Below are 144179 nucleotides of genomic sequence, written 5' to 3' on the forward strand. Positions count from 1 at the left end.
AAATTCTAAGACCTTTTTAGCTATATGTTCTTGTAATTGTATTGTACCCGACTTAATGTACATTCCTAAAAATTCTATATCTTGCTTTTCTAATGCTATTCTATTTTTATTATGCACTAAAATATCATCTACATAAACACTACAAAAATTATCATATTTCTAGAAAATTTGATCTATCTTTCTTTGAAAGATTGACGGAGCATTTTTAAGTCCAAATGGCATAGCAAGCCACTCAAAATGTCATTCTGGACAAGTAAAAGTTGTCCACTCAATTGATTCTTCTGCTAATCGTATTTGCCAAAATCTTGATTTATAATCAAATTTACTAAAATATTTACTCTCTTAATTTTATTTATAAGCTCATCTTTATTTGGTAACTTATAACTATCTTCATATATGTTATCATTTAATCTCTTGTAATTATAAACTATTCTACTCTTACCTCTCTTTAGTTATGAATGTTTTCTTACTATAAATGATGTTGATCTATGTCTAGACTTAGAGGGTCTAATTACTTTTAAATTTAATAACTCTTTTATTTGTTGCTCAAACTCTTGTTTATCTATTAAACTACAAAGCATATCAGCTATCTTAATGGTTAAATTTGGGTTAATTATATCTAATTTTGCTAATATTTTATTTTTATTCTAATCTAATTGTGGGTCTTCTCCTATAATTCTAGTTTGTTCTGCTAATTGTAACAATTCTTCTAAACTCTTTGGTTTGTTTAACTGTAATATTTCTATACGATTTCCTTCTTCTATAATTGGATATTCATGCTCAAATATTTCTTCATCAAACTCTTTTATGTTATTATGCTTATCATTTTCTTTTGAGTTTTCTAAATAATAATTATCTTGGTCACTAAACTCTTATATACTTATACTTTTGTATGCTTCTACAGCATTATTTTGGTTAATTATTGTAATACCTCTTTTGAAAAATGTTATCTAGGATTCATAAATAAAAAACCTTGTAAACTTTTCAAAAAATTTAAACCTAAAATGAATGGGTATGATCCTACTAGTGAAAAAAATGTTAACGGTAAATTAAATTATTGTTTTTCTACTTTAATAGACTCATTACTAATGCAATGTGTTAAGTAAACTGGTCTCTCATCAAATTGTGTTATTCTCACAGGTTTTGCTAATTTTTGTCTATATTTTTCTGGTACTAACTCTTCTCTTATGGCACTCTTTGTACTCCCTGTATCTATCATAGTTGTTGTTTGTATCTTCCGTTCTTTTGCTAATTCTATTTTACAATTTATGGTAATTAAAGAACTATTTTTTGGCTTTTCTATACTATAAACAATATTACCTAATATTTTAGTATTTTCTTGTGATTTTGTTGAATTAATTTCTAATAACTTATTATTATAACACTTTTCTTGAATATGTATTATAGTACTTATTTGCAACTAACTTACTACACTTATGACATTTTTGTGGCCAACCTAAATTAATGTATTTATATTCTTCTTCATGTTGTTTTTCTATGAATGCACACATAGACTCTTCTAAATCACTATTTGTGCTACTTGAATCTTCCAAGTCTGAATCTATCATATTTATACTTTCTATACTATAAATACTTTCATTATCACTTAAATCATCTAGCTATATATTGACCGTATATCTTCATCTTCTTCTAACTTAAACAACTCCATTAAATGTATATTTTCTCTTGGCTGTTTACCTAATTTTGGACATTTAGGTCTAATATGTCCAACTTCTCCACATGAATAACATTTACAACTACTCTTATCTTTTGGTGCCTTATATTTTCTAATCTAATGTCTGCTACTTCTTTTCCTAAATTGTTTTGGAATATATTTTCTCTTCCTATATGTTCTTGAAGGTTTTATGCTGAAATTTTTATTCTGTTTGTATGGTTTGTATGACATATATTTCTTTTTGTATATTTTCTTATGCTTATTCTTCTTATGACAACCATACTGTTGTGATAAGTCTATATTTTTATAACTCATGTAAAATTATTTTCTAATTTGTCTCTTAGCTTTCATTTGGCTACATTCTTGTCTAAGTATATCATATACATGTTGAATTCTAGGTCCTATTGCATTATCATTTTTCTTTGGATGTTTTTGCCATTCATTCCAAATCGTTTCTCCTATTGGTCATTTTATTTTTGTCATATAAGTATCTAATAAATTAATATTACTAATTCTACATGTTTTTCCTAAATATTTAAAGAAATCTGTTGTATACGCAGCTATATATACTGTAAATCACAAATTTGTAATTGTTCTAAATTTCTAATTGCTCTTATTTGTTCTTGTTCACTTCTGCCATCTAACCTATTATGATCTAAAAATTCTTGTTTAATCAAAGTAACAAAACCATCTATATTAAAATGTGTTTTAGCTGCCTGATGCTGTTCTGGATTTTGGACTTTCCATGACTGAAAATAATCAAAAACTAAACCATCCAAAGTATGCTCAAAGTAATCTAACATATTTTGTGAATTACTAAAATCTAACATTAATGTTGCATGTACACAACCCTTTTCCCATCTCTCAATCGTTCTTTTCCAATCTTGTGGATCTACATTATCTAAATTTAATATATTACCTACTATATTAATTTGTTCTAACCCTCTTAAATATGGAATCCTATTTTTTCTAGGTGGTTTTATCATACTTTCTTCTATGTAATCTGCTTTTGCTTTTTCATTATATTGTTCATTTGTTGGTCTCAAAATTGTTAGTCAGTTCAATTTGTGTGTCTTGGATTTTCTACTCATGATGTATTACTTTCTTCTGCTGGGTTACATTCTTCTTTCAATTCTAATAAATTATTATATTCTTTTGATCCTAAAATATGTCCTACTCCTATTTCTAAAATTAAATTTTTCATCTCTTCATCTAAAATTCTGTGTAGTCCTAAATCATATGTCTTATATTTTTCTAAATATTGTTCTTCATTTAAATGATCAATATCTTCTATAAGCTTATCTACAATATGATCAAAAAAATTCTCAACTAAATTAATATCTAAATTATCGAAAGTCATATGTAGACTCTCATTTTCGATTTCACTTTCATCCTCTTTTATTTTTTCTAGTTGCTTGTAATTACTAAACGTAATTGTTGCTTGACCTGTACTAGTTTCATATATTTGTACTTTATCTGGTTGTCTATTTCTTGCTACTTGTAAATTAGGTAATGTCCACCAAGTTCCTTCTAAAAAGCTATTATCTACGGGTTTTTCTTCTATCATATTTACATATTTACTACTAAATGTTTGAACTAAATTTTGAAATTCTAAATTAAACTTATGATTATATTTATCAGACACTTTATCAATTTATATATTAAGCTAATACATAAATTTTTATATTCTCCTTTCATATTATAATTTTTTGTTCTTATGCTTACTTTAATATATTTACTAAATTCATTAACTATCATAGCATAATTTGGAATACAACCTATGACTGCTAAGTTTGAACTTAAATCTACTTCAGCTGTTGTTATTGCTGCTTGTTGGTAATTATCTCATCTATCATCATATATGTATACTAATGCTTTTGTGCCTACTTGTGCTCTGGTTAATCCTGCTATTTCAATTAATATTGTTCCTTTATGAATTTGACTAAAATATGATTTTCTCAAATGAGTAACTGCTTCTTTACTAATTAAATTAAGTGTAACTTCTTTATCAATACAGCTAACTTCATGTTAAATGATGCTACTTACAATTCTGCTTCTATTTTCAAATAAACCTAATTGATACAAATTATATTTATTTTTCTATGTTCTCTCAAAACCTCTTCGAATAAATTCTTGTGCTTTTTCTTCATTTGGATAAATATCTTCAACTCTAACTACTTCTTTTCTTTTTCCTTTTTTCCTAAAGAGTTCCATTTTCTATTATCAAAAGGATTTAGCTTAGGTCTTCTAATATTATTAGTTGCACTTAAAGTTAAATTTTCTAATTTATCTAGCAAAGATGGTGGAAGTGATGAATATGCGTTATATAAAACTTGGTTTATTTTTGCTATTTGTTCTTCAACTTGATCTAATTTTTTAGCCAAACTTAAAACTAATTGAATAATTAAATTATTTTTCCTAATGGGAATATTACCACTGGCTACTTGTGTTGAAAAATCTATTAAATCAACTGGTTTTTTTATCTAACTTACTAATTTCTTTCAAAGCTTGGATATATTTTTTGCTAGTTCTAGAATCGGTCATCAAACTAATAGTTTATTTACTTTATTATGCAACTTATGTACTTATTCACTCAACTCTTTTTGCACTAATTGAATTTTTTCAACTTCGAATTTTAATTGCTCAACTATTTCTAGTGATCTAAATTCTACTTGCTTAGGCTTACTATTTATGAGGTCAACAAGCTCTTTTATCTCTCTTTTGCTAGGAAACCTTTGAATATTTTTATTATTGTCTTCTAACTGAGATGTAATATAATCTAAATTTTGTCTAATTGTTTTTATAGAACTTTTGTGAAAATGCTCTAACAATTGGTTTAACAAATGATTATGCTTATTATTTTCTAATTTTATATTTTCTGCTTGACTAATAATAAGATCTACAATACTACTGGCATATGGATTTTCTTCACTATGCAAAATATGATTATGCTTTCTCAATGGAAAATAGCAAACTAAACTATTTAGGTCTAAGGTTATTTTTCTTTTTTGAGGTTCCCTAATTTCAAAATTAAAATAATCTATCATGAACTACAGTCTACATTTTTCTAAAGTTATGGCTAACTGATCTCTTAGAAACTCTCTAAAACTTTGTGATGCACTTCTGTATTATTATATTTATGAATAAATGAAGGATATTCAAGATAACCAAGATAAAACTTCTGCTTCTTCAAAGTCCTACTAATTCTTTTGGATATATATGCTAATCTTCTCTTTATACTATTTATAGTTGGGTGTCTAGGACAATAATATATGTTGTTTATACAAAATAAACAAGTGTGATATCAGTTGTATCAATGACTTCCGCCCTTAAGGTACTTTATTATCATAATTATAGTATTCAAATGCTAAACTTGGCTCTGATACCAGATTCGCGAAGCAGGCTTAAATAGTCAGATGGCCATTATAACAACTAGACATAAAACCTTGCACATGAAACTCGGACGGCCACTCACAGTACAAGTATAAGGCCTTAACGGCTGAACTCAGAGGTACGAAGAACTCAGATGTACCTTGGTTAATGTCCAGTTATTTGTATGGCAAACATTCAACTATAATAGAGTGCTCAAAAAAAGTATGATCGCCAGTTTAGCAAGTTAATAATATAACTACAATAGTGTTTCCTTGTTTTGGACTAGAAGTCTAATTAAACAAACACACTAAAGAAAGAAAAGAAAGCTTACTTAAGACTTGGAGATTGCTTGAATATGTACACTTGAACTTTTATTGATAAATAGAATGTTTACAAAGATAGTTGTTTACAAGAAAGTGTTTACAAGGATGCTATGAAGACTACGGATGCTTGAGAGTATGAAGATGGTGTGAGTATGTGGTGAGAGTAGGGTGTTCAGGTGTTGGGATGCTGAGGTATCTTTTCAATGAATGGAACTCCACTTATATATATTGAATGAGGATATAACGGTATAAAAATTTACAAATGAATGGTGTGGACATCTCTTTGGTACTTGTCACTTTGCTTCTACTGCTGCTGAAAATATCAACACTATTTCTGAAATGTGTCTGACTCTTACTTTGTTTGATAAATGCAAGTGAATTTGCTTGTCTCCTTTTGCTTTGCATGTGAACTTGCTTGTCTTTTGCTTTGCATGTGAACCTACTGTATAGTTTTTTCTCCTGGAGTTTTTATATTTGCTTTGATGAAGAGCATGTGACTTCTGATGAATGTTGGAATTGTGATACCTTTGGTTTTTTCTGTCATAAGGTTTTCAAGGGCAACATTGCCATTTTTGAAATTATTTGTCTTTAAGGTTAAATGAAAGTTTTCTAGGGTGTTTCCATTAGTTTTCCCAAAACTAATTTAGCACAAATTATATTTCAATAGAAATAAATAGCACACAGGTATAACAAATAATGAAATTGTTATCTTAGAAAGGGGGAATAGGGTAAGGCTTTATTTGAAATGAGAATAGCACAAAGGTAGATAATGAATCAGCTCTGTGAAAATGCTTAAAGTTGATGATAAACAATGAAATGTTCACAATAATGAAAAGAGGCTTAACCAATTTACAATCCGTATAAATTTCTATACTAAGATTGGAAAAAAAAAACGATAGAAAGCTGGAATATCCATATTTCTGGTTTTTTATTTTTTAAACCATTGAGCTATAGCTGATGCATGTGTAACCAAGCGGAAGGATCTGCCATGTTCGTCTGGAAAACACATAACAAAGTATGAGTAATTTATAGAAAATCGACAAACACGAAGCTACTACAAATACACATGACAAACTGATTCCATTGCAAGTCAGCCTCGCCAAAAGCTAAACATAAATCTTGAATCAATAAAGTTGGCCTTGCCTAAAAGCCTTAAAAAGCCTGAATTCAAACCGAGGACTGATCTCCTTCAGCTCAATGATTTAGGAACTCCAGGCTTCTCATGAGTAGGGTGCCTGTAGGTTCTCAAATTGTTAATGGAAATGGAAACACAAAGGAAAACAGTTATTCGTATCTAATGACCAAATAAAACAGTTGCATAATATATGTTCTAACCAAATAAAAGTAGGTCGACTAGGTACCATTCAAGAAAGCCCTATCCACATTCACCACATCTGCATATAGTAGTACTTATGGGAAGCGTGAAAATCGTTGTTCATATATCATATATCAACAACCATCCTTATAGAGATGTGACAACAAACCAACCTGAACGAAATGTAGTCAGATCGATTGGCGAAAGTGATTATCCATTTCGTATCCGCCTTTAGCACTGGAAAGAGATGCTTGAAAATATTTGCTGCCCTCTCACCCAACTACGAACAATCAAGAAAAGAAAATCATATTCAATAGAACAGTAACTACGCACGCCAACCCAAAAAGATGTACCGATGCAGTGATATGAGTGTACATAAGATTAAGACGTAGCAAGAGTGGATAGATCAGAATTAGTAAGAATAGTAATCAGGGAGGGAGAGAGAGAGAGAGAGAGAGAGAGAGAGAGAGAGAGAGAATTATATCACCATCAAGGTCGGTTATCTATACCTCAATATATATTCATAGATAGAACAGTTATATTGAAATTCCTAGCATGGTTTTCATAGTCAGTGGGTATGTCATATACTGGAGAAAAATCTTTGGAGAATAACTATAATCAATCATCCTCATCCCTGAACCGTTATAAACTATCTCTAATTGGATCAATGGGGTCTGATCAATCTTGGCATAATGTACGGGGTAAAGTAAGCAATCAAGATGCTGGAATATTTAATTGAGATATAATACCTTGGTTGTGAAACTGTCAAGTACATTCACGTGGTTTCCCTTTCTCCAGCCCAAACCACACAGCATCGTGCCAAAACCTGCATTCGAATCGACACCAAATTCACTATTTTCCAGTCATAGGGCCATCTGATTTATAGTCTTCGAGAGAAAGATCTGAACAAATTTTACAGGGTTGGTCGTTTTCAGCAAGAAAGAGAGACAAGTCGAGATCGGAGAGCGAGGAAAGGCCAGGTTTGAGAGCAACAGAAAGGTTTGTGAGATCGATATGGAAAAAAGAGTCCAGAATTCTAGAACTACATCAACGCCTGTAGAAGCACACAGACAGTGATTCCCCAAATCAAGGGTTAATCGTGTACCCTCGAATCACTCCCAAATCCCTCCCTCGAATCACTCTCTCTACACCCAAACCCCTCTCTGGAAGACCCACTCTCTATCACCCCTCTGCAAACCCACCCACCCTGCCAACCAAACTGTTTGAGATGGACGAAACCCCCACCCCCAACTCTCACCTTTTTTGTCTTTTTGATACCAAGCAAGCTTTAGATAATGTCCATAAGAACTTCTACAGGGGCTTATTTGATCAGGTTTTTTGCTGTAATCCCTCCTGGAGAGCTGGAGGTGTGTGCTTCTTTTGGAATTCTAATACTACTGCAGTTACTAATTTAAGTTATTCTCATCGCTTTATCCATTCTCTTGTCAGCGAGTTATTTAATAACAAACATCAGTTTATACTTTCGTGTATCAAAAACAGCTCCCAGCTAGTCTGCGGGCTGAATTACTCACTCATAATCCTGGGGCAAAGCCTTGGTGCCTAATTGGAGGCTTTAATAGCATTATTGATACTTCTGAGAAGCTTGGGGCCAATTTAAGCACGACTTCTCATATGAATGCTTTCATTGATTTTCTCAATAACGGTAATCTAATCTCCTTATCTGCTTCCGGGGTTCCCTTTACTTGGACTAATGGGCATGGTGACAACACTAGGATTTATGAAAGACTTGATCGTTGTGTTGCAAACTCTCAATGGTTATGTGACTTCCATGATTATTCCCTTCATAACTATCTGATCTTTGGCTCGGATCATAGCCCCATATTGCTATCTAATAATATTATCTTGAATAAAAGAACCGTTTCAGCTTTTAAGTTTGAAGTAATGTGGATTCGTCACGCGGAGTTTAAATCTTTTGTTAAGAAATCTTGGACTTGTGATAGTGGACATAGACCTCAAGATAGATTTGTTGCTTGTGCTGGTACCTTTAAATTTTTGGTCTGTAATTGGAACAAAGAGACTTTTGGAAATTTAAGGAGAGAAAGGATAAACTTTTATCTGCCCTTAATGACATTCAAACTAGAATTATGTCTAGTGATGCTACTATTGATTCTAATGAGCACTTGCAGGAGGAAAACAACATTAAATCAAATCTCCCTTCTCTTCTGCTGGACGAAGAAGTCATGTAGGCCCAAAAAGCTAAAGTTCGATGGCTTAATTTGGGAGACAAAAATACAAAGTTCTTCCAAACTGTGGCATCTATTCGAAAGAAAAGAAATGAGATTAAAACTATTAAAGACCATAATGGGTTCTGGTGGAATGTGGGGGAGGGTTTAGAACAAGTTTTTGTGCAGGAATTCAAACTACGATTCGCTTGTGCTATTCATCCTTCCCAGGACACTCTTGCTAGTCTGGTTGATATCATTAGTCCTTCTATTACTGAATTACACAATAGGCAATTATTATTACCTATTTTGGATGAGGAAATTTGGGATGCTGTGAATAGCATTGGAGCCTTAAAAGCTCCAAGTCCAGATGGACTATGTGCGGCTTTTTTCCAAAATTACTGGAATGAGCTTAAGGACACTGTCTCTCCTAGCTACGATTAAGGACTTCTTTCTTAATTGTTCAAGTCTTCGCCACCTAAATCATACAAACATTGCTTTGATCCCTAAAGTCAATAACCCATCAACTGTTTCTAATTATAGACCTATTTTGCATTTCACCGAATCATGGAGCTTTTGCTCCGGATCGTTCAATTCATGATAATATTTTAATTGCCCATGAGCTTTTTTCATCTTTCAAATCTAAGAAAGGGATTTTGGGTACGATGGGTGTTAAGCTTGACCTTGAGAAAGCTTATGATTTGTTAAATTGGGGTCTATATTCGGTATGTTTTAAGTCGTTTTGGATTCAATAGCCAGTAGATTAATTTAATTATGGAATTTGTCACTTCCACCTCTTTTTCGATTCTAATTAATGGATCTGCTTATGGTTATTTTTTCCCTAAGCGTGGTATTTGACAGGGAGATCCTCTTTCTCCTTATGTCTTCATTTTGTGTATGGAGACTCTAAGTAGACATTTCAATATGCTGGCTACTAACCCTAAATCTCATGTGGGAATTTTGTCATCTCTAAGGGGTTACAGAATCTCTAATTTGGTTTTTGTTGATGACTGTCTTCTATTTGCCAAAGCCACATCCAAGGGAGCTAAACACATTCTTCATCTTTTGAACCCTTTCTCCTCGACGGTTGGCTAGCAGGTAAATTTCCATAAATCCTCCATTTATTTCTCAAATAATATCAATAATCAGGTAAGATGCTCTATAGTTAACATCCTTACCATACAACACAAAACCACTATTTGTTAAGCTTGACCTTGGTGTACATAATATTGTTTTCTAGAAAGATCCAGTTAATGAAACTGAACTTTTGAAGCGTGTGAAACAAAAGCTAGCCAGTTGGAAAGAGCATACCTTTTCTAAGGCTGGTCGTTTGACACTTATTAATTCTAATCTTACTGGTATGCCAAACCACATAATGTCCTGTTTCAAATGCCCAGATAGAGTAACATCCAAAATTAATAAGGAATGTAGGGATTTTTTCTAGGGAAGACAAACCAAACTTAAACCTATAGCCTGGGAAAAAGTGTGTACCCCGAAAAATCAGGGTGGTTTGGGGATTAAACGTATTAACGACTTTAACAACACTTGCGTAGCGAAATTAGGTTGGGAAAATTATCACTAATGAAAACAATTGGTGGGCGAATATAGCTAAAAGCAAATACCTGCGGAATGATGAGTTTTTAACTGCTAAAATGAGGCAACATCACTCTATGACTTGGAAAAGTATTCTGGCCAATAGGCATATCCTAATGTGGAAAACGGGGAAGATATCTTCTTCTGGACCCACAATTGGGTTTTTCCTTTCCCGCTTTTCCAGCTCATTGAGGAGAACAACCGTGTTAATATTGACTGGAACCTAAAGGTGTGTGGTGTTATTGATAATTTGCACTGGGATCGCACTAAATTAAATTCTTTAGTAAATATTGATATGTGCAAGAAAATTTGCTTAGTCTCGCTTCCTGTGAACCCAATCAAGAATAAATTAATCTGGGGGCACTCCAAGAATGGTAAGTTTGCAGTGAAATCAGCCACTTGGCTTCAAAATAAGAATAATCAATCTGATGCTCGTTTTAGTCTATTAAGGAAAATGTGGAAACTCTCAATTCCTACGAAAGTTAAAATTTTTGCCTGGCTTTTTATTCAAGGTCGTTTACCTACCAGGAGCACACTAGGTAAGTTTGTTAAAAATATTGATAAAATATGGCTTTTTATTCAAGGTCGTTTACATACCAGGATCAATTACATCTTTTCATAATTGCACCTTTGCAAAGAAAGTTTGGAATCAATTGCTTTCTTTTGATCACTTCCTTGACTGGATGGATTCTCTTAATTACAAAGATTCAGATACACTATCGGAGTTAAGTAAACTGCTTCTTACTTGCTGGCAAATTTGGACATAAAGAAATAATTTAATCTTCAGGAGTGTGAGTCCGAACCCATGGAGATGTCTCTCGGCTGCCGGCACCGTGGGTCTGGATTTTCTGAATGCCAATGGTAGAAAGAACTGCAATGGTCTTCCCCAAACTAGCTTTAGCATAAAATGGTGGCCTCCGGATCAAGAAGATGTATTTAAGCTTAATTTTGATGGTTCGGTGGCTGGTTCCCGGGCGGCTGCGGCTTTTGTAATCTGAAATCATGACTCTTATGTTCTTGGAGATGGTGCCTTCAAGTTGGATGGCACTACTATCACGGTGGCGGAGGAGGTTGGTCTACGTGAAGGCCTCAAGTTTGCTAGGCGCAAGGGAATCCAAAAGCTTCTTGTTGAGGGAGACTCTAATATTGTCATCAATGCGGCTTTTGGGCAATGGGAGGTTCCTTGGCATATTCATTCCATTGTGCAAGACATTCGGATGCTTGCTAAAGAGTTCCTTTTTGTGGAAGGGAAGCATATTTTCAGGGAAGTTAACGGCAGATGCTTTAGCTCACTTTGGCCTTTCCATCTCGAATCCCCATTTCTAGGACCATTGTATCCCTAGCTAGTTCTGCTCTTCATGCTTTTTACTTTGACTGTGCTGGAACTAGTTGTACTAGAAGCTTTATTATTTAATGCTTTTTTCTATCCAAAAATAAATAATAAATAAATAAATCCCTTAAATAGACGTAAATACCTTTAAGCTTTAAATCTAGTATATGCTGGATTTTTTTTTCTTTCATTTTTCCACATCTACATTGTCTCTTTGCTTTTGTAGATTCTTCCTTCGATTGAATATTTAAGGAAGAATGAATTGTCAATTTTTATAACGTTATTTATCTCAATTTTCCTTTGAATTATATGTGTTTCGTATTTAATTTTCCACACCTTTGCATTATTAAGGGTGTTGTCCTTGTCTAGATTATATTTTGAAGATTATCATTCACGGTAGTGAATCGAGAGAATATATTAAGGGTATTTGTGTCTATTTAAGTGAGAATTTGAATATATCTAAAGATGTTATTGAAATTATGAGCTAATATTTTGTTATATTTGATAAATACTCAAATTCATAGTTAGTCATTGATTTAGTTAGTAAAATGGGAGTTAGGAAAGTTTGTTAAATTCTGCTAACTGGCAGTAGGGTTGTGAGTATTATAAATGGTCCACTGTGTAATGGCTTTGTCCAGTGGTTAATTTGATAAAAAAAGATACTAATACAAAAACATTTCAGGAGCTCTGCTTCTACTTCATCTTCTTCCATAGCCATTTTTATTGCTGCTTGCAGGTTGAAATAGGGTGTTGTTGATAATTGCAAGTGTACAATATCGTCCAAGTAATATAGTGATAAGTAAAGTGTCGTTCTAACAAGGATCAGATTAACCTAAATTTACTATTGCGATTGACTTCAAACTAAAATTAAATAAAAGAAGGATTATGATCACAAATTCAAGTATGCAAAGAAACGAAACTAAAGTAAAAATAACAATTGATCGAACATGAAGTAAACGTGAATGAATTATAAAAGATTTATGTATAGAAGCACTAGGACATCAGGTTGCTCATTCTCAATCCCATCTAATCTCGTTATTCATATTAACATCAAATTATTCCCATGTTGCTAGCAATTATCCCTTGATTCGTCAATATTTCCTGTCAGAATATACTAACCATGTTTCTAACTATTGACTCATGCTATGTCTAGCCACAAATATAGATAACCGAAACCTTTTACGCTTAATGAGTAATTATACGATAGTACACAAATTATAACTAGTATTCTACTTGATTATGTAATTCATGGTAATTGTTATGAGAAGCAATCTACTGAACTCAATCTATCAGTCACAATTTAGTTATTCACACAAAAATGGCCAGTTATTTGATAACACCAAAGCACAATAACAATTACTCAACATGAAAATAACTAAGATTAATATAAAATAACGATACTTATATGTTCATGATAAGAATACACCCTAATCCTAGCAAAAGGACTCAGTTCTTGAATGGGGGCTTTACTCATCGCTCTCTTAAGTAGACGTCAATTTCTTTATTAGATTTGTTTAAATTGAAGGGCACACGTTTATGTTTTTATCATGATGTCATCTATGAGCGCTAAATCTCAAAAGAATACTTTCTAGCGAAGCGAATTTAAAGTTTTATTTGACTAAAACCGATTTGATTGCAAATTCAAAGTTCCATAGATTATGTATTAGTGAAAATTCGAACATCTTGTTCAATATATTTAGAAACACCCTTAAACTGAAGCGAATTTAAAGTTTTATTGGACTAAAACCGATTTGATTGCAAAGTCAAAGCTCCATAGATTATGTATAAGTGAAAATGCGAACATCCTGTTCAAAATATTTAGAAACACCTTTAAACCGAACCGAAATTATTATTTGTTCGGTCCAATTTGATTTTTTTTTTTATTTTAAGTTCGAATCAATTTAATTTTGCTTTAATTTTTTCGATTCAGCTTGATTCGGTTTGGTTTTTCATTTTACTTGAATATTGTTTTTCAATAAATCAAGAATTAAACCCAAAACCACAGTGAATCGTATCGAACACGAAGGCCCAGTTCATTCCGAAAACCAAGAACTAAACCTTTACATTCATCATTGCAACTAAACAGAATGTCATCTGAATTCATACAAAATGCCATCAAATAGCTCATTGAAAGTGAAATGTACACATACAAAATGGCATCTAAATTCATAATTTCAATAACAATCATAAAATTCAACTCAAAACCAAAAATTCAAGCTGAGATTAAAAAAAAAAAAAAAAAAAAAAAAAAAAAAGGTATCAATCTTTGCAGCTAGAAAAAGGTCGCATGCGGGAGTGACTAGGTGAGGCGTGAGTGTGAGTGAGTTAAATTCTTCCCCAAATCAATCTTCTACCTCAGATTTTTGCCAAATTAATGAGGAACTTGCAGAATTAAACAAAACTCACTTGGCCAAATCCAATGAACTTGCAAAGTAGAACAAATCTTAAAGTTGAACGGTTAAGGATAACGAGAGCACTTACCTTGGTGAATGGAACCGCTCTAGAGGCAAAGTCTCCACCATGGTCAATGCAACAGTGAAGCACCGTAAAGATGTGATTTTTCCAAGAAATTGGCAAGTGAGTTCCCCAGACAAAGAGAGAGGAGAGAGATGGGAACGAAAATGAGGATAAAGACCTTTCTCTCTCTCTCTCTCTCTCTCTCTCTCTCTCTCTCTCTCTCTTCAAAAGCTCTCCCCTTTAACAAAACCTTAGTTGGCTACCAGCATCGCCGCCGGCTTTTGGCTATGGATGGGGGCCAGTGGCAGCTTCCCTCCTAGCCTTTTCTCTCTTCCTCTTTCCCTCACTTCCTCATCTCAGCCTTTTCCCCCTAGCCATACACGACCATATTTCCCCCTAAAATCACTTCAACTTCTCTTTTCCGGCCTTCACCTACCTCATCTCCCCTCCTGTGCTTCTCTCCCACCATTTTGTGTGCAACATTCCTCAGATTATGCATTATACCATGATCCGGGCCATGCCCTTTCAAGATTTTTTTCATTCGACGCTGGCTTTTCTTTATGTGGGGTGGATTAGGCTGCATGTAAGTTGGATCCACCTTTGTCAACTCTTTTACAGGTTAGTGTCACCTTCCTCGCCTGGTTTTTGTGGCTGCACTGACGTGTGCACTCAGATATGGCGTCTCGGCTTGATCTGGTGACTAGACTTGTGCAGCTCAAACCTGGTCGCTCCACTGCCTGTTGTAGCTAGCCCTTGTGGTGCTCAATGTGTGGATGCCTGTACCTCACTCTATCGAATTTGTAGGTGGTCTTGGCCTGAGTGCCTTGTCCCCTCTCTGTGATGAGCGGACCAACGAATCCCTTCTCAAAGTGGTGTATTTTTTTTCACTCACCTTATGTGTACCGTGATGGCACTGTTGTTTTGGCTAGATTGGTCTTCGCCTTTTTGCGATGCATTTTGCAATCTCGTCTATCAACAATAACTTGATGTGGCCCCGCTCTACCCCAATGATTTTATGTGGCCTCGTTATTTAGCGATGACCATTGTGGCTGCCTGTATTGCTCTGTTACGGCTATCGTTTATTGTGACAGTTCTGTACTAGTGGCACTTGTGTGCTTGGTGATTGTGTGTTCGTGCTTGCGATAGTCTACTAAAGGCTTACTCTTATTTGTTTGTTTGCGCAAATTCACTCCAGATCAATTTATTGGTCATTGGAGCTATGTACCCAATGACACCCTTGTATTTGTTTGTGTTGATTAACAAAATACTACACTGTCGTTTGTTGTAAAATAAAAATAAAGGAGGATGAAGGTGTGGCTAGAGCTTTGTTAAATATTTGAATACGTTATTCACAACATTACCAAGTGGCATGACAAAACTTTAACTTGCTATCAAGGTGGTTATATTCTCAATCTTTTTGGTTTTTAAAATTAAATATTATATTAAATGTTGTGGTCTATTTTATCTGACAAGGAGAGAGAGGGTCGGCGGCAAGGAGAAGAGAGAGAGATGTGTTTGTAAAATTGTAGGGGAATGTGTGTGTTGTTATCCTTCCTACATTGTGCCTTTATTTATAGTAGTAAAGGAGAGAAGATATTCCTTCTTCCCCAAGGAATACAAGATATAATAGGAAAGGATAACTAGAATCAAATCTAATCTAGGATTTACACAATCATACTTAAACTGGGAATGTTTACAACACTCCCCCTTGAGTGTGTAAATACTCAAGGTAGATTTAGCGTCATGCAGAAGTTGAAGAAATCGACTCATCGACACTGATTCTAAGGAACAACGCTTATTCTCAATAAAGTAGGAACTTGCATAAGTAGTAAGTCTCACTAAAAAAACCCTAAGGCTATGGCAAAAACCCGAGTAGGGACAAAATCCATAGTCTAAGGAAAAATGTGTGAGAAATGCAAAGTCAAAAGAAACATCTACAAGATGTCATCAGGGATATGACCAGCCCAAGGTGGATGCCTCGTTAAAACCTAGTTAGGTAGCAAAAACCCAGTGGGAAGAATGCTCCTAATCGTAGGGAAAAAGAGTACATTAAGATCAAGCAAGTATCTACAGGATACTCCCCTTGAGTTTGACATAATTCCAAAGAGAAATAGAAAAGTTACAACTCAGAAAGTTTACGCATACCAATTCCATGAAGAGATCGGCCAAATTGTCTTGTGAACGAATTTGTGTGACTTTAATCTTCTGATGCTCTTGTTGTTGATGTGAAAAGAAAAACTTCGGTGCAATGTGCTTGGTGTTGTCTCCTTTGATGTAACCTTTCTTGAGCTGTTTGATGCAAGCTGCGTTGTCTTCAAAGATCATCGTCAGGACATCAACGGCGGGATAAAGATTGCAAGAGCTTCGAATATGGCCCACTATTGCTCTCAACTAAAAACATTCTCGAGTTGCTTCATGTAAGGCGAGAATTTCAACATGGTTAGACGAAATGGCAACTAAGGTCTGTTTAGTTGACCTCCAAGAGATTGCGATGCCTCCAACGGTAAAGACATAACCCGTTTGAGAGCACGCCTTGTGCGGATCAGATAAGTATCCTGCGTCGGCATAACCAACAAGGCGAGAATCGACTCGAGATCATAGGGTGCGGCATCATTTGAGGATTCGTAAGGATAGAACAAGCCAAAATTCGTAGTACCCTTAAGTTACTAAAAGATGTCTTTCACGCCAATCCAGTGTCTGCGTGTTGGTGCATTACTGTATCTTGCCAAAAGATTAACAGCGAATGAGATGTCGGGTTTAGTGCATTGAGCTAAGTACAATAAAGCGCATATCGCACTTAGATAAGGAACTTCAGGCTCCAAAATCCCTTCATCATCCTTATTTGAACGAAAAGGATCTCGTTTTGCATCCAGCTAACGAATGACCATAGGAGTACTCGAAGGCTTCACTTTATCCTCATTAAAGCGGCACAACATCTTTTGGGTGTAGTTCGATTGATGTACTAAGATTCCATCCGAGCAATGCTTTATCTCGAGACCGAGACAGTATCGAGTCTTACATAGATCTTTCATCTCAAATTCCGACTTCAGGTGCACGGCAATTCTCGCGAGCTCTTCAGGAGTTCCGATAAGATTCATGTCATCGACATATACTGCAACAATCACAAATCCAAAATGTGACTTCTTAATGAACACGCAAGGGCATAGTTCGTTGTTCACATATCCCTAACTAGTCAAATACTCACTTAGACGGTTATACCGTATTCTTCCAGATTGTTTCAAACTATAAAGTGAACGCCTCAGCTTAATTAAGAGCGTGTTTCGAGGTTTGGAAATATTTGAACCAGTCAATGTAAGTCATTCAGGAACTTTCATGTAAATTTCCGTATCAAGATCCCCATAGAGATACGCGGTTACTACATCCATCAACAGCATAGCCAGTTTTTCAGAAACTACCAAACTGATAAGGTAGCGAAAAGTAATCACATCCATAACAAGAATGATATTCATCTACAACCTTCTTGAGAGCTCGGAAAACACGGCACCAATGGTCCTTTGAACCACAGCGATAGCACATGTCTGCATCCATGGTTTCAGGTACTTTGCCCTTATTCTTGAAGTTCGGGACCTTGGGGGCAAGGTTTGGATGCTTCTGGGCTTTGTTTCCTCCCTTAGATGGGCCTTGACTCTATTGACCTTGGTAGGATGGCTTCTGGCCGCCCCTACCACGCCTCTTTTGGCGTTTTGGGCGTTGGTTGGTGCTATAATATGCTTCAAGCACAATAGTTGCCCTAGTAGGTTGAGCTTGATGCTTCTTCATCAACAGCTGGTTCTGTTTTTCAGCCATAAGTAAAACAGAGATCAAATCCAAGAACTTAATGAACTTCTAAACTTTATATTATATATGTAGGACAATATTAGAAGCAGAGAAAGTCGAATAGGTCTTCTTTAAGAGATCATCTTCAGTCAAAGTTTCATTGCAAAACTTGAGAAGTGATTGGATTCGACAAACTTCAGAATTATATTCATTCACAAACTTAAAGTCTTGGAAGCGCAAGTGCTGCCAGTCGTGTCTTGCTTCAGGCAAGAATATGTCATTTTGGTGATCATAACGATCATCCAAAGTGACCCATAATGCATGTGGATCCTCCTCAGTAAGATATTCAGTTTGCAGAGCATCATGAATATGTCTTCGGATGAAGATCATAGCAATGGCTTTTTCAGCTTCACCAATAGGCTCGTCCGTTGCTTCTTCAATGGCAAGACGCAAGTTCTTTCCAGTGAGGTAGAGCTTCACATCTTGGACCCACTTGAGGTAGTTCCTTCCAAAGACCTCTAAAGCGATGAAGTCAAGTTTGTTCAAATTCGACATGTTCCGATCACAAAATAGATGGACAGGATGTGGTTAGTGTAATGGAGAAAAAATCAATCCATTCACATAGGAGTAGAACATACAGGTTCTAATAGACATGATTTGGTTAAATCTTGCATGAAAAACTTCGGGTTTTTTAAATGAAAAACTTTAGGTTTTGAAACAAGGCATGTATGTAAGAAACTTTAAGTTTCAAAATAATTATGAACTTCAAGTTCATATATTCCTACAAGCAAACACAAATATATATGCAAACAAATATGCAACAAGAATATGCAAAAATATAAAATTTACGTTTACAATTAAAATTGAATTTTAATTATTTGGACTTCAGGCCAAATTAAAGTATGGGTGAAAAAAAACAAAACCCATTGGGCCTAAAATAATTAGGCGAATAAAACTCGGGGCCCAAAAGAAAAAAAAATAAGCTCACGGGTGGCTTAAAAAAAAAAAATTGGTCCGTGCTACCTAGGCCCAAAAATTGGGCTAGTGGTCTCGGGTACTGCATGCCTATAGGGAGAGGTGCAAACGGTATAGGCCGCTGCAGGCGAGCCCAAAAGCCAAAAACAAAATCTTTATGCGGCCCGAGAGATGGAGCCCAATAGGGCTCGGGTCATACATCATAGCCATGTTGGGTGTGCGCTATTAGGGAAGAACGCCGGGTTTGGTCGATGGCGCCACGTTAGGCGGTCGGCGTTAGGATAATGATGCTTGGGATGAGTCCGTGAGTCGTCAAAGACCTCAAATATGAACGGAGATTTGAAAAAAAAAATCTCAACATTTGTTGTACAACCCTAGAATTTCGAATTAGGTTTTTCAACAAAAAACCGAGGAGATTCAATTGATGTCGAGGACGAGCTTCAGGCCATCAAACATGGTGACTCAAGGTGTGAGGATGGGCTGCAGGCCATCCTGTGATGGTGGAGACGCCGTGGTGGGCATCGGGGTGTGTTTGATTTCAACCTAGAGCCTATGGCTCCGGCTTTGGGGACTTGATGCAAGCTACAGGCCTAGCGAGGGAATGGGATGGGCCATCGCAAGCTGCTGGCCTGGTGGCTTGCAGCCTTGCATGGTGTAAGTGCATAGGTTCGAAGAACCCTAGGTTTCCCGATTCCAGTTTTATTTTCTTTTTTTTTATCAATCCAATCATATGCATATAAATAATTTAATGTAATTCATGTATAATTTAATTGATGCATATATATATATATATTTGATGCAATTCATAACCAATATCAAATTCACATAATTCAATAATTATGATTATGAGGCATACACAATTCATGTAGAATCTAAAATTCGTAAAACATAAAGTTGGGTCATGCATTATGGTAAATGTTCATGCTTAGGGCTGCAAAAATATCAAGATAAAAACCGTTGTTTTGAAAGAACCTGATTGTGTGATGATATGAATGAATTGGTTTGATGCAGAAAAATTCTTCAACGTTAGATTCCTAAGCGCAGCAGTAGAAGCGTACTGATAACTTGTGTGGTCTATTTTGTTTGACAAGGAGAGAAGGGGCCGGCGGCAAGGAGAAGAGAAAGAGATGTGTTTGTAGAATTGTAGGGAATGTGTGTGTTGTTATCCCTCCTACCTTGTGCCTTTATTTATAGTAGTAAAAGAGAGAAGATATTCCTTCTTCCCCAAGGAATACAAGATACAATAGGAAATGATAACTAGAATCAAATCTAATCTAAGATTTACACAATCATACTTAAACTAGGAATGTTTACAACATTAAATAATTTAAATATATATTTCGGTTTGTGACCGATCCCTTTGTGTTCGGGTCGGTTTTTGTATTTCGATTTGGTTTTTTATTTGGTTCAATTTTTTTCGAGTTAAGTTTGATCTCCCATTCGAATTTTTTTTATTTTTGGATAATGCTAAGGAGACCAAATTTTTTAAACAAAATGATGTGGTTGTTAATGATTATATTCTTACTTAAACGTTGATTAACGTGTTGATTTTTCAATTTTGGTGTCTGTAATATTATCCTTGTTTTATATGAAGAGCAGGACGGTTGAATGACGTGGAATAAGTTGGTGTGTATAAGGGTAATTTCATTGTTTTGTCAAAAGCGTAACCCTATAAGGTAAATCTCCACACTCGTGCAATCTCTCTGAGTCTCTCTCGCACAGACGAAGCCATGATCCGGGTACCCAGAGACGATGCCAAGCGCGGAGGTGGAGGCAGAGGCAGAGGAAGGGCCAATTGGCTCGCGCGATTAGATTCCGGGCGGGGGAAGAATCCAGCCCAACCGGCGGAGCTCCGAGGTGAGATCCGGATTTGTCTTGGTGTATATATATATGCGTTTGGTTTCTGTTTTAGGGTTTGTAAATTCTGCATATTAACCAAAAACGTTGCAGCTTAATTGCTGTTAAACCCAAAATACAAGGGTGCCCTGCTCCCTTAATTTGACCTGTTAATTAGCTGAGTAAATATATCTAGTATTAATTAATTTATGTGCAACAAACAGATGAGAAGAAAGAAACAAAAGCTGTCGAAAGCTCTATGAGCAAACTCCAACTTGGTGATGATACTCCTACTTCAAAGAAGAAACGTTACCGTGAGTCAAAGAAGAAACGTTACCGTGAGTCTAAGAAATGCCATTCTCAGAATCAGCATTGTGCAGTTTGCCTTAAGGACGGCCACCTCCAACATCTGTGTCCCTACCGGAAACGTGTCCCGTTGGGCGTAACTGAAGTTGGAAAGGGCTATATACTAATTTGTAGGACTTGTGGTTTAGTGGGTAACGTCTGCGGTCATGGCCGCTCTTATGCTCGTTTCTATAGGCGTGCTGCGGCTCTGCCACATGAGTACCCAACCGACGAGGAAGTGGAGCAATTCATGGCAAGACAGAGAGAAATGGCTGAAATGTCCAGGGCACGAGTGGAGAGAGGTGAACCATCCTTATGGGATGATACCGATTCCAATTCCCCTTCTGTTATCTCTTCCGATTCCTCTTCTGATTCCTCTTCCGAGATATAATCGTAATGAAGCTTAGGATTGGAACATGCGGTGGCTGCAGCTGTTGGATTGCCTTTTCTGTTCATTCATGGCGGATAGATACTACTTTGTTGATTGTTTTCTCGTGTTTAATTACGTTCTTGGAATAGCTAGTTGCTCATGTTGGTCGGATTTCCTTTGCTTGTAGGCTTGTACTGCTTGTCTTGGAATAACTATGAAACGAATCAACCGCTATCAAATACTAATCTCATCAGAATTGTTCAGTTAGATTTTCGTACGTACTATTATTATAGCTAGATTAGCAGTCATGTTCTCGTAGACCTCGGGTTTACAGAAATCATGGCCACCCACCATTTGATCTTAATCCAACGGCAGTAAGGCCAAGTACTGATGGCACAGTACATTCTTTCTTCCAAAATTTTGAGCCTGCTAGGGTGACTCGAATAGGAGAAACCCTCCAAGTCTGAGAGTACCACAAAATTAGCATCAGGTTTTTCCAGCTTCCGTTTTAACGTCACTCTGCCACAGAAAGTAGCTAGTGAATGGAGCTGAAGCGCACAAGGAACGTGTCCTAGCAGCAAAACAGAAGGCCAACCCTATATCCTAGAAGAGGCGGGACTTGCATTGGAAGCAACTGTGGCAGCTATGGAGAAGGAAACAGAAAATTTTAAGCCTCAAGAGGCAACAATTTTGGCAGCTGACGAAGCAGTTGAGATGTTTTCTTAGATTAAGCTGCAACCATCCGTAAATGCAGATTTCGCATACAACAATGCTCAGTTCATATCTTAGCTGCTGTTATATTTATGATTTCTCTTGCTTTTCTCTAATTTTTAGTTAACCTAGCTTGTTTCAACAAGATTTAGAACGGCCTTCTATTTTTTTTTAATTTGTTTAAATTTTCGTGAAAGCTAGTTTCTAGCTGGCCACCTCTTTAGCATATATATATAGTCATTTGTATATGTATATATATGTACATCTATATATATGTGTGTGTGTGTTGTTACGATTCGCTAACTTTTCTTCTGGAGACAAACGACTGAGACTCGTCTAGATTTTTTGGGGGCATGTAAATTTTGCTAATTTAGGAATAACAAGTAGGTGGAAGTTACAACTGAATGCTCCAATGCAACAAAGGAGTATTTGGAGAGGCACAAAGACAAGATGGTTAGGGAATTTGGTTATACTATCGTTCCCTCCCACACATTCTTATCTCCCTAGCTCTAGAATATTTAAGAGAGAGAGAGAGAGAGAGAGAGAGAGAGAGTTGATGAGAATATAGCACAGCTTCAGTGCCAAGGCGTTGCCAAGGAGAGCGTAGGACGGTGGTTCTCCGTCTGGGATTTGTTTCTTTCAGAGTCGGAGACATTTCTACGTACGCATGCAGGTTAGAGTTTGATGGAGAGTTGAATTAATTCACGGAAGGTGAGAAATGGGAAGAGGTCAAACACAAAAGAAGGCGGGGGAGGTGGTGGCTGTGGCAATAGACAATGACAAGGGCAGCCAACATGCTCTCAAATGGACTATTGATAGTCTTGTCACCAGAGGTCAAGCTCTCACGCTGCTCCATGTTAGACAAAGAACCGCAATTCCCACGCAAAGTACATTCTCTCTCTCTCTCTCTCTCTCTCTCTCTCTCACTCTCTGTGTATATGTGTGTGTGTGTGTGTAAATGCATGAATGCATAAGATGATGATTTTTTTTTTGAGAAGAAACTATAACAGTTTATTAAAAAAGAAAAGTGAAATACACAGAAGTGGATAAGAAATCCACCAAGAACAAAACAAGAAAATCTCTCAAGAGGATCTGATTACAAGTAGGAAAACCTCAACCAAAATCACTTTACAACTGCTAACGTATCCCACAGTATGTGAGAAAGAGAGTAATTCTTAAAATCATTCGAAACTGAAGCCCAGAGGGCTGCCCAATATCTTACTCTTCCCCATAGATCTGCTACCCCCACACCAATATAATCCTCAAAAATTCTTTTGTTACGCTCCAACCAAATGTTCCAAAAAACTGCCGACACCAGACAACCCCACAAAGCTTTAGCTTTCCTCCCAATTCCTAGAGCCTCAAAATTGGTGCTTAGAAGCTCGAAACAACCCTTTGGAATGACCCAACTAACTCTAACCTCCTGAAACAATTTCCACCACAGTTGAATCGTGTATGAACAATGAAGAAAAATGTGGTTAACACTCTCCTCCTTAGCTTTTCACAAACTGCACCAATGGGGAGAGAAGCAAATAAAAGGACTTCTCCTTTGAATTTGATCACAAGTGTTGAGCTTCCCAATAGCCACTAGCCACACAAGAACCTTGACCTTCGGAGGAACTTTTGATTTCCAAATCTGAGAAGAGGGTGGAAAATGTTGCACAATCCCATTGTTGCTCAAGAAAGAGCGATAGGATTTGCAAGTGAACAATCCTGATAATTCCAGTTTCCACCTTCTGTCATCCGCTCTTGATTGAGACAAGCGAACATTTTCCACTTTCTGTAATAATCTAGCCGCCTCTTCTATCTCCACCTCGTTCAAATTTCTCCTGAAATCAAAATTCCAGCTCAAAGAATTGATAGAAAGATCCACAAAACTTGCGATATTCTGGTTGTGCATTCTCGATAGCAAGAATAATCTAGGATATTGTTCTTTCAATGGTCCCCTTCCAACCAACCATCCTCCCAACACCTCACCCTCTCCCCGTTGCGCACCTCAAACTTGCAACATTGTGCATAAGATGATGATGATGATCGTAATTTACTAATGTATGTCACCAGCCACAGAGGAGGTTGAAAAGGCTCAAGCCAAAGAGTTGTTTCTACCATTCCGCTGCTTTTGCACGAAAAAACTTGTGAGTAACGCTTCTTCCCTTCATAAAAGTGATCCTGTATTGCCTATCCCGCTCCATGAACAGTTGAGTGGAATCCCTCGTTTCACAACGTGATTTGTGGTTGTACTGCTGATCTGATTTTTGCAACAGCTAAAATGCAATGAAGTCATAATCGAGGATAAAAACATAGCAAAAGCACTGGTAAACTATGTTGTCAATAATTCAATTGACATTTTGGTACTTGGTGCGCCGTCAAGAAGCGGCCTTCTCAGGTACTGATTTCTTCTCCAAGTTATATCATCAGAAAAATAGTATCAAAGAGAACAAGCATCAATCGTAAAATGTATAATTCATTCATTTATTTGAATGGAACTATAATTGTAGGTAGTTAAGTATTACATCTTTAAAATCCAATGAACTGAGAAAACTTTCATAGATCTGACTCAACTAATACCAGCTCACATATGCCGAAAATTTGATGGTCTGAGAAATCATTTATTCAAGATCTGGTTCCGCACATTGTAGTCTTAACTCAGTTTTTGCTTGTCGGAAGCCATCAATTACGCATGCATCATAATTATATCAATCTCGTCACAGATTCAAAACAACAGACGTTCCAAACACTGTCTCAAAAGAGGCACCGAGTTTCTGCACTGTGTATGTCATTGGCAAGGGAAAGATATCATATATGCGAGCTGCTACCACTTCACTGTCCCAGAAAGCTTACTTGCCTAATCAAAAACAGCACCAAACAAACAAAGCTTCTGACACAAATGATACGCAATTCAGCCACAACCAGCAACCCAGAGGTCGGCCAGATTCGGTTTTTTCATTTTTTTAGGTCGCAAGTTCAGATTATGTTCTAGCATCTGTTATTTCCCACCTCACGTCTGGTTTTTTGTCATTACTCAATCAAGTTTCTTTTACCAATACAGCATGGGAGAGGGCGCAGTATCCACCACAAAGCCAGCAAGATGAAATTCAAATCAAGTAAGCTCTGGTACATTTATCGTCTGGGGAACAAAAGGCATAGACAATGATGCTTAAAACAATTAACTATGGAAGAGGTGTAGATACCGATTAGTTAATTCAGCTCCTTATTTTGGTTGTACCTAGTAAGTATCTACGTACCTCCATTTAAGCAGTATTAAAATGATTAGCTTATAGGTAAGTGGCCTTTCACTAAGAAATTTTTGCCGATGCTTTCATTCAACCACTATCTGCATTTCCAGGCAAAGCACACCTGAGCATTCCCTAGATGAAGTTTCAGTTAACATGTTAGAAGGCTTCCAAATGAATAGCCTGGATATTTATGTAGAACAACTTTATTACTGAAATAGAGCATGTGAATACTCAACTGAGGAGAGGACTAACCTAATAAATATGATGCAGGTCACCATTCACAAGAGGAGGAGCTTCAGCTAACAAGTCATATGAGCTCTCGTCGGATACTGACATATCATTTGTGAGTAGTGGAAGGCCGAGTGTGGATCACATGTTTCCTTCTTTCTACGATGATCTGGACTCAGGACCTCGGCTTTCAATCAGCCCAGAGATTGATAGCAGAAGCTCTACATCATCTTACTCGTCCGGGATAAACAACAGGAGCTCCACCTCATCTTACTCTGGACATAAGTTCATTGACATGAGCTCTTCACCATACGACTTCTCATCATCCTCAATTGAAAGTGGAAACTCATGTTCACAACTGAATTTTGTAAGACAATTTTTCTGCATAGTAAACTTGAAGCACAACCAAGCTACAAGCTTTGAAGCATGCCTCCAACTACAAACTTGACTGCAGAAACTAATATACCACAAATGATTATCCAAGCCAGTTCTGGTGTCCCAATATCATTCCTTCAATAATTGATACCTAAATTTACCAAAAAAATGCTGTTAGTTTTGAGTGGTTTTAGTTCCACAATCCAAAAGAAGCTTTATTTTTATAAAGCATACGTGCAGGTATAGTTCAGAGTATTAACACGTAATTTTCTTGAAAATAATAGGATGCAATGGAAGCTGAGATGAGGAGGCTCAGGCTAGAGCTCAAGCAAACAATGGACATGTACAGTACAGCCTGCAAGGAGGCACTCACAGCAAAACAGAAGGTATTGATGCAAAACCTTTTCTTTGATGAAATATAAATCTTGGGTTTAGAACAACTATTTAAGCATAAATTCTAATGATACATCATCGCAGGCAACCGAACTACACCGGTGGAAATTGGAAGAGGAACAGAGATTAGAACAGGTACGACTAGCTCAGGAAGCTGCATTGGCACTTGCAGAGAATGAGAAATTGAAATGTATGGCAGCCATGGAGGCTGCAGAAGCAGCTCAAAGGATCGCAGTAATGGAAGCACAGAAAAGGAGGAATGCAGAAATGAAAGCCTTCAAAGAAGCTGAGGAGAAGAAGAAGGCAATAGAAGCAAAAACATATGATTTCATGTTCAGGAAATACACAATTGAGGAGATTGAAGCAGCAACAAATAATTTTTCAAGCGTTCACAAGATTGGGGAAGGAGGCTATGGGCCGGTATACAGAGGTGAACTAGACCACACACCAGTGGCAATAAAAGTTCTACGTCCGGATGCAGCTCAAGGACAATCACAGTTCCAGCAAGAGGTTAGCGACACTGCCAATAGGAAACTTTATCTATCTTATAAATTACATACTTTCGTCAGATATTTAGCACATAAATGAAATAACCAAGGAAAAGGACTATTATTAGGCACTTCACATCTTGAATTTGATCATGAAGGAATTGAAGATTGAACTTTCACTTTGTTTCCAAAACTGGTAACACATTGTTCGAAAACAGCAGCAGCCACATCAATACTAAAGAGGAACACGAGTATAAGAAATTGCTCGTGCATCAAACAAAGATTTTAATCAATATATTCATCAAGTGATATTCATGCATCCAAAAAAAGTTTATACTTTACACCAATCTGCCAATCCTCTCAAGTCCGGATAGTTCAAATAGAAATGCTAGGATTATTGATTTTTCTTACTCTTAGAGCTACTGTGCTTCTATATTTATAAGCCATTTTATTGGTTGTGTATTATATATCGGGAAACTCTTAATTATCCAGGTTCAAGTATTGTGTTGTATCCGCCATCCAAACATGGTTCTCCTTCTGGGAGCATGTGCCGAGTATGGTTGCCTAGTCTATGAATACATGGCTAATGGAAGCTTAGAAGACCGTCTCCTACAGCGAGGTAACACCCCAGTTATTCCTTGGCAGCTAAGGTTCCAAATAGCTGCAGAAATTGGCACTGGACTTTTGTTCCTTCATCAGACCAAGCCAGAACCCATTGTACACCGTGACCTGAAACCGGCAAACATTTTGCTAGACCATAACTACGTGAGCAAGATTAGTGATGTAGGTTTGGCCAGGCTTGTCCCTCCATCGGTAGCAGATTCTGTCACTCAATATCATATGACATCAACAGCTGGGACACTTTGTTACATAGACCCAGAGTACCAACAAACTGGGATGCTTGGAGTAAAATCTGATATCTACTCGCTTGGCGTCATGTTTCTACAACTAGTAACGGCCAAGCCACCAATGGGTTTGACTCATCACGTTCAGAGGGCTATTGAGAAAGGGACTTTTGCTGAGATGCTTGACCCTGCTGTTCCTGACTGGCCAGTTGAGGAAGCTCTAAAGTTTGCCAAGCTAGCTTTACAATGTGCTGAACTGCGACGAAAAGATAGACCAGATCTTGGTAAAGTTGTGCTACCTGAGCTTAACAGATTAAGAGCACTAGCCAACGATAGGACAAACAGTGTCTTCCTTGGTGGTGGTGGAGAATGTTCACCAAGACAAAGCTCGACTCCCACAATACAAGTGAGTTGCATAACATGGTCCTGCCATTGCTCTTGCCTCTTATATAGCATGCTAAAATATTCATGCTAGAATTCTGTTTAATCATATATTTCATACAATGTACAGCTAATATAACCTGTGAATGCTTCACAATTGTTGGTTCTCTTTTACTTTTGCATATATAATCAACACTAACTTATTTGTTAATTTTTTGGTCTTTTCTTTTTTCAGGATGTAATCAGTGACGGCAATCCATCACAGCCTGGTTATGAAAGTTCAAGGAGTCGCTCAAGCACATCATCTTATCCTGAAAGAAAAATCTTTTTGGACTAGACATGTTTAAAAAGTGTAGCAAAATTGAATTCTTCTCGTAATATTGCTCAGCCCGCCTCCCTGTAACCTTTGCAAGTCCATCTCTGTTTTCTCTAATAATTTCAGGTAGGGACTGCAAAAGAGTTGCTTAAGTCTGCGTAGTTGTGTAAACTGGGAAATCCCGAATGTATGTTTAGAAAACCCATATGATACTGTGTGATGCGCTTGTGGGGCTTGTTTTCACTTGTCTTTGCGGTTTTCTTTCTGTCTACATATGTTGTACTGTTTTGCTGTCTATTGAAGATTTATCATTAAACTCCCTTTTTCTTAAAAACATAAAATCTCCTCTGGCAAAGGCATTCCGCACCCGAGAGTCGAGACATAAATGCTGATAGCACTTTTCTAAATACATAAGTGGCTTTCTTTGGAAGGACATGCGGTTAAATTTTTTGCAAGGTTCATACTTACAATATCATGCTCTGAGACCACGTTGGATTTGCGGGGCTACCACTATTCTCAAAAGCTTAAACTATTACGGTATGAAGATTAATTACTGCATTTTGTACCACATATATTTATAACAACTAGGAGCTTTCTCTTTCATTACGAAGGGACAAAGTACAGATGTATTCATAGTTCATACCCTTAGCTGTTCTATACCTTGCAGGACAAGAATTCAAGTAGTTGGTCGGGATAGCAGCATTGCCAACTAATTAGTACAAGACTCCCCAGCATGATATTATGCTCACATATATTAATGTAGAGTTGATGTTTAAATAGTCTTAAGGCTCCACAACAAAAGGATGTTTTTGCCAGAAGTTATACTGAGGAAATTATTTATATGTACGTATCATCAACTTCCCAACAATTAGGCTTCTTGTGAAAGTAGAAAAGCAAACAGTTTCATCTGTTAATTTAAGAAGGTACTTTTCAAGCCAATGAAACTATAAAGAAAAAATGAACTTGTGATATGAAGGTTTCATAGCAGGTTTATGAAGCATAGAAGGGAAACTGCAGTAAACAGAAAACGATACAGACTTGAGAGGAATTAGTTTTGACTGCAGATCAGTTTCAGCATGTGGGATTCAGAAGGAACAGTAGTTGGACTGCTCTTACCTTTATTTCACACTCCTCGGAGTTTTCTTTGAATCTGAATGAATGTAGCATTTTCATTTTAGCTTTTGATAAGTTCATAACATTGGTAAGTCATCCATCAGCAATATCCAACTTCATCTCGGCCTGAACACGGAGATCCTACACGAGATCCATGAGACTAGGAATGCATTTTGCTTACCTAAAATGAACATAATAAGAAAGTTCAGATACGTACCCATTCCACAATGCAGGATGATGCACATCTGAGCTGCATTTTCACTTTGTTACATACATGCACTAATTGAACCAATAGAATGCAAACTGGAACTGATAGACATAGTATTATCAGCGACAATAATCCTTTCCTAACAATCAGTCAAACATGCACAATATGCAGGTCGCTAGTCAGTAATTCCAAAAGATCTGATTCCTCCGGTATGTTTTTTTCAAATATACTGAAATTAACTTCCTATAAGTCCATTCCCTTTGCCTCTGGAACTCCAAAAATGCCTCTGAGCTTGCATGAAAGTCTCCTTTTCCCAAAACTTCAAACACAAATGGATCCGTTAATACCAATGGGGAATCATCCAAATTCATTTTATTGAGGGCAAAATACAAATTCCGTCCTAGTCTTCTATCCAAGTATGCATCAACAACACAGCCGCAAGTCACAAGATCGGGAACAACTTTCTCATGTTTCATGTGTTCAAGGCTAAGATGGAGATCCCACAGTAGAGACATCTTTGAAAAGGCCAGAGCACGAATATTAAATGTAGTAAGATCAGGGTGGAAACCAGCTTCCACCATTCTCAAAAATTCTCTTTGTAAGCTTTTCATCTTAAAATTCGCAGCATAGGATAACAACAAAAGGTTCCACAGAAGATTTCCCAAGTTTCTTCTACCTAGACCTACATCCTTCAGGAACTCAGCTAATTCATAAAACTTGCTGCGCTTCAAATACGCAAGTGACATTGCCCGGATTCCCTCTTCCTCTATCAGAAACCTAGACCTTTTAAGGCGGCCATAAGCGGTCTCCATCTCAGTCAGGGAACCAAAAATGCTATAGTATCTGATAAAGGCATTTCCAGTGGCAGAGTCCACCGGGAAACCCATTGAAATCATTTCTTTCAATGCACCTTCCATCAATTCAAGCTGGCCTCCCTTCCCAAAACAAGAGATAGCTAGCAAGTAAACCTCCGGAAACAAACTCAAATACCTAGCCCTTATCTGGCCCAAAATTTCATTCACTTTTTCAAAACATCCCGCATGTCCATAAACATCAAATAACTGCGAAACAACCTGAATACTAGGCACAAAAGAAGAATATAACATTTCGTTCCACACTGCTTCCGCTTGAGGAAAAAGGCCATTGTTGGCATGGCATAGCATCAAAGCAGATAGAGTGGAGTTGCTGGGCAAAAGACCATCCGATTTCATTTCGAGTAAAAGCTCCTGAGCTACATGAGGCAACCTTTGTTCACTTAAACTCCGAATTATCCGCACGCAATCTACGTAAGTAGCTTGGCCATTAAAACACTCATCCCGCTTCCATTTCCGGATTATCTGTTGTAAGCACAGCCCAAATAAAAGGATATCCTTGAAGAAATCTAAAGCAATATCGTAATCTTCAACTCATTTTACACAAAGCATGGGTAATTAAAGAGTTCAAGACACTAATCAAACTCTAGATCAAGAAATTCATAAACCTGCTAAAACAAATTACGGGCATTTGTTGAATCGAAATTTGATTAAAAAATACAAGTCCCAATTCTACAAATACAGTAAAATGTTCATGAGAGAGAGAGAGAGAGAGAGAGAGAGAGAGGGAGGGAGGGAGACCGACCTTGCGTGCGAAGGCTCGATTTTGTGAATGGGATTGATGGCAGAAAATAGAAAGGCGTTTTGGGTTGAGAGAAGCTGAAACACGTACTGGGCTCAGAAGAACCGTCACCTCCATTTCCTGACACACCTGAGTGTTGGAATGATAACACAAATTTGAACCCTCCGTTTAATGCATTTGGATATTAATACTACATTTGGAAATGTTCCATTGAAATGTTTTTTTCCCCATAATTTTTAAATAAAGATTTAAACCTTAAATAGTTTCATGTATAACATTTGCACGCTGAAAATACTTTATTCAATATTAATTGACGCATAAACTTATATATTTATTATTCGTTAACTGTTTAGATATAAAATGAATGGGAGTTCGCAAAAACACGAACAAGATCTTATCCGGATCCGTTCGTCACTCATCTTATCAGGATTTTCCGGTCAGAAATTTTTTTTATTTTTTTCTTTAGAATTTAATACAAACAGTACCTAACAAAAACTGATCGCACGATGCATGATAATCGGCTAAGTGAATTGATCCCCAAGATCCTCACAAAGTGGATCTGGAGAGGATCCTCATCCCATAAACACCAACTAAACTATTAGGAGTAAGAATGCAACTTAGGTTGTGTCAACCCGAATATACCCATGTCCAACCTGATTTCAAACCTAATTGAGCCAATTAGAATGAAGTAAAAACCCACCCAAAATCGACCCAACCTCAACCCGATTATTTATTGGGTTGGGTTGGGTTAATACTTTGCTTGTCCGTGTCAACCCAAACGCAACTCAATTTCTAGCCCAAATTGTTCATGCACATATTACATGTCCCACTTCATATTATATGAGCTAGACACAAGTTTGGGGGAGCTATATTTGAAGTTTCTTGTTTGCTTTTCATTTGAAAATGAAGGATAATGTTGCTTTTACGTTTCTTTCGGTTACAACGTTGATATTGTTTTGTCATTTAATTTCAACTTTGCATGGTTGAAACTTGAAAAGTGCATCTCACACTTTATGTTTTTTTTTTTTTTTTTTTTTTTTTTTTTTTTTATGAATCTGAAACCAACCCAAACTCGAATTAGGAATGTTGGATTAGGATTCGATTGACTATCTAACTGGCCCAACCCGTCCGAGTTGCACCCTAATTAAAAGTGTGTGCATTTTCTAGGTTTTGTTTTCCAATTACCGCTTAGACTTCAATTTTGGTGCCAATGTGAAACCTTTGATGATTTCAGTTAAAATTTCTGTTAAAGCACCTTCTTCATGAATGTGGGGTCTAGTTTTAATTTTTTTAATCTATTAAAACTCAAACTAAATGAAAATTTCAAAAATAATGAAATAAAACATTAAAAAGGAAGAAGAAAGACATGGGTTTACCATCTTTGACTTAGAGACGTTCCTCTACCCGACACGCCTCCACCTGTCTCATCTCAGATTCCAACTCGATCTCACAACTCAGAGCCTTCAGACCCCAACCCAATCTCGAATCTCTCGACTCATAATCCCATTTCTACGACCCCATACCACGCAACATAAATCAATCCATCCTCCTCTCGCTCCCACCCCCACCCCTGGCTCTGTTTCCGATATCTACCTCCCCAACTCCATTCATCCATCCCTCCCCTATTACATTTTTCTCTCTTTTCTTTACCCAACCTCTCTTAGGGCTGGGCACGGGCCGGGCCAAGCCTAATTTTGAAGGGACCAGACCAGATCTGGATTTAAAAGAGACAGGTCGGCAGGGGACAACATATTCTAATATCGAAACCGGGTCGGGTCCACGGGTCCTCCGGTTTTTTTTTTCTTTTTTTTTTTTTTTGTGAAAAAAACAAAACCTAAAATTTGCACAGATTCACTACTAGTGCAGTGTGCAGATTTTATAGTTTGCACAAATTCACTCCCTGCAACATTACAAAGTCGAACATCCAAGTCCATAGATTTGCACAGATTCACTACTAGTGCAGTGTGCAGATTTTACAGTTTGCACAGATTCACTCCCTGCAACATTACAAAGTCCAACATCCAAGTCCATAGATTAACAATAAATCCAAAATAACAACATTACATCATCCAACATCGTTCGATACATTAAATCCGAGACATTCAAAATAACATCCGAGAGACATCTAAAGATCAATGAATCCCTAAATTACAAGGACACGACAAACAAAATATCATCAGAAAGCTCAAACTCTCGCACAGTAACAATAATAATCAATGGTGAGTTGTTCAACTTTTACCAAATGTCAGTGAATTCTGTAATGCAAACTACATAGAGAAATCCATAAAGATGAACAAATATCAAGTGAAACAGATAACCCAAATTCTGAAAACATCATCGAATTGCTAATACGAAAAGATGCTTTTCCATTTCAACTCTCAAACAAACGATAAATTTTACACAAGGGGAAGGTGTTGAAATATGAAGAAAGTTTGACTATATTTAGATACAATAGAAATCATACATAATTATGGGTAGGCAACTAAGGGTGAACATGTATTCAGCAGATGGCACTGGAAAACATGTATTCAACAATATGGAAGCATCAGGACTACAAGAAATGAAGGTCTCCAAACAAAAAACATAGATAACTCTCAAACAAACGATAAATTTCAACACAAAGGGATGGTGCTTAAATCATTGCTCCCGATCGGGTAAAATATAACTAAGTTTCCATAAAGTTTTTATACGAAACTGAAACCAAGCTAATTCTAAAGAATGGACAATCTGAAACTAACAGGAAACTTACATGAGAAAATATAATTCCAAAGCAAAATACTTGATCAATTACGTTTTTTGGGAATCAAACAGAGAGAAAAACAGAGCCAAAAAGAAAAATCACGCTTTCTTGGTCAATTAAGTATATCATGCACAAGAACAAGATTTCAATCTAAGCAAGCACAAAACGAACAATTCTAAACACGGAATCGGATAGGAAGTAGTAAACAAAATTCAAACCCAACAAATTCAACTATGAGATAAACAAGACAGACATATGAAGTCCCTGTGATAGAGGAATTCATGAAATTCACCATATACAAATATAAATGGTATAATTTAACCGTATAAAAAAGTTTGTTTCTTCCTATCAAAAAAGATCCAAATAATCGAAAGACGGAAAACCAAAAAGAAAATGAATACCCAATACCCAATTAGAGGGCAAATTAACCCAATAAAATCAACACCCACGAAAATTCTCGATATTCATCGATCTACAAATTCTAATTTAAAAACCCTAAAATCCCTAACCCAGAAAATTCACATTAATAACAAAACCCTAATTGAAAATTACCTAAATTTTAGAGGGATGATGGCTGGTAGCAGTGTCCTCAATGGCAGTGATGGGGTGATGATGGTCGCGACAGCAGTGGTGTTGTCGAAGAGGAGAGAATCGAGCCGTCGTGGTTCTAGGACCTGGGTTCCCTGGGATGTCGTCGAGGATGATGGCTGAATGGGTGGTGCCGTTGTGTTGGTCTCGACAGCAGTGATGGGCTGCGTGATTTCTGTGATGTGAGGCTGGAGAAAACGATTGAGAATTTGAGATTTAAGATATGGAGTCGAGCTCGAGGGAGTCGTCGAGGACTTGAGGGAGAGACTGAAACCTGGACTCGGGGACTAGGGTAGAAACTCACGGTTGAGATTGGATGATAGGTTATCATTTAGTCTCGGCCGTTCATTATAATTAGAAATCGGTTGATCCGGGTACCCATTGTTTTTAATTATTTGGACCCGCTCCACCCCGTAATTGACAGCGGCCTGGCCCATTTTCTCTCTACAAATTTTGGAACCAGCCCATACCCGCCTCGAACTTATAATACCCACCCTGACCCGCGGTTCCTTTACCCGTTTGCCCAGCCTTAATCTCTCTATCTTAACTAGGGGTGGTTCGGTATAGGATCCCAAATCAAAAATGGGATTTCGAATTCCAAACCGAAAATTTTTGAGACTGGAATTTGAAGACCAATCCCGAGCCAAAATTTCGGTATTTCTAATTTTTCGAGATTCCCAAAATATTTTTGGTATTTCAGGATGGATCAAGATTGAATTTTCGGTTTTGAGCTTTTGGGTTTTTGGGTTGAAATTTGAAATTTTTGGGCTATGGACTTATATTTGGACTTTTCGCCTAAAATTTTGTTCCCCAATTTCATATCAATTGAAATTTAGGCTTTTTACCTCATACCAATTTGAAATTCCATACCAATTGAAATACCAAGTCAAATGGATATTCCAAAGTTCCAAACTACTTAATTTTATACTTGTATTTCTAATATAGTAAAACTACTTGAATTCAACATTCAACATGCATGCAACCAAAATAAATATATTTTTTTTGGTTCGGTTCGGGATTCCTAAATCATTGAATATAATAATCCCAAAAATTTCAGTATTATTGGTTTGGGAATTTGTCCATATGGAATCGGTATTTTATTGGTTTGGTTTGAGATTTTCAAGAAAAATTTCCAACCCTAATCTCAACCTTCTGCATTATATTTCCTTCCCTTCCCTTTTTTAATTGTTTAGGTAAATTTAAAGATTTTGATTAAGGGTTTTTTCAGATAGAAATAGTGACAGCCTGTCCCGAATTATTTGTACCGTAGGTGTGAAATGATGATTTTGCCCTTGGTGGTTATTTGTCATTTTAAGGGTGATTGTTTTGTGGTTTTGTTGGTTGCATTTGGACCACACACGCACTCACACACCCATACCATACACTCTTGTGCCTTCTCTCTCTTTCCTCCCTCTTTCGATTTTCTACAACGTCCGTACAAGTCGTACAAACAACACCAAACCAACCCATTTCTGTGTAGATCGAGCTCGTGTTTAGTACCATCACCTTCATTTCGTCATCACGAACTCATCTATACTAGTTTTTAGACGTGAAGACTTGGAAAACTTGGGAACCAGGGAACCCCAATTTTGTGCACTCTTCTTGCACATGTGATCGTGGGGGTTTTAGAAGTTTCTAAGATCATAGGAAGCTTTAGAATACTCTCACGAAGCTCGGAGAAGCATTTTGGAAGAAATTGGACGTCGGGAAGGGCATGAGTGGCGAGTTGCAGGTTTGGCCAGAATTTCGTGGTTTCTCCGACAAGATTCAGTGAATTTCACGGCTTGAAAGTGGTAAGGTTTTGTTCTACTTGTTGTAAGCTTCATTTTGATACCAATTTCATGGAATTTGATTGGGAAATGAAGGAGATATGAAGTTTTGAAAATTTTCTAGTTTCCGGTGAGAATTCGAGTTGCAGACGGCAGGGCTGACGGCGGTGGACGGTGGCGGTCGGCAAGACTCACCGGAGAAGACAAGGAATATTCCGTCAATTTTGACGGAATATACTAACAGTGTTACTAATGGTGTCAGGTATATATAACGGTATATTCTATTTTTGGAAGCAATATTCCCTAATGCCGTTAGGGTTACCACACGTGTGCCAGGCACATGCCCGCTCGTGGCTAGCTCGTCTGGCCGTGCCTTGGTCGGCGCGTGGCTACGCATAGGAGGTCATAAAATTATTTTAAAAATATAGGGATGTTCGTGAGGTTGAGTAGATCACGTTGGTGTATTCACACACCCCATTTGAGCATTGTATGAGAAGTTATTACCTAGTTTTGGTTATGTGCTTTAAATTGACGTTTTTATAGTTGTTTCGCATGTAGGTGAGACCTATCCTGAGGACGAGCGCAGTTACTCGAGGCAAGAGGTTACGACCCTTCCACATATCAGTGAGTGGGTTTTTGGTTTTCCGTATATACCTATATACTTGTGGCTTTTCCCAAAGAATGAAATGGAATGTTTATATGTTTTAAATGTCATGCATTGCGTTTGCCTATTTATTTATGCATTAGTAGTTGCATATATTTATGATTGGTGCTGCGGACGCACAAGTAAGTGCCAGGTAAGTTTATGGTTTATGATTGTGAATTAGTGGTTATGTGAGATGCATAGAGAGCTCATATCCTGCACCCTCAGTGTTAGTGCTCCCGCCCACAGTAGGGCACAGTCTTTCACGTGATGTTCACCTCCCGCACCACACGCTCATCTTGGATCTAAGTTAGGTGCACAGTCCTGTCGTACAGACCACTTTAGGTGGTTCCGACTCGTAGGCGACCCGCGATTATTCGCCCAGTCTTCACGTGATCGTAGCACTTGAGCGTATTTATTTACACCCAGTCCTGTCGTACATACCACTTTAGGTGATTCATACTCGTGTGCATGTATAGTTAATGAGTTGGGGATTTAAGCTCTAGATTCAGTCGTACAGGTCACATTAGGTGACTCTTGCTGACATGTTACTTGCATTGATTGACATTACCTAGGTTACTTACATTTCATGTGGAGGCATTCGACATGGTATATTTCTGAACATGTTTTCAATATATATGTATATTCTATTTTCTGGGAAACTATACAGGTTTTACGGTGAGGGGTTAGAACTTTTGATAATGAAATGATTTTGAAAAGCTTTGTTTTTGCCCACTCACACTTTCTGTTTTGCGCCCCTTTAGGTTCTAGTTAGAAGCAGCTTTGGTGGTTCACGAGGACTTAACGGTGGTTCTGACAGAACATCACAAATGTAGGATCACCTTTGGGTGTTGTGTAATTAGTATTTGTTCTTCTGGACTGCACTTAGGCTTTCTGTGCTCTGATTATGTTTATCACGCTTAGTCTCGCACTAGTGTGTTACCTTAACTAGTTTATTTAGTAGTTTGGTTTTTATTTATTCGTACTTTTATTATTATCTTTTGCTTTTCCACTATGCACATGGCTACATCACCCTCACGTGATGGCCAGCACACCCTGATTTCGGTAGGGGTGTGTCAGAAATAGGCAAACCACCTTTAAACTTAACTGCATAGTTGGTAGAACATAACACAAGTATAAATTTAGCTTAAATAAGGGCTGATTGTATTTAAAAAGGTTAAAGCTTAAATAAGGGCTGATTGGTTGGCAAAGTTACTTTAACGCATTGTTTACTAAGTGATGGTCTTATGGTTTTATGGTTTTATGGCTTTTTAGTCAAAATAGTTTATGAGATTGGCATAACTCCTTATTTTGGTTCCTAAGATTTAAAATCAATGTATGTGGTCCTAAATTTGTCTACCGTTAATCATTTTCGTCATTCGATAAAAAATCTCCGTTAAATTAGAACAAAAATAACAAAAATACCCTCACTTTTAGTCAAAAATTTTTACCCATTATTTATTAAATTAAGTATATTTTCGTCATCTAGATCCTTATTAAACATGGACTTTTCATGCATGTATCCAACACACAATAGCCACTTAATACTATAGTCTAATTGTATTCCTATTAACTTGTAAGTGAGAGGTCTTAGGTTCAATTATAGACAAAGGTGAATTTGAACAATATTGTTGCTAGCTCATTGTGAGGCTAAGCTCACAATTCTCCCTCTTAGTATAGATAATATCGTTTGTTAAAAAAAATGCACAATTCTATTAGTTTCTTCTGCAATTGTGATTGGTTGAAACAGAACGGATAGAGAGGGAGGGAGGAAATCAGGAGTAATGGCCACATAATATTTTGGGTACATGAGAGAATATCTCGGCATTAAAATCTTTAATTTGATTTGATACGTTTTCTTCTAAACATAGAAGGCCATCCAAACTAAAAGTTTTCTTAGAACAAAATATAATGCTTATTAAGTCAAGTTATCAAACTTATCATTCATAAAAGTCATGAGTGGTATTAACTTTAGAATTACCGGTAGGGAAATTTAAAATTTAGAAGTCATTAATTGTTACAAAGATAAGAAGAGTCAAGAAAAAAAAAAGCAACATTTGTTTTTCTCTCTTTTTAGAGTATCTGTTCTCGAATGATACGTGAACTTAGATTTGGTCAATTAACTAAAAATTTATCAAATTTGGAATTTAAATTCGACAAAATGTGAAGCATTAGTCAATCTATTTGTTTGGACCTAAAATTATTAGGTTGGGCCGAGTATGGAGTTGTTCTCGGCCCAGAAGCTCTGTTCGAAGATTTCTACAAACCAGCCGGTTCATAGGCCGCCTAACTAAAAGTCGGCCAAGCCTTATTTGGAAAAGAATATTTCAGATGAATAGGAAGTAGGTGGGCCCTATTGCGAAGCAGATGAATGAAGTGGTTAAGTCCTGATGCAGTAAGGATTCTTGGCCAGATAAGGATACCGGAAAGTGGAAGTGAATGCGGCCTACTAAGAGGTTGAATTCAAAATCCTAATAAAAGTGGGATTGGCTGAGATAAGATGGATTGGGGTAAGGAGTCCTAGTTCGAGCATGGTTAGGATTGGGTTTTTGCTATAAATAGAGAAAGGAGGGTGCAATTCAGGGACCTCCAATTCAGCACACAATTGCCTTGCGCAAACCTCTCAAACAACTTGAGATTTTTTTTTATTTCCTTTTTTCGTCGACACACCTTCAGTTTGGATAAACAGCACTGTGAAGGCAATCGGCAAATATCTTCAGTTTGGATAAACAGCACTGTTGCCGTAGAATCAGCCGACCGAGGAGCATCTTCAGTTTGGATAAACAGCACTGCGTTGGGGCCGACTGGTTATCTATCCAAGTCTCGGTCGAGAAGGATTTTCGAATCCTTATTGGCAGAGGTCATCTGATTAGCCTTCTCTGCAAAGTGAGGTGTTACGAGTTACGACATTCGACGCATTAAACGCTAAGCAGTTTTATGATTGGATACTCCCAAGTGAGTTTCAGAGTTCGGCATTATGAGGGCCGAACCACATTTACCATTAAGACACACATTGCTTTTGAATACTTGTGTCCATATAGTCTGGTGTCGATTCGACATGCTTATACTCTCACGAATATAATCACCGTAACCGAATTCGACGCCGACGATTCGTGAACTTCGCAGAACTAGCAGCCTTGTCTTCAGGCTTGAGAATCCAAAGGCCGAGATTTGTTCCTTCATTGGCCGCAGTCGCAAGATAAAGAAGTCAACAACGCGCTCAACGCAACATTAACAAATTTTACTCCTCGGTCGAGCTCAGCCGACGAGTTAGCACGTCTCGCATTCAACCGAATAACGTAGTTAGCTTATTAGTTACTCGGCCTGCGCGTCACGTAGACTTTGTAATTTTTAGGGTCAGCACTATCATAATGTTGTGAGATATTTAAGAGAACAAGAGTCGTACTCTTAATAGTTAAATATTCTTTTGAAGGAAAGATCATTGCTTTGAATATAAACAAAACTTTTTTTTATTTTTATTTTTTATCAAATCTTAACTTAGTGAGACAATTTTTTTGTGAACAGGTTACGAAACAAAACAAAACTCATTTTTGAAGCAACTCACTCGCAAATATTATGGTCTTTTTGCTAGATATCAAAATATACAAGGAGTTTTTTTAATTTTTTTTTATGGACACAAATATGAAAGATGTAAAAGAATCTAACAACTCAACGGCCATGATTTATTAACCAAAACATGGAAGGGCCAATATACGAAAAAGAAAGAATAAGGAAAGTGACAACCACCAATTATTACAAAATAAAATGAAAAACTATTGTTTGTGTATTTTTATTGCAAGAATAATAATTTAATAAAAATTTTAATTGAAAAAAACAGTGCATTTATATGGATTAGGATTCTCTACACTTCTCTTGTAATCTCTTTCTATCTTTTTCTTTCACATTCTCTATTTTGTTTTTGTCTTATTATAAAAAATTAATATAAAATATTGACATGGTTTAACTGTAACCGTTTAAATAGAAAGAGAATGACAGAGAGGGAAAAAAAGGGGGAGAATACTACTCCTATTTATATTGCCCTTTCCTCTGATTGTTCAGAGACGTTAGAGAAGACCGGAGAGAAGAGACCTGAAAGGTGTTCTTCCTCTGCATCTCTCTCTAGCAGGTTTCTCTCTCTAGAAATACTCAAGCTTTATAGATTTTAGAGAGAGAAAGACGGGGTACTTCTCTCAGAAGCTGCACTGAATTTAGCAAAAAATAATATCTCCAATATTTCATGGTTTCCTAAAAAGAGTCAAGAAAACCCTTTTCTCTATTACCTCGGTCTTCCTCTGCTTTGGCAATCCTCCTTTAAATCAGCTAAAACAAAATCACCAACCATTCAATTTAGCAAAAGTAAGAGAATCTAAACAAATCCCAGTTGCAGACTTTCCCGGAAGATGGAGAATTTTTCCGGGAAAAAGCGAGCCACAATCAGTATCTCACTTTCCACTACTTTTTCCGAGTCAATTTCCTCTGACAAGTTCCCCAAGTCAATCAAATCCCCAAGAAATTTCCAAGATGGGGTTGTTGGGCTTGCAATAGTGGCTGCCATGACTGATTTGGGCAGCCCCAATGAAGTGGCTTTGTCTGAAAAGTCACCAAGGTCGAGCCCAATCCCCATAGTCTCTGCAGCTAAGCCTGCAGCTAATTTCAGAGGTGGGTTTTGCGTGGAGAGGGCTGGGGCTGTGGTGGATGAATTGTCTGAGAGCTATACGTGTGTGATTTCGCATTTCGGAAACAATTTGACATCGAAGCGGGTTTATTTCGATGATAAGCTGAGTTGGGTTGTGGATGATCCTAATGCTGGTATGGTGGTGGCCCCTGGGGTGTTCTCTACTTCTCCATTGAGTGTTGGTGAAGTGGGAAGAGAGTTTTGGGCATCCGATTTTCTCAGTTGTTGTTATCTTTGCAAGAAGCTGCTTCATGGACTGGACATTTTCATGTACAGGTAAAAACAAAAGTTGTATATACATACATTATATATACACACACACAGAGACATATGTATATATGTTCTCTTGATGTATAGTTGCGAGTTAATCACTTTTGACGATTGATTTTGGTGAAGCATGATTTAGGAAATCGTGGATTTTGAACCACGTTGTTGATTTTGAATATGGGATTAGTTTTTGCTTATTGATTATGTTGTGCAAACTGGTCAATCTGTAACATAATTTTTGGTCTCTGGTAAGTTGTCGGTCTAGGCAGGAGGATGTGACTCATGGATCTGCATCAGCAGCTATAGTGTTTCTCCTCGTATTTGTAATTTTTTGTTTCAAGTAGAGGGTTACCTTTCGTGGCATGATTTTCTCGTAGAGGTTCAACTGTTTAGGTTATTGTTCGTGATTGAATGGTACTCGAATGACTTCATTCCCGTATTAGGTCATCTCCTTTGGTCCTCTTTGTTGTGCGCTTGAATTCATGCAGAACATATCCGAATATTGTTTCCTTTTGAGAACAACGGTTTTAAGTACAGTTTCAGAAAGTTACTGGAGATTCTTAGGTGATTGTTGTGGTCTCTCTATTGTCCTCGACGACCATGTACATCTTGATTAAGCTAACATTCCACTTCTGGCCTTGTGCCAACTTGCTAATAGTCATCTCAGTGAGCTTTTGAGGAGTAAGATACAAGCTTGACAGACAAAGTAAAACTTGAGTACTCTAGCATCAATAAGTAGCTTGTCGATTGGTTTTCACACTTAAAATCCTTAACTTAGGTTCTCATTTGATTGTATCGAAGCCGGTTGTTTCAAAGAAATTCAAGCAAAATCCATTAGTGACATTTTGTGTTGATTTATGTATATATCACTATAAAATTATATGCCAGGCTGTACACCAATCATTAGTTTGACAATAGTGTCATTAGACTGTTGCATGCTTAAGAAGTAATGTCAGTTTTGTTTTGTCTTCGGACTCAATGGAACATGCATCTTGAGAAACTTAGGATATTTGCCAGCTCCCAGCTGTTTACTTATTATTACTTTCTTACCAAGTTACTAGTACTCCTTTGAGAAAGTGTTCATTTCTTTGGGATAAAAAATTGCTCACTTTTTTACCATGGTGTAGCATCGCCACTCTACTCAATGCATCCACCTGTTATACAAGTCCCGTTCTCTTAGACCCCATGGTCCAAGAAAATTGCGGTCACCAATAGTTCGATCTTGTTCCAATGGTGGAGGAGAAAATACAACAACAAAAGTTAAAAGGACCACAACTGTTGGATTAAGATCAAATAGTGGGTGACCACTATTTCCTTGGACATGGGGTCTTGGAGAACAAGTCTACCCGGTATACATCGTATATGGGTTTATTTTTTGTACCTTAATCGAAGGTACTGAGCAAAGTTGTTCTCTCTTGTTTATCTTCTTAGCAAAAGTTGAGCTTTCCGAATGGTTGTAAACTCCATGGTGGTGAGATGTTTTGATACAATTATTAATGGAGAAAATTCCAGCTGGTTTTGTTTTGTTCCAATATCTCTTGTTGACTGTTTTTTCGAATGGTAGGGCTACGAAGTAGCCAATTTGGAAATGGGGAATGGGTCTTTGCATATATACTTGGCATCTTTCATATCCTCTCATCTAACTTTAGATGCTTCACTAACAAAGCATTCAATTCCCCCTTGTTTGCAGAGGTGAGAAAGCATTTTGCAGCGCTGAGTGCCGTGACAAGCACATGCGCAGCGACGATCACAAGGACAAGTGCAGATCCAAGGCATTAAAATCACTTGATTACTCAGCGTCGCCATGCTCCGGTCCGCTCGTCTTCTTGGCCGGGGTTGAGGTGGTATGAAAGTTTTCGTATACCTATATAGTAAATAATAGAAAAAGGGAATTTTTTTTTATTAGATTGGAGAAGTTGTACTGACAAATTGGGAAATTATATAATCCGCGGTAGAGACATATATACAATAATGTTACTGCTTTCCATAAGTTTCAGTTATACAATGGTAACTTGGATTGGAGCAAGTCAGTTATAATATTTTGGTAGCGAACTCGCCATCCAATGGTGTCCCTGACAAATGAAATATCTTGATTTTTATGTATGAATCAAGTTCAACTTGGCATCAGAAGCCAACGAAATTCAATATCAAGTTCAACTTAGCATCAGAAAACAAGGAAATTCAATAATTTCGTCCAAGTAAAAATGTAGTGACCCTCAACCCGCCAAATACAAGTCAAATGCAATCACTGAATCAGTTGTTCAAAAACTAACAATAATGGACTAGAAGATGGATGTGAATAACCATCTTGGTTAAGACGCTGTCAAGTGCCAATTGGTAACCATGTTGCAAGTGTTGGCAGCAGCAATCAAACTTATGCTTGCTTCCCCTTTGACTAAATTATCGGCCTTTCCAACCCCACAAGGCTGTCAGCAGGACACGGCTCATATACTAGGGCTGGTTTGGTATTGCCGTGCTTTTAAAAAAAAATTGTTTCTACTGTGCTGTGAGGATAAGCAGCTGTGAAATAAAGCAGCAGAGTGTTTGGTAAACTTTTTTGTTAAAAGTGCTTTTGAAAAAAAAAAAAAAAGCAGTATTATAGTGTTTGATAAACTTTTATGTAAAACATATGTGAAAAAAAACTGGTTTTTCAAAGCTGGGTTTTGCAGCTTTGTGTTTTTGGCTTTTTTTCATCCAAAACTGTAAAAAAAAAAGCTAAAGCTGAATGTTTACCAAACATAAAAAAGCTCCCAGCTTTTCTTGATAGCCACTTTTTTCAAAATCAACTCAGTACCAAACTAAGGCTAACTCTGATAGAGGTCTAACATGACATAACCTCATTTCTTTGACACGAAATAAATTCATCCAATATCATGGAAGCTAAACCGGACGTGACTGAGTTTTTATCCTGATATTAGTTTTTCCCTGCTTCTAGTGTCGATTATTTCTTCAAACTTGAGACATCTACTGAGCACATGAACGGAATTATCCTTGTAACGTTTTTATTTCTTTTCTTTGATTTGACTATGTAACTACACTCTGAATTCAGATGGCATCTAATGTATTCCATCTATTAACTTTCCCGCAAAAGCTCCTCTTAGAAAATCTACTTTATGGCTCCATTAGGTTCCAATCGACTTACTCATTGACACACATAAACACACACACACACACACACACCATTATAAACAATTATATCTACGAACCAAGGAAAACATCCTTTCTATGCCTGGAAAAGGCTTGAAAAGGGTTGAGGTTCGACCCTAAAATCAATTGGCAATAGGCGGAGTAGCCCCACTCCTTATAAGACCATGCAAAGGTCCCTTAACATTTCGTTCTAGGACAACACTCCACATCCTTGCCAAGATCATAACAATGAACAATCTACATTAGTTTTTCAATTATTCCCATTTAGTAACAGACCCAAGTAACGTGACGTTGTGCAGCAATTGACTGCTGAATTTCATGTCAGAAAAATGTGCAATTATAACCAAAACCCAAATAGAATATCATTGGCATTGTTAAAACTCACATATAATAACCATCAAATGCTAATCATTTGTCCTAATTTTGAGATTATTAAGATGGGTAATGGTTAGTTCTGAAAAAAAAATGATGAATTGGTCGGGGGCTACTGCATAAAACTATCAGAAATTCAACCAAATCACAAATCCAATCATAAGAATAAAAAAAACAAAAACAAAAATAATAATACCTGAGCGGGATGGTGATTCGGGTCTGGTGATAAAGAAGTTCACAAGTCTACCTTCAAGAGCATCAAACTTTTGCTTCACCTACAAAATCCCCCACAACAAAGAAAATGAAAACTTGAAATCATATGTACGACTGTATGTGTGTGTGTTCATAAAGAGAGAGAGAGAGAGAGAGAGAGAGAGAGAGAGAGAGAGAGAGAGAGTTAATGGGTTACATACATCGGAGGAAAAAGCGAAGCGGGGGGCGAGAAGATCTTTCCAGACGAGGTGAGAGATTGCAGCTCCAGTCAGCGAAAACCCAACACCGAACCAAACCAAACGAGTTCTTATAATCTTTCTTTTTGGTTTTCCTGTTTGGGGTTTTGAGAATCACAGAAATCTTAGAAGCACAATGTGCTGCTGCTGCTGCTGCCGCCGCCGCCGATGGAAGGAAACACAGCAACGACAATCACAGTTCTCTTTTCCTATACAATTTATTCTTTTTAATTAATAACTAGCATTTCCCCATTTATTTTGTATGTATGAACACTTTTTTTTTTTTTTTTTTAACAAAAATGAGAAGGAGAGAGGGCTAGGGCCTAGAGGCTAGGCAGGCACCTATATGGACTAGGTGGATTTGAGTAAATCTATTATATTTTGTGTAAATAAGTGTCTGCTTCTACTTAAAAATATATAATTTCATCATAAACTATAAAATAGAATGACATATACATTAAGAAATATTGAAACATAAAATAAGGATATAATGTGTGTTCATTTAAGTATGCAACAAGTCTTTTACAATTTATTGAAAAAAAAATATGCAAAATGAAAATTATCTATTTTCTGTCTAAGTGAGTCGTTATCTAGGAGGGTGCCTAGGCAAGCTAGGCGGTTTAGGTAGACATCTCAGCAGATCTAGACACTCTTTCTTAATTTTCAAATGCCTAGACATTAATCGAAGTAATGGTCAACCTCCTAATGCCTACATGAGGCCTAGGTGGAAATTTTTAGAATAATGGATAGGATGGGAAGGGCAGGATACGAATGATATTCTAATTCCAAACCCAAACACGCGCTGCCTACTAGAATAAGATTTTTCTCCAAGACACAACAAAACTAGACAATAATTTGCACGAACTGTAGAAATAATGATGTACCAAGTAGGGTTAAAAACTAAAAGCAATGTTAAATAGTTTTCTAAATTTGTTTAGATTTAGTTTTGTGATTACATATTTACCAATTTCCCACCATCATTTGCTAGGATGCCACTCCACCCGACAAGTTTCTAAGGTTGTTTTCAGCCAACCTCCAAGGGAGAGATATTTCCATGTAACCAAAATATAAGGCTGATACACTATATGTTATAATATAAGTAGAGATGATATATTTTTCAATGTCCCTTCACTTGTATTACCGGCTCGTGTTTTGGGTACGTTGAAAAAAAATCTCCAACCTAAGAACGAAATTCAGCAGAAAGTCAAACCCCGAAATGATAATAGGATTAAACCTAAATTATGAAACAAGGATCTTGCTAAATATAAATAGTTTGCAAACACACATAGGGTGAGCAATACAAGTTTGTACACCCAACTGAAACACATGAACATGTCAAAATTTCAATGAAATACTCAAATGCAAGGCATGTGAATAATATTATTAGTTCTAATGAGTATAAAAAGGACACGAATTATATAACTCGTACAGAAAAGCGAAAGATTTGCCGGTTAAATGTGGTCGACTAGACCAGATACATAGTGGCAATTAGAGAGCCATCCATGAAAGCAGACGCACCAGCTAGTTCTTGGCAGCGGCCGCGGGCACCAAATGTTGGGGCTGTAGGCACATGAAAGAGAAATTAGTAAATATGAGAACCCAGAATGGAAAATCGAAGGCTCGCCGGTAAATTTATGTTCAGGGTTAGACTAGTTTCTTACCGCTTGTAGCTCCTCTTCATGCTTTGGAATAAAAGCAGTATCAACCTTGCCATTTTTGAAATCCTCTATGTCAAGGATAAGTTTATGGTATTCAATGGTTGTGGGAACCCCTGTGGAACAAAGGCAATAACTACATCAACCACCATTAACAACGAAAAAGGAGTGTTCCAGATTTACATCATGAATTAAAGCAACCTGAAACTCTCAATAAAACTTTGACCAACAAAGAAAAAAAAAAAAAAAAAAAAAAAAACACTTGCCCCTTCGGTTCTATTCACAGCACTGCTTAAATTCAAATGGCTCACACGAAGTTTCTTCTACATAAAGTCCAATTATGCTAACATAAAAATTAAATAAAACTGAGTGATTTCACCAATGAACTATATTATTATTTACCTGTTATAACAGTGTCGTCAAGAGCCCTCTTCATTCGCTCAATCGCCTTTTCTCTTGTTGGTGCCCAAACAATAAGCTACATCAAGAGAGCAATATTGCCAAAGTGATTAAAATTTAGAACAATAAACCTGAAAGCTATAATATTATATTGGTGATGTATATGGGTCACAAACCTTTCCAAGAAGGGAATCATAGTTTGGAGGAACCACATAATCAGGATAAACATGGCTATCCATTCGAACAAAGGGACCTCCAGATGGTAAGTAGGCTGTTATTCTTCCTGTTAAGAAACGCAGAAGATTATGTATTAAAAACAGAGTGAATACATAATGTCATTGTTAAACCAGTACATGCGCAACCCTAGTAAAATAAATGGAATTCTTGGAGTGCTGAACTAACTTAGAACCCTATATCATCAGGGTTTGGCTGCATCACATAGTACAATACAGAATAACAGAATAACAGAAAAAGACCAAATGTTGCGTAAGTGTCATGCTGTACTAAGCAATTAACCTAGGGAACCAGAATATAAATATGTATACATACCTGGCCCAGGTCGGAATCCTTTAAAAGCATCTTCTGCATTGATACGGCATTCAATTGAATGTCCTCTGAGCACTATATCTTCCTGTAGATGGAGCCACCTCCGTCAGACATTGAACAGAAAGCGTCAAATATATCTCGAAAACTACACTACTCTAATTACCTGCGTGTATCGGAGTTTTTCACCCATAGCCACACGAATTTGTTCTTCAATCAAGTCAACAGAGGAAATCATTTCTGTCACAGGATGCTCAACCTGTCGTTCCATTGGCAAAAAGATTATAGTTTAGCATAATTAAGCAAATTTTTAATACCAGTCAAAGCCATCCTCAAAAGATTAGTTTAACCTGAATCCGAGTGTTCATTTCCATGAAGTAAAAGGAACCTCTTTCGTCCAAAAGGAATTCAATGGTTCCAACACCAATGTAGCCAATAGATGCTGCTGCTGCAACTGCTGCATCACCCATAGCTTTCCGCAGTTCTGGGGTCAATGCAGGGGAAGGTGCTTCTTCCAGAAGCTTTTGGTTCCTTCTCTGTGAACGTTACATTCAACAAATGAAAACAATTTGGCAGGGGTCATTGGGTTTTGCATTTCTTAGAAATGACTAGAGAATAAATGAATAAACACTTGAAGACAGCTGTATTCTAATAACTAGAAATAAACTTTCACAGTGATTCGTGCAACTAATAAGGCCGGTTAAAGTACCTGGATGCTGCAATCCCGCTCTCCAAAGTGAATAACATTACCAAATTTATCTGCAAGAACCTGTTTTTACAAGGGATAAATCAAGAGATTGCAGGTTTGCGTCAAATGTCAAAATGAATACTACTAATAATTCAAAACATACAATATACACCATAAAAATCATCAGGAACTTTTACAAGCACATTACCTGAAACTCAATGTGTCTAGGATTTTGGATGTACTTTTCCAAATAAACTCCATCATTTCCAAAAGCAGCTGCGGCCTCACTCTTTGCTTGCTGCAAACAATCAAATTGAGGCAAAAAAATAAACCGATGGAAACAGCAATGTAATACAAAAATATAATGCTCATTTAAGGATAACAAGACCAACTAAACTAAGAGCCCAACCATACAAATTTATAGTGAAATTTATCTGACACAAAACTTAAACAATATCTCCAAAAATGATCAACGAAACACTTTCGGAGAAGACAAACAATAAAAGAAGGCATCAGCAAAGCAACAAAATAAGAATACAATGCATTGGGTACAGTACCTGCAACAACTTCACAAACTCCTCAGGTTCTTTAGCAAGACGCATGCCACGTCCTCCACCTCCTGCTGTGGCCTTCAATAGCAAAACATGCTTATCATTTAACAGAAACAATAACAGACAAAAATCTATATTGGCTTTCCTTAACTCAGTGTTTGAAAAAAAATATTCGAGTTTATATGTAACACACTTATAATTGAAATCGTTTTGAATTGTTTCTGCCAAATGACGAAACGGACTCATCCAAAGATCAGAGATAACAGTTAGAACTCATTATAGTTAGTAGTTACTAGGAACTAAGCTGCAAACTTAAATTTCTGTAAGGAACTGCATGCTTGACTGAAACTCAAAATTAAAACCTACAAAACTTTTATTATAGCTTCATTGAGTTGGTACATCTTCATAGTTTAACATTATAGCATGGAAATTGGGTAGCGTACTAGCGTCAAACAGATACAATTCATGAGCAGCTATTCTATGCAATAGGCATGTGTTCCTCTAAATTAATCAGTTAACAATTAAAAAGAAGTTAATAAATAATTCTATTATATTAAATCATTAATTTCCTTTTTTTTTTTATAAAAAGGGAAAAGAAATTTGGTACATTAGGAATACGTTTAACTTTTTAATTTTCTATGTTAACACTAAAAGGTCTGCAACGTAAATTCTAGGACATAGCGGGGTATAATGAGTTTTAATTATCATGAGACATAATAAGACAAGATACTTTACCTTGATCATTACAGGAAAACCAATCTCATCTGCAAGCCTGATTCCTTCCTCTGTGCTCTGTAAAGGATAAAAAGAGAGTACAATCAAGGAAATATTAATTTTTATGACCATCTAGTTCAGGAGGCTTGAAACTTATAATACCTAAGGTTAAAGTACATACCTGTAGTAATCCATCACTTCCAGGTACAGTTGGGACACCTGCTTTCTTCATTGTGTCTCTGGCAGTTGATTTATCACCCATAACACGGATGCTCTCGGGCTGCAAATTGTAATCAGAATTTCAAACATTTGTCCCACATGAGAACATGAATTAACTAATAAGTAACTAAATATAGAACCAAGTGCTTCATTACCATTCACTCTAAGATGTATGGAACAAGTGCAATATAATGCATAAAACCAAATAAAATACAACTAAAGAAAAAAAAAATATGTGTATATATATTTATATATCATTTCTTTCTAAGGGACAAAATAATTTTTTCCAAGTTGAAAATTATATTCATTAATCACCAAAAAGCTAGCTAATAAATCAATCTAATGTATCGCATGAACTTATCACAGAAATGTTCTCTTGGTCACTAACCCTTGGAATTGATATCAAGGGTTGAGATTAAAACATTAAAAGCACATCCAATTTATTATCCACCCTTGATATATAGTCCATTGGTAGGTGACCTTAAATTCTTCGTCACCAGGTTAGCAAGAGAATTGGACTCTAGCTTACCATGTTCACATGGCACAAACCCAGGACTTCACAATGCAGTGAGCAGAGCCTTGGAACTAAATAAGAGAATGGAAGAGAGAGGGCTGAAATGAGAGGCAAAACGAAAAAGAAATTTCCTTGAAATGGGATGGGACTATCACACACCCAAGCCACCACCTTTGACCGTGCCTCATTTACATCTAAAAATTAGAACTAAGAGAATAGCAAAAAACTTCCTAGCTTGAAGTTTTTAAAATGTTATTTTTATTTTAATTGAAGTACTTACCTTAGGCCCAATAAAATTGATTCCATGTTCTTTGCACATTTCAACAAATGATGCATTCTCAGAAAGGAAACCATATCCTGGATGCAACATTGTACATTTCCGACTGATGGCAGCAGATAAAACATTTGGAACAACTAAATACCTGCAGAAAGACATATCAAAATGGCCAAGCTTAATCATTATCATCTGTAACAGAAGCTGGGACAAAAATTTATTATCATATTAACATAAAGAATGTAGTTCACAGGTAGAGTAGAAAAACAAGGCAGGCCAGCTTGAGCATGGCACAATTCAAATGGGCATGGAAGGGCTAGGTCACATCCTATGTTGTGCCATGCCAAGTAAAAGGCATGAGGCATTTAAAACCATTAGTCCATTACCGCTACAATCTTTGTTTTCAGTTTCTTTATTTCACATCTTTACAAACAATGATTATCTATCCGTGATGTTATTATGTGTTTTACTTTCAGATCTTTATAAACAATGATTATCTATCCGTGATGTTATTATGTGTTTTACTTTCATCCACGACTTCTTTCCAACAGAAAAATAATAATAATCACATATTTGTAATCTTGCCAGCCACATCTTAGTAATTAAGATAACTTTATAATTGTTACTAAGTGAGATACAAAAACAATTGTAATGAATGATCAGATCATTCTTCCGTAATTACTGTACGTTGAATAATTAAAAAAAGATATCATGGTTCCTTTCGGATTCCTAACTCATAAACTTAAATGGTTTTCAGAAAGGATTCATTTGTGATAGTTACAATGTTGGGTTTTTTTTTTTTTTTTTTGGGGTGGGGTGGGGGCAGTGGGACAAAGAACAACGTAAGTGATCAAGCACTTACGATTGACTGCTTGCTGCTTCACCAATACAAACTGATTCGTCAGCCAATTTCACATGAAGTGCATCCTTGTCTATTGTTGAGTAAACAGCCACACAAGGTATTCCCATCTCATGGGCTGTTCGAATAACGCGAACAGCAATTTCCCCTCTATTTGCCACCAGAATTTTTTCAGCACGACATGTAGCATGAAGAGCTCCCCCATGCTTTCTGGATTTAACACTAACTTGAGCACCCTGAACTCTCTGCCGTAAAAAGTTGACTTTATTTCCCACCATAAAGCTACATTGAGAACTACGGATCTCCCTAGTTCTCCCAAAAAATAAGCCCTTTCGTTGACAGAAGAAAACACAAACCAAATGTAAGGGAAAATGTGAATAAACAACAAATTAAGTATGGAGATTATAACAGAAGCATTAAGATACAGGATTCTGAAGACATAAAGCAAGCAGACCTTTGTTTTGTAATGCTATTTATCTAGGAATTCCAATACGTTACCCTAATTAGTCTTAATATTTTACTGCATCGAATAAACATAGGTAAAGTTTTGAGCTTTTCTACAAAACTGAAGATATAAAAGGTAACCAAGACATGTTCTTCAGTCCATATAAGAACCTAGACCAAACCTCAAGCTGAGTAAAACACATTTGAAAAGTCGATCCGTTTCAACATAGGGAATTGTTATTGGCACTCCAAAAATCTCATTCTACACTCCAAACTTTCTATATTAGGAAAGAAAAATACACTTGTGAGGAGTGTAGAATGAGATTTTTGGAGTGCCAGTAACACTTCCCTCAACATATAGAAAGCTTGCATCAACCTTGAATAATTCACTATCACACCGATCATATAGGGATTAAGATCAATTGATTAGCCAATCTAATTCCAACAAATTAGAACACCACATGGCATATGAAACCCAGACCCAATTCAAAAAATGAAATAAGCAAAGGGTAACAGCGGTACTCACCGGAGTTGGCGTGACAGTCTTGCAGATGGGCATTGTGGCGTCCATTTTCGAAACAAAGCGACCTGAGTTACACCAAATAAACAAAACCAAATATCTCAGTCACCGCCATTGCAGAACAACAACAAAAAACAGTATAATTTGTTAGAAATTGTAAAACTCTTTCGACAAAATCAAGCAGAAGCTAAGGAGGAATCAACGCATGATTGTAATTCTATCACAGAAAGAGACCACAACCCAAAGAATGGGAAGTTGCTGCCATTTCGAAACGATTCAAATGCTAAAAATTTGAAACTGGTACAGGGAAATACCTTTCTGAATTGGCCCAGATCAAGATCAGACTGAATGAAGATGAAGAAGAGGAAGCCTCTTTGGTACCCCAAGAGGTCGAGAGAGAGAGAGAGAGAGAGAGATATGAGAACGTGGGAAGGTCCGAGGGTAGATATAAAGAGAGTAGAGTTGTCGATAAAAACGAGGGGAGCGAGTGATTGAAATCTCCGCCCACAAGGAAATGGGAAAAGTACCGCCAGCCCTGACAGCCGCCGCCCTCCCCCTTCCCCGGCGGCCACTCCACTCCCTATCCATAATCCTCAAAACGAGATATAAAACGAAAAGCAAAACATTAAATGGAATTCACAGACTAACCTTACAATGAGTTTAGGTTACTGATGTTGCTGTTGACAATGCCAAATTGCCAATGAAGAAGAAGGAGGAGTGTGGGCCGAGCTGGGCGGTGAAGGGAGGAAGAGGAGTGGAGGACGGCTGACGGAGGAGAGCTAGTTAGATTGCACGGCTACTACACAGCCACTGCGGCGGCGGTGTTCCGATGTGGTGAAAGAGCGCTTAAAACACTCTCTAGTAAGTCCTCACAACAATCACTAACACGTGGATTAGCAAGTCGTGTGTAATGTGTTACGATATAAGTAAATATAAATGAACGACATGTGTCGCAATGTAGAATGGGCATGTAGAGTATATTATATTGACAAAACAAAATTATTATATACAAATCTCACACTAGATTATTATATTCACAATAGAACGTAAGACATTTTTAGTTGAAGAATAATTTAATTAAAACCAAAACAAAATCGAGAGTAGTTTAACCATATGGTTGATACCGTATACACCTAGAATAACACGATACATTTTATCTTAATCATTTTGTTTTCATCTGACAAGACATTATTCTAAATGAGTCTAATTTAGATGGACAAAGAATTTTAATTTTGATGCAAGAGGGCAGACTTACATGAAGGAGACAAAGAAAGTAAGTATGAAAGAAATAAAAGTGCTTTTGTCACAAGCATTTTAGATTTTACCTGGATACACTATATTCTGAAGATAACCAACAATCTGGGAGGAAATAGGGTAGGCTTAAGAATTTTCAACACCCAAGTTCAACACATGATTCCGATCACCCTCTTGTTCCAAGTATTAATCTTCCGGTTCATGAGGTGAGAAAAAAGTTACCGAAATTACAAATAATCAAATGATAGTATTCCATCATTCAAATAATTATGTTTTCATTGTCCAATTTTTTAGCTTGAAACTGTACCAAATGCATCACAATTCTTTTACAATTCAGTTCATGCTAAGTCAATCGAACAAAGATAGTTTGTGGTAACAAATGAGCCATAAGGCCATCTCCAATGAAGTGAGTTAAATGTCCAAAAGTCAAAAAGTAGTCTGATTTGTTCAAAATCTTATCTCCAACCAATGGTTGGACTATAATTTTATAGAGTCCACAAGGCCATTATTTGGCCAAAGGGGAATTAGGGTGGCCAAATGTAGTCCCCCTTGTAGCCAATTTTTTTGGGGTCCAACTTTTACTTTGCAATAATTTATTCATATTCAACAGTTAAATTTTAAAACATCCGACGGTAGTTTAATTAAATTAACAAATAAATTTAAGGGTGCTTTAATGAAAAGGGTTTGAACTAAGTTTAATTTAATTAAAAAACACCTTATTGTTGTAGGCATAATTTACTGAACAATTATGAAGGCCATAGAAATAGAGAAAGGTGCGGCAATAGTAGAGAGAATAGAGATGTGTAATTGTGGGTGTGTGTTATTCCACCCCATTGTGCCTTTATTTATAGTAGTAGGGAAGGTTAATTCCTTACCCTTTAGGATTACAACATTTAATAGGTAATCTACTCTTAATAGGAATATGAGAGATATTCCAAGATATACTAGGATTTGCACAATCACATTCCTAATCTAATAGGATTGCAACACTCTCCCTTGAGTGTGTAAATACTCAAGTATATGACACATCAAGTCTTCAGTGATGAAGTAAGTACACTTGATGAAGTCGTTGGCACAATGAGCGAATGCAAGTCTCAGATCAACGGAAGAATGCATAAAAAGTAAAACTCACAAAACCTCGCTATGGTAAAACTCAAGGTGGGAGAAAAACCCATAGGCTAAGGAGAAAAATGAGAAGTTGCATTAAGTCAAAACTATACGTCTTTTGGACGCAAGTAGAAGAGCTCACAAAGGGTTTGATCAGCCCATGATGGGTGCCTCATTAAAACCTAGTTAGGCAGCAAAAACCCAGTGGGAAAAATGCTCCTAATCGTAGGGAAAAATAGTACATTAAGATCAAGTGAGTATACTTCTGGATACTGCCCCTGAATTTGACATAACTTCCAAATGAGAATTACAAGCATTGCATATGAATAGCTAGGCATACCAATTCCTCGAACAAGCTTCTAGAAGGTTGACTTCGGTAGTGACGTCATGTAGAGGTTGGCAAGGTTGTTTGGGATCGGCTTACATGACTTCAAACTCCTGACGCTTTGTTGATGTAGATATAGATGTAATCTGTCTTGGCGTTGACTTTGTTGATGTATCATGGCTTGGTCGGGTTGATACATGCGGCATAATCTTCATGAATTGTCGTTGGGACTCAACGATGGATGAAAGCAGCAAGTACTTCGAATATGCTCAACAAGAACTCCTAACCATGTCTCACTTGTGGCGTAGTGAAGTAAGGTGAATCTTAGAATGATTCGAAGATTTCGCAACTAAGGTCATATCGTGGACTTCCAAGATATTGCGATATCCCTAACGGTAAAGACATAATCATTCAGGGATTTTGCCTTGTGCGGGTTTGATAAGTAACCAACGTCAGCATAATAAACAAGATAACCATCATTTCAAGAATCAAGGGAGTTGGATTTGCTCGAGATCCGTTGGGATTTGCCCTCGTAGTACCTTCAAGGTACGTCTTTAATACCAATTGAGTGGATGCGTATAGGCCTGGTGCTACATCTGTACCAAGATCAACAACGAAGGAGATGTCCTATCTAAATACAATGAGCTAAGTACAACGAAGCACAAAGTTGAACTTAGATATGGAATTTTGGATTCCATAACCTCTTCAAGGGTCTCAATTACATATAATGTATGGACAATCAAAGGTATACTCAAAAGTGACACATTTGAGGTGTAGTTTGATTGGTAGACCAAGGTACTGTCAGAACAACGCTTGAACTTCAGGTCAAGGCATAAACGAGTTTTCCTAAGATCCTTCATCTCAAATTCCATCTTCAGGTGCGAGACAGTTTTCTCAAGCTCTTCTGGAGTCTTAGCGAGATTCGTGTCAACGATATAAACTGTAACTCTAGCAATTCGGAATAAGACTTCATAGTTTTAACACGCAAGGGCATAATTCATCCCTGATTGATCAAATAATCACTTAGACGGGTATACCACATCCGTCAGATTGTAAGTGAACACCTCAAACAAGTTAAGAGGGTGTTCCATGGTTTGGCACTATTTGAACCAGTCCATGTAATTCTTTGGGAACTTACATGTAAATCTCCGTATCTATATCCCTATGAAGAAAACACTAACCATATTTCATAATGCTGATATCAATCATAAGACGTTTGAGAGAAACCTTGCGTCGTAAGGCGTACATCATATCGCACTATTTCATTCATTTTATAACACTTCTTTTCCCACTTGTAACATAACAGGGTTACCTTGGGTAGTGTAGGAACGATAAGTCTAAAACACACTTTGGTAAGGAATTTGACCTGGATTGTAACTTTGGTTGTCCAATCAGTTCTACGTTGTCACTTAATCAACGGAACACGGTTCGATATCATCGCTTTTTATTTATATCGGTAGCTACCATATAAGTGAAAACATCATTGATAGTAATCTCATTTCAATTCCATGTAGCTCATCAAAACTAGTATACTGGACCAAGAACTTCAAGTCTCCAGAGTAATTCGGATTAATCTCATGAGATGGAAATGATTTGAGATAGCGATCGAATTTAGATTCATTGTTGTGTCATGTCTTTCTCTTCTAGGAAAATGAATCCTACGAACCGAATGATCTGTCGTACTCCAGGCCAAGATAGATTGATTGGTTATCCGCCGGTATATCGGATTGTCCAACAGAGACGGCACACCCTCCAGGGATATTGACTTGACATCCATTAAGTACGTTTATCCTTGTAGGCATGTTTGCAGCTGGTATATGATCTTGTCACTTTAGCTAGATTAGAGGAATGCGTCTGGAGCAACATTATGAAATCTAGAATTCATCGCACTTGCTTATCATACTTGTGCGGTACGGGGATCGAAGAGAGCTAGTGTGAAGGGGAATCATAATCAACAAAGATTCACAATCTTCTTAGAGGATCCATATTGGTACATTGCGGCGACGCAACTTGGCATATGGAATGCACACCCAAATGCGTAAATATGAAAGTCGTTAGGTTCGTACCCAGTAACCAACTGTAACGTCATATAGGTTGGGTGGCAATGGGCCTTAAGGCGGACCAACATAACTGCGTACAAGATTGCATAGCCCTAGGTAGAAACCGAAAACTTGGTATGTTTACCAAAATTTGGGCGATCATTTAAATTGTGCTTTATGATCGCTAGGCGAGGCTACTTGGGATGAACATGAGAATTCGATGTTCAATTATAAATCCAAAATACATGCAATACTTTATCGAAAACCGTCGATATAAACTCTCCAGCATTATCCAGTCTCCAGACTTTAAGGGATAAGTAGGGTGGTGAACCTTTAATCTGCCATGAGGTTTAGCAGTAATGTGTATGGACAAACATGTGACCAGTTTGTCGATTCATCAACCAAAACCATAAGTATTTATATGGTCTGCATTTTGGTTGGATTAGTCCACATATATTCCCTTGAATCCACTGTGAAAAGAAAGGTGATTTCGTATCTTTGCGAGGGATGATATAGAAATCAATTTCCCTAATGAGCAGGCTTGGCAAAGTGTGCTTGTAGGCACAATATCCTTACTTCGAGTAAGGAGATACGTCATAGCATCATTGTTTAACCTAAGTGTCCCAAAAGGTTATGCCAAAACAAGTAAATTGCTCAATCACCAAGCTCCAGGCCGACCGCATGTGGTGTATTTCCAGTTGGGGGACAACCCATTGGCCCTTAATCAAAGCTTCAAGCTCATTTTTGGAGGTGGTGCGAAGATATTTCACTCTATTTTCTTCAGTGGTTCCATTGATGATCATTGTTCTCTCGAATATCCTTAAGAACTCAATGACAAAGAGAATTTAAGGTCCTTTAAATGGTAATTTAGTACCATTCATACAACGAGGAGTGTGCCAAATGCTCTTAATTAAGTTGGATAGACCTGAAGTCGTTGTTAGAGATGTGATTTAAGTGTAAAGTTAGTGTGCGTATTATCGCATTCATCTAGACAACTAACTTTCCCACATTCCTAACTAATCACGTGTTTAGTTGAATCGGTCATATGTATTAAGGAACATGATTCAATTAACTCATATTTGAGGACAATATCAATAAGATTATCTATAAGTAAAACATACACTAAACATGAATCCAAGAACATGGAAAAATGTACACAAAGTAAATGATTTACTAAAAGGATTCAAGCAACAAGGCCATCCATGTCAAAATTCTGCTCTTCCAACGATGTTTGGTGGAGCAAGATTAGTCTCACATATTGACCACTAGATTTTGCAAGGTTAAGGTTTGGGAATACTATCCCTTATTCTTGAAGTTTTAGGTCTTAGGTGCCAAGGATCATGCTTTGGGCATGATGCCACACCTTGGCAGGCCTTGATTCTACCATATGTTGTGGTAGTAATTAGATCCAAGAATTTGGTAAACTTCCGTTTTCTACACTATTGCTTCAGGAGCAAGTTAGAAACATGGAAGGACGAGAAAAGTATTCTCCACTCAAAATTCGATCGGATTTATAAACTTTAGAATTGTACTCATTCATAGACATAATCATGGTGTGCTTCAGGCAATGTCTTTCATGATTAAACGGTCCATAGGAGCAAGCCAAAGAGCCATGAAATCCTTGTTTGGGAGGTACTTCCGTTTGTAATGCTTCAGGCATAAGTCTTCGAATGAAGATCATGGCGGAGGCTTCTTCAGCTCTTCTATGCCATTGTTAGCTTCAATGGTTTCTCAGCTTCTTAATAGTCAAGTGGAGATTCACGTCTTGTACCCCACATAAAGTGGTTTCTCTTAAAAATGTCCAAATAAGGGAAATCGAACTTGTGACAGTTCGACAATCCATTGAATTGGAAGGAACAATATTGTGTTTGGTGCTATGGGAATGAATCATCCATAAACATCAAAGTTAGAACATTCGAGTTCTAAGACATGGTTTTCATGAAAAACGTTGGGTTTTCATGGGTGTATTGGTTTATGAAAACTTCGGGTTTCAAAGGCACTAAATTTGAAACTACATGTTCAATTTAGTTTATGAATGTTTAGTTCATAAAGGAGAGGTTCCTACAAAAACACAGAATGCAATATGCTGATTTAAGTGTAATGGATTTGAGGTTCATCGGGAACTCAAGTGTGAGAGCTTCATTACTACGAAAGTATGTCAACGGTTTAAAGTATAAAAATAAATTATTCCAAATGTTATTATTATTTTGCTTCTACAATCGACCCCGTATGGCCCGATTTATTAAATTAATTAAAAGTGACCTATAATCCCTTAATCTGATAATGAATTCAAAATTATTAACCTGAAGATCACTTTTGAACATTAACGATTAAATGATTTAAAATGCTAAATAATAGCGTTGGGTCGAAAATACCATAGCCCAAAAGATAGGGCTGGGTGTCGTGAGCAAAAGAATGGGCTCAGGTTGGGTATGGCTGCAAAAGCAGCCACTGGCCAATTTTTGAAGCCCAACAACAAGTGATGGTGTAATTGGGGCCAGGGCGGCACGAGTTAGGCCCCAACGAAAGCTGGACTTAGGTTCGCGTGGGAAGGCAAGTCCAGCAAAGGCTGGCTTGCGGGTTTGGGTCACACGGGGCCCAGCCGAGGCTAGAGCTGAGTCCGATGGGCTGTGGCGTAGGTCCTGCAACCAAGAAGGCTGCGATATATGGACCGGGACGAAAAAGAAGACCCAACGGCCTATTGCTGCTGGCCATGCAGGCCGGGTTCACAGGGATAAACCAGGGAAGCTGCGGGCTTCCTTGAGAATTATTTAACCAAAAAGACTTCATATTTAATCATAATAACAAAACTAATTTATATCAACTCATAAACATTAAACACACATAAGATGAACTAGAAGCCCAAAACAAAATAAATTTTTTTCCAGCCTTTACCCCTAACGGAAACCCATTCCGTCAAGCATCAATGACGTTAAAGAATAAATACCCATGAGCAAAAGTTGACTTTCATTATTTTTTGGACTGCTGGGTTTTGGCTCCCAGTACAAAGTAAAATCAAACCTTACCAAATACCAATACAAAGAAAAATCAAAGCAACTTTACATAGCGAATGATTTATATACAAACAACTGCAAACAGCAATTTCTTTTTGCTTTCGTGTAAACAACGAAAGACTCATGGAAAACAAAGACATACTTATACACGAAAGGCATAAAGATTAATTAAAAACATTTCTTTATTTTATAGAAAAACATATATATATATATATATATATATATTTACCAAAGGCAAAAACATGCAATCACACATATTGCCGCTGCAAGTTAATTGCTACTGATAATTTTGTTTCCCCTGATTTAAGGACTTTGAAACATGCCATTTGCCTTCCAAATTTCCAATATATATAGGCCATAATATATAAATGTAATTAATTGTGTAACCAGCCGCCTCTCAATCTTTTAAAGCAATTAATTAATTGACGATGTTAAAGCATGATATTGTCCGCTTTGGGTTTACCATTCCCTCACAGTTTTGTTTTTGGGAACTCACGAGCAACTTCCCAGTGGGTCACCCATCATGGGATTGCTCTAGCCCCCTTCTCGCTTAACTTTGGAGTTCCAATGGAACCCGAAGCCAGTGAGCTCCCAAAAGGCCTCGTGCTAGGTAGGGATGGGAATATATTTAAGGATCACTCCCCTGGGCGATGTGGGATGTTACATTGGTCGGGTTGGGAGGTGGTGGTGAGGGAAGGACGAGTGCGAGTGGGGATAAGGACGGAGGATGGAGATCGAGTTGGTAAGGAGGAGAAGGAAGAAGTGGTCCGGGTGATGGGGAAGGGTTCAGATTTATGTTTAGTTTTTTACTTTATTTTTATTTTTATTTTTAATTTTTTTGAGTTTTTAATTTTTTTTAATTTTTTTAATATCTACGTGGGCCTATATTGACACGTGGCCCCCAATTATTGTCCACATGTGCACCACATCATCAATTAATGGCTGACTTAACATCCAACTTAACGGAGGTACGAAACTATCCCAAACTTAAGGCTGGAGGTATGATTTTGGGATGAAAAAAAACTTCATGTACCAAATGTTGAAAATCATGAAACATCAGAGTAGTAAACTGAGATTAACCCTTAATATTAATTGGTATTAGTTGTGTTACTTACATGCATTGAATTTCCCCGTTATTTTTGAAACTGAAACAAAATAATTCACACTACTTATGGAAGTATAGCAAAATAACCCACAATATTTCTAAAACTGAAACAAAATAATCCACACTATTTCTGAAACTACAGCAAAAGTACACTATTTATGAAACTAAACCAAAATAACCCACAATATTTCTGAAACAGAAACAAAATAATTCACACTATTTTTTAAACTATAGCAAAATTACACTATTTATGAAGCTAAACCAAAATAACCTATAATATTTCTAAAACTGAAACAAAATAATCCACACTATTTCTGAAACTATAGCAAAATTACACTATTTATAAAATTAAACTAAAATAACCCACACTATTTCTGAAGCTAAACCAAAATAACCTACACTATTTCTGGAAAGGAACAAAATAAACACTATTTTGAAACTACAGCAAAATAACCAATACTATTTCTGAAATTGAATGAAATAACCTACACTATTTTTCAAACTATAGCAAATTACAGACTATCTTTGAAAACTGAACCAAAATAACCCACATTATTTATGGAAGATAACAAAATAAACATTATTTCTGGAACTACAACAAAATAACGTACACTATTTCTAAAACTAAACTAAAATAACCAACTATTTATAGAACTATAGTAAAATTACACTCTCTAAAAATTGAACCAAAATAACACACATTATTTCTGAAATTATAACAAAATAACACACTATTTCTGAAACAACTGCAAAATATACGTTTATGTGACAACCTATTCCAAATTTTACGTTTTTATTTTATTTTAAAAGCGTGAATTTACGAAATTGCCCTAGAGGCAAGGACTTTGACTTCCGTCGACCATCGACTTGAGAGATGTGGGACTTATTCTTTTAGCATATCCTCGTAGTACTCGTTGGTACGAACGTATAGGCGAAAGCCGTTTGCGAGTCCGGATTATAACGATATAGTTACGGACGTTCGAAATTGGTTATTCAAGGTTTAGCGTTAATTAAATTAAATCCCCAATCAGAAATTGGTTATTCAAGGTGAAGCCCAATCAGAAATGGAGGAAAGAAAGAAAAGATAAAAAAAAAAAAAAAAAAAAAAGATTGGGCGAGTTGCCCAATCGGGAAAGATGAGAGAAGAGAGATGAGGACACTAACCAACCAGAGGAGAGAACAGGAGGGAAAGGAGGGAGAAAGAGAAGGAGGGGAAGTCGGGTTCCTTGACCCGCAACCCGTTTTCAACCCGGTCGGCAATACCTCCATTTTCGACGATTTTCACCCATTTTTCCGATGAATTGCTTTCATAAACCTCTTGAGAACTCTTCCATAACCTTCCCTCTATCCATTCCATCTCAAATTTGGAGAGATTTGGCCTTGAAAATAGAGATTTCGTAAGAAGGGGAGCGGCGGCTTTGGCTTCAAATCACCCAATCCCGAAGCAATTTCTTTCAATTTCCACCACCCATAGCATCCTCTTGAGGCCTAGAACAAAGCCCAAGCAATGGTTGGGACGACGGAGTTGTTTTGGAGTCGGATTGAACACACCCACAACCTAGGGTTCCGCACGGTTTTGGTGAAATTGAGGTACTTCCAAGCCAATTTGGCCTTGGCCACAGGTATAAAGTTTACTCTACTCACTGAGATCTTTATTTCTGTAAATTTTGGTAATTTTTGGAAATAGTTGGATTTTCCAGCGAGTCGGGGCTGCCGACCGCCACCCGCGGCGGCACGTGGCCAGTGAGCCGCCAAAGCTATTTTTAGGCTACGTTGAATGTTTTGAATTCAGTTTTGTCATTTGAATAACGTAGGTTGATCGTTGGAACCTAAATTCGTTACGATACGTTACTTGATAAAAATGTGAATTGATGATCCGACCGTTGGATCGTCACCAAAATTGGATACATTATAATACGTAATATTTAAAGATCATAGGAATTTATGGATCGGGAATCCGACTTATGGATCTTCCTGAATTGGATTTCTAAGTTAGTAAAATAAATGTTCACGGCCACTTGTTTTAGGCAATTGGCGGAGATCTGACCGTTGGATCGTAATGAAATTTTAATATGTTATTCTAGAAACATATTGTGGATCGTTGGGAGTTGCGGATTGGAAATCTGATATGCGGATCTTCAGGGTCAAGTTATACAGGGTTGTAAACCCTACCGTCGATCTTTGATCGACGGTTGACTTGTGGTCAATGGGTATCAAACTATTTTAGAATGTCGTTGAGGTTGTGTTTTATGTGAATTACGTATTCTACGGATAATAGTTCTGAGATGTGATTTGATAATTGGCCATAGGGACCGATCATTCAGGACGCCTCGATGCGTGCTCTAGAGAAGCATAGCGTGGACTTCAGATGAGTGCATCTTTTCCTTTTTATCGTACATATTATTGAGAGTTCTATCAACACTTTTAAATTGATTAGGTATATTACTTTCATATGTAATTATTGTGAATGCTTGAAGTACTATATGAACTACGAATGGCTTGATCCCTGTTTAGGGTACGTAGGCAGTCTAACGAGACGTTAGATGCAGCCATAAAATATTTGAGACAAAAGCCTTGCTTGGGAAATTGAGTAATGCAAAGGAAATTGGTAAAGGCAAGTTTTAGTTTTGTGAATTAGTTAGTTAAATTAGTGTTAATTGGGTTGTCATAGATAATTATCCCTGAAAATAAGTAGTCGGGAGTAGGGCGTTATTGATTGTACACTTCACACCGTAGTGTTTATAATTGATAATGCTACGACATGGTTGAGTATTAGATTGCATCATGGTATATCCATATGTATATTACTTGCATATAAATATTGGGAATGCTTTCAAGTGCAAAGGTGAACGCAAGACACCCAGGTAAGTTCAGGTGAGTTTATGGTATTAGTTGAATCGATTGCGTTATAGCATGACTGCAGTTATGAGTTAGGCAACTTCGATATTGTCGTACTGGTTGCCATGAGTTGCACATGTTATATTGAGATGCATTGAGATGCATTGAGAGCTTATAAACCTGCACCCCGGTGTTAGTGCTCCCGCCCGTGGCCAGGGCACAGTCCTTCACGTGATGTTCACCTCCCACACCTTACTCTCACCTTGGATCCAAGGTAGGTGCACAGTCCTGTCTTACAGACCACTTTAGGTGGTTCCGACTCGTAGGTGACCCGTGATTATTCGCACAGTCTTTACGTGATCGTAGCACTTGAGCGTATTTATTTACGCCCAGTCCTGTCGTACAGACCACCTTAGGTGGTTTCGACTCGTGTGCATGTATACTTATTGAGCTATTGGTTAGCCATGATTAATGAGATATGGATAAGTCGTACAGGTCACTATAGGTGACTCCGACATATATGCTAGCCATGATTGATGAGATATGGATAAGACTTTTATGCTAGCCATGATTGATGAGATATGGATAAGTCGTACAGGTCATTATAGGTGACTCCTACTTATATGCTAGCCATGATTGATGAGATATGGATAAGTTGTACATGTCATTTTAGATGAATCTGACTGATATATCACTTTGTATTGATTTAGTTCATTTGGCCTACTTATTAATGTATGGTGGAGTTGATGGCAAACCGTGGTTTTGGTCATTTCTGAGTATGGTTTGGATATATGTATATATGTTGTACTGTCTTATGGAAAACGATACGGGTTTTACATTTAGGGGCATTACTTTTAGAGAGGTAATAACTTTGGGAAGCTTGGTTTTATTGCTTACTCACACCTTCTGTTTGGTGCCCTCCAGGTTTTAGCTGCTGAGTTTGTATCGACAAGAATCTGTGGCGAATCTTAGTATTGATGGATATTTTTGAGGGTATGATTCTTACCCACACTACTGTACCTTACTTATGCTCTGACATCGCGTGTGAAATGGGTTCGCTCCCACTCGTAGCGCACTCTGGTATTAATAATTTTTAGGTTCAAATTTATTCACTTTTTATACACCATCACATTTTATGGCTTCGTCACCTTCCAGGTGTCGGCCAGCACAGCTCAATTCAGGGTCCAAGTGGACTTTCTGGGTCGGGGTGTGTCAACCAATCCCTCCCCTAGTCCCTCTATACCCAACTCGACCCATCCCTCCCCTAATCCTTCCATACCCAACCCAACCCGACTTGGTCTCCCTGCAACGTGTTCGAAATCGAGAAGGCCCTAACCTCGCTGAGGAAGATCACGCAGACTAGAGATGATGCACGAGCCAGACTCTACACCTCGCAGTGCGTGGTTCTTGGATTTGGTCTACTATTCTAGTGGTAGAGAGCTTTATTGGTGATGTGTTGTTGTGATGTACTGGGCTAAAGGTGATGCTCAGCAGAGAACACGAGAGAGGATTTTGGGATCGCTTTTTGTAGTTGCAAATCTCCAGAGACCCATGGGTTATGGCTTTCTACTTTGGTTTGAAATCTCCGCGATGAATGCCTTGTTGTTGTTGTCGATGGAGAAGAAAGAAAGAAAACCCAGGTCGTGGTGGTGCTTATTTTCAGATGAGCTTTGGTGGCTGTCGAAGAGAAGAAGAAAAAGGGTTGGTGCAGGTGGAGGAAAGGGAAGGCCTACATTCCTAGGCCATTTTTTATTTGTTTAGTTTTTAAAATTTTTATTTTCTTTTATTTTTTAATATCTATGTGGGCCCATATTGACACATAGTGCCCAATCATTGTCCACATGGGCGCCACATCATCAATTAATGGCTGACTAAATAGCCAACTTAACGGCGGTACGAAATTATCCCAAAATTAAGACTTGAGGTATGACTCTGGATGAAAAAAACTTCATGTACCAAATGTTGAAAATCATGAAACTTCAGGGTAATAAACTAAGATTAACCTAATTAAATAAAAATTCAAAACAAGAGCTGAGAGAGCCCAACATTAAAAATGAAAAACCCAAATATTCATGCTTTGCTTAAAAGTAATCTTTATTGAATTTTTGATCCGATAATCCTCAATATTCATCAACAAAAACTTAATTCCTTGATTCCATTACTCACAAAGATTCAGTCTTCCTTCTTATCTTGTTATTTCTTTCTAGTATTTGATCAAGAAAGTTCATTTAACATTCAATATGTTCAACGAATCCATAGCGGTAGTGGGCCATTCGATCCATACGTTTTTTGGTATCAAAGCTAAGAGCCCAGGTCCCAATTTAGAGAAAAAAGTTTTTGGTTTGACAAATTTGCATCATGGGGTGTCTTATAATGGGAAGAAATTGAAAGGGAAAGTTGGTGGTGGTGGTGGAGTGCAAGTGGATTTGGTGGAGGAGAGTTTGAAAATTTTGAAGAGTTTGGATCTTGATGTGGTGTCGAAGAGGGAGTTCAGGGAGAAGGGTTTTTTGGGGTTGAGAAAGATCAAGCTTGTGTGCACAATGGGGTGGGCTTGTTCTTCTTTGGAGGATTTGGAGAAGTTAATTTTGGGATGGATGAATGTGGCAAGGCTCAATATGTGTTAGGTTCAAAAACCTATATGTGCTTCGATTCCCATTGCTTGCCATTCACTTTCGGTTTCCATCAGTGGATCACAAAGAGAAATAAAGAAAATTAACCACTAGAAACTAAAACATGATCGAATGTCAAGGAAGAAATGCGGGAGAGAGAGTAGTAAAGGGATCCATAAGAAGAGAGTTATTAAACAGATAAAAGCTTGCCGTTAGGGGTATATTTGGAAACTCATTGCTTGGGCTATTTAATTAGACTGGTTTAGTGTTGAGCTTTATCCTACCATTAAATAAAGTTATTGTATGACTTTTGGTTAAAATTCAATTGACATCCCACATCACCTAGGGGAGTGATCCTTAAATGTATATTCCCATTCCTACCTAGCACGAGGCCTTTTGGGAGCTCACTGGCTTCGGGTTTCGTAGGAACTCCGAAGTTAAGCGAGAAGGAGGCTAGAGCAATCCCATGATGGGTGACCCACTGGGAAGTTGCTCGTGAGTTCCCAAAAACAAAACCGTGAGGGAATGGTAAGCCCAAAGCGGACAATATCGTGCTACGGTGGAGTCGGGCCCAGGAAGTGGTCCCGCCCGGGCCGGGACGTGACATTCAAAGTTTTCAAGTCATTTTCATTAATTTTTCTTAAATTTTGAAGTATAAACTTAAAACTAATAAATTATAGAGGGACAATGTTTAGCCCATTCGGTTGGAGACAGTATATGAGTATGGCCTAACTCTATTCATTTAAAATAATTTTTTGTAGGACTATAATTATGGATGGGGCTATATTTAACTCTTTCAACTGGAGATGGTCTAAGGTTACACGCCCCAATCCTTTTGTTAGTACTCTATATGAACCTTGAATAAGTATAGCTAGGCAGTTACATTGTTCTCAAATGTAGGGATGGGTTCAAAAAACTGAAAACCAAACAAAAAATCGAACTGCAACCTAAAAAACCGAATTGAAAGTACAAAACCCTATCGAACCGAAATGATTTGGTTCGGTTTTGATTTTTGGGGTTCGAAAATTGAACCGAACCGAATAAATATATATTAAGTTTATTTCAATTTGTAATTTTACATATAATGGGTATTCATTTCCCAAACTAATTCCAAGCCCAAATAGAATGTTAGGCATCTTATTAGAAAGTTAGAAACCATAGCATACTAATTATTCCTTCATTTCTTGTCCTCAGCAATGTTCCTCTTCTCCATTTTTTTTCTTCTTTTTTTTTTCCTTTCATGCTGCCACACTCCTCTCTCCCATTTCTCTCTTGCCTTTTTCTTCTTTTGTTATCTCATCTCCCTCTCACCCATTTCTTTCCCCCCCTTTTTTTTTCTCCCCTATTGCATCTCTCTCTATCCCACTATCCAACTCATACCTCTATCGAAGTTAGCCATGGCTTCCGCTGTTAAACCCTAACTCGAATTCCTTACTCCGAGTCATGCACTAGTACCTAAAACAAGGAAACCAAAACAAAATCAGAAACTTTAACAAAATAAATAAATAAACAGAAATTAAACAATCCAAGGGATTAGCAAAGTTGCTAATCCCCGGCAACGGCGCCAAAAATTTGATGCTAACTAAGTAAGCACACAAATTAAAACCCTCTTGTGACAATTGTAGTAAAGATGCAAGTAGGGATCGTTCTAGACCGGGGATTAGGAGGGATTACTAAATCACTTGGAAACTGACTCAAAAACGTAAAACAAACGTTAAAAACACTAAACTAGACTCAAAGAATGTAAAACTAAACAATAAAATACTAAAACAAATCAAAAGACTCAAAGAATACAAAACACTTATAAACACAAACTAAGACACTTTCTAACTAAATTGGACACTAAAGTAAAGGGGGATTGAGGTTTTGACGAAATTAAACTAAATGCAACGATTGTAATTTAAAGGCAGAATGTAAATATGAATGTGATGAAAATATGGATGAATGCTAGCTAGAAGGTTCTTCTCCACACATGTCACACTTGCATACAATTTGATTTTCAGTTGGTCTTTCGATGAATTATGAAACTCAACACCCCGGGTTAATTAGGTCCGCTTAAATTAACCGTCAAGTTTTCCTAAAGTTAATGAATTGGATGATTGCATGCGACAACCCAAAGCATTCCCCACAAGTTCCCTACATGAATTGCATAATAGAGATACAAGCAAGAATCATTAAGCACACTGAAAACTATAAGTATTGACGAGGCATTCGTTACTATGATTGCTTGAAACTTATGCCAAGAATTTATTTAACGCGATTGTTTATAAGCAACCTCCACTACTTGTGAAAATAAGTTCATAACTATTAGGTGAAATTCACTTATATTCTAGCGTCATATTCATGCATGAAAATTAAGCGTGCACTCTCAATCAACATACATAAATAAGTTATCGATCAAGCAGTTAAACAAATTGAATCCACAACTTATGAAATTCCAACCAGATATAATCAATTCATATTGCAAGCATAAACATGGTTTCGAATCACCCCCTAGCTAACTAGGGGGATTTAGCCTCTCATGTTCACAACAAGAAAAATACAATTGAATTTAAACATAAAGAACAAAGGATGGATTACACCTAGAACGCCCAAGGAATCCACTTGAATTTCTGCGCGTCTAAGTCCTCTTTCCTCTTCTCCTTGCTGCGGCAGTGAGGTTAAATGGATGATTTGGATGTTATTTTGGGTTGGGGATGGATTTAGGGAGGATTGGTGGTTCGGCACTGGTGGGGAAGGTGTGTAAGGTGGCTGGACTGGTGGAGATAATGCACGGCAGATTTGGATTTGGCTAGAATGGTGGAGGGAGATGGCACGGTTTGAATGGGTTTTGGTGGCTGCGTGAAGATGGGGGAAGGCTGGAATTAGGTTATGGTGGCTACGGCTTGGTGAGAGAATATATGGAATTAGGGTGAATGGATGGTGTGGACGATGGAGAAGATGGGAAGATGAATTAGGGTGAAAAATGGTGCTGCGGCTGTTTAGTAAAAATGGGATATATTGTGACGGCTAGGCTTAGAGTGAATGGGGTGTAAAGGTGGCTGCGGATGGAAGAATGAATTAAGGGAGAATGGTCCAAAATTGCGGCTGAATGTTGTGTGAAAAAAAGATGGGATTTTTTTGCGGCTGAAAGAATAATGGGATACGGTTTTGGTTCTTACGGCTGTTTGTGGCTGATGAGAAAATAAGGTCCATAATAAAAATGGGGTCACGGCTTAGAAGGAAGAAATTAATGGGAAAAAATGGCTGAATAAAAAAAAAGGGAGATAATGGAGGAATATTAGGGTGAAATAGGTTATAGTAATGCACGGATTAGAGGGATGGATTTGGATGGTTGCTAGGTTTTTAAGAATTATGGAATATATGAAGAATAATGTGCGGCTAGGGGAGTAAAAATGTGTAGGGTTTTAGAAAACTAACCCTAGCTTATTTAAAATTAAATCAAAGGCTTACGAAAATAGGAAATTAAAACATAAATATAAAGGTGCGGCTAGGAAGGGAAATAGGGCTAGGGCCTTGGTTTTGTGTCCTAAAGTGCATACGAGGCCTATAAAGTGGCTAGAAAATATGGACGTTTAGAATTAGGAAAGGTTACCAAAACGGGAAACTTAGGGTCAACTTTCCTAAAATAGGAAGCCTTGTTTGAGTAGGATTCTTCGTTTTGGTAAGAATTCATCGTTGGCATAGGAATTCGTCGTTTCTTCAAGTCTTCAACTCATTCATTCCTCTTTCGCTCCAAAATACTCCAATTTGCATCTTCTTGCACACTTTGGCCTTATAATCTGAAAATACACAAAAGTGGCCTTAAACACTAAAATAACTAAGTAAACACAACATGAACGCACGAGAACAAGCTAATTAAGTCGCATGAATATGCTCCTATCAACTTGCAGGTATGAATAGCTATGGAGATGAACACAAGAAATGAGGAGCTGAGTTTCTGAGATATATATTTTTTTTAATAATATTCTTTTTATAAAAATGATCGATCACAACCACAGATCACTATTGGCAATACAAAGCTTTACATTCTTTGCCAGATGGCCTAACGACTTACAAAAGACAAAAGGAAATAACTAATTCATAACTAATCCTTTATCAAACTACTAATGCAATAATCCTAAGTGTGATTAAGGAAGTCACAATTACATATCATAACATTTCCATCCCCTTGTAAAAGAACCTTGTCCTCAAGGTTAAATCAAAGTTGAAACTCAGGGAACCAGTGAAGTCATCAAAGTCTTCCCGAGTGGAGTCTTCCTCGCTACAGCCCTCCCATTGCACCAGTAATTGAACTCCAACAATGTTACCCTTCTTATACATACGCCTCTGCAACACATCAACAGGAAATTGCTGAGATAGTCCATCATCTGTCACGGTAGGTAGTGTGGTTGTTGGCAATTCATTGGCTCCCAAATTTTTCTTCAAGCAACTCACATGGAACACATGATGCAATTTACAATCAGCTGGTAATTAGAGTTTGTATGCAACTTTTCCCACATTAGCATCAACAACATATGAGCCATAAAATTTGTGCTGCAGCTTATGGTAAGAGTGAGAAGACAAAGGCTGAAGTTGGTATGGAATTAGTTTAAGGTAAGCCAAATCCCCTACTTCGAATTCTCTCTCTGTCATGTGCTTATCAGCCTGAGTTTTCATTCCATTCCGTGCCACTTTAAGATTGTTTTCAGCAAAGAGAGAATCATATCCTTTGCTACCAATTGTTGCTCAACAAGCTCAACCTTAGCAATGCCATATTCATAGGGGGGCTGGGTGAGGAGGAGGGTAACTGTAAACCACTTCAAAAGGGTGTAAACTTGGAAGAGGCATGGTATAAGTTGTTGTAACTCTATTCCGCCCAACTGAGCCACTAGAGGCATTTTCTGGGTTGTGCACTGGTGAAACAACGAAGATATATCTCCAAACATTTGTTTACAATCTCAGTTTGGCCATCGGTTTAAGGGTGATAACCCGAGCTAAGACACAATTTGCACCTGTGCAGTTTAAAAAACTCATTCCAGAATGAACTCAGAAATATAGGGTCTTTGCCACTTATTATTAAAGTAGGCATTCTATGTAATTTAAAAACATGATCCACAAACAATTGTGCTACATTATCAGCTGTATAAGGATGAGCTAAACCAATAAAGTGAGCATACTTTGACAACCTGTCAATAACCACCATCACCACTGCTTTTGCTTTGCAAAGAGGCAAACCATTGATGAAGTTCATGCTAATGTCTTGCCAAATGTTTTGGGGAATAGGCAAGGGTTGCAAAAGACCTAGTGGAGTGATTGTTTCGTATTTGTTTAGTTGACAAATGTGGCATTTAGATACAAACTACCTGATATCAGATTTCTTCCCCACCCAATAGAATCCCTTATTTATCATGTGATAGGTTTATTGAACCCCTTCATGACCAGCTGTAAGAGTTGTTTGGTGCTCGACAATGACTTTGTGCCTCCAGGAAGAAGTAGGACTCAAGACCACTCTAGCTTTGTAATTTAGAAACCTATTATCAAGGTGATACTTGGATTGTAATGTAGGATCCCTAGTAGCAGTGGTAGAAGATTCTTGAACCAACTGTTGCACCTTCTACACAATCCACTCATCATGTTCATTAAATCTTCTTAACTCATCCATCCAACCCCATAAGGATATGAGATGGCCTTACATTGCAACTCTTGATCATTCTGAGACAAAGCTTCCTCAGCTAAGGGGATAGCTCCAGCAATCCGAGAGATAGCATCAGCAGCTAAATTTTCATTTTGAGTTTTGTAGTGTATTTCATAATCGAAATCGAAGAGTCTGGTCACCCATTTTTGCTAAAATAGAGTGTGAGCCTTATTACTGAGAAGGTACTCGAGGCTGTGATGATTTGTGTGAATCACAAAATGCCCATCCTGTAAATAATTGTGCCACTTTTTTACTGCATATACAATTACAATAGGTTTTCGCTCATATATGGATAAGGATTGATTTCGACGACCTAATGCTTGGCTAGATAAGGCAATTGGTCGGCCTTATTGTTGCAAAACTGCACACCAATTCCTTGCCCCGAAGCATCACATTCAATCTCAAAAGGAATTGAGAAATTTGGCAAGGCTAGAACCTATGGGGAAGTCATGACCTGTTTCAAGTGAATGAAGGCATCCTGAGCACTTGAAGACCAATGAAACCCTTCTTTCTTGGTTAACTGATAAATAGGTTGGCATATCTTGTCGTAGCCAGGAATGAACTTTCTGTAATAACCCATTAGCCCCAGAAATCCTCTTAGACTTTTCACATTGGTTGGAGTCGGCCAATTAACAATGGCCTGCAATTTAGAAGGGTCAGCAGCTACACCTTCTCAAGAAACAATGTGACCAGGGTACTTTACTTTACTCTGACCGAAGGAACACTTTTGTTTCTTGAGAAACAAGTAATGATTTTTCAAAATCCAAAAAGTAATACTCAGATTAGCTAGATGATCCTCCCAAGATTTACTATAGACGATCAAAGAATACCAAGATAAAGTGTCTAAGATAAGGTTTAAATATGTGATTCATGAGGTTTTGGAATGTGGCAAGTGCATTGGTTAACCCGAAGGGCATAACTAAAAATTCATAGTGCCTCTCATGAGTTTGAAAAGCAATTTTATTAATGAAATCAGGGTGCATCATGATTTGATGGTAACCAAACCTTAAGTTAAGTTTTGAGAAACATTTAGCACCAAACAACTTATCCAATAAATCATCAATCAAGGGTATAGGAAACGTATCCTTAATTGTGATGGAATTGAGCTCCCTGTAGTCCAAGTAAAGACGCCAAGTACCCTCCTTCTTCCTAACCAACAACATTAGGAAAAAGAAGGGTTAATGACTAAGTCGAATGAACCCTAATTGCAACAACTCATTAACTGCTTTCTCAATTTCGGTCTTTTGCATTTGGCCATAGTGGTAAGGCCGAATGCTTGGGGGTTTTGCACCAAGAAGCAATGGGATGTGATGATCATAAGTTCTATCCGAAGAAAGTGTAGTAGGGAGCACAAATAACTCATCGAAGTTCCCTAATAATGTCTGCAATTCTTGGATTTGAATCATATCAAGCTCAAATGCTTCTAACTTGTCTTTGTCCAAAGAATAGAGAAATAAGCCCAAGTTTGAAGTGTGAAATTACTTGTCCAAATGCTTCAGAGAGACTTCTTACAGAGGGGGAAGAGTTGCAGGCTTGTGAGCGAGCTTATAAGTGCCATGGTGTTTTTGGAATTCCATGGTTAAGAGGTGGAAATCCTATAGGATGAGACTAATTGTAGATAACCAATAAACCCCCAACACTAAGTCACAGCTTCCCAAAGGTAAAGCATATACGTCATGTGTACACTGATAACCCCCAAAAACAAGGGAGTAGCTATGAATGCTTCCAAAATCCAACAAAATTCTCACAGGGAGTGTGCTAACTAAACCCTCCACTTTCATAGTTTGAGATTTCTGTGGTAAATTGGTGTTATAGAACGCACACTCATTGAGCTCCATGGTTTGGAGTTCAGGTTGCAATTCAGAAGGTACATCCTCAAATTCCTCCTCAAGTTCAACGAAATCAAGCATCAATAGTTGTTGACCACACTTATGACCTTTACTCCACTTTTCCACACAAAACCAGTACTCCCCACTCTATTTTCTTAGCAATTTCTTTGGGGCTAAGCTTCTTCACAGGAAAATTACCAAATCTGTTGGTTGAGGAAGTGAGAACAAAAGGAATAACTGCCTGAGGCTTAATCTATGATATAGGGTGTTGAGTACCAATTCTTAGCTTAGAAAGCTTAGTGTCAAGTTGTACTACAAACACAATCACCTCATGCACATTTGCAGGCCTTAAAATCTACACATAAAATTGCAATTCCTTTTTCAAACCACTTAAGAAACAACTCTTAAGCAGTATGGGGCCAACATCACGAGTACGGTTTGCCAATCGACGAAACTCAGTAATGTAGTCTTTGAGATGACCTGTTTGACTAAGTTTGAAGATAGATTCTGCATAATCCTCAAACTTAGAGGGACCAAATTCGGTGCAAAATGCTTTAGTAAACTCCTCTTATTGCAGTGTGGTCTGAAAGCAGTTTATCCAACGTAACCAATGCAACGCCACCCCCCCTCAAAGATGGAAAGAAACGGTCAACACCTTCTGATGATCAGTCGTAGTGTAGTAATCGAAGAATTGTTCCGCCTTATAAATCCGGGCAACTGGATCATCACCAGGTGTGAACTTAAGGAAGTCAATCCGAGGTTGCCATTGTTGGCGAGGTTATGAACCACTGCTCGTTATAGATCTCCTGATGTGGTGGCTGGAATGGCGCATCGGTAAGAAGAGGAAGATCTGGGTTGTGATGTGGAGAACCACGAGTCGAAACGAAAGTGGAGCCGTCTTCACCCCCAATCGCTAATTCGTTACGAAATTGCTCAAAGCCCACAAGCAATTTAGTATTCGTAGTCGTCGATTGTTCCCATAAAGCTGCAGCAAGCGTAGCTTCAAGGGTGAAAAAATGAGCATTGAAAGAGGCTTCAAGAGCATCAAAGCGAGCATCCATGGCAGCGGTGTGTGCAGCATTCAAAGGGCATGGCATACAAGGAAGGAGACCAGAATCGAGAAGATGATACCAATTGTTAAACCCTAACTCGGATTCCTTACTCAACTTGCAGGTATGAATAGCTATGGAGATGAACACGAGAAAGGAGAAGGAGCTGAGCTCCTGACATACTTTTGTGGAATAATATTCTTTTTATAAAAATGAACGATAACAACCACATATCACTATTGGCAATATAAAGCCTTGCATTCTTTGCTAGATGGCCTAACAACTCACAAAATACAAAAGGAAATAACTAATTCATAACTAATCCTTTATCAAACTACTAATGCAATAATCCTAAGTGTGATTAAGGTAGTCACAAGTACATATCATAACATCCACCATCGTTGACAACAAGGTGGTTCTTCTCACTCGCCATTGTTGACATGCACCAGATCTAGCCACCTTTCACCGCAACTATTTTGATGGACTTGTTTTCCTCGTTCACTGAGCTTCGATCTGGAAGATTCAACTAAGTGTGATGCAAATTGTATATAATTCTTGTCGATTTTATTCTTTGATATGACTTAATTTTGATAGATATGAGTAACTTGGGTATGCAATTTTATTGATCTGGAATTTGATCTTTTGTTTTTAAAAATTCTGTTAGATTTGAATGGATTTGAAGTGTTATATTTTTAGCTAAAGATTTGTTTCCAGTTTCTTCAACTTTTATTATATTCGGCATTATTTGTAATTTTTTTTTTTTAAAACCGAACCAGAAAAACCAGACCAAACAAAAATCGAACCGAAAAAAATAGACAAAAACCGAACTGAACTAAATAGTAACTTCGATTTGATTTTCTACTTCAATTTCAGCCAAAAATCGAACCGAATGAAACCAAACCTAGCCTTACTCAAATGCCTTGTTTGGTGTCTAGTGTTGGGATGGATAGGACAACTCTTTAGATTCAAAATGTATCTTGAATGAACAAGTCATACCAACTTCCAAATTGTGTCCAAAATGAGGGTAGGGGATATATTAGTCATAAAAAAACTTTTTAAACTAAACATGATATAATTTTCTTCATGACTAATCCATCTTCTACTTCTAACTCGAAAAAAAAAGGGACACAATTTGAGAATTGGTATCCACGTACTCAGTGTCTTAGATTGCCAAATTTGTGTAAAATTTTGAGATGAAGGCTCCTCTAGGGTGGATAAGAATGATACGAGTGAAAAAAAAGAGTAGTACACAGGTGGCAGACTAAAACAAGGACATGATTTGATGGCAAAATTGGTTTCTTGATTTAAACAAGAAGTTTCAGACCAAGCGTTCAGTCCTATTTAAAAGTGCTTACAAAAAGTTTCAGACCACTAAAAGCCTTTTTGACAATGTTAGGTTAGAAAAAAAAAAAAAAAAAAAAAATTTATGTGCTTTAAGCACCTGCATTTTTATTTTAAAAAAAAAATGTGCTTCTAACATACTAAAAGCGTTTTTAAGCATCAATGCTTTTTAAAGAGGCATTTCCAAATGAGCCTACAACTCTTTTTTTTTTTTTTTTTTCAACCCAGACTCACCATTTGGGATTATTTTCTTTCTACTTTGTGAAATGAAAGTTTCAAAGTTCATCTGCAAACAAGTAGTGTATTGAAAAGAATGATTTCATTCCATTAATGCTTTCTAAGAACATCATTCCGCATAGGTCTCCCGAATTTGGATGAATACATAGTGGATTAACAGAAAAGAGAGATAAACTATAGGCCAATGGAAGTAACTTGATACAACAGCAAAAATTATAGGAAACAAATAGAAACTTATCATGTCTACCTAGAGAACTAAAGATAACTTACATGGCAACCAGTCATCATGACCGTGAAGGAAACCTTTGTCTCCACCATGCCTGAGATGGCCCGCAGGAAGAAATCTACAAATAAAGGGAATTTGCAAACATGATACCTCGCCGGAGGCTTTCGCTTGCTCCAGTGAATTTCTCTTCCAAAGCAACTTCTCCCACAGCATGAGCAGCGGCACGCAATTGAAAATAAAACCAAGTCGGTTAAAATCACTAGATAATTTAAGTGCTACCTCAAGTGCTCAAGCAATTAATATTTGGGCATATTTCTCAGAACTAGAAACAAGTCGTTCACAAATTTCCATGCACATTTAATCTGCCCTCTAAATTGAACTAAACCTAGCAGAAGCAATTTTCAGGGTACAAAAATTAATCAAAAGGGCAAAACAAGTTTTAAGCTACAATCCCCTTTTTCAGTGTTCAGCATGCACTTTCCAACTTAGGGATTTGAGAGAAGGTAGAGATACAATTTGAGTTTTAATCTCTATCAGAACAAAATCGTGATATTTAAGCGAAGGTGTTTAGGAATCTCACATACATGTTAGTAAAATATTTACCACATAAAACTCATGCAAATGATAGTGCAACATTGCAGTGCACACGCTAATTGCTTACTGACTTCCTAAATGTTCAGAAAGACAATAAGGATCAACGATATCTCATTTATTCCATAGCTATTGAAGTCATGTGCCAACCCCTAGCAGTGAAAACTAAAGAATCGATGGAACAAAAATTTGCCATGCAGTTCATAAATGCATTTTCTATGAACATTTGTTTTTGCTTCCATCACAATTCTTCAAGAAGAACAGGAACCTTGAATTGGAAAAGAAATTGAAAACCTCTAAGCAGGAAGCATCCAAGCAAAAAAATTAGTAAATACCTGGTTCAAAAATTCATCAAGTCTTCTAGCTGCTCTAATGATACTACCCTCAAATATATCTGTCATTTGTGTAACCTCCACGAAACTTGCACCTTGATAGAATATTTATTAGAGAAAGAAATATGGAAATATTAGTCCTTAGTACTTGCTAAAACAATCCAAAAGTTTTCTTTTATTTTTATTTGGTTGAAAAAAATCAAAGGTTACAGGGTGAAACCTCTTAATGAAAAAACACTAACAAAGTTGAACCCTCCAGACATTACAACTTCCAGTAAACCAATATATTACAGTAGACAAACCAGTACAGTGAAAGAAAAAAAAGAAAAAGTTGGACACCGATAGTAAAGTGCCTTAAATAATATCCAAATTTAGTTAAATTAGCGTAGTATGATCAACAGACAAATAAATAACTTGTAGATGCAAAAACAAATTGGTAGAAATGAGATGATAGGAGAAACTTTTAAACCCATCTTACATGAGTAAAGATGAAAAAAGCTGAATATTCTATCTTGTTAAACACTCCCAAATTTGGCAAATTATAGTTTTAGCATCTATACCAACATGCACAGATTACACACAAAAAATAATACACTAACCTTTGACCAACAATAAATCACATCCATCAAGAATGGTCTCACTGTTGATTCAACGAACTCTTCAATGTTTACATCTAATTTGCATTCATGTTGTATCTGCAATCATGTAGCAACAGTTACACAATTGAACAAAATAAAATTGGTACATATGAAAAGTGTGTGAAGCTAAACATTATAACACCTCTGCTATTCTTCTTGCACTCGCTTGGAGTTGTTGTAATGGTCTAGCAAGCTCCGTCCTCAATTGTATCTGCTCACTTGATTTATCTATTGGAATAAAACAACTTGCAATTGCCGCAATTTGATGATGATCCAAATCGTTGAAAGTACCTAAACACATATAGCATTTATACTTACAAAAAGCTGAACAATATTGATGTGAGGGCTGAAGAGTTGATAATACGACCAGCTTCACTGGCCCAGTGGGCTTGGCTATGTCCAAAATAAACTTTATTAGCTTTCAGGAGTTCTTTATCTTATCATATCTTTCTACTGTTATTGCATTGGCCACATTCAGTCCAACAGCCTGCCTTAGAGTAGTTCCATCGGAGGTGGAATAGCCCAGCACCTAGTCCAAAAGTGAGGCCAGCACCTAGTCCAAAAGTGAGGCCAGCACCCTGTCCAAGTGCTCCAGCCAGCAAAACAGCCTGGCACCCAGCCCAAGCCGGGCAACAGACCAGCCCATTTTGGATAGACTCAGAAGCCGATCTATTTGGCTGGCGCGTGCATCACACTTGCGACTGGGCGCGAGTAGGGGACAAGGGTGCAGGCGGCGAGGACCGCTTGTCAACCCACTTGTGTTTACCCGAATGAGGGCTACGTGACCCTCCTTAGAGTCGTTGGATTTCCAACAGCTAGTTTTTGTAGGCCGTTGGATTTCCAACGGTAAAAAAAAATTTAAATTTGACTTTTAAAATGGACCATCCGATCACAGATCAACGGTCCACCTTTTTTCACCAAAAAAAAAATAAAACAAAAAAAAAAAGGCCCAACGGTCAGAATTTTGACAGTTGGCCACGTGGCAGCTTGTTAGCTGTTGGATTTGAATATTTTTCAAATCCAACGGTCCAGATTAATTAACAACATTAAAATTAATTAACAATTATGATTTTTTTTTTTAAAATACAAAAAAAAAATTTAAAAATTAAAATTTTCTTTTTCTATAAATACCTAACCCTCATCTTCCACCTTACACCATATTCGGATAATGACACGTGGCGTGACGAGATTAGTTAAAAATCTTATCCGAAATTAAAACTATTTTTTAAATTTATTATTTTATAAAAAAATTATTAATATTTTAAATGGACTGGGTGCTAGCGCATTTTGTAGGGGTGGAGATCGTTTGTGCCAGTGTATTTTTAGACTGGGTGCCAGCACATTTTTTTAGGGGTGGAGATGCTTTGGCCTATTACTGTTCATTAGAGTCTATTACTCTTCACTGAAGTGGATAAATGGGCTGAGTGCTGGCACAAAGTCTTTACGGGTGGAGTTGCTCTTATAACAGGTCTTTTATAACAGGTCTTAAGTGATAAAAGCTTTTGCAGGCCCAGGAAAAGAAAAGTGCATGATTATCACCATTAAACATCAGTTCAGTAACAAGGAGTTCATCTCCTGTGTCTATCAAGCAGGCTGCCCGCCCCTTTAATTCGACAACACCCTCAGCATCGATGTGACCAAGCTTCTTCAAGACCCGTGAACGGTTCTTAAGTTCATCACAAAATTTTTGAAGCTGCAGAATCAATTAAAGTCAACTGATAAATAAATACATAAATAAAACCGAGTAAACAGCAAAGTTGAGCATGTATATCTTTTGCAAATTTCTTCACATGCGTCATCAGAAGGTTGTCACACATGCAGAGTAACATTGACTCATCATCCCATGAGTCGTGGTTCTACTTCTGCCAAACATCAGAACTGCTTAAGACAGAAGAATACAGACGAGGCATACCTGGGACTCACGCATTTTGGACTTAAGTTGTTGAATTTCATGATCCACCTCTGCTTTCCTTTGAAAGCATTTAATCTGGTTCACATCTTGAGACTGCGGTGAACCAAACAATAAGCACAGAGTGATAGTGGGGTAAATTCCTTGAAGAAAAGATATTTTTCTCCAGACAGTAGAGTCCCTTAATAATTTGTTTATAGAACAAAAGTACTTTAAACAAATGACAAACCTTATGCAGTGGATGTTCGTATAATTTCTGTTCAAGAGCCTCTATTTGATTGACTAACTCAACAATTTCAGGATCTTCAATGCCCATATCCTAAAATCAATATATTGCAGATATCGACACAAATAAAGGGTTTAGTGAAAAAGGCATAATCACTTTTTATTTTAAAAAATGCAAGGAGATAGGGCCTTAAATAGAACAGGTTGCTAATTCAGAGACCTGCAGATTAAATCCTTACCATTCCCTGTGATCAGTTAAAGTGTTACCACCCAAACATTACAGTTTGACAACAGGAAACTGTCGTAATAATATGGTAGACAGAAAGTCTTTTGCCCCAATGTACCAAAGACAGTTGATCATTATTACCTTTACAGGATTCAGCTTTGGAAGGCCTTGTGGAAAACGAGTTCCCAGCTCCTGAACAGCTAGAAGAATACTTTGCCTCGCCTCCAACGGCCGCAAATCAGAAGGGATTGATATTCTGAGTTTGCTTAGAGCAGAAATCAGGGACAATTGTACAGGGACCTAAAACAAAGGGAAAGAAATATCAGGAACCCCAGAAAAACCAATTCAATTACTTGAAAACTTAATGAACCACATCTGAACTTTACAATTCAGTTGCTTCAAGTGCATGAACTTACTACATGCATTTCACCCTTTTCTCCAGGATGAGGAGGACAAGGTTTTGGCTGTGAATTGTTCTCACTTGAACCAGGAGAACAGTGGAGCAAAGTATCGACTATATACCCACCACCGTGCGAGGACAGTGTGCATAACCCGGATGACGGCTTTTTAACCACATTAACTACAACTTCCCAGCCCCAATCTGCACTACCTTCCCTAATCTTGACCTGCGTAAAGAAAAACACCTTCTGAAGAACAGGCAAAGACATGACCTTCAACCCTTGTAGTTGAAAATTAACATCTGCATTTCTAAGTTTTACAAGCTATCAAGGTGACGCAGCCATAGGCCTTAAGCTACCATATAATTGAAGTGAACATAGAAGCTTAAAGACAAGGCATAAAATGAAAAATTAATATCAATAATTGATTAGGTAAGACATCAGTGCAACAAGAAAAAAAGTAAATATTTTCTTATTGTGTCTGACAGAATAGCACTTCAACCAGAACACATATCTAAGCATCAAACAGAAATTAGAAGAAAAAAACTTTAGACCGCATTTTTCAGTTCCAAAGCTATTAAATACGCATCTACACAAAGTAAAGGTTAAATTTCAACTAAGAGACTACATTATCCGATTTAAATGCTATTAGAAAACAACTGCAATAAGTTTGCAAAATTTCAAATAGCTTGACCATTCTCAGCACATACCAAGCGGCCAGGAAGAAGAAAATACAGAACTCCTTCAGGTCTTGTTATCTCTGACATCATTTTCTTCTCAAGTTGAGCTATATCAAGTTTTATCTTATGATACTCAGCAACTTCAGCCTGCACATAAAACGTTAATCCATAAGCATGCAACAATAACAAAAAAAACAAATTTGAAATTGAGGCGGAAAGACAACCTCTCCTGATGCATCAAGCAATGCTGCTTCCTCCTCAAGCTTCGAGACCTTTTCCCCTATACCAGGTAAAGCCTAAATATGAGAGAAAGATCCGTAGTGGTTAGTCATTATGCACCAGATTCTGGTGCAGAACAAATAAAATATGTGATTCCATAGAAACCTTTTCATACTGAAATTGGTGGAATGAATTCTTTATCACGTGTTCAGCTGTGAATTGGCCTTCCGCACGGCTCAACAAATTCAAAATTGAGTAATAGCTGAGTCTGAAAGTACTAACTAAAGGAGCTGGTTTACCCAAAACCATATCCTTGAGTGTGTTCATTTCCATCTGCAAAAAGTAACAAGGTAAGAATTCATTTCCTGACTTAGGAAAGTAAATGGCTTTCTTGCTTGTTCAACATCACACTGGGCTGCGATAGAATTCATGTGATATAACCAAACATAAATAAATAAAAGGGATCTTTCTCATTATAGCCAAGCATAAATAAATAAAAGGGATCTTTCTCACTATACCCTTTATAAATATGAATTTAGCTCCGAAAATATAGGACAATAAAACATAACAAAGCAAGGGAACAGTTAAACTCAAGGTGACTAAATGGAAGACCTCAACATATGGAAGGACTTCCAATGATTGATGTATAATGTTAAATTTATCAATTTTGAATCTATACAGAAATTAGTGAGTAGCACTTGTATACAACGGAAAGATGACTACTAGTAGAATCACCTGTTCATCAATCATTATGATACAAATACCCCGCTCATCTTTGCCACGACACCCAGCCCTTCCACTCATCTAGAGCAATTAAGATAATAGTTAATAATCAGAAAAAGAAAATATCATGTAGCACGCACAAATATACAAACACATGTCATTTTCACTTATTATTTCTCCTAAAGAAAAGCAAAAAAACTCTTCACTTACCTGGATATACTCACCAGATCCGATATACCAGTGACTATCAACATCCCACTTCTTAGCAGCTGTGAAAACAACAGTTTTTGCTGGCATATTTAAGCCCATTGCAAACTGTTCACAAAGTACAGATATTGGTAGAAAAAAACTAATTATTATCTTCACATCTAAGACAGAAAGAAACTAAGTAAGGTACAGCTCTAAACTAAATATATGAAAAAGGAGACCGAAACAGAAGGAAACAGGTGCTTAAGAAAGATTCTTACTGTCTCAGTAGCAAAAAGGGCTTTTACAAGGCCTTCTTGGAAAAGAAGTTCTACCAGTTCCTTGATAACAGGAAGAAGGCCGGAATGATGAACAGCAATTCCTCACTGAAGAAGTGGCAGCATCAACTCAATAGCAGGCAACTCCCTGTCTTCCTCGTTTAAGCAGAGTATTGCATTACGAAAAACCTGTTCAACAGCATCCTTTTCGTCTTGGCTGTTAAAATCAAGCTTAGACATGGGCATCGCATGTTGTTCACACTCTCTTCTACTGAAGCTGAAAATTATAACTGGCTGAAATTTCCGTTCCATAATCATCTGAAAATTTATGGCATAGAAGTGGTATTAAATAAGTAAATGAGCGAATGAACGAAGAAGGATAGGCATATGAGTGATGTCAATTGAATAAAGCACCAAAATTTGTTGGATCAATATAGAAGTATTTGCTCTAAGAGCCTTGAATGTGGGGAGCAGCCTCATTTCTAACAGTCCATGTGATAACCCAGCCTTTAGGCAACTTGCCAAACAGGCTACTAAAGAAAACATTACGCTATGAGAGCATTTTATACTCTACTTTTCTTTTTTCTTTCTTTCTCTTTGTTCTTATAACTATAATCTTTAGATGTCCTACGCAATCCCCTAAACAGTGACCAAATTACTTCTCGGACAAGAATAGGTAAATAGATGTAATATTTTTTGGACAAGAATAATTATACTTATTGGAACTAATAACAGGTAAAAAGATGTAATATTTTTTCATGGTATTTTTTCAAATACTAGAAAAACCACCTTTGGAAGGAAGAGCAAACCTTCAAGAGGGAAGAACGAAAGTTAAAGTTGAAGAGCACACCTTCACAATTTTGAATATGTCTGAACCCCCGGATGCATTCCCAACTTTTGCAAGTCTCCCACTAGCCTTGTTATTCTGTGACCATCACCCAACTTTTGCTTTGAGAAAGTATCATGAAGCTCCACAAAATTTTCCTCCCTGAATTGTTCATTCTCATCCACCACAAGATACAACCCGTTCCCACCCACCGGAAAAACGTAATGCTGCAGAGGAGTTGGTCGAAAATCTGTGTACACCACATGACAAGGATGTTTGTGCAAATTACAAATCCACTCTGCAAACTCAGTTGCGTTCGACATTGTGGCTGAAAGAAAAACCATTTTAACAGCTGGAGGCATAAATATAATACTCTCTTCCCAAACAACCCCTCTTTCACGATCCTTCATGTAATGAATTTCATCGAAGATAACCCAGGCGACTTCCTTTAAAACCTCTGAACCCCTGTAAAGCATTCCCCTAAGGATCTCAGTAGTCATAACCAAACAACTAGCATTTGATGAGAGTGTAACATCTCCAGTCATCAATCCAACATCTTCAAACTCCTGGCTGAGCTCTCTATACTTCTGGTTGCTCAGAGCCTTCAATGGCGAAGTTTATATAACCCTCTGCTTGTCTCTAAAAGCCATGGCAATCGCATACTCTGCGACTGCAGTCTTACCAGCTGAAGTATGGGCGGAGACCAAAACTGATTCCTTCCGTTCTAAGCATGCCACAGAAATTTGCTGAAAGGGGTCAAGGGTAAATTGGTATGTCTTGGCCGCCTCGCCATTATACACAGGATTTGAAAGGGTTCCATAAACCGACTCATCCTTGGTCGAAGCGTAGTCACTGGGAACTGCAACCTCATGCACACATGTTCGAGTCAAATGGCGTCGCTTCAGGGGAGATTCATCGGTGGGAGTTTCTGTGATCTCTGACGCTTCAGGTTCTTTTCGTTTCGCAGGCGTTGGAGATTCTTCCATCACTAAAACTACATCCACTTCTCAGCTAAACCCAACAAATTCTCCTACTAATAATATTGGGTTTTCCTTCTGCAGATGAAACAAAATGTCGTTCGTTCAACACAAAAGGAATTTACTTTGTCTTTTTTTGGAGGAAAATCAATAGGACCCAATACTTGGAAGAATATAATCGTCACAAATATTCCAAAAATTACACAAAAAGTTTGATTTCTCATTTTTTATTTAAAAAAAAAAAATTGCTTTTGGATTTCGGGTATGAACAGCCATTGCACGTATGACCAGCGTCACCTAGGTTACCCTAAGGAAGATTCAGATTAATTAAGTTAACCCAAATTCCACGAAAATTGTGAGAACTTAGACGAAAATGGGAAGAGAGAGAGAGAGAGAGAGAGAGAGAGAGAGAACCGAGCTTTCCCCTGTGAGAAACAAGGCCCTAGCTTGACATATAGTGTACGGTACTACAGGACAAGTGTTCAAATCAATGTTAGGGTTTTACCGGAAGAGCCAATTCCTGGCAATTTGGGTTTCACCGTCTGTTGCAGAGCTATCCAAATAACGGCGCTTGGTTTTCACCAAATCGGATACCCTACTTTTAATGTGACTCTCATGGAAAGAGATTACAATTGTACTATCAAACCAATTAAAAAAACCTAGAGCATGTGAACCTTAAAGTAAGATTCACTATGAGATAAAGTTTAACTGAAATTCGATTCTACTGAAAAGAGGTCATTGAGATTAGTTAATGCATATATAGAAATGTGATTCTACACAACACGAAAATGTTTAAAAAAAAAACTAAAAGCAAACAATGCATTCATCGCCATCTGATGGAGGAGAGAATAAAAAGGTCCTCCACATTTCCGCGGATCCATCACCAAATCAAATGACAGATATGTTGCGTTTCTTAGTTTTGTTCGAACATTTTTAGGCAAGGTGAACATCCGTGCAATCAAGAGGAATGGTTCAGAATATGATTTCTCTTAGTCGGACATGATTCTTCAAAAATATTCCCATTTTACCCAATAAACTTTGCTCAACAAGTTACCATGATTTTTTTTTTTTTTTTTTATCCCTACGGCCTCTTTGCAGCAAATAAATAGCCTTAGCTTATGTGGGGTTTTAATCTTTATGTATCCTCTTCTGTTATCTGGTCTATCTACATTATGGTCACGTGTACTGGTTATACCACAACATCAAGTATCAATAAATATTCATTCATATTACGACACTTGAATTACTTATATCTCGTGACGTGTAATCATATCAATATCACTCTACTCTTGTACGCCAATCACCTATGCACATAGTAGCCACACAATAGAACATTATGCTCCGGTATACTTCCATTAGTAAACGATATTGTGTTTGTGAATTTTAACTACTTAAACCACAAGCCACTTGTATACCAAAAAAAGTTTTTATAATCATATACTAGCCTAAATCCACACACTTTGTGTGTAAGACCAGTTTTTTTTTTGTTTTTTAACAGGGGGTTTGTGCAATTAAGAAGAGATAGGGAAGGGTGGAATGTTTTGATAATATGTTGGTGAAGAAAAAGAGAAAAATAGTACAATTCTTTTTGTGCGAAATTATCTTAATGCTTATGATTTTTTTAATATTTTTGTTGAATTATAAATAGAGGACAAAATTGTTTTTCTACTATCTTTTGGTTGACATAGAGAGTTTGTTAGTAGATAGCTACTGATTCATACTATTCGCTATGGTGTAAACTACTTTTATTTAGGACAATTTCCAACAAAGTAACAACAAAGGGCATTTGGTCTAGTGGTATGATTCTCGCTTAGGGTGCGAGAGGTCCCGAGTTCAATTCTCGGAATGCCCCCACACTTTTTAATTCTTTTCCTCCTTTTGTGTGTTTTTTTTTTTTAATTTATTTTTTTATGTTTTCCTCCCGTACAAGAAAGCAAAGCAGTAGGAGCAGTATTTGGTCTCTCCGACTTCCTCAGCTCTCTCTCTGCTACCTATCTGTGAGTCTGTGACCCTCTTCCCTTCCCCACTAGGCGTTGCTATTTTCCTCAAGGATGGATCAGTCGATACAGAATGACCTTAATGCCCCTCACTCCATGGGCACCACCATCATCGGCGTCACCTACAATGGCGGCGTCGTCCTCGGCGCCGATTCTCGTACCAGCACTGGTAAAATACCATCATACCATCCCTCTCTCCTTCCCTCTCTTTTGGTTTTTGTAGGGCGAAGCACTTGAGCTCCTTTTCCCAATTTTATTTGATTTTTGGGCGGAATTTGGTTGATTTTTGTTGATGATTTTAGGTGTTTATGTTGCGAATCGAGCATCCGACAAGATCACTCAGCTCACTGATAATGTCTACTTGTGCCGCTCCGGATCGGTATCTATTTCTCTCCGCTTCCTTTTTTTTTGTTACTTACTGAACAAATTTGATGTTTTTTTTTTTTTTTTTTTTTTTTTTTGTGAATGCTTGTGATTTCTGTTGTTTGCATACATGTGTGAGGATTAAATGGTGTTCCGCCCCTCAAGCTGTTGGCCTTAGGCAAGAGAAAGAGGAAATTTAATAAGTTATTATTGTTATGTCTTGTATTAATATTATGCTTTGTTCAATTTGATGGTAAAATAATTGAACTATCTTAATTAGTTATACACAAAACCAAGTTGATTATAAGATTTCGGAGATGTAGTTGACGCAATCCTGACAACAAAATTACTTAGAGGGTATAGGAAAGTTCTGTAATAGCCTTCGGGATGTCCTCCGTTATGATCTCGTAACTCTTGTTTGTTTAGAGCCTTACGTTTTCCAGATTTTAGGCAAACTGAGGGATTGTTTGGTGGCTGGTTGGATCTTTGGGCTTTAGCATGTCATAGTAAAAAGAATAACTCGACTCCACACACCCTTAAACCTTATTTGGGGTTGGCTACATGGATTTTCATAAGAAACTAAGTGCAATAGACCCCATGAATTCTCTTATGTTTCATGGTCGTATCTAGTCCTAATATCATCCACAGGATCTTTTGCAGACGCAGCTTCGTGACCGCTTCTACCTATTTCAATCCTTATTTCCCTTTACTATTGTTGTGTTATTTTGTTTTTGAATCATTCAATATCTCAGGAACATTGTTCGATAGTTAAGCAAGAAGGCCTTTTCTGTAAAAAACTCTGTAGTTTCTGTATTCTGTCATTAATCTGTCTACCATTCTATTCCCAGGCTGCAGATTCTCAAATTGTGTCTGATTACGTGCGTCACTTTCTCCATCAACACACGTAAGTGACAGAGCAACTGCTGGTTTTAAACTAACTGTTTTTTATCTTCCCCTTTGTATAAGAATTGTGCATATTTTTTTCTTATTTTCGTAGGTGTTTTCAGTGGCTTTCAACTATATAATTTTGACATGCTTAATTTTGGCAATTAACTCTTAAAGACATAATTCCAAGCAGACTGGAGTACTTTTGGGAAGCATTTTGTTGCACCCAACCTACGATGATTTTCAAAGATTTTTTGTTCATCTAATGGACTTCATTTTGTGGCATCATATGCTTTTTGGGCTTGCTGAATGCATTTTCTTTGTTTGAGTTTTCTTGCTGGAAATTAAATGAAACATTAAACATTGTGCAACCTGATAAATAGTTCTCAAAGTTATGCTTTAGAGGTTGAAGTTGTAAACTTTGAAACTTGTGGTGGTAAGAATTTTTAATTTTTTGTTGCAATTATCAGTCAAAAGTTTCGATTTGTGTAGGATACAGCTGGGCCAGCCTGCAACAGTCAAGGTTGCTGCAAACCTTATCAGGTTGTTCGCATACAATAACAAGGTTTGTCTCTGGTATTCCTTTTCCTTGCACAACCCTTGCGTCAGGCTGTGTTTTAGTTTGTTTTCCCTCCTAATGAGTTAAATCTTTTCTATTGTGCGAAACTCCTCTTCAAGAATATGGCATCTGATTGTAATTTAAAAGTATTCTGGAAATATTTTATAATATAAAATTCTAATGATATATGTAGTAATCTTTTCCTTTCAGATATTGTTTGTGATTTCATCATTTGTATAAGTCATGATTGCGGCTTCATGTGTAACTATTTGCCAGTATATTTCGTATTCCTTATGTATTCTTTCTATATTTGGTAGAATATGCTACAAACTGGCATGATTATTGGTGGTTGGGACAAGTATGAAGGAGGTAAAATATATGGAGTACCACTCGGAGGGACAATTTTAGAGCAGCCTTTTGCTATTGGAGGTGTGTTTTTATAACTCACATATGTTCTTTATAAAGATCTTCTATTTTGTTTTCTATATTTCTCTTGTTGGTTTCCTTGTCATGGTTGAAATGGTTTTCCCTGCAATTATTTTTTTTTCTCCTTTATATCATATGAAACTTTTCTGCATTTGCTTATGAGTTGGTGTAAATTTCTATATTACTCTTTGTTTTAGGTTGCTTTCTCATTGAGCATAGTGAGACCATCTCTAGTGGAGAGGGCTAAAGTTCCAAAAGCCAAAAAATGGCCTAATTTGTCCAAAAATTCATCTCCAACCGAAGGCTGGACTATAATTCCATAGAGCCCACTAGGCTATTATTTGGCCAAAGAGGCATCAAGCTGGCCAAATGTAACCCGATTTGAAAACATTAAAAGGTAGTTTAATGAAATTAACTAATAAATTTAAAGTATAAACTTAAAACTAATAAATTATTGAGGAGGCTATGTTTAGCCCCTTTGGTTGGAGATGGTATATTAATATGGCTTGACACTGGTCATTTAAAAATAATATTTTGCAAGGCTATAATTCTGGACGGGGCTATATTTAGCCCTTTCAGTTGGCGTTAATAGAAAATTCTTTCTGACAAGGTATCATCATACGGTGTAAAATAATTTGAACTTTCAACTCTACTTGAATTTTTATAGTTGAGTAAATGCACAGGTCCTCTACTTTAATTTTTCTTGCCACTTAATGCTATTGAATTACCATAAACTAGTGGCTTGAAGTACTCAAGATCTTTGTGTCATCCAGGATCTGGCTCCACTTATCTGTATGGTTTCTTTGATCAAGAGTGGAAGGAAGGAATGACCAAAGAGGAAGCTGAGGTATGTAATCTTTATGTTTCTGATATTTTTTTGTACTGCTTCAATGCTGGCTTCCTTGATATTTCTGATTAATAATGTACCAAGGTTTGATTCATTCATCATTGGGACAATGAGAAATAAATTAGTGAGATCCAAAATTGCTTGTAGTATTGTGTACGATGTTTACTTTGTTGTATGGTGTTTTAGTTAGGGTAATAGGGAAGTTGGGTGGCTGGTCTTGTGGTGGTAATTGGTTTACTTGGACTGCTATTTTGGTATTTTGGAAGGAACATAGGTTTTTTTCCTTTGAAGGAAATGTGGAAGTCATTGTGCAGTGTCCTTGTGAATGGCTCTTTAGGAGGGCCACCTGCTGGAGAAGATTTTGACTCTAAATTAGTATTTGATGTTACATGGGATGATTTTGCGCCTTGGGGCTAAAGATGTATGCACAAGATGATAGAAGAGTCTGACTCATATTTTGTACGTGTTGTCCACTAGCTTGATCAATATGAGTTTGTGTTATTTCGTAGTTTGTGGTTATATATGAGTTATGCCAAGGTCTCTGTTCAGTGTTCACAGATGATTTTGAGGTTGCACGGCAAGTTTTTCTAGAAATTTAGCATAGTTGTTTGGAATTTGGAAGCTTTGTGTAGTCTGTGGTATTTGTGGCCTGAAAGAAGTAGCAGAGCCTTTGAAGGAACACACTTATGCTATAATTGAGGGATCAGTTGTTAAGATGGTTTTTTGAGTGGATTCAGAGGACTTCAACACTCCTTTGAAAACTCTGATTCTGTTTTTCCTGGAATCTTATTTTGCTTATGTTACGCAGGTACTCCCTGTGTACTATAGGAGTCAGTTTTCAATAAATTATTAAAATAAAAAAATGAGATTATTTTGGTAAAGGTGTATGCGTGTAATTGTTTGTGTCTATTGTTAAATGATGGATTACTTGATTGCTTAATAGTTAATACTAAGAAATGCAACATGAACTGTTTTTCTTACTATTGTTTAATCTCTGTTATTCTTTCTTAAAGTTATATTACGTAGAATTGCTCAAATTCCTTTTGGTTCCGGCTGAATGTTCTCGCATTCTTACACTATGTTTGGTCGAGGGAAATAAACTTGGAATTTGGGTAAAAATCAGAATTTATAAATGGACATGTACTAATTCCCTTGTTTGTTTGGATTCATATTCATAAACATAGAAATAATTCTCATCTTTGAATAATTATGAAATACAGGAATAATTAAAATATTTATGCTATTATATTACCAATGAGTACCAATGTTGAGATAAAAATGTATCCCAATATTTTGTTTTCTGTTTTTCCATTCAAAAGTTTGGTTATACACAACCTAATTTCTTTCAACATCAATCTTTAACTGATATATTTCTGCATCTTCAAAATATTCTTCTGTATCAGTATTTAGTTCCTTGATTGCATCCACCTTGTTCATTGAAACTAATTTCTTCCTTGGTGAGATAATACTTTGTAGAATTTTTTCACTTAAAGCAACTGCTATTAATTTACTGCAGCAATTGGTGGTGAAAGCAGTTTCCCTCGCTATTGCTCGAGATGGTGCTAGTGGTGGTGTCGTTCGAACTGTCACTGTGAGTTTTTCTTTTATTCTACTGTAGTCTGCAATTACTTTATGGTTTTGGGAATAGAAATATCTAGTTCCACACTGATGTACCTGCAGCCATAGTCTGCCGAGCATGTGTTTTCTATCTGTAGACTGTCTAATTAGTTCAAAACACACAGGAAATTGCGTAATGCTTGTTATTTCAGTGACATGGTCTTCTTATGAGTTTGAAATTAAGCTGTATAGCTTATTTAGCAGACAATCTGTTGCGTTTTTATACAGTAGTGAATAGCTGTTATTTCCATTCAATGAATGTGTTGGTTCTGTTTAATCGAGGTTGTGAGGATTGAACTAAAGCCTTTCAGGTTATTTGGTCCCAAAATTGCCAAAGTACCCATTGACTAAGTATGTTTTTCATTTTTTATGGCCTTCTTTCTATCTTATATTCTCTTGTGATTGTATGCGCTGTTTGCAGATAAATTCAGAGGGGGTGACGAGAAACTATTATCCAGGCGACACCCTTCCGCTCTGGCATGAGGAGCTTGAACCCCAGAATTCTTTGCTGGATATCTTGTCATCATCGTCATCTGGTCCGGACATGATGATAAGTTGAAGATTGTGGTCTCCCGTAAGACTAGGTAAACCCCAGAGATACCATGAACGATACGCTTCCTCTTGCCCTGGTCTTCACTGCGGGGATTTCAGTCTGTACTCCGAAAGTTGTACTTGACAGTTTCAGATTACCATCTCATATTTGATTGAACTTATCTTGCTGCCTGCTCGATAAGTAGTTTATAAAAGAATTTGACTGGATCCCCTTGAAATTGTTACTATTACATTTGTAGGATCATTTGATCTCAAATTTGAAGTGACTTGTTCCATATTACTTTTGTATGTTCGTACTTCGAATTGCTAGACGAAAGAGAGATCTTATACACAGGTAAATCGAAACATAAACATAGGGGGTTGAGGTCCTGCAGAACAACTCACCTGCAACACTTGATTTATACCACCGTTGCAGGGAAGTTCTCCTCGAGGTCCAGAATCCAAGTCTCTGGTTCGACGATCCCAAGTTGAGCAGTCAGTTTTGACTCAATCTAATCCAATTCAAATCTTGATGCATGCAAATCCAGGGAAAGACATGAACTCATTTATCTTTTTAGGCTTCTTTTGGTGTCAAAGATTGGATCGGAATTGACAAACGATAATTCACTCGATTCAGTTATTTGTTGAAGGAAAAATGGACGCCTTAACTCCCAAACTCCCAGTTGAGACGCCTAAACTCCCAAACTCCCAGTTGAGACATGTTTCTTCTTAACTAATCCATCTTTTACCTTCAACTTCGACCATTTAGAATTGACGTCTATTTTTTCCCTTTAACGTACATTGAATCGAGTGGATTATCAATTCCGATCCAATCATTGACACCAAACAAGGCCTTAGGTTATGCTGCTACATTGATCTTAAGGTGTTTGGGAACATTATTCCATTACCGTTAATCAGTCAAAATTTTGCAAAATTTATTTAAGGAAGTTCATTTCTGCGCATTTATACACCGAGAACTGCATGACAAACATTTCATGCTGCTGATTTTTACAATGTACTTGGGTGGGAGAATTTCAATCTGAAAAGCAAAATGGCAAATGAAGTTTAAAATTGACTTCAGACATCATCGTTGTATCCGCAAATATAAAACATGCCGTACTAGATTGTTCACTAGGCCGGAAATTTGCCGTCCCGAAAACAGAACTCGGGACCAACTAGAACCACAAGAAATTTCGGACTAGGATCCTCTGTTCAGAACTTCAGCTTCTCTCCCATGCTTATGTAAGAGCTCGGCCAGAAAGTTAGATGCCAACCTTAACCATGAAATACCACTTCTCAAACTGCTTGCTCCAGCAACTAGTAACGGCTAAGTCACCAGAAAGGTCAAACTTTAATCTTTATGCCGTGCTGATTACCGTGAAAGATTTTCCTACAAGCATCTAAGGCTCCTACTAGGGAGAAAACTGTCAGCGTATTGGCATGCTACATTAGGCATTCCCACCATCCGAGCTGCTGCAAGCTTGGTTTGGGAGCACAGCGTTGCCACCAAAATCTCCATCCAAACTCATCTGCTGGACTTCTTGCGGGGAAAGGATCTTGATGCAGCGAACACAGTTCACAAACTCCCTGGAATAGGCAAAACAACTAGTTAAGAAACAAGTTTCGATGACAAATGAAGACTCCTATGCTTTTGGCCTACAATTTTGCAAACAAGAAAATGACGTTTGATGCACGTATGCTTATAATATATTTCAAATTTTGAGCAGAAATGAGATTGAAAGACTTACTCCCAAGGGTCATCTCCAACTAGCAGAACATCATTCTCATGATCTACATACACAAGTTTCCAGCCTACCCTCCCTCGGTCCTCTAACTGTCCCTCTATACCAAACCGTCGAGCCAGATCTTGTTTAAGCTCGTCATAATTTGAATAGCGTGTCATATCTATGGATCTCCCTACAGCTCCGCGTTTGTACACCTATACATAAACATTAACCAAGTTAGAGCAAAAGACATAATCTGAAAAGCTTGAAATAGATGGTATCACAATTCTTTTTTTGTTTTGAATTTAAAATATCAAACCTTGGTGTATGTCCGCATCCGCTGAAATGGCGGAGCAGGTGGCCATGGGCCGCTGTCCAGAAAGCTGCTATCGTTTATTGCTGAGTCAATCGAATTGAATGTCATATCAGGAACTCCAAAGGACTGGGAAACCATTGAAGTTGAAAGTTCCACCTGAGCATCTTTCGAATTTTCATAGTTGCCAAGCATGCCACCTGAAGAGAGAGTATTTGAAAAATCCTTTGCTAACCCCACCACGCCTTTGGCCAACATAGGATCAGGATTCAAGGGTATCCCTATTTGACCATCAATGTTAGAACCATACGGAACATTGTTTCTCTGATCCACCAGAACTTCCACTTCTTGACTTGCTTCTCTGAATAACATTGATTGTGGATGGAAAGGTAACGGGGCGTTATTCTGCTGTAAATGGACATCATTCTGAGAGAGGCCAACTGAAGTTGTTGAAGATGATGTGTCCAAGTAATCTGTCTGGGACGCTGCACCGTTCATGTATGCTTGCGGAGCAAGAATTCCTTGACTTTGATTCCTAGCAATGTTCACTGACGGCTTAACTTCAGACTTATGTTGGAAATCTTTCATCAAGTTACCATGAGATGGCATTCTGTCTATGGCACCGGAACTCAATATTGTGGTGGCAGACTGAGCTATGTCCTCCCCTATTGATGAGTTTCGGTGGGATCTGTTGTTCGTCAACGGTTGAATTACACTCGGGCCGTTGTTTGTGGATGGTGAAGTTGAACAAGATGGAACCTCATCTGTAATCCCAGACTGCCCAGCTCCTGCAACCGCTGTCATCATATTGCTACCCACTGTAGAGAGGTGATTGGTGGTTGTGTTTGGGAGTCCCATGTGGCTGGACATTTGAGGCAGCATACCAGATTGCTGCTGTTGAAGCTTTGGCTGCTGAGGTGGTTGAGAAAACCGAACATTAGCTTGGCTGTGACTATTCTTTGTCATCTGCTGTGGCATTGTTCTTGACTGAGGATGCGAGGTTGGTGCCATTTGAGGCATATCTAACATTTGGGTGGGAGAAGGCCTCGAGAAGCTCTGGGACATATCAAACATTTGCCTCTGCTGGTCCTGGAGTTGGACTTGTTGGGCGGGATGTTGCAGTGCCTGCTGCGCTAAAAGTGACTGCTGTTGCTGTTGAAGCTTCTGTAACAGTTGAAACTGAAGCTGATTATCCGAAAGATGTTGTAACTGTTGGTTCATTTGATCTGGTGGTTGAGACTGAATAAAACTCTGCTGTTGATTTTGACCCATAATTTGTTGTTGATGCTGCTGCTGCTGCTGCTGATGCTGCTGTAGGTTCTGAGGTATGTTTCTTTGAAGATGGTTTTGAGCAGACGATTGCTGCTGAAGAACACCACTGTTATTTTGGGCAAGGGTCTGAGGTTGCAAAAGCTGGGACTGAACTTGGCTCAAGGGCAGAGTTTGATTGACCGAATTTTGCCGGGGTGGTTGAGAATTATCTCCCAACTGTTGCTGACGTTGTATCATGGATGCTAACGGGCTCAATGAGGATGCCTGCTTTGGGAGCTGATCAAGCTGTTGCACTTGCTGAGGTGGCCTCTGGCCATTGAATTGTAAATTGTTCATTTGAGGTATTTGAGGAGCCGACAAGCCCAACTGCCGAGAAAGATCTGCTCCAGCAAGGTTTTCCATAGCTGAACCAGAATACGAATGCATATAATTTGGCTGCATGGAGTTGCCTGCGGAAGAATTTTGCTGCAAGTTCATCCACTGGACTAAGTTTAGGCCAGGTAGAACCTGGGGATCCTTCATGGACATATCATCACCAAGCCAAGGCATTGTTCTCTTGAAAAGATTATCCATATCATAGTCCTCATCTGCGAAAGATAAATCAAAGTTATTGATGTCTTTTCACCAAAATTCCAAATTCAAAATGCGGTTAAGTTTCTAACGGCGCGTTTGGCTGACTCAAAACGAGGGTATAAAACATGCAAGGAAAAGGATAATGAAGCCTCCAAATGATTCAAATCATAGTTTGTTGTAGCATACAAAAGATCACAAAAAAGATACCCTTTTAAGTCCAAAGGTCAAACATTTATCATAGAAGGAGGAAGAACTAGTATAATTCATCCTTCAATATATATTATATCTTTTACCTGGCATTCCTGGTTGCCTGGGACGCTTTGATCTGAAGAATGGTGGGGGGCAGATGAAAAATGGAGCAGTAACAGGCTCAATTTCCCAAATTGAAACCCGATTACGCCTTTCCCCAGCAGTTGATTCGTCCCAACCAACCTATTCAAAGAAATGTGAGGCATTAGGGGTTATTTTCAATGACCGACAAGATGACTGTAAGAACAAAGGGAAGAGATACAACGAGAAGTTTCCATCACATTTACCTGCAAATTACGCCATTGTGAGTGCTTCCACCTAACAGGATCAAGATCACTAATTCCTGTAATTGTACCCATGTACCTGCGCAACAAAATTTCTTATGTTCAACTCCTACACTACCATAAGGTTTGCAAATGATCATATTCCGCAGGCCATTTCTAGTTCATTAAGTATATTTTGTGAATTACGTACCAGATCACTGATGCCAAGATTACTAAAATTCTACATAGAACTTAAACTGAGATACAAGTATACAACTACCTTCTTGTCCCTGACTCTTCAGTTTCGAACATCATACGAAAACGCATGCCTAGTGATAGTTGGTTGCCACATGCTGCCTTGTAGTACTTGGCTAAAGGGATAACAAACTCTGATGGACTAGCCCTGCATTTGGAAAAGTATATTTTAAAAATGATATATATTGAATTCATTCGATGAGTAATAACAAAGGTGAGTCGTTCCCACAATTAGGATTCTATAGTCATAAAATAAAGATGATACATTCGGAATAAAAAATTGATAGATGTTAACCTAGGATTGTAGAATACTGTGAAGGGGCTATTATTAGCGGCAGCATGAGCTGCAGCTGCTAAAATTCCAATATGCATACTGTCACTTGACAATACTGAAGATGATAGGTTGGTGGGTTGCCTGTTTGCTCGTCTAATTCCCAAAAGAAGCTGCTGTTTTTCATCCCTGATCATGAAAAGTGTGACCGTCAGAAGAAGTTGCTTATTTTCCAGTCCAAAATAGGGAAGAGGAAACTAAAATATACATCTGTATAACTTGAAAGAGGCACTTTTACCAATAAATCATACTTAAGGTGAAAATTTAATACTCCAAAATAGAATATCCCAAGATTTCCATTTCATCGTGATTACCTGATGAACAAGACGGAATCACCAGCGAAAAGCCTCTTCCCACTAACAAATAGGCTCCATCCTGTTGTAAGCAAGTGGCGTTTTGGTTGCCCTGAATCAAGCAAATCAAGGAATGACATGAGATGTTTAGAAATAGGATACTAATGGTTCATCCATATATGTACATTCAAATGGATAAAAAGATAGCATACCACGATAGATATGGCGGAAGGTCCAAACAGTATCATGCAAATCCCGGGCGACAAGTTCTTGGGCAGGTGGTTGCATGGAGAAATCCTATGTAGAAGATGAAACACTATAAAACTTTGCAATTATCGAGGAAAACCTTGGGAATGATGTAAACTTGCTTACGAGAGGAGGGAAAATCTTTTCTGCTGCACGTCGGGGCACTGAGAAACCTCCATGAGTGCTTGTATCACTTGCTGTCAATGTTTTGCAGAAAAATTCTGGTTGGGGCTTATTTGTCTTGAGCGCAAGATCTGATCTCAATAGTGCATCCTTGTCAAACTACACGACAACGAATTGATGAATGAGGTTCCAGAAACTTTTACCTTCTAAAGAACAATGGAAAATTATCAAGTGACAGAAAGGCATGCCCATAGTACTATAAGAACGTAATAATCTTCAAGTCATTACGAACATAGTCCTTACCGATGACACGGGCAGAAGTGTCATCTGAGCATAAACTTCGTCTGTTTCGGGGTCCGCCTTGTAAATGAAACATAAATGAGAAAATCAATTAGAAATGATCATGAATACAACTCTGTTTACAAAGTAATACTTAAAGCAGATAAAATCACCCATACATGCAAGGTGACATTGTGAAGGAGACAAAGTAGCTTGGATGGAAGATTCGGGTAGTTCGGTATTTGACCATCCACATCCTTTTTCATAGAAGCCGCAACCTGGAATCGGAAATTTCAGGTACAAATCAGTACAGACCGCCTCCAAAAGGAAGAAACAAAAAACACCCAGGAAATTCTCCAAAAACAAACAACAATAATAAACGTATTTACTTAAATCCAAATAAAAACTTAGCTACAACAGTAATTGTTGAACAAAAACAGTAACAATATTTCAAAACCCATCAACACCAATTGCTTTATTCGGAAAATAAAGTAGCAGTAGACCACAATATTTCAATGTTTTAATGTGTGTGTGTGTGTATATATATATAACACACACACGCGCACTTATATATGCATAAAACCAAATGTTTTGGGAAAATTTAAAAAAGGAAGGCCACCAAAAGATTGCTATTAACAGAGAGCTGCTTGATAAATGAACTCAAAAAAACATGAGTTCATAAAAATGGCAAAGCAGAATGTGAAGGATAAGCATAAACACCGATGCGGCGCATGATAGCAACATCCACAATAAAAAACACCCACCCACCTGTTCGCTGTGGCCTTGAGGGAAGTACACCACGTGGGTCCCGGCCGGCGGCAAGTTCACCAGCGGCCCGGCGCACGCTTGCCATAGCTCCGGGTTTATGCTCTTTACATTCTCTCCCCCTGCACACGTGTCGGCCACCCATTCGTCAGAAACCACCACAGCACAAAACCCCCGTCTTTTCAGTTTGTTTTCCGAGAAAACGCAAACGGGGGAAAGAAAATTAAAGACCAACTGAAAGGTTGTAAGAATCTGGATTCTGGGAATCTCAGAACGTAACCGCCGGCCAGCGGCAGTTAGTTACCGAGTCCCGTATATAAAACTTGTAACGAACAAAACGATATAAACAGACAAATCAAATAAATACACAGCAATTGTATCGATCCACCGATCCATCCGCTGCTTTTTAAATATCGTGTTTTTAGAGAGAGGGAGAGTCAATCGATTTGAGTGTTCTAGAGAGAGAAAGCACCGACCTGGGCATGAATTGGATGCGCAGTTGGCGACGGAAGCTCCCGCGCCGTTCGCCGGCGGCTTCATTGTTTGCTATGGCGACTTGGGTTTTTACGAAATTGTATAAATCGCCGAGAGTCTCACTTGCGCATATCGCCAGAGATATATTGGCAAGGAATTAGACCTGCTTTCCGAGCTCGTCTCAGCTCCCGGACGACGCACTCGGACCAAGTTCTCTATCAGCTGAGTTCAGATCAGCTCGGCAGAATCTGCAGCTCCCGAAACAAATTGAAAAAAAAATGGAAAAGAAAAACTTTCCCGGAAAAAGTTTGTAGCTTTCCCGGGAAAGGGTAGGGGCTTTTCCGGCGAGGTAAAGGGGGGGAAACGGCGAAGTAAAAGGAGGGAACAGAGGGGCAGAGAAAAAGGAGGGCTTGCTGAGACTAAGAGAGACCAAATGCTGAAGCTTTGCCCCCTACCTTCCCCCACACCACCCAGACACTGCCTTTCTTCTCTCTCTCTATCTCTCTCTCTCTCTCTCTCTCTCTCTTCTTCCGAATGCTCAATTGCTCCCTTTTTCTTTTCTTTCACTTTCTCTCTTTCTACATCAAAATAATTTCTCTCTGATGTTCCTTGAAAATGGCACTGACTAAAATGGGGCTTTGGCTCTTAGTTGACCTTATGGAGTAAAGTTAAGGAAAAGAGTAAAAGAGTAATACTATCCTAATTTTTTTTTTGGATTATATTTACAAATTAGGTGATATGTTATAAATATAAAATAAACACGTTAATTAATATTTAATAATTAAATTATCAATAATCATATCATATGATTTAAACTTATTACAAACTTATCAATTAAAAATGGCCTTGCTCTAAGTTAATAATCTCTAGTAGCTCTTTTTTTTTTAAATACCTTTTAGGAAAAGGGTGTGCTATTCACACGCTCATTTTTACTTCTCATACACCGTTTGTTAATTTTTGGTCTTTGATCTTTTTCTATTCATCCGATTTAACGGTTGAAAATTAAAAAGATATGTGAGAAGTAAAAAGAGGTCCCCTTAGGAAATGGATAGTTCATTTTCTATCTCATTGTTGGCACCTCGGGAGAACTAACAAAAAAAATCTAGCTAAATAACTAGCTATCTTAACCTTGTGAAGAATAACTAGCTAGATTTAGCTAGGAAGGGATAAAGTTAAATTTTTGCTAAACATTAAAAATTATAAAATTGTATTGTTTATGGGCTTTAAGATAAAAAAGGGCTTGGGTTGTTGTCTTTAATATAAAATATTACTTAAAAGTGTGTAGGAGTATCGGTGTAGAATAACTAGAGTACTTTCATTCTTTTCTCAAGGAGGTATATATAGGATTACAAGTAGGGTTACAAGACCATACAATCTAATCAATTTACACCCATGACTCACCAACACTCTCTCAAGGTGGAGCATAGATATCATCGATGGCCATTTTTACAAGTGAGTCACGAAAAGCTTGACACGACAAGGCATGTGTTGGAATATCAACCAGCTGCTCTGTATTCTTCATATACGGAATTAACTTGATTTTTCCTTCAATTTCTCATAAACAAAATTACGATCAATCTCCACATGCTTTGATCTAACAAAAATTTAGCTTGTATTGTTGAGATGCTCACTAATTACCCTAAAGTTAATTAGGAGATTACCTCAAATTACCCATTTGTCCCTTTCATAGTATAATCTAACACATGAATATTTGTTATTGGCTGCAAAACAAAACATGATTATGTGTTAATTGACCAATATCTTGACCGTCACCATCACTGTCCATTGTGCACATGATGAAAGTTATTGTACATTGGTTCTTTGTGTTTCCTTGTTCTTTTCATCTTCAACATGATGTTTACTGGTTGGATGTGTTAAATTTCCGATTTTAGATTTTTTAATTATAAATTATTGTTTATTGTAAAAATGGAGACTTTGGATACGGTCCTTAGTTATGAATATTCTTTGATTGAAACCTTGTTGGTTTTTAATTTTTGATCAAGGTCCTTGAAATTAATGTGATAATTTATTTCTATGTACGTTACTATATTTTTTAAATTGAAAATTAGAAATTTTAGTTGTTTATATAAATGAGATTTTAAATAAAAAAAAACCATAATTTGTGGGATTAAAAATATTAAAATATAAAAATACTAGTGTGTGTGTATATAAACATGGGTACATTCATCAAAATTAACCAAAAATTTAATTGTATCAAAACATGGGTACATTCTTCAAAATCACAAAAAAAAAAAAAAAAAAAAAGATATCAGGCTTAATAACATTAGTAAATTTCTTCGATTAAACTTGACATGGATACATTTTAAAATCAAAGAAAAAAGAATGTACCCATATAAGTTAAAAATGGATTAGAAAAAAATTGAATAGATTTTATATAAAAAATTGTAAATTTTACATATAACAAATTGGTATATTTAAGAATGAGTACATTTTAAGATTAAAAAGTTTTACATGAATGGGTACTTATAATTAGCATGGGTACATTTAGCAAAATAAAAAGTACAAATAAAATAATTATATATGGGTACAAATACAAATAAACTTTAAAAAATATGGGCACAAAAAGAAATTAATATATGGGTACAAATTAAAACTGAAAAGAAAATTGGTACAAATTAAATATGTGTCCAAATTAAAAATGGGTACAAACTAAAACTAAAAATATATGATAAAAAATTTAGTCAGAAATATAAATATACTAATTGTAACATTTTTAACATTAAATAAATATATTTAGAAATAAAAAAATATTTTATTATTGAAATAATTAATGATGTTATTAATACCCAAGGACCTTGATCAAAAATTGAAAATAAATAGGATTTTAATCAATTGAGTAGCAAGCTGAAGGATAAGAACCTAATTTCTTCTTGTAAAAACCTAGAAAGTTAATAAAAAAATTATCTGCACAACCAAAACAAAATAAAATTTGTAACACACTCAAGTTACAAGTCGGCGACTTCACCAATATTGATGCAAGATCCATCATATAAATAGGGTTGTAAATTAGTTCGATACAGTTCGAGTTCGTGGCTTGAATTTGGGTCGTCTGATATCAAATCATGATAGAAACAAATCAGGCTTGAGGTATACCACATTTAGCTTACAAAGTTCGTGAGCAACTCGTTCACAAGAAATTTTAAAATAAAATATTTTTGTTTTTTAACTTTGAAGTTTTAAGTACTTTTTAGATATTGAATACCAAATCATTTTGCCGTTAATTCTTAGTTTTTAATTTTTACACTTATGACTTTAAACTGGTTTAGTCCAGCTAAGGTTCGGGTAGTATAAAACAAGACGAGCAAGTGGCGGATTGCGCTGTTAACTAGGATCTTTTTCTTCGATTTATTGCATTTCGGATTAACTTTTTCCTTCTCTTAGTGTAAATTGAAGTAGTAATATTATCACTTGTATAAGAAAGAGACAAGACAAGACTAAACCAAAACTCAAAGAAAAATGCTAGTAACCTTCTTGTTCTACCTTCATGCAATGTTGCATGATGATCTAAACTGTCTATTTTATAAGTTACTTTTTAAACATCAACTCTGCAAAAAGAAAAAGGAAAGAAAAACTAATGTTTTTGTCATCTAATTGCCATTTAATAAATAAACGAACTATGATCCTCACTTAATACTGAAAGCACAATTATAAGATTTATGATTTGGTTGATATTTTGCATGGTTGGTTTTTTAAAAGGTGACTTATAAAATAGACGGTTCAAATTATTAAGCAACAATTGACAAGATCAATTATGAGTGTGCATGAAGAAACAAAAGTGTGAGTTTATCATCTCTTATAATGTTCATACAAAGTTAATGTGAAAGCCTTTTTAATTAATTGAGGATAATTGTATATTTAAAAGTTAACCAAATTAGACTGCCCATTGTGTGGCTTAGGAAAACTCTTATCTTCTTAGTGTAAAAATATCGATGTACTCAAACCAAAAAAAAAAAAAAAAAAAAAGAAGTCAATGTCAATGCCGTGTTCTCATTCTAACTAAAGTAACTAAGCTTAACGATATAGGGTTCATAGAAAGGTAGTTGCGTCCATCAATTGCTATGTATTTTCAAGGAATGTTGCTTTCCCAGACTCACCTACCCCTAATCGCTTGGGGCAAGTAGTTGTGGTTCAGAAATCATTGAACCTTGTATAAATAAAATGCGATGCATGAACTAATTGAAGTGCACATTTATTTATTTATTTTATTTTTTATGAAAGGTATTCCTGTGGAGAAAATTAGAAAAAGAGGAAGTAATTTGACGGAAAAAAAATAGTTAAAATGGAAAATCACGCTCGAGCACCACTTATGTAGACATTTTGCTTGTTTATATCCAGACCGGCCATTTCTGAATTCTTACGTGTAAAATATGGATACCTAGATTTTATTTATTTTTTTCTTTTTTTTTTTCAAACGATAATTTTGTTAGATTAGTTCCCGACGAAGTTTGAACTCACGCCGTCATGCAAGGACTCAAAACCTTTTCACTACTATGGTAAAGGGTCACTTGCATATTTAGAAAGTTTTTAGTACCATAGGATAACTATGCAGATTAAGCATAATTAAGTATCAAAACTCTTCAAAAATAAAGTAGCTACTAGTTAGTTATTATAGTGATATTAAATCTAAGACCTCTGGATAGTTATTATTTTTTTATTAAGCCAAATTAAAAAATAAGTTCATAGAGTGCTCGTTTGTGAGTACCTAATTATTATCCATCTATTATTGCTTACTGGCGTTGAGATCCAAGATTGCATGCTACTGAGTACTGACCGATCTCTTATTAATCTCACATGCAAATTACACAGAATGGTCGCGTCCATAAGTGAAAACTAAGAAACTTTGGTTTTGCTTTGGTTGCTTTCTAATTGTTGGTTTACTTATTGCAAACCTTTTACTTTACTTGTCCTAACAAATCTTTTACTTGTCCAAATAAGTACTTGTTGACGTAGCAAAGCTAGCCTAAATTATTTTCTCATCCCAGTTTAATTAGGTAATATTTTTTTATGTGCTTTCATTTTTATTTTTAAAAAGAGGACAATTAGTGGTGAACCACGGTCATTCACCCCTTTCAGGTCCGAAGAAGATTAGTTGGGAAGGAGAGTTCAATAATTTAGCATGCAATAGCATTGCCCTCATGCTTTTCCCTAACAAAAGAAATTCCAAATGACCATAACCTTGAAGTATGTAAGATATGCAATTGCATAACTACTAATAATAACAATATGTTGTAACACTAATAGTAGTGAAATTGCACAAACACCATCTCAAATACTGCAGGTGTGCTCAAATATCACATAAACTAAATCTTGCCAATTTATCACTCAAATTTATGCTTAAGTGTGAATGTTACAACCTCCATATATAAGTTTTCGTTAAAACTTTAGTCAAAACGTATCATTTGCAATATATGTGGAAACTCTTTCTAAGGATTGTTTTTTCCCACAACCTAGCTGACTGAACAAGAATTCAGTTGACTAAAGTTTGATGGACATATCTTTCGCTCCTCGAAGGCTAGTTGTAGCCAACATGTTTTTACCCCAAGTCGCCTAGAGGTTTTATAGTGATGAAATACGCATGAATACTCACAAGTGCAACACATGATGAGTTTGATGAGTTAACAAGATTTTTAGTTTGAAGTGATATTTGCGCACCCCTAATAATACTATTGTGTTTGGGGGAAACCTTGCTTCTAAACTTGGAGGTTTAGAAGAGAGTAGATAGTTGAATGAGATATGCCACGTGCAGATGCATAAAAGCCATCTCCTTTCTAAACAAGGAGAGACCTTGCTCTAATCAACTATAATAAGTAACAAGATTCGCGGTTGAGGCCACTTAGCACTACGGTCTAATAGTATTCATTACTTGTAAGTGAGAGATTTTAGGTTCAATTCTCATCAAAGACGAATTTGAACCATATTATTGCTAGCATATTGTGAGGCTTAGCCCACTTCCCCACCCTTTTAGTGTAAATAATATCGTTTGTTAAAAAAAAAAAAAAAAAAAAGTGTGGTTGAGCGTCTTGTTGTGATTTGCTTCCTATTTTGTAAAGAAATATATGTAGCACGTCACCTTTACGGTTTTCTTTTTCTCTCACTATAAACTGTATTCGTTTGTTTTTTTGCCGCAATTAGACACATTAATAGTTTCAAATTTATCTAATTTTGCAAGATAATTTATGAATGAAAACTTGAAAAATAGGTAATTTGGATTGTTAAAATATGTGTCCAATAAGATGTCCTTCAAATAAATTTAGTTGAAAGATCCCTCAATAGAAGAAATATATATATATATATATATATATATATATATATATATATAACTCATACAAATATATACATAAGTGACAAGTTGTCAATGCTTCTACGGATGCAATGAGGATGTGAAGTTAAAGTTCTAATTCATTAAGAAACCTTAAATAAGCCTATATAAAGAGTTTGTTCACTACGCCACTTCAAATTTAAATGTTCACTGGACCAATTTGACATATTCAACTATGTCTATATATCTACAATATTGCTCAAAGAAAGATTTACACTAAAATCTATATAAATGAATAATGTTGAGACTAAGAAAAATTATTATTTTCTAAAGGTTACTGTTATATCTGTGAATTTATTAATTTATCAACAAATATATATATAACACACGTAATCTCTTAGACTGCAAATCATTATAATTATCATTTCTTGTTTCTCCATGGCATCTAATTTGAAAGGAGTAGAAAAATTTGCATTGACTGATGAGATAACGATTTAGGAAAAGCAAAATTTGGGGATGAGATAAAGATTTTGAGAAAGAGCTGAATTGAGAAAATAGAAGTTGTTAAGTAAAAAATTTCTATGCATTATAAACTTTCTGCCTTATTTCTTTCGTGTATTTCATCAGTTAATATTTTCTACACTCGTTGGCCTTAAAGGATTATAAGAAACATTTTGAGAAGTTATTCTCTTGGTACACTGGCCCAGGTTGGGATTGACCGTTCAGAGGTTTTACTATATGTTACTTTTTTCAGGGAAATATTAGAATAACTTAATCCAAATGAACAGTGTTAATTCGTTTTTATTTATTTTCTTAATCCCAACAAGCAAACGCCATTGGTGTCACGGTGTGGATCCACACCATGTTTCCTGGAGAGGTGGGTTGTAGGGTATGCTGGTTTGGCTAAAAGCCTATCTAATCCATATATATAAATTAATATCATCATCAACTGCAAGCTTCATAAAAAAAACCTTCGCTGGCGTGGCATGTCCACGACCTTTATATAATGACTTTCCTACAAGTGATTATGGCGGTGATTAATTATTTTAAAAACAGACAACTAGTTGTGATGATTTTTCTCGTTATTTAAGACACGAATTCGAAAAAGAAACTTTGAATCTTGAAAATTAAAGATTCAATACAATTCGGCATAAATAAAATGTGGTGGTGGTAACATGATCTTCCTAAGACCGTAGATGTGTTATCATCCTCACTCATGGCCAAAGAATTTGAATATATTGAACAACGCAACACCATTACACCAATGATTGACGAGTGTTAGTCTATTTTCGTGTTTATATTCCCTTCTCACCCAAAAGTTTGTATAACCATAAGGTGGATCATCTTACAAGAGGACTATTTCTTTGACAGTGTGTGTTTGTTTTCGTGTTTATCTAAGAGTAATTTCACCCTTAAAAACTTTGCGCCAACACCCAGCATGTTTATCCATTCAAGTGAACAGTAATAGGCCAAAGCATCTCCACCCCTAAAAAAATAGCCTAGTCAATTTATTAAAATATTATTATTTTTTATTATAAAATAATTTAAATTAATAATTTTATTTTTAATTTTTGACTTTATAAAAAAATAAAATAATAATATTATTATTAAAATATTTTTATTTTCTCATCTTCCACACTTCCCTTCCATTCCTGCACGCCATCTACCCCAGAATAGATAATCCATTCCCACCGCTGCCTCCAAACCTCCTCCTCCCATCCTCCGACGCCGTTGCCCTCCTGTCCTTCAAATCCCAAGCTAACCTCAACAACAAGCTCCTCTACACCTCCTATCCTTCAACGTCGTCGCTTCGTCCTCCTGCATCTCCACACCTTCGACGCCGTCGCTTCGTCCTTCCGTCCTTCTCCCTCCGTGGCTCTTTCCCTCCCGACACCCTTTCCCTCCTCGACCAGCTCCGCTCCTTAGCCTCCTCCACAACAACTCCCTCTCTGGTGCAAAAAAAAAAAAAAAAAAAAGTTGACATCATATGCCCTCCAACGCCATGCTGATGTCAGATGGACAGGTCCCAAGGTCTATCAATTTTGGGCTGGCCTGGAGACCAGCTTGGACTGAGTGCCAGGCAATGAAACGGTCTGGAGTAGATTGGCTGAGTGTCGGCCTAACCACCTCCCGGTGGAACTACTCTAAGAAGGTGCATCTTACAAGGGGGACTATTTCTTGACACTCCGTGTACATAGGCTATTTAATTGTACAAATAATATGCTACATGTAGGCTGTAGCTAGTAAAAGAATATGATTAATGCAATATGCTGGAGGTCCCTTCCTAGTTTTTGAAAACCATTGCAAAGCGTTTAGAATACGCAACATATGTAATATTGTTCTCTTGTCAAACATTTTTACACGTAAGCTATTTAGAACGTTAATAAAAGTCGTACATTGAATTAAATATTCTTCATCAGTAGTTACTCACAATTTGGCGTTGAAGGTCCAGATTGTTTGCACTTTTACGTTTGGCATCATACTCAAACAAATTATTTTTTGAACAAACGATATTATCTATACTAAGACAGTAAAGGAGTGGGCTAAGCCTCACAATAGATTAGCAATAATGTGGTTCAAATTCACTTTGGGCAAAAATCGAACTTAAAAGTTCTCACTTACAAGTGAAGAAAAATAACACTAAACCGTAGTATTAAGTAGCTACTCAAACAAATTGTTAAATACTAAGTATCATTGAATCTAATTGGATATTTCTCTTCTTATAAATATTAGAATAGGACTAACCAAAACATTTGATATTTCTAAATTTTACTTGTTTCACACTCCTCATGAGAAACAAAATATAATATATTTGAGGAATATAATGTCCTTATCCCGTTAACAGTTATTCACAATTTCCCGTCCAAGATCCAGATTGTTTGCATTTCACGTTTTGGCATCATACTCAAACAAATTGTTTCAGTACTATCATGGAATCTAATTGGATTTCTCTTCTTATAAATATTAGAAGGGGTCTAATGAAAACATTTGACCTCCCCACTGAATAAAAAAATGTGAGAGGTTTCAAGTTCGATGCTTTGAGCTGATGAGTTTATTTAACTGGACTACAGACATTGTGAAATTTTTCATAGTCTCTTCGAGCTCGAAATGAGTGGATAACTATGATTTGCCTCCAATTGTCTCCAAAAAGAAAAAATAATAATAATTAAAATATTTGACATGTCTAAGTTTTACTTGTTTCACACTCCTATTGAGAAACAAAATATAATATATTTGAGGAATATAATGTCCTTATCCCGTTATCCTTTCTCGACAGTGATTACAGGGGCCGCGAGCGTGCATGCAAGCAGCCGGAAACCCGGCTGGTTTAGCGGACTCACAGTCACAGAGTCCGACGTTAGTGGCGGGCAGAGTCACCGCCCTATTGATAGAACACCACGTGCACTGAAAGAATCATATAAATCAGAAATTAGGGTTAACGTACAAGTAGAGAGAAAGGGCTTTGAGGCCAGTAGGGACCACAGTAACATCAAATCTCTGGAAAAAGTGGGATTTCGAGGAAAGAGAATGGTGGTGGAACTTTGGGACGGTGCTTTTGGAGGAGAGAGCACGCACGCCTGCGTTTTTTGTCTTTTAGTGTATTGGGAGCCTCTTGGGATTAGCGTTCCAAAACTTCTCTTTTATTCCCCCCTTTCTTTTTTTTTTTTTTTTTTTTTTTATGTTTTTTGTTTTTTTCGCTCACTTTTTGAGAGGCCGAAGCCAAAACCCTAGCCCTTGTTAGGTCTGGGTGAAGGATTTCCTAGTACTCCAACACCGATACCAAAGCTAATACGTAACGGATTATGGAACAAGCTTTGTTCGGATTTTCTTTATGAGAATTTTAATGATTAGTTGATCTTATTAGTTCATCTGTTATTTTACATTTAAAAATTATTTTTTATTTAAAATTAAACATAAATAATATTTAACGAAATATAAGAGGATTTAGAGAATTATAAAGAATTCGATAAGAGGATTAGACATTTATATATTCTTTATTCTAATTAGTAATTAAAAAATTTCACGTGCATATTTTTATAATGCTTGTAAGACATTTATAATATATCATATGCTTCATATTTAACTTTTGTGATCACTTTCTCACAAACTTAACATTTATCTCTGAATTTGGAAATATATCATCGAAAGATAGCCTAAAAATGACAACATCCTTCATATCTCCGGCCTTATGTTACATATTTTTATCCCTAGTTCATTTATAAATTCTATATTCTAAGTAGTAATTAAAAAATTTCATGCGAATACTTTTATAATGCAAGTAAACTGCCAATTTACCCCATGAAGAACTTTCCATTTTTCCCATGAACCTTTTTAATTGAAAATTAAGGACTTAAACTAATTTTTTTGGCCGATTTTCCCCCTACCGTTAGTTTTTCATAGATTTCATCCAAATTAACGTTAAATGTGCAAACAACGTAACTCTCATTTGTGGACAAAAGTGTCACTTCATTAGACATTCAGAAACATAAGCTATAGAATCACACATATTTGCATAGGTTTATATTTTAGAAATCTAAGGTTTTCAATTATTTTAAAGAATGAAGCGACTGAATTACCCACACATGTTGTGCACATGCTTCCATTTAACAAAAATTTGGATGGAATGAATGAAAAATTAACAGCAGGGGGTGAATCGTCCAAAAAAATTAGTTTAAGTCCTTAATTTTCCAATTAAAAAGTTCAGGGGGAAAATACAAAGTTAGGTGATAGTTTAGGAGGCAAATCGACAGTTTAACTTTTATGATCAATTTCTCAAAAACTTAACCTTTATCTCTGAATTTGGAAATACATCATCGAAACATAGCCTAAAATGCCAAAATCCTTCATATTTCCGGCCCTATGTTACATGTTTTTATCCCTAGTTCACCGGGAATATCCGAAAAAGAAACATGGAATCTCTATTCTCAACATACGAACGATCACATGACATGTTTTGGTGACGATATGACATGTTTCATTTCTTGTTTTATTCGAAGAGAAAGTATTATTTGCGGACAAAATACAGACATCTCTTTAACGATAATGGAGCATGCTCATCGAAAAGAAAAAGAAGACAGATTGAAGATAAATATTTCGTCGTAATATCAAATATCATTTGAGCAGAAAAGTACTTTATTGTATGTAGTTATGAAATAAGTTGAGGTTTTATTATAAAATTAATTAGTAATATGAAAAATAACTTAATTTCTGTAAGTCCACACAAGCTTTGGTACATTTTTTATGTTCAATATTTTTTTACATTTTCATGTGCCTCTTCACGTGTGGTTAATTTAAGCCTAATTCGTGGACAACAAAAATTAAGTGTTGTAGAGAGCGTTTGGCTATTGGCTTTTCATGTTGGCCAACTGGCTCTAATATATATATAAGTAATGCTAGGGAGATTAAATTTTTTAAATCAAATTTGCAGACTAAATGATGTGGTTGGAGATGATTGAATTATTAATTAAGTGTCGATTAACGTGCTTGTTTCTTATTGGTGACACATCATTTGGTTTAAAAAATTTAGTATCCCTAACATTACTCTCTCTCTCTCTCTCTATATATATATCCTAAAAACAGTTGAAAGTTGTCACCATAAAAAACTGGTTGGCAATATAAGTCCATGCAAAGTTTTATAAATATCTTACGTGGAATATTTCCTCACATCCTCATAAAAAAACAAACCTAAGATATATGAAATTGCTTTTGGTTATATGACTTGGCTAATGAGAATGAGAATGGAATGATATTAAGTAATCAAACAATTCTAAGATATGAAGTTGCTTTTGGTTGAGCTAGGATTTGGTTTTTCTCTTAAGGGTCAGAATCTAAGGTTTTAGATCATGAGCTTCGGCTTTCTAACTAGGGTTAGTTCTAGGACTCAAGGCTCAGTTACTGCGCTTGAGCTCTAAGAGCATTTTCTCATAAAAATGCAATTCTTACGTGGGTTTGAAGGCATTATTAAGGATAATGTTAAAGTTAACATCATAGTTATAAGCTTGATATCAAGTATTACCTAACATTTGTTGTTCCTGATCCCGCAAATCATCATATACATGTGTCCATTAGCGCATATGTGATTAAACTTTTTTCGTATGTCCCTCGTTTAATCATAGAAGCTAAAATAATAATGTTTAGAGAGATCTCATTTTCGTATCACGTATATCATAATTAATATGAACAAGTCATATCAAATAATGACTTGTCACATAACATTATAAATATTGAATATGGTATAAAAACGTCTTCCTAACATTCTCGTAATAAAATGAGCTGTTGGAAAGAAAAAAAATGAAAGGGTTGTCAATACTCTTTCATTCAAACAACTCTTCTTAATTATATATAAAACCAGCTAGCATCGCTTGTTAAAATAGTACATTGTACACGGATATCAGTAAGATTTTAAAGACGATGGGTGCTAGTCGGGTTGCCAGTGTATAAATATTGTATAATAATGCCTATTTATACTTTGGAAAACACATAGTTGTATTGGGATACATAAAATGCAAAACAAAAATGACATGTAGATTATAAAGTATTAGGACATATATATTGAAAACATGGGAAATAAGCATATAATGAGTGTTCATCCAAGTGCTCAACAAGTCGCTTACATTTTGTTGACAAATAAAATTCAAAATGACAATTATCAATTTTATGTCTAAGTGAGAGTCACTATCTAAGTGGGTGCCTATGCGGGTTTAGACGAGCTAGGCAGACGCCTAAACGGGTCTAGGCACACTTTCTTAATTTTCAAATATCTAGGAACTAATCAAGACGGAGGCCAACCACCTAGAATTTTAGAACAGTGAATATCAGTATACCAATAACTAATTGGTTTTATTTTCCTTTATTTTCAAAGAAAATCGGATACTTTACCTCATTTTTTACGAATTCAGTTGTACTTTTTACTTGTTCTATTGTTTATTATGTATCTGTTTATATAGAGTTTTCCTTGTCTTTCTTTTATAAATTTCACTCTAATTCTTTACATAATTATTATACAGCATGTGCATGCCTTGAAATGTCATTTTGCTCGTTAACTAGGTAGGTTTTCTTTGAGTTGTGATCATGCTTGTATGAACGGAGCTTCCTCCCTGGTATGAGTTTGCTAATTATTGCTAATTTATTAATCACTACATTATTTTTTCCCTCTGAAATCTGAATATAAGTTACTTTCTTCCAAATAAAAAAAATAAATAATTGTGGGGCTTTTTTTTTGTCGAAAGAGGAATATTATTAAATGTGAATCGAAATGTTTACATCAAATGCCAGAGTGTTAAACAACCACTATGATTCAAAACCATCCCACGAATGACTACCCCCTATACGCATGACATAAGATGCCACAAGATGTGCAACCTCATTACAGGCACGAGGAGCATATAAAAACTCAGCAGCTTCAATTTGTTGTTTAATAAGAGTAATATCCCACAAAATACCATCTAGAACTGCATTTGGTTGTAATCGCCCATGAATCATGTCAACTAGAACCTGGGAATCGGTCTCCAACTGTACGTACTGAAAGCTTCTCTCCACACATGCCAGCATTGCCACTCTCATTGTTTCCGCTTCCGCCATAATGCTCGAAACACAAGGAATATTTCCCACACCTCAAGCACCTTTGAAAATGCCCACAAAATCCCTCGCCACCCATCCAACACCACTTATACTAGTTCGACTGCACCAAGCTCCATCACAATTAATTTTTAAAGTTCCAAAGTGTGGCTTGATCCACTGTTGAAGACATTGACGTCTCACTCACTGCCCACAAGGGAGTTGCTGCCTCGATTCCCCATCACTAACCACCATCTCCTCCCATTGTTGTTTAAGTAAATGTATTGCAACAAGGGGTTCTACCTCAATGTTTTGAAACACCAAACTATTACGACACTTCCATATCCTCCATTATCACTAGCCTCCATTTCCTCACCATATTTCGTACACAACCATTTCCAACATTCCAAGAAATCTTCACCCACCACCATGGTCACATCTAATTGGAGTGGAGAACCAAACCAGAAAACCCGAGCAAATGGGCATCGAAAGAAAAGATGTACCTGCGTTTCCGTTTCATTTTCCAACTTAACCCCCTTATGCTGCAATTTTACATGGCCAAAATGATTTTACATCATTTCCAGACAAAATGACATAACTTTGGTGGAACCTTCAACCTCCATATATCTCGCCACATCAAGTCCTTATTGTCAGCCCTACTAGATTGACCCACACCTTTCCGTCCAAGCTCTCCATTTCTATTCATTTCTTGCGCCACCAGGTACCTAGATTTGATCGAGTATATCCCATTACGAGTGTAAGCCATATCATACAATCTAGACATCCAAATCGACTAAGTGGAATACTTAGAATAGTACAGGCTTCTTCCTTATTGAAACACCTTTCAATAGCAGCATGTTTCCATTTACCCCCAAGATCCATCAAATCAGCAATTAATATGGGCATCTCCTCATGACGAGACATAGGTCGAAGCGTCCTTAGTATCGATAACCACGGATCCTTCGCAATTTGAATACACCTCCCATCTCCAACCCACCATCTTACACCAACCTTCAATATTTTCCATCCCTGTAAAATCCTATTCCAACTCTAAGATGTACTTCTACCCACCGGTGCATCCGTAAAAGACATAGTAGGGTAGTACTTAGCTTGAAGCACTCTAGCCAAAAGCGAGTCTGGGTTACATATAAGTCGCCATCCCACCTTAGCCAACATAGCTAGGTTAAAAGCAATAATCTCCTTGAAACCAAGACCACCAAAAACCTTATTTTTCGCAACTTTGTTCCAAGCCATCCAATGAACTCCCTTTTTTGACTTCTGATCCCTCCACCAAAATCTTACTATAACCTGTTCAATGTCCTTTGCCAATGATGTGGTAGAAACTAACACACAAATTAAACCCTATAAAATATGCAATCGTAGTATGAGTAAGTAGGGATTGTTCTATTCCGGGGATTAGAAGGGATGCCAACACAAATTAAACTTATAAAACTGAAAACTAAGTTAAACTAAAAGCAAAACAATGACTGGGGGGATTTGGACGAATTTAATTAAAATGAAAGTAAAGTGCAGCAAGTTAATTAAGTTGTGAATGAAATATGGATGAAAGGATAGCTAAAGGATTCTTCTCCACACATAAAACATATGTATACAAATCAATTTCCAGTTATTCTTCCTATAAATCATGAATGACAATGCCCCAAATTAACTGTGAACAACACTAATTAACTCTCAGATTTTCCGAAGTTCATTGAATTGGACTCAGCGACGCAACCAAATTATTCTTCTCAAGTTCCCTAACTATGAAAAGCATGATAGAGATACATCTCAAAGATAATTAAGTTTTGTGAAAATCATAAGCATTGACAAAGCATTCGTAACTATGAAAAGCATGATACTCCTGCCAAGAATTTACTTAACTCAATCATGACTAGTGACTTTTACTACTTACAAATATAAGTTCATAACGATTAGGTGAAATTCCCTTATATTCTAGCATCAAATCCCTGCATGCAAACTAATTGTGCACCTTAATAAATATACAAGAATAAGTTCTTTATAAAACAAATAAGTAAATCGCATTCATATTTTATGAAACAATAACTGGATGTAATCAATTTATATAAAACATATGATCATAGCTTCGAATTCACCTCTAACTAAAAAGAAACTTAGTTACACATGTTCATCATAACTGAAAAGCAATCTAAAATAAATATTGAAACTTAAAACAAAGATAGAATGAACTCTGAAAATTCTCGCAACTTCAATGGATGAATGGTAGGAATGGCACATCCTAAATCTCTGCAGGAATTTCATATTTATAGGGGGAATGGCTCAATCCAAGGAGGAAAAGGTTTTGGCATTTTGAATTATTTTAGGACTCTAAAAATCAGGTAGAGAGTCTTGGAATGTGATTAGGATTCCTCCTTGCAGCTGGAGATAAGATAAGATAAGATAAGATAAGGTTGGAGAAAACAAGATAAGGTTGGATAAGATAAGATAAGATAAGATAATGTTCCTCTCCAACTAGGATTCCTCTTTCTTGTCTAATTCCTTGCCTTCCAAGCCTCAACTTTAATTTCTCCAGATTTTAGCACATATCTAGCACCATTTAAACACCAAAAACGTCCAGCCCATATGCTTTCCACGCCTGCTATCCAATCCAAGTCCAAAACTGCTCCAAATTGCTCCATTTTGCCATTTATTGTCATCTTTACCAATTGGACCTACAATACGAAAATAACTTAAATTACCACAATAAATAGAAATTAACTAAATAAATGCAGAGAAATAAGATAACAAAGTCGCATAAATATGCTCCTATCAGCCAATTGGATGGGCAGTTGGAAACATGACATGGTATAAATAGGTAAGCTAGCCGCAACACTCTTAATCAAAACCTCATTTCCGGCTACCGACAAAAATTGTTCCGCCCATCGATTAATTCGCTCATCCAATCTATTCCGTACCTCTTTGAACACTTTTTTCTTCGATGCCCCAAAATTGGCTAGAATATCCAAATACTTCCCAAACCTTCCTGGTGTCTAATCCCCAAGATCTGCGATAAATGAGCTTTCCACCCCTGCGAACACCCCACACTAAAGTCTACCAAGCTCTTATCTAGATTAATGAATTGTCCAGACCCCTCAGTGTACCGTTGGAGCAAAACTTTAACATTATGAGCCTCAATCTCCGTAGCTCGGCAAAATAAAACTGAATCATCAACAAAAAACACATGTGATAGAGGTTCGATAGAAGCATTTACTGACATACCTCGAATGCGTCCCATCCTCTCTTCATTATGGATTAAAGATGAAAAGCCTTTTGCACAAATAAGGAAAAGAAAAGGTGATAATGGATCACCTTGCCGAATTCCCCTTCTAGGCATTATATAGCCCGTTGTCTCCCCATTCACAACCACACTATAAGAAACGGTTTGTACACACTCCATCACCCATTGGCAAAACATATTTTTGAAACCCAACTTATGTAACATAGCATTCAAAAAGGACCATTCAACCCGATCATAAGCTTTTGCCATATCCAATTTCATTGCCATAAAATCAAAACCCTCCTCATTCCCATGTTGCATAGAATGTAAGAGTTCATGCACCACTAAAATATTATCAGTGATTTGCCTTCCTGCCACAAACGCTGATTGATTCGGACTAATGATTTTAGGGATAACTCTTTTTAATCTATTTGTTAGAACTTTAGAAATGATTTTGTACACCACATTACAAAGTGAAATCGGCCGGAAATGGGACATTTTCGTGGGGTGATCCACTTTAGGAATAAGCACAATATTAGTATGATTCAAATCTTTTAACATTCTTCCCGAACTAAAAAAGGATTTTACCATACCAATAACGACACCCTCAACCGTCTCCCAATGGTGATGGTAAAAACCCGTATTGAATCCATTCAGACCTGGTGATTTCGTTGGGTGCATTTGATAAATAGCTGTTTCAATCTCCATATTGGTCACTTGGGGCAATCAGCAAATTATTATCCATCTCACCCACCCTAGTCAGCACACATTGCAGGACCTCCAAGAAATTGGTGGGCCGATCCGTGGTGAATAGAGATGTGAAATACTCAATGGCGATACCATGGATTTGATTCACATCTGTACACCAATGGCATTTCTCCTTCTTCGTTTCAAAGTTTGTGCACGAAAGAAACAAGTGTTTTTATCACCTTCACGTAACCATTGCACTCGAGACTTCGTACGCCAATAGACTTCTTCCTTTTTAATTGCCCGTGAAAGCTCCTCTTCCAAACCTCGAATCCGAAGACCATCAAACACCGGTTGCTAATAAGCATCACAGAGTACTTCCTTCAGACGACATATCTCTTTTTGTTCACTTATGCGAAAAATGATGGAAGAGGATAACTGATATATACACATTCTTTACATCCCAACCTTAATTTGTTAAGTTACAACTTTTTTTGTATCCTCTTCACACTAAGATCTCAATCATACTACCTCATAATTTGATCATCACCTGAATAAACTGATTCCAAACTCACTAGAATCAAACATAAAACCTCTCACTTACAAGTGAACAATAGTACCATTGAATCGTAGTACAAAGCATTTGAAGACATTCTATTTAAAAGATGTTAATTACTGATAATTTAGGTACTTCTGAGTAAGAACATGGTTCAGGTAGTATTATGTATTTATTAAAAAGAAGCAACAATATTATAGTGAATAATGCACTAAAAAAGACATTTGCCAACTAGATCATCATCTCTAAAATGTCAACATCGTCATACCATTCCTCGCTGTGACAATGGCTTTTTTAATTCCCTCCCCATGTGCGGTTGATTGAGGCCAAAAAAATGCTGTTATTCCGCTCAATTTGTCATAATTATTATTAATTTTAGGAAACCAAAAAGAGGTGTGAAGAAGTGACCTGTGCAAATGATATTTCAAACCACTTTTTTAAGAGGCATTAGAAAATATCATATTAAAAATTGCAGTGATGCGTGCAACCAAATTGTTAATTCAGGGATCTGATTCATTAGGCGGAGCTGGAGAGATGGGAGATCTTCAATTATTGTATAATTTATGTTTATTAGGGTTTATTGAAAGGAAATGGGTGTTCAAATGAAAACCCCATTTTTTGATTTAGTATTAGGTTTTCAGGTAGATGATATGCATGATTACATTTCATTGGTGCTGGGAAACCCTCTGATTCATTTTGTTTAACGAGAACATCCCAGCCAAGATCCTCTTAATCTTATATTAAGGGTTTGTTTAAGGTACTTCTAGAAATGCTAAGACCTCCAGACTGATAAAAAAGGCCTTTCGATCGCATGTCATTTGGTAGAGCTAATTAAACATTGTTCATGAGTCCTATTTACCAACTATTTGTTTTTTGGTGAACATTTATATACCAGTATTTTTTAGTGCTTCCAATGCATTTTCAATAGTTAAAGCACTAGGAGTTTTAATTAGGTATTGATGTGCTATCATAAAACCACTTCTAAAAAAAGCTTTAATTTGTAGGTGGAAATACTTCCTACAAAAAGACTCCCAAACAAGATATATATGTAAACAAATATCACTATGAGATGCGAAGAAATGCCCTAACCGTGCATGTCTTTGTAGGAATTGATCTACTCCCTATATCGCTAATTGATTTTATTATGAAATCTTAACTTTTTTTTTATGGTATTTGAGTAGCTCCAAGTGTGAAGCTCAACAATCACATGTGCTTCATGTTACCTAGTTTTTATGTTTACATGTAGAACTTCAATTTCTTTCAACTACTTATGGATTTTTTTATAGTGCTTCTAGTATCTTATGTTCCAAACTTTTTAACCATTAGATCTTTGGTCAAAAGACATAAAAATTAATATCTAACGCTTGAAAAACCTAAAGTATCGTATACTATGAAACACCGTATAATTTTTGCAACTACATCTATGCTTGTGTTTTACAAACAAGAAGTCTTTTACATTTTTAGTGCCCTAGAAGGAGGCACTGTGCATGATTAATGTTTCCTTAAACGATACTTCCTTCAAGTGACTTAAAAGAAGTGTATATATACTCTCAGAAGGGTTTGACCAAAAAAATATATATATACTCAGAAGGAGGTTGCCAAGTTTGGAAGGAACTATAGATATTCCAATGTCTACAGTACTAGTACCACCGGCAGAAGAAGAATACTGTGGGTAGAGAAGAAAGGCAACAGTGCAATATGTGTTGGTATTTGGTTGTTACAAGTGGTAGGGCCAATCATTGTGACTTGTCCTACCATTAGGGGTCCCATGGTCCTACATGTCTTTGATAAATGTTGGGTAAAAGAAGCACATGGTTGGCAAAGAGCCAATAGGGTTTCGACATGTAAGGTGTGACTGTACCCAATGGAGTGGTTGATTGGTGTTGGCACCAGAGGAAAAAACCATGGGTGGACATGTGCGACAAGTTGACAAGTATATGGTTCTGGTGTCGCCAGCCAGCCCCTTTGGAATAATATTGGACTTTAGCTTTGACGTGTGGAATATAACGTGGATTTCACATGCATGATGAATATGACCATATATATATATGCATATTTATGAAGTTGCAATGCGTAATATATTGAAAAAGGTAGGTAAAGAATCTGAGAAAATGGGATGTATTTGGCCAAAAAAGAAAGAAAGGAAAAAGAAGATGTGCAGATATCAATGAAATTCGGCAAGGTACCAGCATTCATTGTCGATGAGCTTTTGTGTTTATTCCATTACGACTTTATTCAGGATTCAAAATTGTGTTTCGATTCTGCACTTATCTTATTTTTCACTTGACTTTTAGATTATTCTCCTTAGAATTGTTTGTTTATTTATCTTTTATGATTATATTAGTAAACATTGTTCTAAAATCCAGTCTAGCACCGGCTAGATGATAAGCGGCCGACCATTACTTCCGATAAACCTTTAGGCATTTAAAAATTAAGAAATAGTGTTTAGACCTCTTTAGGTGTCTGTCTAGCTCGCCTAGGTACCCACTTAGCCCGCCTAACTCTCACTTGAATAGGAAATTGATAATCTTCACTTTGGATTTCATTTTTGCTCAATAAATTGTAAGAGACTTGTTGCATACTTGAATGAACACTCATTATATGTTTGTTCCCCATATTTTTCAGTATGTTATAATATTTTAATTTGTATGTCAATTTTTTTTTTCGTTTTTGTAATTTATGTATCCTAACACAATTAGTATTCTTGTAAGTATAAATAGGCATGTATTTATACGATAGATAATAAATATACTTAAATCCGTCCAAGTCCTCGCCAAGGCCCTGCCCAGACACGCGCATAGGCGCTAGGCTTCAATCCACCATCCGACTAGCACCTAGCTTCTTTTAGAATTTTGGTAAACACTAATCCATAAGAGGAGAATCTTTCAAAAGCGGAGGAAAAACAAAACAAGTACAAAATAATATTTCTTCACAAATATTGCACCATAGGGTAACAATTTCCTAATTAGTTGTGTATTTTCCATTTCATGGATAATAAAATTATATTTTCCCATGACTAATGGAAAAACGTTTTATCGCATAATGTCAAACAACATGCAAACATATGACTAGAAATAAAATACTATCAAATCAACAACCTAACCATGAAACATCAATTCACATCTAAGAACTATTTTAGAGAAACAAATATAATTAAAATGTGTGTATATAATATATAATGGGTGGTACTATTCACACACCTCATTTTTTCTTCCTCACACACTTCTCAATTTTCAACCATTGGATCAAATGAATTGAAGAAGATCAAATGACACAAATTAACATATGGGTGTGAGAGCTAAAAAGAAGTGTGTGGATAGAAGTACCCTATATAATATTAGAAATTTGGAGCGTTTTAATACAGGCGCCTCAGTTTTCAATTTCTTTGATTAAACATCTGTTCCTTTTAGGAATTTTTTATTAAACATTTTTTTTTTACAATTTTATTAGAGGTGTGTTTGATTACCTATATTAATATAGGTACTGTCACATCCTGACTCGGGTTCCACCACATCCTGGGCTCGACTCCGTTGTAGCACGATAATATCCGCTTTGGGCCTCGACCACGCCCTCACGATTTTGTTTCTGGGAACTCACACAAGAACTTCCCAATGGATCACCCATCTTGGGATTACTCTCGCGCGAACTCGCTTAACTTCGGAGTTCCGATGGAACCCAAAGCCAGTGAGCTCCCAAAAGGCATCGTGCTATATGGAGGTGAGTATGTACATATAAGGCATGTATGATCCACTCTCCTGGGCGATGTGGGATCTAACAGGTACGTTTGATTTTATGGTACATTTATATATTTTGTTCTTGATACATTTAGAATCTAAATATATCAAAAGTCGATACGTTTATTTTCAAACGTACCATAAATTTGAATACATTTTTTATATAACTATACGTAAAATTTTCTTACGAAAATATTAATGACATTTTTAATGAAGAAAGAGACTAATTAAATATAATAATAGAAATAAAAGGTTGCTTTTTTTAATGATAGTGAAGAATTAATTCAATTAATATTTTAAATAAAAAGTCACGAATTTAAAATCCTGGATTGTGGAAATTGGTTGTTAGCTAATTTAAGTGGATATATATATATATATATATATAGAGAAAAAAATGCTAAGTTGGTAATTGATCAAAGCATCTTAATCAAATTTTATAAATGAACAATTGTTTAGTCTAAAACAAGTTGAAAAAAAATGTAGGGGATTCTAATTAATCGTATAAATATAGAAAATTATGAATTCGGAGATGGTTAAGAGTACAGTACACCTTTCCTAAAACCATATTCAAAACCGCTTCGAAAATTTTGACTGACGATTATAACATTCATTTCTCCTTTGTTATTCATTGTGTAGCACTTATCAAGTGAGTGAGTTTATCTCTGTGGTAGAAAAAACATAGTAAATTCACTTCACCTCATTCGAATTGAATGCGTCTTGCAAGTAGATGGTAAATTTTAACAAATTAAATATCAAAACAGACAAACCATAATATTATTGATATGAAGTATATGTGACATGGACAGCACACACTGAACCACACACATATATATATATATGTATCGAATAATATAAAAAGAAAGATCCAATTGGCAAGGGAGACGAACCAAAAAACATTAAATGCAAAACAAAGTCCATGTCATTGTGTCTTTTCATGCTCGATCGATCCCACATGCCGACTGATCACAATAAACACATCCCAATCCAATAATGCTTAAGTGAATTCAGAGGCAGCACTTGCAAGTGATTAAAGGTGCAGAAACTCATGCCTCCCTTTTCTTCTCTTGTGGAGAGGGACTCATGTCATGTCACATATCAATCTAAAATATGCATTCGACTACTTCTACTACGTGTGTTCATAATGATTGTCAGGCACCACATGAAATAGAAATACCATCTTCTTTTTTATTTAAAGGTTAAATTATGATTGTGGTCTTTATTGAATTTTTTGAGCGAAGTTTCACTTTAATTTTGTTTTAATTTTCACAATTTTATTCGTGTAAATTTCACTTTAATCACTTCATTTGAATTGCAAGTAACTTGCTTCATAGAGTTCAACTTGCGTATTTTCTTTCTAATGAACAAAATGAATTGTCATGCAATCTAATAGTATTTCTCTCAAGTTCGACTCTCATAAATAGCGAGTCTGACACCTAATGATGACTGACTCATTGTGCATGAGTTCAAATTGGATAATACTTGCATCATCCCATAGGGAATACACATATCTCTTCCCAACGTATCATCAACATATAAATTTTATAATCAAAACATCTTCATTAAAGGTCATCTCTATAGAAAACCAATCAAATCAGAGATAGTTTGATCATCCAAATATATCAATTAAATGGACAATTTATCATAAAAGATAACACTCCAAAATTTGTTCCAAACATTGAGTTCCAATTCGAATACTGTTCTATAAAGATGATCTTCAAATGAAGCCAAGATTTGATCGATTTTGATTATAAAATTTAAATGATAAGTTATTTGCAATAAGTGAGTGCATTTTTTTTATTTTAAAAGAAGGAATTAGTTGTGTTTCATATATAGTCTTGTAGTTGGACCATTGGGCTTTAGTAAATGATCCCAATTTCCATATCCTTCTTTGTTTGTAGCCCACATGGAAGCCACAAGAAAACTTGGAACATATAAAGAGGACAATAGAATAATTGACACTATATCTGGCAGATCAACATTGTTTTAGTGTGTATATACAAATTGAGTAGCATTATTTGGGATAATCCTCCAACTAAATCCCTTTTCAAATGTCAAAATCTTGACGAGGACAGACAGAGCCACTTTCTTGGTTGTAAAGATTCCTTTATTTGTTTATTTATCTAAATTATTGTATTGTAATGGCCTACATACATATATCATATTTCTCAATTGTCGTGGCAGCGGCAGCGGTAGCGGCACCCCACAATCCATGGGCAACTGCATTCTATACATTAAATGTGAATACGACTTACCAACTCTTGCCAACTTTACGTAGAAACGGAGCCATGATTTTATGTGTGAGATGACGTCTCACGTATATATAGGTAATTTAAATGTAGAATATGAGAAATTAAAGTAACTTGTATAAAAATTGAAAGATCCTGAATTTAATAGAGAGAATTAAAAATATTAAACGAACCTAGAAACCTGAATATGAGATAAAGAGTAAGCAATAATATTTTTAAAACATAAGTTAGAGCCAAAGAAGGTGGGGAAGTGAAGAGTGCACCGCAATAAAAGGGATAGAAAGAAAAATAAGGTTGACCTAGAACAGAAAAGAATTTAGATTGAGTGCAAACTTGAATTTAAATGTAATAGACTGATATACAGTAGCACCGGGGGTGAAGCTACATCGGGGCAAGGAGGGGTGACTCCCCTCCTCTTGTCAGAAAATAAGCCCAGGAGAGTGTAGCCACACTTAAAGTGGATGATGACGTTTTATTCAAATATTACAAATCCTTTGACCTTTATGGCCCACACGTCATTTGAACCCAAGCATCTCTAATTAATTTTTATTCGTTATGTTTGATGTTTTATTTGTTTTTTTCCCTTTTATGAACTAGGTATGCTTATATAATTTTTTATATAAAACATTTATCATACTTATCTAAAAATAATAATTGTGCACATTGTTTGACGACTATAATACCTACAATTTGGTGTTTTGCATTAGTTGTTTAATTGATATATAATTAGTGTAATATGTTTTTTTTACTTATTTTGTTTCTATTGTACAATTACATAATGTACATAATAATACTATAAGAAACAGTGCTTAAATTCTTCTTCAAATATTCCGAGTACAACGGATAGTTATTCTAAGAATATTTTCGGATAGTCTTTCTTCGAATATTTCGGTTACTCCAAATCCTCCTTTGAGTATTCCAAGTAGTTATAAATGACATTACTATTGTCCACTATGTATAAGAATTTGGTTGTCTACATTTTTTCTGAACCCTTTACGCTTTTAAATTCCACCCCTCCTATTGGAAAATTTTGACCTCACCACTGAGTAGCACCATCTGTTATATTAACAAGAAGAAAAAAAAAAGGCGGGATGATGGTCCTAGAGGCTCTGCCACTGGCAGAGAGAATATATACCCAAACATGAAGGGGTCAATCTAGTCTATGTGTGAAATTATATTATTGTATTAGTTTATTCAAGTGTATCTTGCCTGGGCCTAATTGTCCCAGCACTTTGTTTCAGGCCTAGTCGATTTAAACCCAAAAGAAAAGGACAGAACTTCAGGCCCAATATTATCCAAATTATGCATTAGGTGAACTAATGTAGGCCCATAGTAGAGTGATTCGATACATATTCAAACTAAATTAAAAGGATCCAATATTCCAATCTACATAAGAAAATTGGTGTTCAGAAAATTTTGCCGTTTGTCTTTAATAACCGATATTACTAGTCATGATAGGAGGTGGTTAACAAGACCGTATTCACCCAAGCAATTCAACAATTCAATGGCTGGAAACAAAGGAGAGGTGAAAAGTGAAAAAGAGTGTGAAAACCAACTTCTAGTGGAACAAAGGAAGCAGGACTTTGACCTTTCTAATGAATAAGAAAATGATAAACACACACATCAGTTTTAATGTCTCACACAATCTGTTTAATCGTGTTTATTGTTTTTGTTTGATTTTTCCATGATTAATTTGTTATTAGAGTCTATTTCAAAGAATGACTAAAAAAAATGAGGAACCTCACAAATCATCGAATTATTTTCGTTTGTTGTCCACCAAAAAAAGAAAAACTAATGTTAAAATTCTCTGAGGCTGAGAATTCCTTGCCCAAGAGAAAATAAAATTTTGAAATGTATTAGAGTAATGCTCAAATGAAACAACAATTTTCTATGGACAAAATATTTGCTATTGTAAGAGTATAAACAAACACAAAGATGAGGATCCAAGTAGAGTGAACAAGCATAAGGATGAGGATCCGAGTGAAGGAGAATCAAGGGTCTAGATGCTGACAGATGTCACACGATGCAAATGGAGTTATAAGGGTTGTTAAAACTGTTAGAATATGTTGTTAGTTAGGATATTATCCAAACCTTAGCTTATATTACAAGCCATGTAATAATATCAATACACATAGATAAAGTGTAAACATTACTTCTCACTCAAGTAACACAAAACTCATCTTCCAAAACTCTCAATTTCTCTCTCTTTCTGCAACTCATAGTTTCTGCAACTGCTTCCATTGAAGCTTCTTCTTCAATCTTCACATGGTATCATTGCTGTGCAGTGATTCGACGCTTCCGCACCTCCATTAAAGCTTTCATTTCTTTTCTCTACTCTCTAATTTGCAACTAGTTTTGTGATAAAATTGGCTTTCCTCAACCTCAAAGTCTTCAAGAAATTGTTCTTCTTCTTCTTTTGCACACCAACTATTTGCTAAAACGTCACAATGAAAGAATTCTTCAAAGCATCAACAGTGTTTACTGTTGATTAGTTAAAGATTGTTCAGTCTCCCATCACAGGCCTAATATCAACTATTTCTACCTCAGTTATAGTGAAGTTAGATGATTCTAACTATCTAACTTGGAGTTTTCAGATCACATTACTCTTTGAGAGTCATGGAATTATGGGGTTTGTTGATGGACCAAGAAAATTTCCTCTAAGATATAATAATAGAGCCAACACTGAAGGAGCTAAAAGAGATGATTATCTTGTATGGAAAATGCACGATCATGCTCTTATGTAGTTGTTGATTGTAACTCTGTCCACTACTGCAATGTCCTACATAATTGGAAGTCGATGTTCTCATGAAATGTGGGTCAATCTTGCTAAGAGGTTCTCGACAGTAACAAAAGCTACAATATTTCAGATGAAAACTGAGCTTCAGAACATCAATAAAGGGTCTGAATCAGTTTATGTGTACTAGCAAAAGATCAAGGATGCAAGGGATCACCTTGCAGCTGTAGGGGTCACTTTTGAAGATGATGATATAATCATCCTTGCACTCAAAGGTCTTCTTGCAGAATTCAACACTTTTAGGTGTCATAAGAGGAAGAGAGAGTGGTATTGAAAGATTTTTGTTCTTAATTACCGGCATAAGAGACTACAATTAGTCAATACTATGAAGCTTCAACACCATTTGGTTTTGCAATGGTTGCTTACACTGAAGCAAACAAGGAAAAACCATTAATTCTTGATCAAGAATCATCACATTCTATTGAGTTTGGTTATAGCTCTGGAAATACTACTCAAAACTACAAAAGCAATGGTGGTGGATCAAGTTTTACTAGTTACAACTCTGGTGGTCAATATCAAGGCTCTTTCAATTATGAAGGCTATAAGGGGAACAACTATAGAGGAAAAGGAAGAGGAATGTCATCCCAATCTAGGCCAAGGTCTTATAATCCTCCACCAAATGGAAGTTCTGGAGTTCTTGGTGCTCCAAGACCATTTCAAGCCAACTGCCCAAATCATCCATCTAAGATACCAACTTGCCAAATATGCAATAGACGCAAGCTCTAATCTTCCAATTCAATGCTAAATTTGCTGGAAATTTGGTCATTCAGCTCTCCAATGCTATCATAGAGGAAATTTTGCATATCAGGGTAAATCTCCAACACCAACTCTCATTGTAATGCATGCTAATCATCAGCCATTTGTACCTACATAGCAATTTTGGGTTGCAGACACTAGTGCAACCTCACACATGACTTCTAAGTTAGCCAACTTAGAATTGGCAAAATCCATATCAAGGCAGTAATACAATAACCACAGCTAGTGGTGCAGGTTTGCACATTTATCATATAGGAACTTCACAATTGCACACTCCAAATCACAAACTTGTATTGAAGAATGTGTTATATGTTCCAAAAATATCCCAGCATCTATTATCAATTTATCAACTTTGTAAAGATAATATATGCATGTTCATACGTGATGATGTTTCCTTTTGGGTTTAGAACAAAGTCACAGGAACAATTCTTCTCAATGAGGGGCGGCCGCCCCTCTTCTCGTCAAAAAATAAGCCCAGGAGCATGTACCTACCCCTCTCGTCAGTCGGAAAACCTGTAAGAATGTTCTACAACTTCTGTTGCTGCCATGGGCGGACATACGTTATGGATAGAGTTGGAAGTTGCTCATCTGGCTGCCAAAAAACCCCTTCACTGAAGCCCATTTTACCCCTCCAGAAGACTTGAAACCTCCTTGTGAGGAAGGGCAAAACTCGAGCAGCGATGGCAGCCAGGTCAAGAGGAGGAAGAAGAAATAATATTATAAAACAAATCTTAGCAAACGATGTCGTTTGGTTGAGCACTTAAAGTGGACGATGACGTTCTATTCAAATATAACAAATCTTTTTGACCTTTATGGCCCACACGTAGGCCTGGCAAACGGGTCGTGTCTGTCTTGTTCGTGTCGTTTTTGTGTAACACTTGTTATCTTAACGGGTCGTGTCGTGTCACACCCGTTATCTTAACGGGTCCTTAACAGTAAAGTGACCCGACCCGTTATGAACCGTTAAGAAAAAAATATATTTTTCTTAAATTTGCACATACCACACATTGCCACATAAATATTACTTCAAAACATTAAAACACATTTGTCGTTTAAGTACTACATCTGCACTCGAAAATAAGAGCCTAATAAAAAAACGTTCATACCCTACTAGTCTATTACAAAATATTAAATGTGCAAGGATATGCAAAATGAAAAAGTTTTTGTTTTCAAGGTTGTGAAACCTTTCTCAAAAGTTTAAACCTTGCCAATGGAACTCAAAGCTTGCATGTTATGACTTTTACAAAATCCTCAATTTTCATCGATCATCATGAGGAAATTGTATTGGAACTTTGGCTTGATCTATTGCCTTCAAGAGTTATGTTGATGATATTTTCAGTAAGGTTTTCCACGTTAGAACTTTCTTCTGCGTAAACTAAGTATAGAAAAACCAAACATTAAAAACCATTCAAATTATGAGAAGTTTACCAAAATAATTATGAAAAGATCACAGTGAATGAGAGAGAAGAGAAGGATAGCCTCCAACCTAATGCATAATGGATGGCTGACATTAAATCTCAGCCGATCCAATGGTCACCAATTTTTTAAATTTAATATAATATATATATATAATTATAGTTTTTAGGGGTATAAAATTGTTAAATTAATATATATAATTATTATAGTTTTTTTTTATGGTTATAAAATTATAAAATTAATATTTTGTTTATTGTGTATCGTGTTATCCACTTGTATACCTGATAACGACCTGATTCGTTATCGTATCGACCCAAATACCTATTAATTTCGTGTCACGTCATGTCAGGTTATCGGGTCGTGTCAGGAATTGCCAGGCTCACATGTCATTTGAACCTAGGCATCTCTAATTAATTTTTATTTTATGAACTAGGTATACTTATCTATTTTCTATATAAAATATTTATCATACTTATCTAAAAATAATAACTATGCACATTGTTTGACAACTATAATACCTACAATTTGTAAGTGGTGTTTTGCATTAGTTGTTTAATTGATACTAGCATATGGGCACACACAAAGTGTGTGAGAAAAATTTTATTTTTGTTTTTGAAATAGGAGGAGAGAGGAAGAGAGTGATAGAGAATGTGGGAGATGAAATTTATTTTTTAATTAGAGATATGTTAGGATTACATGTAGGTGAGACTTTGAAAAAAAAAAGCAAAATTTGGTTGTGTGAAATTAAATTTCTGCCCTATATTTTTTATTCATGTTCTATTTTAATTAGAGGGTTAAACTGATAATTTTATAGGGTTTTGGTTGACAATGAGTGTTTTATTAATTAGTAGAGATAGAATTAGTGTAAGGGAATTGTTATTGGCACTCCAAAAATCTCATTCTACACTCCAAACTTTCTATATTTGGAAAGAAAAATACAATTGTGAGGAGTGTAGAATGATTATTTTGGAGTGCCAATAACACTTCCCTTAGAGTAATTGCTTTTTATCTATTTTGTTTCTATTGTACAATTACGTAATGTATGTAAGAATACTATAAGAAACAGTGCTTAAATCCTTCTTCAAATATTTCGGGTACAATGGATAGTCCTTATTCAAATATTTTCGGATAGTCTTTCTTCGAATATTTTGGTTACTCCAAATCCTCCTTCGAGTATTCCAAGTAGTTATGAACGACATTAATATTTATCTACTATGTACAAGGATTTGGTTGTCTACATTTTCTCTCAACCTTTTACACTTTTAAATTTCACCCCTCATACCGAAAATTTCTGACTTCGCCACTATGTGTAGGGTTGGCTATAACCTTATACATTTTTCATATCACTCATAAGCTATCATCTACGACCTCAAACAGGCACCTCGGGCCTAGTTTACAAGGTTTAGTTCATTTGTCTCTTCCTACGGCTTCCTTCAAAGTCGACCAGACAATTCCCTTTTTATTCTCAACTGTGGTACTCATACTATAGTGCTCATCCTCTACGTTAAGGACATAGTTTTGACAGGCAATGATCCCACACTTTTACAAGACTTTATCTAGGCTTTGGGTTCTGTTTTTGACTTAAAGGACTTAGGTCCTTTACATTGTTTTTTGGGTATTCAGGTACAAACAACCACTACTGGGATTCATCATTCCCAAACAAAATATGCATATGACTTATTGAAGTGAGCAAACATGGTTGAATGCAAGCCATGCTCTACTCCAGTTGCTGCCAAGACTTCCCTCTCGACCAATGATGGCCTGTTGCTCTCTTCCCCTACTGAATTTTGAGCTCTAGTTAGTTGTCTCCAGTACTTGATCTTAACCCGGCCGGACATATAATTCGCCGTCAACAGTGTCGCCCAGTTTATGGCTTATCTTTGCCAACCATACATTCTAGTTGTTAAACGTATTCTACTGTATATCAAAGGCTCGCTTACTCATGGGTTGTTACTTCGTCCCCAACTTGTTCTTTCTTGTATTTCTGCTTATTCGGATGCAGATTGGGGTGGTTATATTGATACCCTTCGCTCAACAATGGGATATTTAATTTACCATGGCAGTAATCTGGTGTCATGGTGTTCCAAGAAGCAACCAACAGTCTCCAAGTCTAGCATTGAGTCCGAATATCGAGCTTTATCTCATGCGTGTGCAGAAAATACGTGGCTCTCCTACCTGTTTTATGAGTTAGGTATTGCTGCGCAGTTTCCTATTCACCTCTACTATGACAACCTCAGTACCATTTACATGGCTACAAACCTCGTATTCCATGCTCGGACTCGCCACATTGAGTTAGATTACCACTTTGTCCGTGCACGTGTAGCTTTGGGCAGTCAGCAGGTTCGTTTTCTGCCTTCCGTTGACCAGCTTGCTGACTTACTCACCAAGGGCCTTAACAAGCCATGTCATCTTCTTCTTCGGTCAAAACGTGTTCATCCTTCGACACCAAGGGGGTTGTTAAACAAGAGTCCAACATATGTTAAACTTAGTATTGTATTTTGACTTTTGATAATAATATTCTTATCTCTTGTATCTGATATAGATGGGAACTTAAAAATCCTAATAGCACTCTTGTACATCAACCTTATGTAACTATTTATACAGAGGGATGAAGCAATGAAAATCAATGCTTTTAGAAATATTTTCTCACCTTAGTTTAGTTTTCTACAAGTGTGGCTACATTTCGAATTTCGTTCTTGTTCAAAAGGAGCAGCAACTCACAAATGAATAGAATGGTGGTGTAAAAGTTTACTGAACCACACAACCTATTTATTAAAAAATGATATAAGAAATGATAAATATAACACTGGCATTTGGATTCAATTGCCTCATTCAAGTCAATAGTAGCTTTTCCATGGGTTAATTGCACCTGCCAAACTTTTTTAATTTTTTAATTTTTAATTTTTTAATTTTATATATAAGCGATAGAAGGAATTATCTAAATTTATGAAATAGAAAAATGCCAAACTCTCGAATTAGGATTCGTTTTAGATAGCTTCTTAATGAAACACTTTAATTTATAAATGTTTTTGCTGTAAATACTTTCATTAGAAACGTGTTTGAACTTTTTATTTAAAATCAAGTGGTTCCTCTTGGGAAGTATTTTTTTCCGGAAGACCACTTGAAAGTGTTTCTTATTATTTAACAAGTTTTTCTCTAATACGCTCATTTTGTGGCCCAAACCAAATCATAAACACTTTTAGTAAGTAAACGTTTTTAGCCATTCTACTTGTAAATTTTAGATAGGCTCTTAGTTTCGTTCACTAAGGGCATCCCAATGGAGAGGGTTAAATGTTCAAAAATAAAAAAATGGCCTAATTTGTCCAAAAATTTTACTCTAACCGATGCTTGCCTATGGAGTCCACAAGATCATTATTTGGCTAAAAAGGTATCATGATGGCCAAATGTAGCACCCTTTCAACTTTTTTATTGGGGCTCAGTTCCTCAATTGGAACAATTGATTCAAATTCAATAGTGAGATTTAAAAACATCCAAAAATAGTTTAATAACTAATAAATTTAAAGTATAAACTTAAAATTAATAAATTATTAAGAAACTATATTTAGCATGTTAAATTAGAGATGATAACGAGCATGATTTGACATTGATTATTTAAAAATAATTGTTTACACAGCTGTATTTAATGAAATGGCTAGGCTGGCTGGTGTGATAAAATTGTACTTTAGTGGCTGATGTGACATTTTAGCTGGTTCATTTGTCTTTAAACGTCGCGCTTTCTCGAGGATAGGGCAAAATGGAGGCAATTCGCAATATATTATATTATATATCTATTACTTGTTTCATTTTAATAAAATATTAGTGGGTCCAAAGTGCGTCAAGCAACATGTTTTTTACAGAAAGGATCCTCTCGGATTTCTTCGGCCTGAGCCTTATGATTCATAAATTTGGATCTTTAAAATTTGATTTAATGATCGGCTACAAATAGAAGATCTCATTAAAAGTTATAATAATTTTAATCGTTAGATTAAATTTCAAAAATCCAAATTTATGGATCATGAAAATTAGATGGATTAGGATCAAGAAAGGATCTCATTTGCCTGGGCCTTTTGAGATGCTGAGCATATCCTGCAAACAAAACAGGCAAAATTATACTATACAAACTAATTGGAATTCGGGCATTTCGTACTATAATTTAATAATATATATTTTTTACTTATAAGTAAGAGATTTTAAATGCGATTCTCATTAAAGGTAAATTTGAACCACATTATTACTGGTTCATTGTGAGATTAAGCTAACTCCTCATTTTTAAGTGTAGATTATATCGATTGTTAAAAAAAAAAAAAAAAAAAACTTAGTGGAATCTGGTATACCTATCCAGCTTTTAAGGTCATCTTCAACCGAAGGGTCCAGTGGGTCAGAGGGTTGAAAATAGCCCAAAAACAGTCTCCAACCAAGGGCTAGGCCAGAGGGCTGTGGAATCTAAGAGGACCCTACGGAATTGGAGAGGGCTGGAGGACTGGCTGCATACAGCCAGCCAGCCCGGGGCTGGCCAGAATAATCAGCTCTCCTGTTAGTTATAACCGACAAGAATACATTTATATTATTTAATATAAACGTATTCCTGTCGGTTATAACCAACATGAATACTTAAGAAAAAAATTCAAATGCAACGGCTAGATGACGTCAGCTAGTCGTTGCATTGACTTTTTTATTTTTTTTTATTTTATAGTTTTATTATTACTTTTTTTTTTACAAAATTTTTCCTATAACTTCTATTTTTAATATATTTTTTTAAATTCTATTTTTTTCTATAACTTTTATTTTACAAAATTTGTTTCATGTTTTTTTAAATTCCATTTTTTCTTATAACTTCTATTTCACAAAATTTGCTTTATTTTATTTTAAATTCTATTTTTATCCTATAACTTCTATTTCACAAAATTTGTTTCATATTTTTTTTTAAATTATATTTTTTCCTATAACTTCCTAAGCCATTATACAACATTAAATTAAATTAAGTAACATGAAACAACATTAAACAATATGAAACAACATTAAATAACATTAACCAACATACAAATTATATAACATAAAAAAAAACATTTAACAACATGAAACTTAAACAACATTTAAAAAAACATTTAACAACATAAAACTTAAACGCCTACTCTATGCTTCTTTTGGCCCAAAGATGTGCAACAAGATCCTGTTGTAGATTCTTGTTTGTGGCACGAGAGCGTATCATTCTATAGCGCCTCATGTACTCATTTATAGATATACTACTAGTTCTTGGATTGAAAGGCAAATTAGGCCCATCATATATTTTTGCACAAGCCCTTTTTGAACTATTTGGATCTTCTTGGTCGTCATCGGACTCTCCATCAATATACCCATCTCGCTTATCCTCACTATCATATTATGTAATATGATGCAAGACATCATGATGGAGTCCAAATTTTCTCGACTCCACCCTCTTGCCGGTTCGCTAATAATCTTCTACCGTGCTTGTAGAATACCGAAAGCTCTCTCAACATCTTTCTGGTATGCCTCTTGGTGTAAAGTAAACAACCTTTTTTGTGTCATTCCTAGGGTTTGGAATTGCTTGGACAAGTGTCGCCCACTTTGGGTAGATGCCATCTGCCAAGTAATACCCCGTATTGTATTGACGGTTGTTGATGTAGTAGTCAAGTTGAGGTGCTTTACCTTCCATCAAGTTATTGAAGAGGGGTGAATGCCCAAGAACTATAATGTCATTTTGGGATCCAAGGGCTCCAAAGAAAGCATGCCAAATTCATGTGTCATATGAGGCAACCGCCTCTAACATAACAGTTGGCTTTCTCAACCTTCCGCTAAAGCCTCCTTGCCATCTAGTGGGACAGTTCTTCCAATCTTAATGCATGCAGTCTAATGACTCAATCATGCTTGGAAACCCACGGTCTTCAGCTTTGTGAATAAGCCGATTCAGATCTTCTTGATTTGGCTCGCGAAGGTACTCGTCTTTGTAAACCTGAAGAATTGTGTCACAAAATTGTTCAAGAGTATCAAGGCATGTAGACTCAGACATACCATGGGTTTCATCCATTGAATCAACTGGGGAGCCATAGTTCATCATTCGAAGTGTAATAGTAACCTTCTGATGAGGTGAGAAACTAGGGCGACCTGCTCTATCCCGTTTCTGTTGAAAGTATGGATTGACCTGCTGGACATAACGAAGTAAACGCTCGAAGACATGACGCCTCATCTGGAGGCGATGTCTGAAATCCTCTTCTGTGTACACCAAGTTGGGGTTGAAGTAGTTGTTCATTAGATTGGCATGTGACATTTCTCTGTTTCGTGGTTTGTAAGAGCGACCAGCAATAGAGCCACCCCATTGAGGTTGTTCCTCAGTTGGCTGACACACCATGGCCACAGCCATGGCTGCTGCTATGTTTTGTTTGTTGCGCCTTACTTGAACTTCTTCATCAGATAACTCATATTCTCATCTCATTTGCACCCATTTTGCTTCCAATTTGGAATTAGATGAGGACGTCCAGTTGGCATCCGAAGAGGATCCAAAGTTGGAATTCATTGCAAACTTGAATTCAAAAAGATTGAATTGAAATAGATTGAATTCAAAGATGTGTGAATTATAGCCCAATATCCACCCTATTTATAGCAAAAGAAAAATTCAAATCCAAAGGCTAGCTGATGTCATGCTGACGTCACTTAGCCGTTGGATTTGAATTTAAGTTGTAGTTTTAAATAATACATTGTGTTTGGCCTTATGGCCATTTGGCCCTCGGTTGGAGATGGTTTTTTGTGACAGGGCTAAAACGAGCCCTCTGACCCTCGGTTGGAGATGGAGGCAAATATGGCCTTGTACTGTTCATTAAAATATTAATATCTTAGAGGATCTTGAAGGGCCAGAGGGCTAAAACGAGCCCTCTTGCTAGCCCTCGGTTGGAGATGGCCTAAGTAGATAATACTGCCTGTTAAAGGAGAGTAGGTATATATTTGCCTACTCTATCGACTTTACTGGACTAAGATTGACTCATTAAAATCTTGAATAGGACGGATTGACTGCTCAACGACTTTGTCAATTCAATAGGAGAAAAAATGAAAAACCTGGTATACTCGCATAAAGCAAAAAATCTTTTCATAAGCCACTTTTGAAGTGCATCTAAAAATACCCGCCATCCATTTACACGTGAATTTGTTCGTCTTTGGATCTGACATGGCTGATACAATATGGATGTCCTTTTTTTAAAAAGAAAAAAAAAAGAAAAAAAGAAAAATATCACAGGAAATCAAGCCTACAAAACTTTAATTCCGTTTTCTTTTCTTCCTCAAATGAGTTGGAAACCTTTCTAATTCTTCTCCAGATATAGTGTATATAACTATGTACTAACAAGCAAAACGAGGTGGAAACACTAAATGAACATTCAGTCACCATATAAGGACGATTTGGATGAAGTTGTGTAGATAAGTACTGTTTCAAGATTGATCAGGCCCCTCTGGACTTGACTATGTGCTAATGTTTGGATCAACCTTGTAAGTCTTTGATGCTAGAGTTCGTTGCTCGCTTCTTTGTTGGTCAAACCAAAGGATCAAACAGAGGTTCCCTTGATTTTAGAGGAGGGAGTGCTAGTCGACGAGGTTGCAAGTCTGGACCGTTAGCTAGAGCAACCTATGCTACCGGATTTACTGCAAACAGACACAATAATATTAGTTTTGTGTCATTATTTCTTTTTGTGCAAGCAATGAAAGATACCATCCCTGAAGTAATAGGACATCCAAAATCAAAGGTCTCTTTTCAAAGTCTTCATTCCCTCCCTCATTTTCATACATGACATTGTACTAATTGTCATTGTATCGGTCATGTCCAAGAAGCAAGAAAGTTCCGTAAAACCAAATAGATATGCAGGAACATAATGAACAGTACATGGAAAGGACATCACACTTTGCAACATTATTATCAAGTGTGAATTTCCAAACGCATTAACTGACCATGCTTTCTATCGAGGTGCCTTAGAGACCATAGCTATTAAGTAAATCACTAGAATGCAAAACCAAAATATATTACAAAATACATAAGGCCTTCCAACAAACACTTCCCTAGTTTTCTTGACAGATACTTTAGTCTTGAGCAAGTGGGCACCAGTGGAAGCGTTTCCACTCATTAGGACGACAATTTGGTTTTAAACATGCCATTATATAAAGATCTGATGCAAAACACTAACATAAGCCACACTTAAAATGAAGCAACTAAAAGCACATAAGCACACATTCCATAAGAATTCATAATGTCATACCTTCGTCACCAGGTGCAAGAAGTCTTGGAGTATCAGTAGAGTTTGTCAAATATGCAGGGTGCTTCTTTGAATAATTCTCAGGATGCTTCCTCACATAATTTTCCTGCAAAGGCTTCGGAGTCACAAATAAGAACTGTGACATGTTAACCCCTGCATCTAGATACTCAGGATGTTGAAGCAAATACTTGAAAATATCAAAACCAGCATAGCTAATTAGCTATCAACCAAATGATGATTGTGAAATTCAAGCTAAACTAAGCAAGAATCACAAAAACGTACTGCTGGATCTCCACCGAAGAGCGAAGCTTCTTGCCTGATGGCGATTCATAGTATCTGAATACACAAAATCGTGAAATGGGCATGTCACAAAACTAGGTTGCATGTTGGCAATGCTGATGAATATGATAATGTTGCATCATAGATTACATACACGTCTGCGAATCGGGTGCCTCCTTCACCTCTGATCCTCAGCAATCGCTGCCACCCGGGCGGGGGCTGAGCAATGTTAGGCCTATTAATGGCCCAGAGCCTGCTTCCATCCTGAGTAATGTCTTCCGGGTCATCACAAGAAACAAAATTCTGCCATTCGCGTGTGGTTTCGCAGTAAAAGGGCACTTCCAGAATGTGCTCCGAATCTCCTCGTACTTCTCCTTCGATAGAGCAAGCCTCCATTTGAAGCAATTGGCACATTGCATAGTGAAAACGCCAACAGACGGCAAAACTGTAGGTGGATGATTAAACAGATATGTCCATGGAAATGACACCAAATTGTTCAGGTGATCAAACAGAGACGAAATTGAGGTGTTAGTATTGTCATGCACTATGGCCGCGACATTGGCATTGGCTGCTGCAGTTGCAGGGTGATACGCTAGCTCGTTCGGTTGGAAATGGGTTTGAAGGGTTTCATCATCCGAACCCGAGAAAGAGGAAAAGGAAGATAGAGGGACGTCAATGGCGTCTTGAGAGGGCGTATTTTTTTCTTCTTTTCTTGTGAGCTTCTTGAACGTTATCTTGTAGGGATTTCGAGAATCCATGGAAACAACACAGAAATTCCGAGAATCCATTGGGAAAAAAAGAAAATAGCAGATCTCAAACACCTCCTACAATAAAAAAACCAGTGAGAAAAAAATGGAAGATTTATACAGACTCGGATCTAGTTTCATTCTTACAAGGATGATGACGAGAGATCTGTTAGGAATGATGATGAAGGCGGCGGAGTAGGATCGATCAGGGACGGTGGTTATGAGTAAATGAGTAAATCCTAGGGTCGGAGGTGAGGACGGGGACTCATCATCATCATCTAGTGACTGGAGGCTCAATCATGGGTGAGATGATGGAAGAATGAAGAGAGAATTCCACAAACAAAACGACAACTAATTTGTAAAATTTATGACATTCGGGTGTGCATGCACCACTTTATTGAATTTATTTAGAAAGTGAATTTTTATGGAGAAATACCTTTATTATGTGCTTGTAGATATAATCCAGGTGATTTTATCGAAAATATCTCCTTTGTCCTCCTTATGTTCATAAGCTCAACTTATGCTTTCAAAATTAACCGCAAAATTTAAAATCAAATTATATATTGGGTGATTTTGTGAAAAATCAATAAAAAGTTACGATATTAACAATAGATTAATAATATTTATGTTAATTGTAAATAGGTCAATAACGTATTGTGATACTTAAATGCATTTAAAATAAACAAAACTTATAAAACTTGCCATTATAGCTGACATCCACTTCAACTAACACTCAATTTCTCATAGTTTTACGGATCAGACACTGCAATGCAGTGTCTGTTTCCTGATTTTGTTTTTGCCATCACTCACAGGGCTTTTACATGTCATTTGTACATTTGGATTCAGACACTGCATTGCAGTGTTTGTTTTCTAGCTAATACTCCACCACATGTGAAGCCCGTGGGCTGCAAGTGGGTTTTCGTGAGGAATCGTAATGAGAAGAATGAAATAGTGTGATACAAAGCATGCCTCGTAGTGCAAGGCTTCTCTCAGCGCGCTAGGATTGATTACGAGGATATGTATTCCCCCGTAATGGACGTCATAAAAAGTTCCAAAAGGATATGGAAATCTAGATATGGATGTGATAACCGCGCATCTCTATGGGGATCTAGATATGGAAATCTACATGAAAGTTCCAAAAGGACTTCCATTGACTAGTTCCAAAAGGACTTTCATTGAAACAATCTGAGTTGATGTGGTATAACCGTCTGAATGAATATTTGACAAGTCAGGGTTATGTGAATAACGAATTATGCCCATGCATGTTCATAAAGAAGTCATATTTTGGATTTGTAATCGTTACAGTTTATGTCGACGACATAAACCTCATTGGAACTCCTGCAGGGCTTGAGGAAATTACTGTTCACTTGAAATCGAAATTTGAGATGAAGATGTTAGGAAAACTCGATATTGTCTCGGCTTGGATATTGAGCATTGTTCGGACGGAATTCTAGTACATCAATCGAACTACACCCAAAAGGTGTTACGACGTTTTAATAAGGATAAAGTGAAGCCTTCGAGTACTCCTATGGTCGTTCGGACTCTAGATGCTAAGCGAGATTCTTTCCGTCCAAAGAAGGATAAGGAAGAGATTTTGGAGCCTAAAGTTCCATACCTAAGTGCAATTGGGGCTTTATTGTACTTGGCTTAATGCATTAGACCCGACATCTCATTCGCTATTAATCTTTTGGCTAGATACAGCAATGCGCCCACACGCAAACATTGGAATGGTGTTGAAGACATTTTCTGCTACCTTAAGGGTACGACAGACTTGGGCTAGTTTTACACCCACGAATCATCGAGAGGAGCCGCCACCTCCCTTGATTCTTGGGTTGATTTCTGCCTTGTTAGTTATGCAGATGCTGGATATCTGCCTGACCCACATAGGGCACATTCTCAAATGGGTTATGTCTTTACCATTGAAGACACCGCTATATCTTAGAGGTCTACCAAGCAAACATTAGTTACGACTTCTTCGAACCATGTTGAGATCCTCGCCCTGCCTGAAACATTGCGTGAGTGCTTTTGGTTAAGAGTAGTCAAGGAACATATTCAAAGCATTAGTGGTCTTACATCCGTCGTTGACCTTCCTACGACGATCTTTGAAGACAATGCAGCATGTATCAAATAGTTAAAGAAGGGATACATCAATGGAGACAACACCAAGCACATAGCGCCAAAATTCTTTTATTCTCACCAGCAACAACAGCATTAGAACTTTGAAGTCAAGCAAATCCGTTCTCAAGACAACCTGGCCGATCTCTTTACCAAGTCATTGCCCAAGTCTACTTTTCAGAAGCTCGTCCAAGGAATTGGTATGCATAAATTATCTAAGTTGAATTGATTGTAGTTCTCTTATTGGAAGTTATGTCTAACTCAAGGGGAGTATCCTAAAGCATATTCACTAGATCTTAATGTACTCTTTTTCCTACGATTAGGAACATTTTTCCCACTGGATTTTTGCTACCTAACGAGGTTTTGATGAGGCATCCATCCTGGGATGATCATACTCCATTGAGTTCATTACTTTCGTCCTGTTTGATGTTTATTTTAGACATTATGCATACTTCTCACTTTTCTCCTTAGTCTATGGGTTTTCACCTGCCTTTGGTTTTATCATAGCGACGTTTTGTGAGTTTTACTACCAATGCATAATTTCTTTATATTTGAGACTCGCATTCGTCCGTTGTGCCGCTGACTTCATAAACTGTTTTACCTCAACTATTGAATATCTGATGCGATGTTTTGTTTGAGTATTTACATACTCAAGGGGGAGTGTTGTAGTTGTATTTAGAATAAGAACGTGATTGTGTAAATCCTAGTGTATCTAGGGATATCTTTGAATATTCCCTTTAGTAGTTATTATCCTATTAGAGTTGTAATCCTAAAAGGGGAAGGATTTAACATATCCTACGACTATAAATAAGGGCACAATGGGGTGATACAACACACACCTCACAATTAAATCTTTCTCTTCTCTCTCTTATTGCCACTGGCCTCCCCCTCTCTATTCTCTTAGAATAGTTCTGTCAAATAAGCCTACAACAATATATATATATATATATATATATATATATATATATATGAAAGATGACATCATTGGCTTTGTTTCCTCAAAAGTGTAAGTTACGAAAATACCCTTTATCTTTAGCATATTTTCACACTTCTCTCTTACTCCATTTTCTCTCTCTCTCTCTCTCTCTCTCTCTCTCTCTCTCTCTCTTCCCTTTCCCCATTTCATATAGTAAACAAATAGCCAATATCGACATAGCATGAAAAGGATAAAGGAATTTAATTCCTCCTAAAACAACCAATTGAGTTTTTCAATTCAGCCAAAATAAACAATTGGGTGATCAAAAATTCAAAATAACAAATGAGTTTAAAACACAACTGGGTAGGAGATAGAGCGTGATGAGCATTGAGAGCAACAAAGAGTTTGTCATCTTTCAATGAAATGTTAGAATTGAAAGCACCACCATAACCACCACCATTTCTTCTAACAATATTAATAATTTTGCAAACCAAATGACGTGTCACTAATAAGAAACAACCACGTTAATCAACACTTAATAATAATCTAAGAGAAATTTTATTTGAACCCATATTACTTCTTTCCACACCCAACTTAAACTTTAAAAGTGAATTCAATAATCAAACACTCCATAGTATTTATCCTATGTTCACCCTCCATCAAATTGGTTGCATGGCAAATGCAACCCCTGAATGCTTGGAAGATGTTGGCATATATTGTTTGGTAAACTGCCACTTAAATTGTTTAGGGTTAGAGGCAAAATTATTAAAGAGGACATGTTGAAGACAACAACAAGAATATGACATTTTAGAGCATTAGCCTGCACAAACAACCACTCCCCTATCTTTACTGCCAATCAAGTTTAGAAATCCTGAAAAACCAACACATACGTGATACGTATATGTAATGGAATGGCAGCCTGGTCTGTGCTGAACTTGGCTTGTCCTGCTACTGAACCTATTTTTAAGATAGGTATGTATATACAAGAGTATTGGACCAGTAGCAACAAAGTTGTCAACGAGGGGAAACGAGTTGTCGCCATTGTTGTGCGCTATGAACCAAGAAATTAGAAGAAATAGGAACTCAAGGTAGTCTTTTAATCTATTGGGCAAATGAAACTTTGGCAACAATGACACATTGTTAACCCAGTAAGTTTGAAAGTGTAATGAATTTTATGGTTTTTAATTTTTTGAATGGGTGTAAAGATAAATTTACATATTGGATTGGGTTGTGAGGGTGATTTAGGTAGTAAATTTAGGTTTAAAAAGATATCAATAGTTTAATTAAAAATTATATGGGTGTAGAGAGTAAATTGGGTGTAATAAGAGGTTATATGAGTTCAAATAAAATTTCCCATAATCTAATCATCTACAACCACATCATTTGGTTTCCAAATTTGGTTTAAAAATGTGGTCTTCCTGTCATTACCCTAATAATAATAATAATAATAATAATAATAATTTACTGCCCACCACATCTACTGGAATCACTCACTCTAGCTAGAGGAACTGCCTGTGCAGAATTTGGTCCTACAATGGTTGCTCATCTCTCACTTTTTATTTTACAGATGAGTTATTTGGGAAGACAAGAGCTAGACAAGCTGAGATTGTGTTAAATTTGGGATTTGAGAGTTTTATTATTTTTCTGTAAACCTGTAATGATTTTCAGGTTATTTTTTTAAGAGAAGTTTTATATTGTTTTTATTTTAATTTTTACTCACGCGTCGAGCGTGGATAGTTTTTTCACCGACTTTAGATCCAGGGGTTAGAAAATCCAAATGATTTAGGTTGAATATGACATGGACCTTGAATATTTATCATCGATACTCACATTTGGAACAAGAAAAAATAATTAAGGCCAAACTATAGAACTTGCCCA

At 36.6% G+C, this 144179-nt stretch overlaps 9 protein-coding genes, 1 long non-coding RNA gene, 1 other non-coding gene and 2 pseudogenes across 15 annotated transcripts; 5 read left to right on the forward strand and 8 right to left on the reverse strand.

Moving 5' to 3' along the window:
- Positions 1-20669: 20669 nt before the first annotated feature.
- LOC103952201 lies at positions 20670-21818 on the forward strand. The gene is made up of 2 exons (XM_009363750.3): positions 20670-20857; positions 21061-21818. The coding sequence occupies exons 1-2, from the start codon at positions 20731-20733 to the stop codon at positions 21570-21572; spliced, it is 639 nt and encodes a 212-aa protein (XP_009362025.2). The 5' UTR covers positions 20670-20730; the 3' UTR covers positions 21573-21818.
- Positions 21819-24675: 2857 nt separating this feature from the next.
- LOC103952242 (U-box domain-containing protein 52) lies at positions 24676-28767 on the forward strand. The gene is made up of 7 exons (XM_048567873.1): positions 24676-25185; positions 25312-25366; positions 25769-26093; positions 26386-26487; positions 26579-27004; positions 27475-28233; positions 28444-28767. The coding sequence occupies exons 1-7, from the start codon at positions 25065-25067 to the stop codon at positions 28543-28545; spliced, it is 1890 nt and encodes a 629-aa protein (XP_048423830.1). The 5' UTR covers positions 24676-25064; the 3' UTR covers positions 28546-28767.
- LOC125468233 lies at positions 24714-25892 on the reverse strand. Its single transcript, XR_007252146.1, has 2 exons — positions 25751-25892; positions 24714-25630 (listed from the first exon to the last, which is right to left on the reverse strand). It is a non-coding gene; the product is annotated as an uncharacterized LOC125468233 (long non-coding RNA).
- On the reverse strand, positions 26090-35104 carry LOC103952200 (pentatricopeptide repeat-containing protein At3g42630). 2 transcript variants are annotated; one of them, XM_048567874.1, is made up of 6 exons: positions 34752-35104; positions 32836-33456; positions 31463-31588; positions 29855-31182; positions 29641-29763; positions 26090-26252 (listed from the first exon to the last, which is right to left on the reverse strand). In XM_048567874.1, the coding sequence occupies exons 2-4, from the start codon at positions 32836-32838 to the stop codon at positions 30025-30027; spliced, it is 1287 nt and encodes a 428-aa protein (XP_048423831.1). In that variant the 5' UTR covers positions 32839-33456; positions 34752-35104; the 3' UTR covers positions 26090-26252; positions 29641-29763; positions 29855-30024. The 2 variants fall into 2 exon arrangements, with proteins under 2 accessions (XP_048423831.1, XP_048423832.1); XM_048567875.1 differs by having other exon boundaries at positions 29641-29778.
- Positions 35105-41249: 6145 nt separating this feature from the next.
- Positions 41250-44131, forward strand: LOC103952199 (FCS-Like Zinc finger 14). Its single transcript, XM_009363747.3, has 2 exons — positions 41250-42150; positions 43832-44131. Exons 1-2 carry the CDS (start codon positions 41600-41602, stop codon positions 43989-43991), a joined length of 711 nt encoding a protein of 236 aa, XP_009362022.2. The 5' UTR covers positions 41250-41599; the 3' UTR covers positions 43992-44131.
- LOC125469830 lies at positions 44088-46220 on the reverse strand (the record flags this gene model as incomplete). The annotated part of the gene is made up of 3 exons (XM_048567782.1): positions 44088-44213; positions 45857-45935; positions 46074-46220. Coding segments are annotated over 3 exons (267 nt in total), but the record flags the coding sequence as incomplete, so codon positions are not given.
- A 1128-nt stretch (positions 46221-47348) lies between these two features.
- On the reverse strand, positions 47349-54361 carry LOC103952198 (biotin carboxylase 1, chloroplastic). 4 transcript variants are annotated; one of them, XM_048567861.1, is made up of 17 exons: positions 54143-54361; positions 53804-53861; positions 53496-53557; positions 52529-52854; positions 51673-51814; positions 50841-50939; positions 50681-50737; positions 49952-50023; positions 49603-49692; positions 49416-49475; positions 49057-49242; positions 48873-48965; positions 48713-48794; positions 48340-48446; positions 48167-48242; positions 47771-47880; positions 47349-47669 (listed from the first exon to the last, which is right to left on the reverse strand). In XM_048567861.1, the coding sequence occupies exons 3-17, from the start codon at positions 53538-53540 to the stop codon at positions 47631-47633; spliced, it is 1584 nt and encodes a 527-aa protein (XP_048423818.1). In that variant the 5' UTR covers positions 53541-53557; positions 53804-53861; positions 54143-54361; the 3' UTR covers positions 47349-47630. The 4 variants fall into 4 exon arrangements, with proteins under 4 accessions (XP_048423818.1, XP_048423817.1, XP_009362020.2 ...); XM_048567860.1 differs by having other exon boundaries at positions 54138-54361; XM_009363745.3 differs by lacking the exon at positions 53804-53861.
- Positions 54362-81159: 26798 nt separating this feature from the next.
- On the reverse strand, positions 81160-86968 carry LOC103952197 (annotated as a pseudogene).
- Positions 86969-88127: 1159 nt separating this feature from the next.
- On the forward strand, positions 88128-88199 carry TRNAP-AGG. The gene has a single exon. It is a non-coding gene; the product is annotated as a tRNA-Pro (tRNA).
- A 64-nt stretch (positions 88200-88263) lies between these two features.
- Positions 88264-93873, forward strand: LOC103952196 (proteasome subunit beta type-6). The gene is made up of 8 exons (XM_009363742.3): positions 88264-88513; positions 88647-88723; positions 89556-89611; positions 90085-90157; positions 90469-90580; positions 91351-91424; positions 92941-93015; positions 93463-93873. The coding sequence occupies exons 1-8, from the start codon at positions 88399-88401 to the stop codon at positions 93598-93600; spliced, it is 720 nt and encodes a 239-aa protein (XP_009362017.2). The 5' UTR covers positions 88264-88398; the 3' UTR covers positions 93601-93873.
- A 739-nt stretch (positions 93874-94612) lies between these two features.
- LOC103952195 (auxin response factor 19) lies at positions 94613-101266 on the reverse strand. The gene is made up of 14 exons (XM_009363741.3): positions 100735-101266; positions 100262-100380; positions 99673-99771; positions 99518-99574; positions 99218-99373; positions 99058-99142; positions 98867-98957; positions 98517-98681; positions 98247-98369; positions 97991-98066; positions 97748-97886; positions 95616-97468; positions 95321-95511; positions 94613-95159 (listed from the first exon to the last, which is right to left on the reverse strand). Exons 1-14 carry the CDS (start codon positions 100796-100798, stop codon positions 95021-95023), a joined length of 3357 nt encoding a protein of 1118 aa, XP_009362016.2. The 5' UTR covers positions 100799-101266; the 3' UTR covers positions 94613-95020.
- A 34581-nt stretch (positions 101267-135847) lies between these two features.
- Positions 135848-136279, reverse strand: LOC103952240. Its single transcript, XM_009363796.2, has one exon. The coding sequence runs from the start codon at positions 136277-136279 to the stop codon at positions 135848-135850; it is 432 nt and encodes a 143-aa protein (XP_009362071.2).
- A 1344-nt stretch (positions 136280-137623) lies between these two features.
- Positions 137624-139312, reverse strand: LOC103952239 (annotated as a pseudogene).
- Between the last annotated feature and the right edge of the window lie 4867 nt (positions 139313-144179).

The sequence above is a fragment of a genome, unplaced genomic scaffold (assembly GCF_019419815.1).
Source record: "Pyrus x bretschneideri cultivar Hongxiangsu unplaced genomic scaffold, Pyrus_bretschneideri_v1 Contig46, whole genome shotgun sequence".
NCBI classification, from domain to species: Eukaryota; Viridiplantae; Streptophyta; class Magnoliopsida; order Rosales; family Rosaceae; genus Pyrus; species Pyrus x bretschneideri.

Coding starts and splice junctions, on each gene's coding strand:
- LOC103952201 (XM_009363750.3), top strand. CDS start 20,731: ATGATCCGGGTACCCAGAGACGATGCCAAGCGCGGAGGTGGAGGCAGA. Junction 20,858..21,060: donor CCAACCGGCGGAGCTCCGAG/GTGAGATCCGGA, acceptor TGCAACAAACAG/ATGAGAAGAAAGAAACAAAA.
- LOC103952242 (XM_048567873.1), top strand. CDS start 25,065: ATGCGAGCTGCTACCACTTCACTGTCCCAGAAAGCTTACTTGCCTAAT. Junction 26,094..26,385: donor CATGTTCACAACTGAATTTT/GTAAGACAATTT, acceptor TGAAAATAATAG/GATGCAATGGAAGCTGAGAT. Junction 28,234..28,443: donor GCTCGACTCCCACAATACAA/GTGAGTTGCATA, acceptor TTCTTTTTTCAG/GATGTAATCAGTGACGGCAA.
- LOC103952200 (XM_048567874.1), bottom strand. Junction 31,183..31,462: donor ATCGAGCCTTCGCACGCAAG/GTCGGTCTCCCT, acceptor TGCTTACAACAG/ATAATCCGGAAATGGAAGCG.
- LOC103952199 (XM_009363747.3), top strand. CDS start 41,600: ATGGAGAATTTTTCCGGGAAAAAGCGAGCCACAATCAGTATCTCACTT. Junction 42,151..43,831: donor CTGGACATTTTCATGTACAG/GTAAAAACAAAA, acceptor CCTTGTTTGCAG/AGGTGAGAAAGCATTTTGCA.
- LOC103952198 (XM_009363745.3), bottom strand. CDS start 53,540: ATGGACGCCACAATGCCCATCTGCAAGACTGTCACGCCAACTCCG. Junction 50,940..51,672: donor TCAATTTTATTGGGCCTAAG/GTAAGTACTTCA, acceptor TACAATTTGCAG/CCCGAGAGCATCCGTGTTAT. Junction 48,966..49,056: donor AAATGAACACTCGGATTCAG/GTTAAACTAATC, acceptor ATGGAACGACAG/GTTGAGCATCCTGTGACAGA.
- LOC103952196 (XM_009363742.3), top strand. CDS start 88,399: ATGGATCAGTCGATACAGAATGACCTTAATGCCCCTCACTCCATGGGC. Junction 88,514..88,646: donor CGATTCTCGTACCAGCACTG/GTAAAATACCAT, acceptor TGATGATTTTAG/GTGTTTATGTTGCGAATCGA. Junction 90,158..90,468: donor TGTTCGCATACAATAACAAG/GTTTGTCTCTGG, acceptor TATATTTGGTAG/AATATGCTACAAACTGGCAT.
- LOC103952195 (XM_009363741.3), bottom strand. CDS start 100,798: ATGAAGCCGCCGGCGAACGGCGCGGGAGCTTCCGTCGCCAACTGCGCA. Junction 99,575..99,672: donor TTCACAATGTCACCTTGCAT/GTATGGGTGATT, acceptor TTCATTTACAAG/GCGGACCCCGAAACAGACGA. Junction 95,512..95,615: donor GGATGCGGACATACACCAAG/GTTTGATATTTT, acceptor GTTTATGTATAG/GTGTACAAACGCGGAGCTGT.
- LOC103952240 (XM_009363796.2), bottom strand. CDS start 136,279: ATGTCACATGCCAATCTAATGAACAACTACTTCAACCCCAACTTGGTG.